Genomic DNA, 129,788 nt, shown 5'->3' with positions numbered 1-129,788 from the left:
TTGTTACTTCCAAAACACAAGCGTCATTATTAAGAGAAATGCAAAGTTAATAGAGTGACCAATAAACCGTATTTCACTGTAACCCATAATGTTTTGGAAGATATGTCCACTGTGTGTGTTTTTATTAAAGTATATTACTGAGAAATAACTATTTTAATGGTTGCGAACCTCCACACTCTACAGCTAATTAAAATGCAATTGTGTAGGGTTTTTTTGTCGCCTGCATATGGTCATTACAAAAGTGGCCAAATCTGGCACGACAAACATTGCCTCACTGAAATCCCATGTGACATGAAGAGCCAAACAAGAGCAGTGTCTCAAGTATACAAAAGCAAATCTGAGAATTTAATATTTTCTCATACAAGGATTCTCAATCTAAGTAGAGGAAACTTCCCATTCAACTTAAAATTGGTAAAGAATCGTCCAAATGTTCTATAGAATTTGGAAACAAAAAACAAACTTTTAAAACTATTTGAAATCATCATGAGTCTTGAGAGAAATGTGTTTCTGCAGTATCACAAAAGAAAGCTCAACTTTCTCATTTAGGGGTTTGGAGGATTTATTTGGGAACATTAAGCTATACTGACTAGAAAGTGCAGTTATGTTTTAAGTGGAGCGCATTAATGCAATCAGTAGCATTCATCAAGTGCATTAAACATCCACCAGAAAAAAAAAAACCATCCACCAGGCTTTAAAACAGAAATATTGACTAGAACATGTGCATTCATCACGTTCATTATAAAAACAGACATATTCTTAACATTTCTGTCATAGAGAAATTTCTAAAATGTTAAATTCCTTAATACTAAAAAAAATAATCAGATGGAAAACTGATTGGAGGGTGAAGAATAATGACAGAATGGATCAAAATGGATCAAGGGGAAAAACTCACAAAAATCCCACAGCTTTTGGGGCACCTGGCTGGCTCAGTCAGTAAAGCATGCGACTCTTGATCTCAGGGTTCTGAGTTCCAGCCCCACATTGGGCACAGAGATTATTAAAAAGCAAAACAAACACAAAAAACACAGCTTTTTTAGTATAGAACAATGATGACAAAAATCAGAATTGCCACAGAATCAAGGAAGGAGGGACACCTGGGTGGCTTAGCGGTTTAGCGTCTGCCTTCAGCCCGGGCGTGATCCTGGAGACCCGGGATCGAGTCCCGCGTCGGGCTCCCTGCTTGGAGCCTGCTTCTCCCCTGCCTGTGTCTCTGCCTCTCTCTCTCTCTCTGTGTCTCTCATGAATAAATAAATAAATAAATAAAACCTTAAAAAAAAAAGAATCATGGAAGGACTTCATGAAACTGGATCTGGGAAGAAGTTCTGTAACTGTGCTTTTAGCAAGTCTTCATAATTAATTTGTGTACTAGTTATTGATCAATTATCAATTGATCATATAAGCTACATATTTCTACCTGGGTTTCCCAAAGCCCACCTTCAAAATATACCTTTGTTAAAATACGTTTATAACCTCAAAAACATCCTTGAAGAATATAATAATGTGTGTATAATCCACCTGAAGAGATGTATTGGTTAATCAGAAGTTAAAACATATGAATGTTTCCATTTTTCTCTTTTTTTTGCTCTTCACTTTATTTTTGCATAGCTAATTCATTCACATAGTATGAAATTCAGAAGCTAATAATATTTTACAAACTTTTATCTATTATTGAGAGACATGACTATGCCCCAAGCAAGTCCTAAAAATAGCAAGCATCCTTCAATATCTCAATATCATGTCTTGTCTCCTCCATACCTTTTTTTAAATTTTTTTAAATTTTTATTTACTTATGAGAGAGAGAGAGAGAGAGAGAGAGAGAGAGAGAGAGGCAGAGACACAGGCAGAGGGAGAAGCAGGCTCCATGCCGGGAGCTCGACATGGGACTCCAGGATTGCGCCCTGGGCCAAAGGCAGGCGGAGCCACCCAGGGATCCCCTAGTATCTTGTTATAATATTTCAGTCTCTAGTTTTTACTCTGTGTGTATAACTTTGATATTCGGAGGCATAATTTCAACCAATATGCAGAATGTCATTAGGACATGCTTTACAAACTCTGTAACACTTAAATTTATATTTATAGACTTTCACCATCTCTATTCTAACGTGTCATCCCTTTTAGGCACCAAATGACTATTAAAGCAGGTTGCTTTTCCCTCTCATTTGGAGACCATGGGTAAGGAGTGTAACACGAATGGTGGTGTTTATAGGAAAAGGTGTGATAATATTGAGGAACATGCCCAGTTTTAAAATTCTTACGCTAAAAAAAGTATGCCTTTAAAACTTTATAACCAGAAACAGTACCCTGAAGAAACAAATTAAAGACAAGTTTAGAAAGCACCTAATTGAGCGTGTCGTCTAAGCCCACCTTGTTATAGATGAGGAGATTTAGGCCCGGAGAAATGAAGCAGCTTGCTCAGTTTCACAGAACTTATGAATCCAAGATCTGAGACTGGAACCTAGTTTCTGGACTCCCAATCCTGATCTCATTTTGCCGTCCAAATCACTTCCTTTCATGCACTTTGCCTTGGAATGACCTACAAAGATGGTCTATTTTCAAGTTATGAATAGACAGAGGTTCCCTTGTATCTCTGCGAGAAGAAATGAATTGGTTAATGAAGGAATTAGATAAACTCGTGGATGATATAATAACTTCCCAAAGAAATTAGAGATGTTTGCGGGCTATCATCAGATTTGCCACCCAGTTACCGGCCCTCTCTACTCTGTTAAATTGGAGCTCTCTTGGGGATGGCCATACCTTACAGTCCACTCAGGGGCGGCCGGCCCTCAAAGCTGACCATCTCCACTCCCTGCTCTCTGTACACTGTCTTGTCTGGGCCATCTTTTTTGACTCTTTTCTTGACTTCTCTCCCTCTCTGCTTCTATGTTTATAGCTTTTCACTTAGGCCCTCTGCTACCCAAACTTTTCTTTCATTAGGATTCATGCATGTTTACTATATTTTTCCCTATAGATGTTGCTCAAATTTCCCTCTCCTGCCCTTTTGTTGACCTTCATCCCGGCTTATACTTCCAACTGCCCATGGGTAACCTCCATTTGAATATCCTGCAAGTACCTCAAATCCAACTTGTTTAAAGTGATTTTTTTTTTCTCCCTTATAAAAGGTCTCCTAACTTCCTTGCTTCTTTTGTCCTTCCAATAAATCAGGTTCAAAACCTTGGAGTCTTCTTTTATTCTTTTTTTTAATTAATTAATTATTTTTTTAAAATTTTTATTATTTTTTATTTTGAGAGAGAATGCAAGAGCCATAGCAGGGGAGGGGCAGAGGAAGAGAGGGAATCTTAAGCAGGACCCATGCTCTGTGCAGAGCCTAACATGGGATTCAATTCCATGACCTTGAAGCCATGACCTGAGCCAAAATCAAGAGTCGGATGCTTAACCAACTGAGCCACCCAGGCACCCCTCTTTGATTCTTTATCTACGTTTCCAAAACATATTTCAACCCTAACCTTTATAGGCCTTCTCCATAAGTTATCTTTATCTCATTGTCCTCTTTTTTCTCCCAGCCCATTTAATACTTTGACTACTATATAAAACTCTGAGGTTGTTGTCTTCCACTTTTTACCCCCACCCTTGGTTAATAGACCCATTCACATTACCTCCAGGTGCACCTTTGTGTACAATACTTTCAATCGCTTGATATTCTCTTACTCAAACCCTTCAAATTCCCTCACTCTACATCCAAAGCATTTAATCTGGCATTGAAGGCCATGCACATCCCAGTGGTTTCATCTTCCATGTAACCTTTGAGCCTTTTTTTAAAAAAAGATTTATTTATTTATTTATGATAAACAGAAAGAGAGAGAGAGAGGCAGAGACACAGGAGGAGGGAGAAGCAGGCTCCACACCGGGTGCCCGACACGGGACTCAATCTCAGGACTCCAGGATTGCGCCCTGGGCCAAAGGCAGGCACCAAACCGCTGAGCCACCGAGGGATCCCCAACCTTTGAGCTTTTTGAGGTCTGCTCCATACCACATAGCTAATATTCAATAACAGTGAACCTACAAGACACTTAGTCCTGAACCACTTTATCTGACCCATCCCAGCTGATTCACTTTGGCCTGCTGTGGTCCTTACAGCACTTGCCCTTGCAATTAAATTTCTCTAGAACTGATACTTTTTGCCATTCCTGTTCTTTCAACTCTCCAACCACCTCTCCTCAAGTTTTTGGCTTTGACTGCTAAATTTAGCCACACAAGATAAACATTCTTCTTTATCCTGGAGCAACAATCTAGCCACTGTACTGTCATATTCTTTCTCTCCTATCTACTCTTGACTTTGTCCTGTCTACTCACAAACTTTACACACAACTACTTCTAGTAGCCATGAGTCCTCACTCCTGGATGTGTAGGCAATGCGACGCCCCCTATGTTGGCTCAAACATCTCTAGTTTTGGTTTTAGTTAACACAGGCTGGGAATGTCCTCCCTAACTCTCTTCATTGAGCACATTTTTTTTTTCCACTTCAGTGCCCATCAAAATTACCTGAATATTACTCATAAAGAATACTTTCTTTGAAATATATAACCGCTTCAAATAGAAATAGGATGTGTGTCACAAATATAAACCATGTATCTAATTTAAAAATTGTAGTAGCCAGGGTAGCCTGGGTGGCTCAGTCCGTTGAGTGCCCAAGTCTTGACTTCAGCTCAGGTCTTGATCTCAGAGTCATGAGTTCAAGCCCCACACTGGGCTCTATGCTGGAGCCTACCTAAAAAAGAAAAAAAAAATGTAGTAGCCATATTATAAAAGTAAAAAGAAATAGCTGAAATGAATTTTAGATTTCATTTTATCCAATGTATCCAAAATACCACTTAAACATGAAATATTGGGATCCTTGGGTGGCGCAGTGGTTTAGCGCCTGCCTTTGGCCCAGGGCGCGATCCTGGAGACCCAGGATCGAATCCCACATCGGGCTCCCGGTGCATGGAGCCTGCTTATCCCTCTGCCTGTGTCTCTGCCTCTCTCTCTCTGTGTGTGACTATCATAAATAAATAAAAACAAAAATTAAAAAAAATAATTAAAAAAAACATGAAATATTAAAATGATTAATGAGATGTTTCTATATTCCTTTTGTTTTCATTCTAAGCCTTTGAAATCCACTGTGTATTTTATAGGCCCAACGTATCCCAGTTCAGACTAGCCACACTTCTAATGCTCAAGAGCAACACATGACGAGAGGCCACAATAATGGGTACCACCAGCTTATCACCTTTATTGATTTGTTCAGTATTTGGCATATGCTGGCTTGAAAAATTAACCATATTTCATGAGTAGATAACTAGGTTGTCAGTTCCTGAGGTATGGGAATAGCCACTCCTGGAAGGGTTTGAATACAAGAGTAAGTACTCGGGGCTAGAACACAAAGACTCTGACAGTAAACAAGCATCATGCACAGAGGTTATTACAATATAGCATTCTCAGGGTTAAAGTAGAAATAGAAGCATGATACTCCATGGCTCTCTACAGCCCCCCTGCATTTCCCGGGTCTGCCCCCATTAAGTTGCAACCAAGGAAGAAATTCAGGTAGTAGCCAAATAATTCCAAAGGGAGTAATGATAAATAGGGTAAGTACAAAGAAGAAGGGTATTAGGGAGCTCATCACTGGGAAAAACTCACCAGCTCACAAATGAAATGTAAAATGAGACCTGAGGCCCAGGTGGTGTGGACACAGCTGCTGCGGGTAACATCCTTGATGTCTCCAGTGCACAGCACCTGGCTTCTCGGGGGTGGAGCTGGTACAGATGGTGGTGGACGGTGTGAAGCTGCTCATCAAGATGGAGCAGCGGCTGGAGCAGGGCCAGGCCACTGATGACCTCGTGCCTGCCCAGAAGTGAGGCCCGAGCCCGTACCTGCCACCACCACCAGCCCCACGGCTTCCTAACTCATGACCTGGGCAGTGCCCACCGTGCACCCCTCTGATGTTCGCCACTTGTTGGCTGAGCCCTTAGCCTCGCTGGAGAGACTTCTGGTGGCCTCAGTAGAGTTTATTTTTGTGATGGCTAAGACGGTGCTGATGCTGAAATAAGCTAAGGTTTCGGCCTGAAAAGAAAAGAGGAAAGGGATATAGGACAAGAGGAAATAGGAGAGAGAAGAAGTTCTAGGCAAAAAGAACAGCCTGTGCAAAGGCCCTCAGGCAGGAGTAAGCGGAGAAAGGGCCTTGGGAAATCCCTTAGGAGCCTGAAGTCTGAGCACGTCGCCTGCACAATTCACAGGGCTTTATTTAGAACCTGAAGAAGTAAAAAGCAGTGAAGATGTACCCTTGTGTCTATCAGGGAATTCCTGAGAATGACCACAGTTAGGGGCTGAGCTTTGACCCAGCATCCAGATGCTGCTGAATGAGTTTTCTGGAGGTCTTATATTCTTTTCCATCTCATAATCTTTGGGAGATGTGACAGAGGTAAAAGCTTCTTCATTCTCACCCTAAAATAAGGTTTCATGAGCTGACATCTGAGGGGGAATGAGGTTGGCCCCACTTGATTCATGTCTGAGAAGTCAGAGGTGCCATAGCATCATCTTCAATCATGAGCCATCCCTTGATTACTTGCCTTGATATTAAGATTTAAAAGAAAAAAAAAGACAAAAAGACAACCCCGAAGGGCAGCTAGTTCTGTATCCCAGAAATCCACCTCCTAAATATGAATAGGAAGCTTAAAAATATAATGAAAGACAAATAAAGCAGCTATAGCAAAGTCTTAAGTTTTTCAAACTTCTAAGTAATTAAATGTGACCAAAAAAGTCACGGCAATGCTGCTACAGTTGCCTATTTTTAACTTCCGTCTCCTATGCTCCCCCAAATCAATGGAAAAATCTCTGACAGCTACACAGTGGGGTCACAGCAGAAAGCAGTTTCTATTTTTGAATTCCTGCTTTCAATTATGCAGACACACTTTGGAATTTTTCCTCCACGATTTAAATATTGGTTGCTGCCCCGTTACTTTGCCAGCGTCGCATGATTTTCATCGAGCGTGGCTGTATCTAAGAGGGAAAGGGCACCGACTTTGTAAAGCAAATCATCATAGCAGCACGGCTCAAGTCTTGCTAGTTGTTTTTCTGGCTTTCTGAGGAATTCTACAGATGTTAGAAACTGAATCATTATGGCATCAAAGTTCCCAGGAAAATGCTCTGTTTATGATGCCAAGTCAATAAGATGCAGCAAGTTAATGCTGATTCCCAAAGCAGGGAATCAATGGAATATTTTAAAGTCACATATTTAATTCCTTGTTCAGTTGTATTGTGAGTTTATCAAAATATTGCATAATCACTCAATCAGCCTACTATTCTGGGTCCAGAGCTCCTGGGACACTCTCCAGCACATTCTTCTCTCCCATCAAGACAGTTTATTACTAATAGGTTATGTAACCTAACAGCCTAAGTGATTACTGAAACAAATGTCTTCTTCATAGAATCTTAAATCTGGCAATATTTAACTAAAAAAAAAAAACAAAACTTCCTTTCCTTAATAAAGACCATAGTCCAGCCGTAGCCAGCCACAAGCCCAATACAGTTAACAATGACAATAGTGACAAACATATATTGCACATGATTCAAGACCCTGCTACTCAAAAGACTTTCTCTCGTTCTTTTTTATCAATAAGATTTCATTTTTTTGGTTTGTTCATTTGTTTTTGGCTTGACAATGAGCCTAAAGGTACATACCTTCTTAGACCCTCTTGCATTTGGGGGGAGACCGTGTGACCTGGTGCTAGACAATAGAATATATAGGCTGTAATTCTTGGTATGGCTTCTAGGAAAGCCATTGTTTTCCTGAGTGCTGGAAAGAAAGTGAAAGAAAGAAAAGGAGGGAGAAAGGGAGGAAGGAAGGAAGGAAGGAAGGAAGGAAGGAAGGAAGGAAGGGAAGGAAGAGGGAAGAAGAAAGGAGGGAGAGAAGGAAGGGTGAGAGGAAGGGAAGAAGGGAGGGAGGGGCCCTGGTTGGTTCAGTCAGTGGAGCATATATGACTCTTGATCTCCTGGTTGTGTTTCAAGCCCCATTTGGGTGCAGAGATTATTTTAAAAAGAAAAATCGAAAAGAAAAGAAAAAAAGTAAAGAAAAAGAAAGAAAAGAAAAGGGAAGGGAAGGAAAAAGAAAGGAAAAGGAAAGGAAAGGAAAGGAAAGGAAAAAAAGAAAAGAAAAGAAAAAAGAAAGAAAAGAAAAGAAAAGAAAAGAAAAGAAAAGAAAAGAAAAGAAGGAAAAAGAGAGAGCAAACGAACGTTCCCTTCCTGCCTGCAGTCCAGACATGGTGGCTGGTGGTGAAGCAACCATTGTGCAACATTGAGATGAAAACCTCCTAATTGCAGAAAGTGGAGAAGGAAACAAGATAATCTGTGGCCTTCATGATTCCTTTTGAGCAGCTATGCCTCCTCCTCCCAGATTTCTTATTATGTGAGAAAAAGAAACTCTCTGTGTTCAAGGGAGAGTCCAGGCTTTATGACATGGGGCCGAAAGAGATCCTAACTGATCAAACACCCTGCAGGGTGTGTGGGGCCAGGGCCACTGCACCACACTAGCCCAGGGAGTGTCATTTCCTTGTATCCTGTACAACCACGTGGTCCCAGAGCTGCCAGGTAGTAAGCGAGTTCTGGGGATCCAAGAATTAGTGAAATACGGTTTCTGCCGATCAGGAGCTTACAACCTAACGAGACAAATTTGTAAAGGGAGAGTTACAGGGTAATGTTATCTGAGACGTCAGGGTTTCATAAAGAATGTGCCTTAGAATAACACTCAAGTTAGAAAATGATTTGCTGTCTTAGAAGCTCAGGAAACTTACTCTACCTCCAAGTGCACTCTGGCACGTTAAAGACTCCAAGGAGCCTTGTAACTAGAAGGCTACTAACTTTCTCTGACCCACTGTTTCTTAAAACTAATAATTAAACCCTTTTTTTCTCCCTAGCCAGTATCTCTTAAAATCCTTCAGACTAATGTTCAAAAAACACACTTGAGGAAATGCTGTAGCAAATGATTTAACAAAGCTATAACCTTAGTACTATGGCAAATGTTAACCCGTGGAAATAAATCAGCCATACTTAAATTATTTATATATGAGTCTCTTTAAAAAAAAATAAATCTGTGTGGGTTGAATTAGGTCCCCCTAAAAGATACGTGGATGACCTAACAATAAAAGCTGTGCGTGTGCCCTCATTTGGAAGTAGGGTCTTGTAGATGTAATTAAGATGTAAATTAAGACGAGGTCATACTAGATTAGGGTGAACTCTAAACGAAATCACTGGTGTCCTGATAAGATGAACAAAGGAGATATATGGATACAAAAAGCAGAAAGCCAAGTGAAGACAGAGATAGAGATGGGAGGGACACAGCTACGAAGGAAAGAATGCCAGGGATTGCCAGCCACCACCACGAGCAAGGAGAAGCCCATAGGACAGGTTCTCCCCTGAGCCTCCAGGAAAGAATCAACCTGCAAACACCATGATTTTTGACTTACAGCCTCCAGAACTCTGGGAGAAAAAAAAAATCTGTTTTTTTTTAAGCCTCCTAGTTTGTGGCACTTCATTACCTCAACCCAAGGGAATGAGTACACCATCATACTTCCTATTTGGCTTCCATCGACTCTGTTTGTACTCAAATTTTTTCTTAGTACTTTGTCTCCAGCCTAGCAGCTGTGGGATGGAAAGGAAGGGCTCCAAGTCCAGAAGAGCTAAAGCCCTGGCTCAGCCTATTTTTAACTCTTTAAATTTAAACAAATCATTCAGATGTCCTGAGTCTCAATTCTCAACTCTAAAATAAGGACAGAAACTTATATTCATTCATCAATTAATCTATTTGACAAGGACTGATTGGCCAATAACTGTGTGCCAAGCACTGTGCAAGGCACACGGATAGATATTACATAAGCCATTACTAAATCCTGCAAAGGAAAGGCAGGATTGACCTATAAGCTACTTGACCCTATAAGCTACTGTAGGAGGTGGCGGTGAGGATTTTATGAGAAGTATTGAATGTCCCTTACGATCTGTACCTTACAATACAAACAAAGGTATTATTTCAAATAGGATCAGATGGATTGATGAGGAGGAATGTTCCTGTTCCCTCTAGTCAAACTGGTAAATATTAGGTAAAAATAAATAAATAAAAACTCTTGGTAGGGTTTCAGAGGAAGGGTAGGAAAATTTTTTTCAGGATCATTAGAGGGAATAGGAAGCCCTAAGAGGTTTATAAATTTATTCATCACTTCATTCAAAAGCAGACCTGATCCTCTCAGAGTTTAGCCCAAACTCACCTATCATGTATTGTAATTAAGTGAGATGATTGATTGATAATTGTTCCTTTTTTTTTTCTCCAAAGGTGGTAAAATAAACAATTGTGTTAACTCATTAACTGGTTCACTTAAGAAATATCAGTATTTTGGGGTGCTTGGGTGGCCCAGTCAGTTAAGCAACCCATTTGATTCGGGTCAGGTCATGGTCTCAGGGTCCTGGGATCCAGCCCTGCATAGGGTTCCACACTCAGTATGGAGTCTCCTCGCGCCTCTCCTTCTGTTCCTCCTCCTGCACTCTCTCTCAAATACATACATTAAATCTTAAAAAAAAAATAGAAATATCAGTATACCAATAACAGGAAGGGAAAATAGCTATTGGTATTGCATTGTCAAAATGTATCCTAGAATAAAAGAATAAATTGTCTTCATTATGTCTGAAGTCATGCAGCTGAATATTTGAAAGTTCAAGCTCCTAGTACCTGCATGATGAAGGTACCAAAAAATCTTGTCGGGGATCATCAGCTGACGTCTTTGGAGCCACCTAGCCATTTGAAAGACCCCTTCCTTGGTGTTCAGAAGACTTGACTTTTTCCAGTCTCATAAAGTAAGGAGCCATGAGTTTTCCATGCAAGGATTAAGTACTTTCCTATAAAACTTTATGAAGTGACATAGAGCCCTCTTCTTTCAGAAACCAATTCATGGACTCTATGAGAAACCAGTCTATATTGAAATTCCCAGCACAAAGGTTTATTCTCTAAATAGGCTACACCGGAGTGCAGCAAGAGTCAGAGATGCAGCTCTGCATACGTGCAAGGAGCAGCTCGGCCTCCTGGCCCATCCCGGATTTCCCTGGTCTCAGGGCTCACTTTTTCTTCCCAAAAGTTAAGAAAAAAAAGGACACAAGAATAAATACAGAAATAATGATAATATGTGTTTGTATAAATAAACACACAAAAGCATATATTCTTGCCTATTTCAAAAAAGGGTTTGGGGCTGCTTTTAAAAATATTGTTTATAAGAAAAGAATTCTGTTATTACGGGGCTTATAAGCCTATACTTAATAAAACCTATATTTAATAAATAAAACTTAATGATACCTACCTAATAAAACCTATAGGTTTTACTGTCACATATTAAGGTTTTAGTATCACAACTAGCATTCCTCATGGTATAAATTTCATTTAAAAGAAAAACACCTTAAATTGGATTTCTTAAGTCCATTCAAGATTCAAAGGAAAGTAATCATAGCTCCAAATCTTGCCAGGAGTAATTTGAAAAAAAAAAAAAAAACTACCTCATCAGCAAAAGGAGATGTATTTCATGGATGCCGAGGGAATTCTGGCAAAGTTCATGTTTAACAAGCATCCAAAAATGATAAGGAAAATATAGTGGCATGAGCAATATTTGAGTTCTAGCTACCTAAGCCACGTCAATTATATTCATTAATCATCCTAAGATCATCCATGCTTCCAAAGCTTTCCTGCTGTCATACCCTGATCACTAGATCCTTTTCTTGAACATCTTCATGGCAACTCTCATAGGGTTGACTAGTCCAGCTGAAATTAAAGTGGACTAATGTGGTTTGAATATGGGAAAGACATAACTGAATAATACATCAGTTTGAGGGCCAATACATTCTATTTAGAGATGGAGGGATATGTAGGAGAATATGGACATTTAGAGAAATCATGAGGAATCACAACAGGATCTAGAATGATCTAGAGACACACACACATATTATCCAGCTAAGAAGAGCTGTAAACATGATATCCAATTATTTACTTCAAAACTTCAATTTCAATGATAAAATATTAGTGTTGAAAACAGCAGGGAAGATAACCACATTTTTCTCATATTTTACAGTCATCTTGGTCATTTTGGGATGCTATCATCAATGGTTTGTAGAAGGCCATCATCCGTGTCCTCGTGTGGCAGAGAGAGAGAGGGCTCTCAGGTTCTTCCTCTTCTAAGGTCACTAGTGCTCTAAGAGTAGGGTCCCCACTCCTATAACCTCCTTTAGCCTCCTCTCAGGCCCTACCTCCAAACACAGCCATGGGGGGTGGGGCATGGAAGGGCTTCACCACAGAGAATTTGGGGGACACAAACATTCAGTTCATAACCACAGGTGTGTAACCAAGGACAGGAGAGGCCAAGTTGCTTGTTCAAGGTCATGGAGTGTGCCGAGTTGGTGAGAGATGGGCAAGCCCAAAGCTGAAGAGCCCGTGGTTAGGACAAGAGCTGGCCGTGGGTGAGCTTGGAGAGGAAACTGACTTGGGAAGACTGCACTCCTGGAGACAGTCCTCCCCTCCCTCCCCCTTTCCTCCTCCCCCTGTGGCCCAGGTGCCCGTCACCCTGCCCGTCATCACCCTGAGGTGCTCTTAGGGATCGCCCAAGGGTTCATGTTTGCCTTTTACTGGCAACCAGCGCATCAGCTACGAGCAAATCTTCACTCATCTGTGTACATCCAGCAATTACAAAGACACCCTCATTTTATTTCTTGATTGCTTGATGAGAACAAAGACTTTTCCTTCACTTCCCCCTCCCCTTAGACATCAAAATTCCACATTCTTCAACAGGAAATGTAATTGAAAATGTAGATGAGCAAACTGAGTTTTTGATTTAAATGCCACCATGAAGGCTCTACCCATCCACTACCTTTTTTTTTTTAAGTGAGTACTTTTTGAATTTCCTATTATCCATATAATAAAATAAAAGCACAGGGCCGGCTTGTGCTGTGGCCCCCCTGGCCTGTGAGGTGTCCCGTCTTCTTTTTCTCCTGAGGCTCGGGCTTTGAAGAGAACAAAGTAGTTCTGGAGTTTTCCCTTCCTTCCCCAGACTCGTTATTATCTGAAGAGCCAAGAAAATAAAGCCGAACGTTGCTTCACCGCAGCACGCCTCAATCTTGCGTGCCTGTTTCATCTTGTGGTAGTGGGAGCGTTCCCAGCCGTGGGGAGAATAGGCCCCTACCTGGAGTGCTTAGGCAAAGACTAATTTATTAATACTCACACAGAGGAGTCCATAGGAACAAAAAAAGAAATAAAATAAACAAAAGGAAGAAGCCCTTTAGGCACAGCGAGCAACAATAAAGCCACTATTCCCTGTAAGTGCGGCCCAGAGAAACAATCTTCTCCTGGGCACCTGGGTGGCTCAGTGGTTGGGCATCTGCCTTTGGCTCAGGGCGTGATCCCGGGGTCCTGGGATCAAATCCCACATCAGGATCCCTGCAGGGAGCTTGCTTCTCTCTCTATGTCTCTGCCTCTTTCTGTGTCTCTCATGAACAAACAAATAAAATCTTAAAAAGAAAGAAAGAAAGAAAAGAAACAGCCTTCTCCCTCAAGCCCCCTGCTTCTAAAATTTCACACCTTCTACTGCTCCCCCTCCCCTCCCCAGCTCCGGGTTATTCCAGGGTGAACTAGCCTGCCTCTGGTCACTCACACAGAAGACTAGGATCAGAAGCATAGCATAGGTCATTTGCTGACTGAAATCAAACAACACGGCTCCCTGATGATGATCAAATGTGAAACTGGTTGAGATTTTCTGCTTGCAGGATAAAGTCAGTAGAGAAATGCCTCTCTGGTGGTTTGTATCTGGTCACCTGCCAAGGAGCTATTTTTTTTTCTTTCAGATATCAGACAATTATTCTTTCCACAGAGAATGTTTTAGTTGGACACATTTTAAGTGGAAATCTTTTGAAAATGCATAACGAGTTTTTAGGACTCTACCAGTAGGGTAAACACAACGTAATTTAATTCATTACCAATCTCAAAAGTATGAGAGGCCAGTGTGGTCTTTGGGATTAGGACATTTCTTCACCGAAGAGGCACACGGCCTCTCCTAAGTGCCTTGTGGCGAGCCAGGCAGCTGCCAGGTGGGAAGGACTTGTGAGTTGAAGGCCAGTGGTCGTCAGATATTTGGCATCAGGACCTTTACCTGGGGCCCCGACATGACTGTTCTCAGAAGTTCTGGGAAAGAGTCCTATTTAACTCCTCCAGAGCAAAGAATTGGCACTCGACTGTAGCTACACCCAGAATTACAGATGGGGCTCTCGTGATTCTGTGGGAAGTTTGCTTCTTTCCTTGGCTTGCACTGCACAGTATGTCATTTTCTGCCCACAACCTGGTGAAAGAGAACTTTTCTGAGCTCCTCTCCAAGCATGTGTGTGCAATGCGAAGACAGCCTTGTGTAACCAGATAAAGGACAAAGGAATAGGATGATCTTTTCTTCAAGAATACCTTGAGCAATACAACCCAAAGAATGCTCTCTATCTTCAAGTCTATGCCTATTTCAAGTAGATGTAATCCTCACCACTCTTGAATTAAGTGGGTAATAGAAAGGTTCTAAAGATGTTTTAAAGTACCGAAAAATAATTTAAACTCAGTCAGAGTAATGATTGTTGTATAATTCGGGCAAAGAGTTAATCTTTGAAGAATACAGATACTACGAATAATTAAAATATCTGGAAGAGACATACTAATTAAAACTTGTCCGTGTGCTTGGAGACAGTGTGCTAGAAATACGTTTTGTTGCTAGATGCTGATAATGATAGTTGAGAAACCATTGTGAACAAAAAGAGATTTGCAAAGCTTACCATTCATGCTATCAAAGCCTCCTTTCCTGACTTCCTGCAGTGGAGACGGACTTCGTGTTTCTTTTTTGAATACTTGGTGTATTTTACAATACTTTGAGCCTGTTCAAAATCCAGTCATGGCTCCCTTTTTCCTGTTGAAGCTCATATTCATTGTCTCAGCATTTTTAAATTTGTCCACTCCTTGACCCCAATTTGTCTTTCCAATTTAGTTTCTAACCCTCGCTATACAGACCTATACTCTCACATTATTAGACATTTCATCATTCCTTAAGAAAGCCTTGCAGTGATCTTGGGCCATTTCTAATGCCATCTTCTCTGTGAAGCCTCTGTGATCCTTCCAAATAAGAGACTGGTCCTTTATCTGAACTTCTGTAGTCCTTTGTACTTCCCATGTGCCATCCGTCACATACGGTGTTGTATTGTTATCTGTATCCATCTTATCTCTCTTACTATATTGTAAAGTACCTTAAAGGCAGAACAGGAGTTAATTTCTTATAGGAGTGTCACTCACAATACCTAACATGGTGCTTTACATATACACAATAATCAGATGATACTACATATATATGCAGCAGGTCACTTTCAGTGGCAAAATAACAGAAACCTAATTCACACTGGGTTAGCTTCTAAAAGGGGAATGTATTGACTCCTATAAATGGCCAATCCAGGGATGCAGCTGACTTCAAGTATAAAAGGATTGAGGGGCTCAAAGAATGTCATTACTGTTATCTCTCTTCAACTCTCTGCTTTTTCTATATCTCTTTGTCTTCATTTTTCAAGGAGATATTTTCCACGTGGTTTTCGAGAAAGGCGCATACAACCTCGGGTCACATACCCCAGGGAAGAGAACTATTGGCTCTTCCTGGGTTTCATAAAGTTACACCAGATAAAGCATGAAAGCATCGTTTCCTAATGGAACTCAAAGACAAATGATAAGAAAGCACGCTGGACAGGAAAAAAAAAACACTATAAAATTACACTAAAAAATTACAAATCAACTTGCAAAGAATATACAGACTAGCATAAGGGCTAGCCTTACCATTTTTAAATTTTAGTGAAAATATCAAGTCAACAAGCACATAGTATATAACTGTGTATTATGCTCAATGGACGCAAATGATATAAAAGCCAAACTCAACCATTGAGGAAATCCAGTCTGGCTAGTGGTTAAAAAAAATCTGATGCATGACAAATAAATGAATATAAGACATCATATTAACCAAGTGTTAAAATAGCAGTGCAAATGATAACTTTAGTAATAACTCGGAGGGGCACCCGGGTGGCTCATTCGACTAAGCATCCGACTCTGGTTTCAGCTCAGGTCATGATATTGGGGTTGTGAGATTGAGCCCCGTGAGGGCTCCACACTGAGCATTCAGTCTGCTTGAAGATTCTCTCTCTCCCTCTGATTCTCACTTTCCCCCATTCATGCACCCACTCTCTGTCTCTCTCTCTAGAAAGAATAAATCAAATAAATAAAATCTTAATAATAAAAATAACAACTCAGAAAAGACAGGATGATTGTGGAATAGAGTAATCTTTGAAGGTTTTACAGATTGTGAAAACTGTTTTGTTCAACGAAAAATGGATTTTCTTTGAATTGTTGGAAGAGGGTGGGAAGAAATTAGGGTGGGAGGAAAGAAAATTAAATGGTCTGGAGGTAGACAATCTATTTATAGAGACATAATTGTAGACAACACCTCACTTATAATGGATAATTCATGTCTAGAATGAGGTAAAAATGGTTATACTTAAGTCAACTTAAAGCAGATTTTGAATACTGGGTCTCTAAGTTTGAATTTTATCTAGTTCTAGTTTCCACTATATGTAGGTTGAAAGAAGAATTGAAAGGGAAATCAAACTGCAGGTCAGGATAAAATTAGGTTCAATTCCATAAAGTTGGAATAATATTCAACTGTGAAATAGGGGCCAACATCTCCATTTATGCAGGTTGTGGGCTGCACAGCCCTAGACCAGTGACATTGCAGCCTCTTGAGGTTGTGCAATGCACAACCCTTATAACACTGTTTGGCCATTAAAAAGAAACCCACAAACCCGAGGTGAAGTCATTTGCCCCCGGACTGTGAACGAGGACTTAATTGCAATTTCAACTTCTCTAGGAGTAGAATTTTAAACCAGTCAATTTAGAATTTTGTGGTCAGCACCAATGAGGTAATCGGCTACATGGGCCCTCTCTATCCCCCAAAGGAAGATGAGGTAATCCACCTAGTAAATCCCCTTGCCCTTCTCTGTAAGGGAAGGTGACCTTGCCTGGAACAACCATTTCTTTTCTTTTGCTAATAACTTCTTGCCCCACCCTCCTTCCTATAAAAAACTTCCAATTTGTACAATTCCTCAGAGTAACTCTACTTGCTAGATGGAATGACTCCTGATACATGAATCAATTAATAAAGTCAATTAGATCTTCAAATTGACTCTTTTTTTTTGTTTTTTAACATGGCCCATCTGGATGACTTTCAAGAAACAAAGAACACATCAACCTGACATTGGTAGAACATAGGTAGGTGTTAAGTAGAACTTAAAGAGAAGGTTGAAAACTGGGGACTAGATTATGGAGTGCCTCAAATTCCAGGCTAAGCAATATAGAGTTTGTTCTGTGTTTAATGCAAGGGAGATATTAGGGAAGCCATTGAAGGATTTTGAATAGAATGGTGAAGTTGCAATCAGTGTTTCAAGTGAATGAAATTTAGGCTACAAATTGAGGAGCAGAAATTAGCAAATAGTGAACAATTAAAAGATCATTAGAGTAGGGCAGAGAAAGTGGACCGTATGCAAAGGAGAGATTTGGGAGTTTGGTTTGGCTTTGGCTTGGTATTGGTTTTTAAGGAAAAAGAAGGAAAGGCAAGAAAGAGGGATTTTATGAATCTCTTATAAAAGAAATATGTGCCCTGGGACCTATTATTATTATTTAGGTAAAGAATAAAAGACAAAAATTACATTTCTTAAAAAAATTACATTTCTTAAAAAAATTACATTTCTTTCAGATCACTCACTCTGGATGAGGTTACTGCTGACTTTCCTGCTGGCAGCTGTATAGCTTTTTACAGTAATTTCAAATACACTTCTTGAAATAATGAAATTAAACAATGTCCTGAGCTTACATAAAAAATCATGTCTAACATACAGAAATTGTGATGCATTGCCGATGAGAGTGCAGTGTAATATTCTAATGACAACTCCCCCTTTATTTACTTGGACTAGAAAAGCATAAATGGGCGGCGACACCAGCGGGACAAAATCAGACTTTTCATGTGCTTTGGATGCCATTCTTTTCTGGATCCCATTCTTCAAGGACCTTATTCCCTATCTCTGCTTTTCCCATCACCGAGTTTCCCTTCAGCATTTTAGAAAAACATTCCTTAACCATCCTGGGTCATCTCACTTTCCATCGGTCCAGGCTGCTAGTAGAGCAAGTGTACACTTCATGTCTCTGCCTCCTTTGCACTCGGTCACTTCTCAGTCCATCCCACTTCCGCAACTTTTCTCCCTGAAGATAACACAAACTTCCTATTTGTGATTTCTATCGGGTAGTTTTCAGTATTTACCATCTTTGACCTCTCTACAGTGGATAATAGTTTTCCTTTCCTGCATTCTTGAATCTCCTGACTTAGATTTCTGGTTTCATTCTGTCTGAAATATGTTGCCTCTCTCTCTGCCTTTGACTTTTTCTTGTCCTTTCATGTTAATAACCCTCCAGGGTTCCATCCTTCACACTCTACTCTTTCTTGGTTTACACATTTTATCTGGGGAAGTTCATTCGTTCCTTCTAAAGCTTATATACTGATGGCTGTCAGGTCTACATCTCCAATCCAGACCGAAAGCCATATGGTTACAATTGGATGTTCCAAAGATGTTCCACAAAACAGGTCCAGCACTGAACTTCTTACCAGTACCTCAGGTCCATTCTTCCTTCCATATTCTCTTTCGATTTTATGGAACCAGAACTCAGGCAAGGAACTATGACAGAACATAAAGGTGTCCTTGATTCTTCTCCAACCTGTACGTGACAGTTAATTTTATGTGTCAACATGATTGGGCCACAGGATATGCAGATATTTGACTAAACATTTCTGGTTGTGTTTGTGAGGGTGTTTCTGGATGAGGTTAACATCTAACTTGGTGGACTTAATAAAACAGATTGCCCTCCTCATATCTAATCCACGAAAGGCCTAAATAGAATAAAAGGCTGAGTAAGAAAGAATTCTTAAAAAAAAAAGAAAAAAGAAAGAAAGAAAAAGAAAGAATTCTTACACTTTAACTTCAGGTCTTCAAGCTGAAACCTCAGTCTTCTACCTTGGACTCAAACTCAGCTTGAGACGTACATCAACTTCTCTCCTGGTTCTCAGGCCTTTGGCCTCAGACTGAAATTTACCATCAGCTCCTCTGGGTCTTGAGCTTGCTGACTGCAGATCTTGAACTACTCAGTCTCCCTAATCACATGAGACAATTCTTTGTAGTACATCTCTTAATATAGAAAAATATACAAATATACTTTTGGTTTCACTTCTCTGGAGAACCCTGACTGGTTCAGATTTTGGTACCAACAGTGGATCTAGAGAACCACAATTTTAAGGATGACTTTCCTCAATTAGTTCAGAGGTTTCCAACATTGGCTCTCTAATCTCATTAGATTGAAAGATGGAAACAACCCTATTTCCAGTAGTGAAGAGAGTACTGATAGTCCTGGCAAGATCTAGCAACAGAGATATGCAAGATATCTTCATTAGATATTCTAATCAACAACTCGTAAGAAGTAAAGAGCTTGGTAAATGCATATATGATAATTTCAGACATTTTTGGAAATCTAGAGAATTTAATGAGGTTGGTTGGTTGCTCCTCATGTTGGTAGACAAAGTGATAAAAGAAAGGATGAGCTCGGGGATATGAAATCTCAGTTCAAGTGTCACATAAATGACCATTTTTGTGTGTGCCCTAAAGGAGACCCTTATCTCCTGTAGCCTCAGGGCTGAGATTGTTGAAAACCAAACACAGAATTTCATCCTGCTGTGGTTGAATTACCACACTAGCTGAACTCCCAGCTCTACAGGGTGTCTACTATCCAAATGATGGCATTGCTTGGCAAAGAATAGAATCTTGTCAATTGGAATGGGGACCTGTTGGAATTGCCTGATGAGGCTGGGGACATTGAACCTCTATATTCTGGCTAGTTTTCTTTCCTGGTGGAAGTGGCCTCCTTACCCCCAGTGGTATTGGCCTCTTCAACTCCCCCTTAATCTCCGTTGGAGGGATTTAACTCTGCATTGCCTGAGGAAACTCTAACACTATGCAGTACAAAACTGATTCTCCTTAGGACCCAACTCTACTGCCCCTCTTTGCTTCTGGGCCTACACCTAGACTCAAATTCCAGAAGGTTCCTAAGGGTGAGGTTCAAAATGTGACCTATGAGGTGGTGTGCTACACTCCCAAAGAAGGAAGTGACTTTTCTAACTTACACAGATTAAAATGTGGAAAATATGTATGGGAATGGATACTGAGGGCATGGGGTAATGATGGAAGAAGCAAAGTTGGATCAGGTCGTTATTATCAATATGGGGTTAACTAAGCAGAGATCTGGATTTAACGTTGGAGCTCTGGGAGTTGGAAAAGGTTCCTAACAGTTTTGGTTGATGGGATGAAACCTGGACCAGAAGGTGGCCTACTATGAGCAAACTAGAAACACTTGACCTGCTTTGCTTAAATGCAGAGGAAGAGTTTTAAATGCTTAGAAAGTTTGGAATGTAGATTTGTCAAATTAGTGGATTTGACACTCTTCTCTGTAGGCCAGTCCTTACAGTGGGGACTATAGGTACCGAATCAGGAAACCGAAATGCAATCAGAGTAATTGGATCCTGGGTAGTAAGGGCCAAGTGGTAGCACTCAACCACCAAAGGCAAGGTGGGCCTGGTTACCATAATGGATAACACTTAAGCAGCAATCAGAATGGTCTGACTTGCCCAAAACCATGGCATTGGCTGGTCGATCATGGTGTTCCAAGAAGTGAGAGAGATAGGAAGCCTGCTAAACTCTTACTTGATCTATCACAACAGAAATGTTTCAGGTCAAGTGGACAGAAGTCTAAGCTAAATCATAAAAAATAGAGTCATGGCTTCTCAACCAATCCCTGGACTTGACTGGTTTTTAGACCCAGAACCCCTTGAAGAGAGAAGACACTGAGTCCCCTTGGGTCAGAGCCCCTGTACACTGCCAAAAACTGATAATCTTCCCAAGCCTTCACCCAAAGGACATACAGCTCTGCAATGAGGAAAGAAAATAATGAAAACTTTTAGCACTACTGAACACTGGCTCTGAACTGACATACTAATTCTAGAAGCCCCGAAATATCATTGTGATCCACCGTTGGAAGAAGGGCTTATGGACGTCAGGTAGTCTGGGGATTTTGGCTCAGGTCCCTCTCACAGTGGGCCTGCAGGTCCTTGAACCCATCCTGTGGCTATTTTTCCAGTTCTGGGATGCAGAATTGGAATAGATATAATTATAGCAGGTGGACTCCCCATATTGGCTTCTTGACCTGTGGAGGGAGAACTATTATGGTGGGAAGGGCCAAGTGGAAGCCCCTGGAACTGCCTCTAACTAGGAAAATAGTAAAACAAAGCAAAATTGCGTTCATGAAGGGACTGCAGAGATTTGTGCCAATACCGAGGACTTAAAGGACGCAGGCATGGCAATCCCAGGACACTCCCATTCAACTCACCTACTTGGTCTCTGCTAGAGACGGATAGGTATCGGAGCATAGTGGTAGATTTTGTAAGCTTTATCCAGGTGGTAACTAACTGTAGCTGCTATACCAACTATGGGTTCAAATTGCTTGAGCAAATTAACACATCCCCTGATATCAGATATACGACTATTGAATTGGCAGATGCTTTTTCTCCCCACCTGTTAGCAGAAACCAGCAGAAGCTACCCATCATGCACTGGATGTTATCTGACCCACCAACAGCACTCCACAGCAAAAAGAAATGTGTGTGGGGTGGCGTAAATGCCCTGAGACTCATTTATATCTCAGAATGTGGTCCATATTGGTAAATGGTCCATAAGCACTTAAAAAGGATGTGATTCTGTTGTCGAGTGGAATGTTCTATAAATGTCAATTTAGGTCTTGTTGGTCGATAACATTGTTCTGGTCTTTTAAATCCTTACAGATTTTCTAGCTACTCCTTTTATCAAGTCCCAGAAGAAAAGAGTTGAAGGCTCCAACTGTAGTTGTGGACTGGTCTACTTCTCTTTGTTCTATTACTTTTTGCCTCATGCATTTAGAAGGCCTACCATTAGGCACATAATCATTCAGGATTATTAGGTCGTCTTGATAAATGGACTCCTTTATCATTCTGAAATGATCAACTTTATTCTTTTTTTTAACTTTCTTCTTGATCATATTTCTTCTCGAAAATCTACTTTCTCTAAAAAAATTAAAAAGTAAAATAAAATCTACTTTCTCTATTATTAATGTAGCCACCCCATCTTTATTTTGATTAGCATTCTCATGGTTTATTTTTTCCCTTTTTTGGATTTTTAACACTTTTTATTTCGAAGTAATTTTAGACCTACAGAAAAATTGCACAAATTGTCGTGTACCTTCTACCAACTTTCCCTAACACAAAATGTCTCTTTAGTCTCCTGGGGTTGTCTTCTGTTGGGGCGATGGCCATGCTCCATTGGGCTCCTCCTTCTCTGTATGGCAGCCTTCTCGTCAGGCAGTAGTTAGAGCAGTCATTCTTAGGTTGACCTCTTTTGTTTCCTCTCTTTCTAGGATCACTCTTGCCCCATGTCTTCTGTCTGAACCACTGTGTCATATATTTTGTTCATTTTTTAGTTATTTCAGGCTGCGGTGCAAATCTGGATCCCTTATGCAGTATTTTCTACCTTGTTTTTATTTTTTTCATAATTTAGAATTCATCATATCTTGGGGTACTCTTTACAAATACCCCTCTTTTAGCAGATATGTTTAGCAGATATGTCAGCACTGCATGCATATCTGGGGGGAGCTTTTGCCATTTTCCTGCATCTAAGCTTCTAGTGTGATTTCACTCCTGTGGTAGCCAGTATCTGGGACTCGGGCTGCTGTGGCCACTTTGCTGTTTACACAGAGGATGGGGAAATATCTAGGACTTTATACCCCTAAACCAAACCCTTAGTTAATGAATCCATGGAGCAGTAATACAGATATGCCAGCTCTCTTACTCCTTATGGGATCAACTCTGAGGTATGATCTACACTTTTTCCAGAGCTCTTCTGAGTGAGCAAAAGTTACTTTGGGACTGCTCATTTGCCATCCCTTCCTGCTATCCTGATTTTTCATGGGAATTCTTCCTAATAACCTTCTACATGAAAGTTTTATTCAGGGTCCTTTTCTGAGGATTCTAAGCTAAACAGCTAGTTTTAATGTCTAATATTTCTATTAGAGAATCTGGACCCAGTTCCAACATGGGGTTGTGTTCCTCTCACCCACAACGCCAATGAATTCTTGCACACCAGCAGGCAGTCGGAGAATTCAACTCAAGTCTGAACGTATCTACCTGGAGAGAGCATCAGATTCCACAGGTTGAAGGGCTCAGCTCTACAAGACTGCACACCCACTCCTAACCCCTTCGGACACTTGTCTCAAGCCCCAGGCTGTTACTTATGCTTCTGACCAACCTATTACAAATTGGAGGTTCCAATAACCTCCTCTTTAAATTGGATGACTTTGCTAGAGCAGCTCACAGGACTCAGGAAAACACCTGTTTACCAGTTTATTAAAGGATATGATAAAAGTTACAAATCAACAGCTAAAGGAAGAGATCCGTAGGGCAGGGAGCTTCCATGCCCATTCTAGGCACGTCACTCTCCACAGAGCTTCACCTGTTCACCAACCAGGAAGCTCTCTGAAACAAAGGACCAAAAAGCTGTATTCTTACGTTTTTCCTGGCAGCTTCCTTTACAAAGTCATAATTGCCTAGGTCATTGCTCATAGCCTGATTTAATCTCCAGCCCCTCTCCCTGACACTGGGGGATGGGACTGAGTTTCAGTCCTTTATTCACATGTTTGGTCCTCCTGGCAACTAGTCCTTGACTTTGACCTTGGGTGGGGTCCAAAAGTCAACTTCATTCTTAACGAGACATCTATTTCACCTTTATGGCTCTGAAGCATTTTCAGGGACTGTGGATGGAGACCAGATATATCTGAGAAATATATTTTGGTCATCTGAATGATCAAATGTATATTTCTTATAAATTATTATATCACAATATTCTATTCTTTATATATCATTTATACTATAGTTTATTTAACTATTTCCCAATAGTTCAGCATTTAGGTTGTTTCTACTTTTTTTTTATAATAACAGATTTTGTGATAATTATCTGTTTTGTTGTTGTTGTTTTAAGCTTATTTATTTAAGTAATCTCTATACCCAACATGGGGCTTAAACCCACAACCCTGAGGTCCGAGTTGTATGCTTTACCATCTGAGCCAGCCAGGCACTCCTTGTGATAATTGTCTTTGCATGTAAAAATGTATTCTTGAGTTCTAGACTACTTTCTATGGTTAGATTCCTAGAAGACAGATTATTGAAAAAAAGGTATGAATATTTTGTGGTCCTTGATCTGAATTGCCATTTTGCCTTCCAGAAAATGTATCAATTCACAGCTTCCTTTGCAGCATATTTTTGTTTGAAATATTTTTGACCACATGAAGCCAATCTTAAACTTTAAAAAAAAAATCTTGCTTTTTTTTTAGTTATGAGATTATTAGTATTTTTTTCATTTCTTTGATTACTGAGATTGAATACTTTCTCACATATTTACTGGCTGTTTACCTGTTTACGGACTATTATATGCTTATGAACTTTGCAATTTTTTAATTATCTTAGTGTTTTAACAATATGTATACAATTATATGAAGTTGAATCTATGTAATTTATGCAATCTATTTAATCTATGCAAATAATATTCTGTAAATGTCTGCTTTTTAACCTTTTTAGTATTGTTTGATGCAACAATTTTGAATTTCAAGTAATCCAATGTATTTAATTATTTTCATTTCTGATTTCTTGTAACACTTCCCTATTTAGAAATTGCACTACTTTTAAAATCAGATCAACTTTATTCTATATTTTTCCCCAGAATTTTTCTTTTCTCTTTCATTTATCTTGTAAATTCCCTTGTTATTTCCTTTGATTTTCACCAGAGAATAGAAATAGATTCCATTGTATGCTAAGTTTATTCGTTCACTCCATTAAAATGTGTTCAGTGTTTACTAGATACTAGGCATAGTGCTGTACACTGTTGGCACGGGCTGATGTTGAGAGGGACACTGAAGTCACATCTGAGGTTGATACAGGCTGGCTAGGTCCGAGGACCTACAGGGGTCCCACTGGACAAGCCAAGAGGATCCTTGACTTCAGGTGCAGGACAGAAATCAAATGTGAGCTGAGAGGAAGTGAGAACAGAGTTTATCATAGATTCAGAGAGAGAGTATAGATACAGACAGAGCATCTGGGAACCTCAGAAAGGAAGAAAGAGTGAATTTTGACTTTGTGTGGGGCCTGGGGTTTTTATTGAGAATTGTGGTCCACTGTAGTGTCTTCTCAGGATCCAGGAACAAAGACAAGTGTTTAGGTGCTCTTCATAATAGTCACTTATGCCCCGGAGCCAAGGGTCCTGATGAGTCAGTGGTCTTAGAAAACTTTCATGAAGACCCCACCTAGTCACAACTTAGGTGTTATTTATTGTGCTGGAAGACTCCAAAAAATCATTACCTTCTTGACCTTTACAAAGAGGACATACACTATCTGTTTTATAAGGCTTATATAAGGTGGGGGTGTAGGTCCCAGCAAGAATAGAAGCAAGAAAAGGAGCAAAAAACCAGTTTTTCATGGTTTTGCTTTTACTTTAGTTTCTCTGTCCCAAAGTCACGCAGTGACAGCTGACTTAATTCATTACTGATGGTGGAAGAGAGAGAGGGAAGACGTGGAAAATGGTCTCCCAGGGCTGGGTATTTTACTCTCCTTTTTCATGGTGTGATATCAACTCACTCCTTATGGAAAAACAGCTCTTATGATCAGGGATATGTTCAACAATGTTAAAACAAGCAAATGAGTGGAAAGCATCATTATCCTGAAGAGAATAGATTTTCATGAGTTATTGAAAATATCCACCTTTTTTTTTCCCTTTCCATCTAATTCCTTAAAAGTAGTAATATATGGATCCCTGGGTGGCGCAGCGGTTTGGCGCCTGCCTTTGGCCCAGGGCGCGATCCTGGAGACCCGGGATCAAATCCCACATCGGGCTCCCGGTGCATGGAGCCTGCTTCTCCCTCTGCCTGTGTCTCTGCCTCTCTCTCTCTCTGTGACTATCATAAATAAATAAAAAAATAAATAAATAAAAAGTAGTAATATATAACAAATTATTTTTTTGTAATTTAACAGGATTACAGTAATATTATTTATACAATTTCACATTCTCCTGTTTGCATTTAATGTTATGAAACATTTGTAAATGTCATAAACTGCTTAGTAAACATATATAACAGTTGTACATAAAAGGTTTTAAATGGACCAATTATTGTTATTCAAAGCAGAGTTTGTTTTTCTTCTTAAATAAATACATACTGTTTTACAGATTCTCTATTTGGGATATTATCATACGATTGTGCCCATTTTGGGGGGACATTCACATTTAATCAGAGTAAATTAACACAAGTACATACCACCTGAGGCCCTCAAACAAATTTCTTTTTCAATTAGCCAGGCAATCTTCAATTTTCTTCCTTTTAGTGACTCTGAAGACCATTCATTCCATAATTTATTGAGCCTCTAAAATGAAAAATGAACTATAATAGGGCATTGCCTTAAGAAATAACGTTCCATACATTCCAATATATTTAATGTGGCATTTCAAATCTTTGACCAGCCCTCTCTACTAGCTCCTTGAAACAATTCTTTGTGTACTAACCCAAAAACAAAAGCCCCCATAGCAAACTTTCTCTCAACCCCATTGTTTCCTCAAGTTCCACCCAATCTATCTTCCTTTGTGGGCAAACTATCAAAAGTAGAGTGCACCCTATGACTCCTCTTCCCTTATTTACCTGTCACCCATTTATTCCCCAACCCACTGTCATCTTCTACCCCAGCCCACCCCACAACAGTTCCATCCTCCTTGTAGGCTTCATCTCAACATCCTCTTGGTAGTTCTACCAACAATGCTCAAAGTTCTCTTCTTAATACCACTGGTGGCCCTATTATTTCTCTCACATACCTTTTCTTGATCACCAATTCCTCCTTTTACCTCACTAGTCACCTCAATGTATGGGAGAAGCCCTAGACTCCACTTCACCAACTCACTGGATGATGGGAGGCTTTCCACTCTGTTAGTTGGTCTCTCCCCTGTGCACTTCTGGGCTGAAGACTCCTGGCACATCCCTTAATCTCTGCTTGGCTTGTCTGTCTACTGAACTGAATGCCTCCTACAGACTAGTGGTTTGTTCTAAAAGCTGTTTATGCAATTCCACTTGCTTTTTTAATTATGTAATTTAATCAACTGTTACATAAACTAATGAAATATGAGAGTGAAAAAATAAAAGAGTTGTTTCTATGAAAATTAAGATGAGTGATTTGGAAAAGCTCCATGGTGGCTGGTATCTGAAAGAAATATTGCAGTCAGGTTAGATGAAAAACAAAACCAAGATAAAACCTCCTTCAAATCTAGACATATTTACATTGAATGACCTTACCAAACAAACATCCTGAAGGTCTTGCCCCACTCAGCGAAGCCGAAACTGGAATCTGAACGATGTTGTTTGGCTTAAGAGACTAAGCAGAGCTCCAACCAACAACAGGCCCGCACACAGAGCAAAGGCCTTGTCCTTCATCAAAAGAGAATAGAAATGAAGTAACATTTATATGTTTTAAGGAGTCTGGGCATCGCTTTCCTTTTTCCCAGCTTGAGCTCACTCTACTGATTAACCTATCCCATTGTCTTGTCCAACAGGCCTCCTTCTCTAGAACTATCATGATTACATCATGAGGTCTCTTGCTCTCTTGCTCTGATCTCTCCTTGGGTTATTTAATTTCCAACCAGAACTTCAATTTATCCATTTCTTAAAGAAATATTTAATTAATTAATTTATTTGAGAGAGAGAGAGAGAGAGAGAGAGAGCAAGAACAGGGGGAGGAGCAGACACCCCGCTGAGTGGGGAACCCAATGGGTGCTTGATCTCAGGACCCTGGGATCATGACCTGAGCCGAAGGCAGATGCTTTACCGACTGAGCCCCCCAGGTGCCCCTGATTTACCCTTTAAATCAACAAGGGCCATACTCGTAAACTGTTCACAGGAAGGGTCTATGGTTCATTCAGCATTATATCCTCCACCTCCCACTTCCCTCACCGCATTGTGCCTTGCACACAATAACTACTTAAGAGAATTGTTGAGATAAAGCATAATGAAAACATTAGTCTGTAAATTATAACCCAAGAATTAGAAATCTGGCTTGAATAAGCGGATTACAAGGAAAGTCCTTTGTTTTAAGGTCATAATTCATTCCTTCTCGACTATGAAAGAAGCTCAGTTAATAATTGTGATTGGAAAATTATCATTTTAAACTGGGTAGCTGATGTCTTTTGTTTTTGTTTTTAATCAACTGTAGCTTTTCCACAAGTGTACAAATTTAGGTTGACAACAAGTATCACTACAACATTCAATTTTATCTAAATGAAGTCTAAAGTTTATCTTCTTTCTTGGAAATGATGGGTTTATTCTCCCTGAAGCTAGGCAGCACAGATATGATCATCCCTCCCATTTTACAGATGAGAGAATTAAGGTCCTAACAGTGACTGACCTTATATCTCTGACTTCAGAGATAGTTTGTAACTTACGTGGGATTTGTAACCTGGCAGTAGGCATTTTGGGTCACCTTTTGTTCCTGAGCCCCTTTACAACTAGGCAGGAGAATCAGGAAGTAAGTAGCAAAAAGTGAAACTTTTTAACCCATAATTATGACTCATCTGCCCCCAGCCTGTCTAGGATTATGCCATTAGAGCTCAGTCCTTTGGCTTAAAGTATTTTCTCACAAAATTCTTGAGAGCAATAAGGTAATCCATCCTTTAATATCGTCCTACTTGCTTTCCTTTGAGTGATTACATGAAGGACAGGAATGTGTTTTAAGGAAAATTATTTTAGATTCGTCCTTTGTCTTCAAGAAGTGAAGGACAATGTATGCGGGAGGGTGGCAGGGAGTGGAGGACACAGTAGTAGACAAAGATCCTGGGAAATGGGACGCCTGGTTGGCTCAGTGGTTGAGTACCTGCCTTTGGCTCTGGGAGTGATCCTGGAGTCCCGGGATCAAGTCCCATATCGGGCTCCCTACAGGGAGCTTGCGTCTCTCTCTGCCTGTGTCTCTGCCTCTCTCTCTGTGTCTCTCATGAATAAATAAATAAAATCTTAAAAAAAAAAAATCATGGGAAACAATAGGAGATTACTAGGATGTTGGGTGCCAGGATGTGAAGAGTTGCACTACGGAACAGAATGAGAAGGAGCAGAGTGAGGAAAGATAACGTGTTTTTATTTCACAATTTTAACATGAGCTGAACTTAATGCTGAGGTAACTTGACTCTCATAATCTTTTTTTAAGTTTGCTCTTCTTTATTTTTAAGTAAAACCATTGATTGTCCTTTTGTTTTGACTCAAAATATTCCTGAAACTAGAGCATAACACATATTTATGGAGCAGAATAGGATTTCCTTTCGGAAAAGTTCTGGAATTGAATGTTGAATTTCTGACCCAGAATTTAGCATTGGATACATCATAAATATGATCAGCCATGTCTCATGACAACTAAGAAATTACTACACGTACCTACCACATAACACTAAATTTTAAAACCAATCCTATAAAATGGTCATGGATAAACCAAGCATGTCTTTTATGCAAAGGAATCCAACAACCTATACATTTGTGTGTGTGTGTGTTGGGGGGGGGGAGGGCATTAAAAATGTAATGTTTCATTTGGCTATTGATCTTCCCACAGTCTGTCTGTCTGAAGTCTCTGAGTTGCCAAAGACAGTGAACTGGTGAAAAGTGGCCTGAAAGAGCCAATGGAAGATGTGGGAAATCCACTTCACTTGAGTCTCACATACGGTCTTTTCCCATTTATTCTAACATTCTGTGAAACTCTTTTCTAAAAGTGACATGTAGCAATGATAAGTATTAAGCAACACACGTAAATAATTTCTTGTGCCACCACCTTAGAATTTGGAACTGTTTATGGTATGCAAAGTTGTGCTACTTAAGAAGGACGTTAAAGACCTTTGAAATGGTAGGTAGTTCTTGTTTAGCTACACACCTGCACATTTAGGGCCTCCTAAGTGATTTTCATAACTCTGTTAATCTGCTACCAATTACTACCAGGTCATTAGCAACATTTTGTGGAAAAGGAGTTTCAAAACATCTCTCACAGAGTCCTCAAAAAAGCAGAAAACCTTGAATGTAGCTCCCTTTATCTCTCAAAACAGAGTGGCCCTAAAGTGGCAAGCAGGAAGCCTGTGTGTTAATTAGGTGACAGCAAATGGTAAAGTGGTAAAGAGACAGAGATGGGGAGCATAGATTCCTACAGAGGAAAAAGGATAGTTGATTCCAGCAATATTTACATGAAAAGGCCAAAGCTGTGCTTTATTAATACTGAAACGCCATTTACAATTTTATTTTTTTATCGAGATATAATTGACGTATAACACTGGGTTAGGTTTTTTTTTCATGGATTAGTTTCAAGTGTATGACATTATGATTCAAAATAAATACTTACTGCAAAATGATCACCACAATAATTCTAGGTAACATCCATTACCACACAGGTTTAATAAAAGATGTTATTATTATTATTTTATTATTTATTATTTTATTTTTAAGATTTTATTTATTCACGAGAGACATAGAGAGAGAAGCAGAGACAGAGGCAGAGGGAGAAGCAGGCTCCCTGCAGGGAGCCCGACGTGGGACTCAATCCCAGGACCCGGGGGGATCATGACCTATGCCAAAGGGAGACCTCAACCACTGAGCCACCCAGACGTCCCCATTACTACAATTATAAAGTTTTTCAAAAAAATTATTTAACGTTCATCACCTTTTCTTAGATGTTGATGCCTCTTGCAAACTATTGAATTCAATTTATAGTAAAGAGATTTAACTGAAAAATTCCACACACAACGGAAACTACTTAACTCTAGGAGGGATCATCTATTTTCACAAATTATATACAGGCTGTATGCCCCGACTATATTTTTCTCACCTTCCCCTATTTTGAAAATGAACACATTTTATTAAAATGACAAATTTAATAAAACTGGAAAAAATGCTAAGGTTTCCAAATGCTACCTTAGTCCTTCTCAAGTGTTAGACTTTGAATCTTTAAGTTAATTTCTTCCTGCCTCAGAAATAAAACATTAAACTGGTGTAATACCTCAGGATATATTATTTTTAAATTACATATATATATATTTGCTAAATAGATGACATATGGAAATATAATTATATAATACTATTTTAAAAATGATAAATAAAAATAAAATAGAACTAACAATGGACCTTGCAAGACCAGTAGAAATAGCTCATCTATTACAAGTTCTACCCAAAGGCAATGTTATGTAAATTCAATTTATAGGCCCTGGATAGCTTCCCCAATGTTGGCCTCTCAAAAGCTTTATACTGATATTTTTAAGAAACTAGCAGCATACTTCACCTTGGAAAGTAATTGTATAAAGACACTGCCGTTAGTGATTTTATGTACTTCTACTTACCCTTCCTGAATTTGAAATAATGGATAAGTCCAGGTAATAATTTTTGTTCTCTTTCAAATTTTATGACTAAAATATTGAGTTGTGTTTTATGGCCTACATTTATTATATACTGTAGTCAGCCAGCAGCTTTAGGCAAAGAATACTTTTGGAGTCTGAAATCAGATGCAAAGGAATCAGAGGTTTAAACAGAGTAATCATGTATTCCAGAAGCATAAGAATTTTCCAAAGATTCTGAAATGCAACTAAATACTGCACACTATGTAACATATGAGTAATAATTTCCCAATCCTCTATACAATTTCTTTCTTCCTTCCTTTCTTTTTCCTTTGTCTTTCTTTCCCCACCCTCCCTTCCTTTCCTTCCTTCTTTTTTCAGTTAATTTTCTCCTCTAGGTATTGGGCCAGGATGGTTGTTATAAAACTTCCATTTCCTCCAGTGTGGTTCTGCTAGTGTTTTTGGAGAGTTTATTTAGCAAATTGTAACTGATGATGTTAGGGACTTTTTTTAGTTATGAGGAATTTTAACAAGAGTGCAGGAATTATCCAGTCTGGATTTCTAAGAGTAAAACTGAAAGAGGGAAGTTTAAACAGTGGTAGACTGCATCACAAGTAAGGCTATCGACGATCTATACGACAGAACCAAATCTTAAAACTTCCTTAAATCATTTTTTTAAGATTTTATTTATTTATTCATGAAAGACACACACACACACACACACAACACACACACACACAGAAGCAGAGACACAGGCAGAGGGAGAAGCAGGGAGCCCCATGCAGGACTTGATCCCAGGACTCCAGGATCACGCCCTGGGCTGAAGGCAGGCACTAAGCCGCTGAGCCACCCAGGGATCCCCTAAATCCTTCTCTTTTTAAGCTGGGTTCTCATTTTAACAGGCCAGATACAGTTTGTTAGTGTCACTTGTTTAAAAAGAGTAAGAACTTGGCTTCCATTAGGAGAAAGAGATAAAATCAGCAGGACTGTCACCTGGATCTAATCCTGCTGAACTCCTAACTTTCTGCACGTTGTAGGTCCTAGAGCTATCACAGACAGTCCCTTCAAGAAACCTTCATTTCTTTACCAAAACGTAAAGCTAATACTTAACCTGGGTGTGATACGTGAGAGAGCATATTTGTAAACGAAAGCATTTTGAACAACAGGATTACGGTTATATAATCATTGTTATATTGTGCGTTATTATGTATTAGGGAAAAGCACACGCCAGGCAAACTAAGTTTTCATGGCAGTATAAATGTCATAGGCGGGATCCCTGGGTGGCGCAGCGGTTTGGCGCCTGCCTTTGGCCCAGGGCGTGATCCTGGAGATCCGGGATCGAATCCCACGTCGGGCTCCCGGTGCATGGAGCCTCTCTCTCTCTCTGTGTGACTATCATAAATAAATAAAAATTAAAAAAAAAAAAAAAGTCCCAGGCTAGCTAGGAGGTAATGCCGTTTATTTTATGGTTGGGGCATTCTCTAATTTCAGAGTCTCCCCAGAAAAGTTCTACACCAGGGACCATCTTTAAGTCTAACTTGGCCACGCAGGGCCAGCCTCACTGTCCATTACTGACGGTGATAACTGACACCTGGTTAGAGCCTCATAAAAACCCTGCAGTACGGAACAAATCCCAAGGCGCCACCGAGCCATTTGGGAAAACAACGTACCTTCTTCGAAGTCAGCTCAAGAGCAGAAACAGAATCATCACCCACGCCGGCCTCCCCTGCCCCCCTGCCCCCCCACCCCCCGGGGCGCGTGCAAGAGCAAAAGCGCGGTTTTCTTAGACTTTGATTTTCTTTGAAGAGGTTTGTGGTTATCGCGTCTTACTTCGCCTTACGTAGGGAACCCCTCCCTGTGTGGTCTAGCGACGTTGCTCATGGATTTTTGCCACCAAGCAGCCAGACGCATGAGACAAAATGTAGGCAATACTGATTTTGGAGATTAGTTTTCTAAGTTCTTCTGTTGGGAGCCCCCCGCCCCGCCCCCGCCCCCGGGAGAATGGGTGTGTGTGTGGGGGGATATGAGATCACTTCGTTCCCCCCCCGCCAAAGGAAGCTGGTGTCCCCACGGTGTCCCCAGCCCCGCGGGCAGCCGGGCAGCAGCGCGGCGTGTTAGCTGCCTCAGTCTCCCGATTCGCGCCCGCCGCGGGGGGCCGAGGCGCCTCCGGCGGGGCCCGCGGGCAAGGACGCCCGGGGAGCCCGGGAGGGCGCGGGCGGCTGCTCCCACCGCCCCCCCTTCCCCTCCCCCCTGCACGCACTGCCCGGTCCCCACGGGCGTCCCGGGTCCCGGACCCACCCGCGCTTGCACCCGCGCACGTGCGCTCCCCGCACCTCTCCCAGCCGCAGGCCCGGCCCGGCGCCCCAACCTCGCCGCGTGGGCCCCCCCACCCTGCACGCCCTGCCCCGTCCCCACCGGCGTCCCGGGGCGCCTGCACCCCGCGCAGCGCGCTCCCCGCACCTCTCCGCCGCAGGCCGGCCCGGGCGCCGCGACCTCCCCACGTGCCCCTCCCCTGCACGCCCTGCCCCGTCCCCATGGGGGTCCCTGCACCCCGCGCAGCGCGCTCCCCGCACCTCTCCGCCGCAGGCCGGCCCGGGCGCCCCGACCTCCCCACGTGCCCCTCCCCTGCACGCCCTGCCCCGTCCCCATGGGGGTCCCTGCACCCCGCGCAGCGCGCTCCCCGCACCTCTCCGCCGCAGGCCGGCCCGGGCGCCGCGACCTCCCCACGTGCCCCTCCCCTGCACGCCCTGCCCCGTCCCCATGGGGGTCCCTGCACCCCGCGCAGCGCGTTCCCCGCACCTCTCCGCCGCAGGCCGGCCCGGGCGCCGCGACCTCCCCACGTGCCCCTCCCCTGCACGCCCTGCCCCGTCCCCATGGGGGTCCCTGCACCCCGCGCAGCGCGTTCCCCGCACCTCTCCGCCGCAGGCCGGCCCGGGCGCCGCGACCTCCCCGCGTACCCCCCCCCCCCGGCGCGGGTCGGCCGCGCAGCCCCCCGCGCCCCTCGCGGGCCCCCGCGGACGGAGGGGAGGCGCGGCGCCGGGTCGGACGGACAAGGCGGGCGTCCAATGGGGCCCGAAGGGAGGGCGCGGCGGCTCGGGCGGGCCCAATGAGCGGGGAGCCCGAGGGGCACTTCCTCCCGGAGTCCCGGCGGCCGGGCTGGCGGGGCCGCGGGTGACACGTAAGTTGGGCGGGAGGCGGCGGCCGCCGTGGCCCCGGCCCCCGCCCCCCCGCCCATCCCCCGCCGCCCGGCCCGGGGCCCTTTGTTGGGCGCGCGCCCCCTCCTCTGGGTGGCGGCAGAGCCGCGCGGTGGGAGCGGCCGGGGCGGGACTCCGAGCGCCGCCGGGGGCCGCCGAGCCAAAAAGTGGGAGGAGGAGGAGGAAAAGGGAAAAAAAAAAAAAAACCAAAAAAAAAAAAAAAAAAAAAAACCCCAAGCACACAAGGCAGGCGGCGCCCGGGGACCGGCGCGGCCGCGGCCCGCTCGGAAGTATGCGGAGGGCGGCCCCCCGCGCCCCCGCCCGCGCCCCCGCCCGCAGCCCGCCCCGCGGAAGTTTGGCGGCCGCGGCCCGGGCGGCGTGGACGGGTGTGCGCTCCCCCCGGGCCCCGCTTTGTGTGTCGCGTCCCCTCCCCATGCCGCCGCGTCCGGCCGCCGCCGCCCTCCTCCTCCTCCTCCTCCTCCTCCTCCTCCTCCTCCTCCTCCTCCTCCTCCTCCGGCGGCGGCTGCTGAGACGCTCGCTCGGGGCGCAGCGGGGGAAGGGGCGGCGGCGGCGGGCGGCCGCGGGGCGGCGGCGGGACTATGGGGAACGGGATGTGCTCCCGCAAGCAGAAGCGGATCTTCCAGACGCTGCTGCTGCTCACCGTGGTGTTCGGCTTTCTCTACGGCGCGATGCTCTACTACGAGCTGCAGACGCAGCTGCGCAAAGCCGAGGCGGTGGCGCTCAAGTACCAGCAGCACCAGGAGTCCCTGTCCGCCCAGCTGCAAGGTACGGCCGGCGGGGCCGGCGGGGCCGGCGGGGCCCCGGGTCCGGGGAGCTCACCTCCGCGCCGCCCACCTGCCCCGGCCGCGGCCTCCGAGGTCGGCCCCGCCGGGGGGGCCCGTCCTGCCGCGTCCGCCTGCGCGCCCGGGGGCGCGGGGTCCCGGCGCGGGCGGTGCGCTCTGCCCCCGGCTCGGCCCGGAGCTCGAGAAACGGGGGTGCTCGGCCGTGATCCCCCGAGCCGTGCTTTTTTTCTTTCTTTCTTCCTTTCTTCCTTTCTTTTTTTCTTTTTTTAAAGTGAGATTTAGCCAGGACCTAGCTGCCCACACTAACGGCCCAGGCGCACGGAGCCTGGCGCTGGCGCTGCCAGTTTGCGTTGACTTACTAGGGTGGCTTTAGGGATGCTGGGAGAGTCGCAGAAGTGCACCCACGACTCCCGGTTCACCGTCCTGCAGGTTTGCTTTGGGGGCTGGTGGGGCTGGGGGGGGTGGTGCAGAGTTTCCCTTCCTTGGGTAACTTTTCGTTGGTCACAGACGTAGGGGCGTGTGTGTGTGTTTTCCAGCAGCCTGCAGAAGTCCAAGGGGAGAAACAGTTTTTGTTTTTTTTTTTTTTTTCCCAATGTGATGGGATGCAATGGACACAACTTGACCAAGACCCTCGGGAAGATGCAAAGTTCCCATCCTTCTGTTCTAGAATCCCCTTGAATGTAAATTTCGGAGACCTCAATGACGCTTGGACTGCAAAGCAAGCACCATGTGGTCTTAGGAGCGCACGCAGTCATCCTAACACGTATTTTTCGAAAGCTCGTACTTGTGTCTGGTTTTCAGCACTTAGGCGCCCCCCCCCCACCCCGCGCAACCACAGATATAATGACAGAAAGCTGTGAGTAGTGAAATGTTGACAGTCTTTGCTGATAATGCAAATAAAGCGTATTTCCTATTACTGGGAAGAGACGAGCTGGATGGATGTTGGTGTCCGTGTATGCGTGTACAAATAGAAAACAGATGCCTTTTCGTTGCTTCGGCTATTTTGAGTGTTTTCTAGTAAAAAAAAAAAAATTTAAACTGAGAGAGAATGACATGCGGCTGGTTTGCTTGGTCTTATTTTCTCTTCCCAACTTAGAGGAAAGGGAAGTATTTTTAGCTTACTGAAGCTGCACAGCCACAGGCAGTGAAAAATATGTGGAGCTGGGTTTGGTTCAAAAGGAAAACCTGTTTTGATACAGACTTAGGGGAGAAAAATTTTTTTCTTTAAACTTGTCGAAATTTACCCATGACTTCTCGTTGGGATAGGGAATTTGGATATTTATGTATTATTTACTTAGAAGACATGAGTGGTTTCCCTGTGAAGTTCAGTGCAGTTAGACAAAGGGAAAAATCTGCCTTCCGCTACTACAAGGGCAAGACTGGATTTTTACCCGTGTGGCTGGAAGGGGTGTGTGTGGGTGTGTGTGGTGGTTTATAGGAGGTTGGTGCTTTGGTCTCTTGGTTTAGGTGACCCATGCAAATAGACACCGTCAAGTTCACCGTCAAGTTCATACATCCTCAGCACTGCACAGTGCCTGACACTCACGAGGGCATCAGTATATATTTGTTCAGTCAACAAACGGTTACCTGAACAGTGAAAATTAATTGATGTGAAAATTAATCTTATGCACTTTTGTCTGCTTCCTCAGGCTTTTTCCCTGTCTCTGCTTTTTGAAAAAACAAAAACAAAATAACAACAAAATATTTGGCCCAAGTAGAGCATTTCCTCAGCAGACAATGCTGGAACTGATTGATGAGGCCCTGATTTCTGAGTCATGGCCTGTATTTGCAGTATGTCATTTTGAAAATCAATCTCAATTTCTTTTCTCCTTTTATTTGCCTTCTTTTTGATGGTGGTAAGTGGTAATATGAGGCCATTAAAATACACAACATTTGTAGCAGGAGAGGAAAAGAAAATGTAGCTAGTTTGAGTGGCCTTAAAGTCTGTTTCTTAATGTATTTTGCCATTTCCTCTTGAATTTTGGTGCTGCAACAATATGGTCATGCATGAAGAGTGGTTCCCTAAGCAGGCTACAGTTTCTTTCTTTCTTTCTTTCTTTCTTTCTTTCTTTCTTTCTTTCTTTCTTTCTTTCTTTCTTTCTTTCTTTCTTTCTTATTTTTTATGGATTCACGATTGACTCCTTTAGCTTTTATTTTGTATTTCACATCTGCAGGCCATTTAATGAAGATTTTCTGATGGCATGCAGCCTTTGCTTCCCTCTTCCAATGACAAATGACATTTGCCTCAGCAGTGCTGTGTTGTACCACCTGCATAGATTTGTTTTGAGGGCATTAGGCTCTCCATTCTTAGGACTTGTTTAGTTAAGTGAGATCTCTTGACCTGGCTTGGATTAAGATCAGAGTTAATTATGAGTGGTCCTCTTCAAAATATATATGTGTGTGTGTGTGTATATCTATGACTCTTGAAATGTTTTAAGTAGTTTAGCCCTTTCATCTGAAGGTATACATTTGTTAAGTGAGCATATTTAGGTCATCTTCAGTTTAAGAATGGGTTGTACTCCAGAAATTATTTTGAAAGTAGGTTATGTCTGACTCCAAATGCATTTTGCAGTAAAGACCCGATCCATAAATAGGAGACGGTGAGGGGTAACCTGGGGAAAGCTCCAAGGCTAGGCAACCCCTTCTCCAGTAAAAACAAACGTCTGTGTCTGCCAGCCAGGATATCTATTTACTTATCTAGCTCCCACTTCTACTGCACATTAATTATCCTGAGCCAGTGGGGGCAGAGGTTACATCTTGGTGGCAGAGGCAGTAGTTAACAACCTTTGACCGGCACAATGTTTACGTAACCTCTTAAATTTTTTAAAAACTGCTTTCAGGTGGGCCATGCCCCAGTCTCTGTGTCCATACGCGGTGGTTCTTAGCGCTGACTGCCCATTAGAATCCCACGGGCAGCTCCCAAACCAATGAAGTCACAACCTGTGGGTGATGGTGTCCTCCCCAGGTGATTGCAATATGCGGCCAAGGTTGAGAACTACAGCCCTGTCACCCTAAAAACGAAGCCGTTTCACACATTTACTTGCTTGGCTGCAAAGACATCTGAGGGGTTTGTTGTTGTTGTTTTACCCCGAGCATGTGATTCAGATTCTAGTCCTGCAACTTTCTGCGTGAACTTGGCCCTCATTTTTTCTTAATTTATACAACGGAGATTAGAATGACCTATTTCATAGGGTTAACGTGAAGATAAAACGATGAATTCCTAATAAGCTCCCAGCGCGTTCCTGGCACATAGTAGATACCTCTCATGAAAGGTGACCTGTTGTTATCATCAGGGTCCCAGTTTGAGGTGAGACAGTATTTCATGTCTTTCTCTTCCCAGGTTTGTCATGGGTGTAAGTTTTGAACTTCACAAGATCTGTTTTCCTAATCAGCTACCTCCTTTGGTTGTACCCGATTGAACATCAAAGGAAACAGGTGGACGACACAGACCCGAGTACTTTCCTCTGGAGAAGGGACCTCCACTGACAATTTAAACTTAAAAAATTAAAGTCAGGTTACCGATTAACTCTGATCTGTATCAGATCAGATAAGAGAAGGGTGTAACCCCCAGTGGTAGGCAATAACCTTGTGCAATAGGATCTGGAATCGAGATAGAACTGTTTATATTTTTTAAAACTAGGGGCAAATAACCCCTCATTCCGGAAGCACCGTATCACAGTATTGCAGTGCTGTTGGTCTTCCCAGTGATGACCAGAAACCATTAAGAAAAGGTTTATGTTTCCTGTGCTCCTGTTCCAGAGAAGGGTATTACAGGTATTTGAAGTAAAAAAAAAAAAAAAAAAAAAAAAAGTGGGCGGTGGGGTGGCTCAGTCGGTTAAGCATCTGCCTTCAGCTCATGATCCTGGGATCGTGGGATCGAGCCCCATACGGAGCTCCCTGCTCAGTGGAGAGTCTGATGCTCTCTCTGCTCCTCCCCTTGCCCTTGAGCGTGCACGTGCTCTGTCAAATAAATAAGATCTTTAAAAAAAAAAAAAAAAGGAAAAACTGGTGCTTCTGAGGTTCCTCCTGTGACTTAAGTTAGTTGTCCCTTGCATTGTGTTCCCCTAATACAGGATGGCACGCTGGCCTGGGCATGACCATACACATTGGAACTGGTGACTTCTTTGTTTTCAGCCTACCCTGAATCTGCTTTAAAAAGAATAAAAGTCCCCTTCAGCTCAGGGCCCGGCTTTCTTTATTCCTTCATCTCCAGTGCCTGGCGCCTGGCATCTAGTAGGCCCTCCGGAGAGTGTAGGTCTATACCCGTGTGGTATTTCCATCTGCGTAGGAAGGTGCTTACACACTACGGTGGGCAGTGCAGTGTAGTGGATACAGGCTGAGGAGTCAGAGCACTTGGGTTTCGAGTCTCGCTGTCTTATTTTTTATCAGCTGTGTGATCTTGGACAAGTTACTTCTCTGTGATCCACTTTCATCACGTGTAACAATCAGAATAATAACGCTTCTAATAGGTTGTCATGAGGATCCGTCGCGTTAGCTGGCCTACAATGCTTAGACGTGTAAGCTTACATTTTGGACTGTTTGGACTTGATGTACAACTGGGTGGCTCCCCGGACACAGTGATTTTAAGACCCACGAGTGTGGGCTGTCCGTGGGTAGGTACACTCACTTTCAAGCGCAAAGTTAGGCTTTATACACATCGACTAGATACTGTCCATTGGATGAACACTTTCATTTAAAAAATAGAACAGAAGTAAATGCTCTTTAAGTTCAGTAGTTTTTATTTATATGTAAAACCCTACCTTAAAAGGCATTCCCTGAATAATAACGAAAGCTTCTAGGTCCTTAGTGGAAATCTGACTCCATTAAGCCTTCTGTTAAATATATATGATTTGCACGTGTTTATATGGTTCCACACACTGTGTCTGCCTTAGTCACCCCTGTAAATTGGAACAGGCCCATATCGGTTGACCACGTAAGAGAATTTCATTATTTGTGAGCCTTCGGTTTAAGTCCCAGGTAAATTGGAAGCCTTACCTTGACTTCATCCTCTTCTGCCTCTCCAAGGACAGTGTCTTTTTTTTTTTTTTTTCCCAAGGACAGTGTCTTATAGGGCTGGGGCACAAGACAGGTTTCAGCCACCTAAGGGACGAGTGACTTGGAGTTGGGGAACTGATATGCAATAGATTTGAGAGAAACTAGAAGGGAGGGAGAGAGAACGGGGGACTGCTACTAGTTGCTGACTTTTCAAAAGCATCAAGGAATATTCTTTGCTCACACGTTTGTGTTGAAAAAGAGAGAAACAGGGACTAGTGAAGGGCGATTGGCTTTGGCATCAAGTACTGTTTGAACACAGCTCTGGTGCTCACAGGCAGGGACCTTGAACAGGCATGTAACACCTCTGGACTTGGGTTTCTTCAGGTCGAATTGGGGACAACACTGTCTGTTTTGCACACTTGTGTAGATTATAAATAATACCTCCAGAATGACTAGCACGGATCCTGGAGCGCACCACTACTGCACTTATTAGGTGGCCATGACCTCTGTTTGCTGCATGAGCATTGGGCTGCTTTTTATTTTGCTCACTGTTTACTGCATCAAAGCAGGGATTGGTGTTATTAGTTGTGGCCTAATTGTGGCTCTTTTCAGAGCTAAGCGCCCAACTTGGCTGAAACTTTTATTTAAGACACCCTCACTCTTTTCTATTGTATTAACGCTTCTTTGGGGGAAAGAAAAGGCTTGAGTACACTTTACATGGTAGCGACATAGAGTTGCTGCTTTTCCATTTTGACCAGTAAGTGTTTTTATTTATCATTGAGGACAAAATGTTTTTGCTACTTTTGCCAGTCAGTGCTTTGTGGATTTTGGAAGCTTTGGAAGTAACAGTTGTATAAAATATAACTTTATTATAAAAGAAAAGTGGCAAACTGTGTTTTCCTTTCAAGCCACTATTATTTAAAGTGAATGTGTTTTGATAGACTTTTGAAAATTTATTTGAAGAAATTAAATGATTTTAAATACGCAACATTTGTTGAGTCTACCAAGTTCAGGTGCTGTGCTAAGCGCATTAATGCATTTTCTCTTTTAACAGTGACAAGAGCACGCTAATGTGAGTGAGCTATCTGAGGCTCAGAGGGGTTAATTAACTTGCTAGTGTCAAGGTCAAATCTAATGAAACTGAGCTTAGAACCGCAATGCAACTTCCCGGCCCTGTTCTTTCCACGGTGTTCCATTGCCCTCAAAATTATTTTAGTGTGTCTCAGGAGAACATTGATGGCTTTGAGAAAGTAGGTTAGGTGGGTTGTATGAAGAGTCAAGATAAAATTCAGAATCAGAAGTAATAGTAGTGATTATTTGATGCAGCATCTCCAGAGTGTAGGACATTTACTGCTATTACAAAAGGTAATTTTGGTTGATACGGAGTTGATTTTAGGTGGTGTGCAGATGCTGTATTAAATAATGCTGAATCATATAATAAAAACCTTAAGCCCTTTTGAATTCTCTTTTGGTGTTTTCTTGACAAGTCAAGGTGAAACTCTCAGTTTGTTGCTTGAATCTCTCTCCTAGATTTAGTTACTCATTTGTTTTTCTCAAAGAGAGATGAATAAGGGCAGCCAACAGTTTGATAGCTAGAATTTAATAATTGATTGTTTTATTGCATTTAAAATTTATGGTCACTATCCATTAATGCCATGTCAGTCATGTTTTTCATTTACAAGATAGTGGTGTACAGGTTGTTTCGGTTTGATTTTTTTTTTTTTTTTAGAAGTTTATGTTAGGGGAAAAAGTGAAATTTGGCAACCTGTGTAGGTTTTGCATGCATAAAGTAAGAACTGGTGTTTGAGTACCTGCATGTCTGGGTGCAGGAATGCATTAACTGATTGAATCCGATACAGATGTTGAATTTGACCGCCAAAGAAACAATCCTGAAGCAGATGAATCATGTATTGTGTATCTCAAGCCCACATATCCTGACTTCCAGTACAACATAGCGTTCCTCTGCTGTGCTCTGCTGTCCCTTGAGACCAGCACCCTCTTCTTAATTCCAGCAGAAATGGGTGTTGCTATTTTTAAACAATGCTGTGTATTTCTGAATGGCATATTTGTGTTCTTTGTTTTTATTGGCCAGCGAGTGCTTATTCAGAGGACATGCCAGTCATCACCCTTCACTAATAAACCTCACTAAATAGGCTCATGGCCTGGAGGGATGTGGGCATGAAATAAATTGCCCTTTAAAACAGTATGACATTTTAAAAAATATTGCCTTAACTATTTTTCATATATAAAATGTCACAAATATGATAGATTGTGAATGGAAAAGTAAAAGATGGGCTGTCATTCTGAAAGATAAGGCATCATAGCACATTTGAATGACACTATTTCCTTTTCGTTGAGAGCGAGTTTAAGAAAAATATATAATCATTTCAGGAGAGTGGAAAATTTTATTTCCTATGTCACATATCATTTAAACCCCTTCTTTAAGGGGAATTTTTGTTATAAACAGCAACAAAAAATGCAAATCAAGATGTTTAAGAGAACTTTTGCATGGCTTGTATGATCTCAACAATAGCTCTGATGCTTTATAATAGATATTCTAAACATTAAAGTTGGGCAGCTGCTAATTACTTTTTCACTTAACTTGGTTAGTGTAGAATAGTTCATTAAGTTTTACGTCAGTGAGATTAAATCTGTAATCTTTCCACCTATTAACACATGTTGATTCTTAAAAGGATTTTATAACTTTTTTTTAAAGGTTTGATGCTATAAAACCTGTTAATTTGCACTGATGTCAAGCATCACTCTCATTAGAAGATGAAAAATAACTTGTCTTTACTATGTAGGTGAGCATCAGCTCTAAATCCAGAGGTCATCATGTTTCATCTGTGTGTGGGTGAGGCTCCTTGAGTACAGTTCCTCATCATCTGTATATCTGTGAAACTAAAAAGGCAAGATATCTGACCTCAGTACAGCCAACATACAGCAATGAGACAGGCCTAAGATACCTACAATCTTCTTGTTCAAAAAAGGGTAAGATGCATGGTATGTAGGGGCCACTGGTCCATAGCAATTCTGAAATCCAACAAGGCAGACATTCTTTGACTAGGATTTCAGAGCTGGAGATAATTCTCCCTGGCTCTTGATTGTACTCCTTCGGTGATTGGCTCCACCCTCTGACTCATCTTTCCTTTTTCATGAAAGGTAGCATGTGTTTTGCAGCTGGGTTTTCTCAGCCTGCTTCCTGCCAGTAGAATTTGAGGGATGAATGGCTTTTCACTTATACAATCTCTGTTCCTTTCTTTCTAAACTGGCAGAGTTTCTGCTGATAAAATCTCAAAACTTTTGTCAGTCTCCTGTGAAACATGTTGGGGTTTATCTATTAGACAAAAACCACACCCACATATTTCTTGGAGGGAAATCCATCTCTAACTGGGGCTTCTGCTGAGACAAGGGATATGCAGTGCTCTTTCACTTTCCAAAGGCCTGTTGACAGGATCTCTGTGTCATACCCTTAAACTTTTAGGAGACACGTTGGTCCCACAGAATAGCTCTTTAAGAGGCCACATTTCTGGGGCACCTGGGTGGCTCAGTCGGTTAAGCCTCCAACTCTTGATTTCAGCTCAGGTCATGATCTCAGGGTCCTGATATTGAGCCCCACGTCAGGCTCCATGTTGGGCATGCAGCCTGCTTGGGATTCTCTTTCTCCTTCTCCCTCTGCCCCTCCCCCTGCTTGTACATGTGCCCGTGCGTGCACGCTCTCTCTCCCAAAAAAGAAAAAAAGAGCCACATTTCTAAGGTCTTAGCAAGGAGCCACATCCTCTGTCTCATCTTTAGGCCATGTTTTCTCTGACAGTTCCCTGAAATTGATGTTTCTTAATTTCAATTAAGAAACTGTTTCTTAATTTCAGCATTGTTTGCTATCCAGAAACGCTGCGAATTTTCAAAACCGTCAAGTCCTGGCTCCTTTTTGTTTAATAGTCCTTCCCTCAATTTACCTTCTCAGAGTTTACTATAATCAGCAAGAAGAAACTGGGTAGCACCTTCAGCACTTTGCTGGGAAATTTTCTCAGCTAAATTACCCAGTTCATTCAGCACATTTTTTACTTCTCGTAGAACTTCAAGTGAGTGCAGGTCATGTAACTCTATGATAAACGTGGGTATTGTTAAACCCCTGCCACTACATAATTTCCAGTTTCCAATAGAATTTTCCTCATTTTCATGCATGCCCTTCCTAGCAATCTCTTCAAAGTCCAAAATTCTGTCAACAATATACGTATTTGTTTGAAGCACTTTGCATGTTGACTCACACTCTTCTTAGGGCCCATTACTTACACAGTTCGAAAGCTGTTCACCTTTCACATTTTTGTGATGGCTACACCCTACTCCAAAATCTCTATTGGTTATCCTGTTGCATAGCAAATTATCCCCAAGCTGAATTGGTGTAGAACAACAGACGTGATTTCACAGTTACTGTGGGAAAGGATTCTGGTTTTAGCTTGGTGATTTTTTTTTTTTTCTCCAAGATCTCTCATGGTGTTGCAATCAAGCTACTGACCAGGATTGTAGTGATCTCAAAACTTGCCTGGGATTGAATGATCTGCTTCAGAATTTACTAATGTGGTTGTTGGCAGGCCTCAGAAGGTCTGCTTTTAATCTCATTCATCTGGGCCTTTCCCTAGGACTTCCTACAGTTCCACCCTGGGACTTAAAAAAAAAAAAAATGCTGGTATCTCTCAGGGCAAGAGATCCAAGGGAGACCTAAAGAGAGAGTGTGCAAGAACCTAAGATGAAAGTGAAAGTATTTTAATAACCTCAGTCTTGAAAGTGATAACCCATCACATCTGCCATGTTCCGTTCATTAGAATTGAATCACTAAGTTCAGTCCATGCTCAAGGGAAGGGGTTTGTGAGGACGTGAATAACAGAAGGTGGGGGTCATTGGGGTCATCTTAGTAGCTGCCTGCCACCAAGTGGAGGTGATAATGTCATTATTGTCATTGTTGGCCGTATCATTACTAAGGTCATCACACACATTCGTTGAGCACTAGGTCTATAGCAGGTACTGTTCTAAATGATTTTCTTGGGTAATCCAACATAATATTTTTGTAAAACTGCATTACTACATATTTTAATGTGATTTATTATTTAATTTAAGGCCAATTAGCAAGAAGTGCCATTTGAAATCATGGCAGTTGGGAGAGAAATTATCTGGTATTTAAACCATTTGACCTGTGAGGGCTAAAATGAAAAGAGTTCCAGGTAACTCTGAAATATAAACCCAACCACCACAGCAACAAGGGAATTCCCACAGTGGAAAGTATCATGTCCTTGAGGAGTTTCAGAATCTGTTGACAATATGTGAAAAGCTCTCATTCATACAATTGACTGTATTTCTTTGGCAAGTCCATAGGAAGGCAGTGCAACGTATTTGTTCATATAATATTTTTACTTCTGATTATTCCTTCTGATTTTATAGACTGCTGTCCTTGATGAAGATCTTGTTAGAAGATAAATTTTGGGAGGATGGGTTTTGCTGGTTTTAGAAAGATAATATTCTTTCTTTGTATCGAGGATATTTAATTACGTGACTGGTGATTTCAACTTGTTCTTTGGTCTCTACTTTGAAAATCAAGTTTAAAAGTTTGCAATGTAAGAGGATTCTTTCATACTATTAATAAAAATAGATCATAAGAGCATATTACGAACAAATCACTAAATATTTTCTAAACAATTATTATTCCAAATTCATGGTTTGACCTCCCCCTTCTTAACATACTGTAGTAATTAGAAATACGAGATAAATATTTCCTAGGACCCTGAGATCAATACCTGAGCTGTGATCAAGGGTCGGTTGCTTAACCAACGGAGCCACCCAAGCACCTCAAATATTTCTGTTTTCCATTTAACTTTGTTATACCTTCCTAAATGTAGTGCCATAAGAGACAGAATTGGGACGTGGATAGGGAATATCTTGTCAAAATGTGTTTGAGGCCATATTCCATTCAAGAATGAAGAAGAGGTCTCTTCTTTGTCAATGAAAAGTTGCTGTTGAATTTCTGCAGCATGGGTGATTCTCTTCCTGCCCCACTGCTACCTATGTGGGTGCCAGATTGCTGCCGTGGTACTTGCTCATACTCTGGGTCGCTGTGGCCATCTCTTCCTTTGTGATATTCGCATTCATCCAATTAAGTCCCTTGTGATATGTGGTCATTGTTACAGGATTTCTGTTCCTTTAGTGCCCGAAGTGCCTGGTCATGCCACTGTGAATAATGAAGAGGTAGACCAGAGAGAGTGATGGACACCAAAGCCAAGTTTATTGAGTTTACTGAGTGATAGCACAAAGCTCCTGAAGAGGATGGGGACCAAAGAGGGTTGCCATCAGAGTTTCTAAGTCTAGGGGCTTTTATGGGCTTGTTGATGGGCTGTTTTAATCTGATTAAGTCTCCATGAACCTGTCACCCAATCGGGTTTTTGTCATCCATCTATCACATGCGAAAGGATGGAGGGCTCCTTCCAGGGTAGGATAAAAACCTTTTAAGGGTGGTTTCCTCTTAGAGAGGGAGTTGGGGGTGGGTGGGGAGCTTGTCCCTCCCTGCCTTTCTTCCAGCTAACCTTCATCAGTCTTTGTTCATACTCCCCAAAACCAAAATGTGACCTATTCTCTACATGTTCTACAATGTACTATTAACATGTGCAGTGTGGTTCTGAGGGAGACTTAGAGGTTGCATGCTGGTTTTTTTCCTCTGATTATCTTTTGCTCCATTGGTTGATTAGTATCCATTTGGATTAGGGTAGGGGATGCACTCCGTTGTTAAACTGTCCAAGGAAGCAGTAGCTACTAACCCATTTAGCTAGAATGATCCTTCTGGGAGTGCATACCCCAAGAAGTCTTCATCAGAGGGTCCCATGGTAGCAATACTTTGAGTAGAGGCTGAGCCTTTAAAGAAATACTACTTTGTTTTATTGTTGGCCTCCAGCTGTTCTCAAAACTGCCTCCTACGCAGCAACAACTCATTCCTAAGGCCACATTGTGCGTCTCATCTGTGACCTTCTCTTCTTTAAGGGTGGCATTTTCAATTTGGGGTCCATGGGGGTCCATGAACTTCCTGAAGATATATGTCAGTTCCTTATACGTGCCTTTTTCCAAGACAGAAGCCTTAGCTTTTATCAGATCCTCAAAGCAGCAGTGACCTAAAAAAGGTTATGCTTTAGGGCACATTCCTTCCTCTGAGGTCTTTTTAAGTCCATCTTGGAATTTGACCTCCTTTGGTCCTACCCCATGAATCCTCTAGAAAGTGGCTGAATTTGTAATGGGGTAGTCTGTGCTCACTGCTATTTCCCAAAAGCCCTAACCTACCCCACCTTTCTCAAATTTGAGATTCCTGAATAGGGACTTAAAAGGCACTTCATAAACTACATTCCTAGAATCCACTAGTAAATACATTATTATTAGTAAATAATAAAAAATGCCTTGTAATTACATGAGGAATTTATACCTTCCAAATTTACATTTACATTCATAATATCATTTGGTCCTGGAAGCAGGATATAGAGAAAAGCAATATGCTAAATTATTACCATTTTGAATTTGAGGAAGCAGAAGTCACACAGCAAGACGGCGACAGACTTGGGATTAATGTTCAGATTGCTTGACTCTTAACTCAGGGCTCTTTGTTATCCAAGGTTTCCAAGGTCCCCTCACCCTGGAAACCAAAACGAGGCCTTAACAATATTCACAGAACAGAGTTTTTGACTTTCTCTCTTCAGAGGGAACTCTGTCCCTTTTAGATTCTAAGAAATTAAGAATATCCCCAGATGGTGACTCACCTGGACTTGAGGTGTCTACCTGCCACTGTAACCGAACCAATGAGCATTTGTCCACCTGCTACAGAGCAAACTGCTGTGAACTGACATGGGGTTTTTGCAGTGAAGAAAGATAGGCTGCTTATTGTGGCGGCAACACCCAGGGCATTGGGGGAGCTAATGCTCAAAAGCCTGGAACTCCCCGATTGCTTGCATGTGAGGGATTTTAAGGACAAAATTGGGGACAGAGGTCTTCTGGGAGGTGGATGCTATTGATTGGAGGCCCATGAGGTCACGCTAGGAGGTGTGACTTAATAACTTACGGCACCACTTCATCTGGTCCCCCCAATGTCTGTTCCATCTCAAGAGACTTGAAAGTCGAGAAGTATCTTTGTTCTAGATGTGAGAGTTTTCAATAGTGCTGATTAATTTCTTGTCCTACAGGTTCCTTTGAATGATAAGCAAGCATTCCTATGCCTTGAGCCTAGGCCTATGTGTTCCTTGGTTGTCAGGTTCTTCCCAGGGGTGATGTGACCTCTAGGGTTCATTCTTACATCTGAACTCTTAAGGTCCAGCCTCACCCCCCACCCCCATCTTTTTGTCCACACAAGGTACCAATAGCTTGTGTAGCTCAACTTGTGTTGAGCAATAGCTGCTCAAACTGCTACTTCCCTGCTTCACTTCTGCAGCTTCTCATGGTCAGAGGCAAGTTTACCTTTTTCCGTTTTGAGATCTTACATGTCCTGGAGGATCTAAGCAGGCATCACAGGGACTGGGTCCCAGGGCAAGAAGAATGATTATTCACTATGATAAACTTGGCTTCATTATCCTTTCCATCTGTCCCTGGCACATTGCCAATGATTTAAATTTGGAGTCTTAGGCTGTCCCTTATCATCATCATCATCATCATCATCATCATCATAAATCTTTTTTTTTAAGACTTCTCTACATTCTGGGATATAGACAGAGCTTAAGCTTGCACTGGGATCCTGCTGACTTTGACCAGAGGCTGTCACCTCCTGAAAGCATCTGTAGCTTCACCTTGACTTCACAGGAGGGCTTTGAATCTCACCATTCAGCTGATTCTCCAGCTGTGCTTTTTAGCTTCCAGATGTAGATGTCAAGTCACTCCTAAATAAATCATAGATTGGTAGAGCAGGGAAGAATGTTTATAGAACCCAGGTTGCAAAGAGTAGCATATGGATATGTTTTGGTTTGGCCCACACCGTGCTCTGAAAAATTTCACGGTAGTTGTCTACATGGAAAAAGAAAGATATTTCATGTAAACATCCAGATTTCTGACTTTATTTGAAAAGTCCAAAGATTCCTTGACACTGGTCTACATTCCTGCATGGTGAATGACCCACATTTTTTTTTTTTTTCATTTGTTTCTATTGAAGTTCGATTTGGGGATTGGCCCACATATGGATTGGAGCATGTGGGCTTCAGTTGGCAGAGATTCTCACTGGGAATTCTGTATCTCGAATAATAACTTCTTTAGTTTATCGATGAAGAAAGTGAAACTTCAAGAGATGGAATGACCTGACAACTGTACCTTCCAATATGGTAGCCCCTGGTCATGTGTGGCAGAAGCATTAAAATGCAGCTGGTAAAAAAAAAAAATAATAATAATAAATAAAAATAAATAAATAAAATAAAATGCAGCTGGTGTGACTAAGGAACTGAATTCCACATTTTAACTAATTTAAATTTAAAAGTTAAAACCAAAGCATTGTTGGGGAGCCTGGGGGTGGGGGGGCTCAGTCGGTTAAGCACTGGGCTCCTGATTTCTGCTCAGGTCATGATCTCAGTGTGGTGAATGGAGCCCTGAGTCAGGCTCTGTGCTCAGCAGGGAGTGTGCTTGAGATTCTCTTACCTCTGCCCCCATGCTCACTTATTTTCTTTCTCTAAATGAGTAAGTAAGATTTTAAAAAAGTCATAAAACAGAAGCATTGTGAAATATTTTTCTGGAAAACGACTTTATTATTTTGGTGGCACTACATTTCAGTGAAGTGCTATGTTGCATTAAATATTATGGTATATTACAGTGCACATAAATACTTCTTTTTAAAATATGGTGACTAGAAATTTAAAAATTACAGATGTGACTCACAGTGTGTTTCTGTTGGACAGTGCTGATTTGACTGAGTTCACATAGATTGCTCGTGGCAGGTCTGGAATTTGTCAGTAGATATCCACCGTTCTAGTCCTATTTTTTCTCCTTTACTAAAGTAGTATCCTTTTTTTTCCTTCTAATTCTCAAAATCTTTTTCATTTCCTACAGAAATGTGTTTTTCATCATTTTTACATGGTACATGATACAGAAGTTATTTTATGTGAAGGAAAATTCAGCTCTGTATCATCAACAATTTTATAATAAAGCTAATCCTAAAGATAATAAAATTAATATTCATGACACATAAAGACTATTTTTAATTATTTTCTATTGTTAGTGACACTGACAATTCAACTTTTTCTGAATTATTGTGTTAGGAAAGTTTTTTTTTTTTTTTTTAATGAAAACAATGTTTAATACATTCAAAATAACATTGTATTTGATTTTGGCACAGATGTATATTAAAATGTCTAAAATTAGTTACCTATTGTAACATTAAAATTAGCCAAAATTACTTGTAGACCTATTATATTGAGTTCTTATATGTGGCATGGTAAGAAAGAATGAAATACTCTGCACATAGAACATTGGGCTTGTGGATTGCTCAATCAAACCTAACACTTTTTTTTTTTGACATTTTGGTTATTGAACTATGAAGTGTCACTGATATACATAAAAGTGCGCATATTGTAAGCATACAGCTTCAGGAACATTCACAAGCATGCTTGTGTAACCAGCAACCAGGTCAAGACACATGACAGTATCAGCAGCCCCTAGTTTTGTTGAGCCCCTTTCAGGTCACTAACTGCCCCTCCCTCTGTGGATAATCCCCATGGATTAATTTGCCTGTTCTTGTACCATAAGTGAAACCAAACAATATGTTCTCTTGTGTCTGCCTTCTTTTGTTTAATGTTATTTGTGAGCTTCATCCAAGCTGTTACTTGCAGTTACAGATTGTTCATTTCTGTTACTATGCCATTAGAATTTATTCATTCTTCTGTTGATGGACAGTTGGGTAATACCAATTCCTGCTGCTGTGAAGGCTCTGGTTCTTTTGCCTTTTTAGGACTAGCAGCTTCTTGATGTGCTTGATGACTATTTTGAGTTAGATATTGCCACTTAAGGACAATTTTGAGTGCATTTGCAAAATCAAGATTATTGCCCCTCTACTAGTGCCAATTTAATATTCTTAGGATCCTGTCTACAAGTGCTGGCCTATTATTGGTACAGACTTTAAAATATGACCCAAGTAAGAGCAACTATAATTTAATGTTCGAGACACAAGCAGTGGTGTCATTGTTCAGCCAAGTATAAGCTGACCATAGGACTGCCTGGATATGAATTGGTGTTATCTATTCTCATGTTAACCATCATTCATGCTCATTTTGGTACATTTTTTTCCCCATTTGTGTTGTGTAAAGGGGTCATTTAGAAGTAATTTATTTAAAAAGTAGAAATTACAGCACGCCCCATTACTGCCTTTTGCTAAATTAATTTCCTGAAACATACTGGCAGTCCCACTAGTTTGGAAACACTGCCTCTCACTGCAAAGGGCCAAAGTAGAACTGAGCACTCTGGAGGAATGGTATGGAGTTAGCTCAGATACCTGGTGGGTAGTTGAACTAGCCTTAGGATTCCTCTAAGCTAAAATTTTATAATTTTTAAATTCTAAGATGATAGGTTAAGTGAATAATACTGAAAAATAAGAATTACCTATAATGACTCCTACTTACCACCTTTTAGTACATGGTTTTCACAGTATAGCTTTGCCTTACTATATGTAAGTAAATGACAGAAAGGGCAATGACATTCTTGGAATTGATCCATGAAAATCTCATTAATGTTACTTTTATAACATAACTGAACTTGTGTTAGATTATACTTTATCTTCATTCAAATTATGACAGAAAAAATTAATAAAATATCTGTGTAAAGAAAAATCTACCCCACTTTCTAAAACAATAGATTTCTAAATCATGTAGGAACATAAAAAGATATCCTCCTAACTCAAGAATTAACAAATGATTCCCTTCTAGTTTCAGGCAGGCCCTGATACTATTAGTACTCATAAGTAATAAAATTGCGCATATTAAAACTTTCTTGGAAACTTTTGCTAATTCGTACTGGCTTCTCCTCCCAACACAAGTTAGTTCACACTTGTGAGGTTTTGATGGGAACCTTTTCAGAAATTGCTCAAACGAAGCGAAACAAAGCAAAAACAGACAAGAAATTCTAGAGTATATCAGACATTCAGGGAAGCGCTTTATGTTCAGTTCACTTGGAAGACTGGTAAATTGTAGAAACCTCTGAGATTACAAAATTATAACTTGGATGTGTTAAAATATTGTTGCTTCAGTATATTATAGTTTATTTCTGGGAATTATACTTTAGTTCTAGAACAGGATCTTTGTATGACAATTTTTAAAAATTCCTTTATTTGAAACATATCTGACTTTCTGAAATGGAAGGTAGCTGAAGAAAATGACTATTAGTTTAGGATAGGTAGATCAAGGAGGTGTGGTTCCATGCAACTAATGTTACACGAGTCACCATATAAAGATACCGAGAGTCAGTACACTAGTTTTTGTTTTGTGTGGATTTCAAAATCTCAGTGACTTACAATAACAAACATATTCATGTTCAAGTTCTGCAATTTGGCTGTGGTTTGGCCATTGGGGACTGGGCTTGGCTGGGCCCGACATGCCTGAACCTAGGCCTGGGCAACAGGTTTTTGGTTCGTTTCAAGTAGACTCTGAATGGCTCCTTTCTACAACCTGTGCTGAAAAGATTCCATCTACCTGGGGGTTCCCTTCTCAGTGGATTACAAGAGCACAAGAGAGTGAGTGTTAACCCACAATGCCTCTCAAAGCCCGGGCTTGGAGCTGGTGCGCTGTTATTTTTGTGCAATTCCCATTGGCCAAACAAGTTACATGGTCAATCCCAACATTAGTGCGTTGGGGTGCAGGACATCCTCTCCCTGTAGCAGTGAGCAGTGGGGTGTGGATAAAGTGCAGTAATAAGGGATAAAGGAGGTAGCATAATGGTTCCATCTACACCATAAGTCCGTTTCAAAATTAATACAATGTGAGATAAAGGAAGAAAGCTGCTTTTATTTGAAGAATCATTTTGCAGTGATTTGATACAAACTTTTCAGAAGAGTAACATTAAATAACATATTGTTAGTTATTTTTGTGTATCTCTTGGACAGGTTTCTTAAGTTCATAATGAACAAGCACTTCCCATCAATTCTAAAAATGCAATGAGTAAATGTGTTCTTTTAAGCAGCAGACTTTTCCTGAAGCACTTACTGGCCACAGGCTTTCTTGGGGGACATAAATTTGATTATACAGGTGCTGCCATCAAGAGAGAGAATGTAAATGAAGTATCCAGTAAAGCTAAAGCCTTTTCTGTTGGATATTTTTATCACTCTGCTCTTTCACTGACAAAGTAGAGTAGAACTTCTCTACCAAAGCATTTCAACATTTAATATAATGATTTTAGCTGCAAAAGCAGATGTAATAAAACATAGAATTATTTTTATATGCTAATTTATGTGGATTAAAAAAAAAAACAAACGAGCAATTTAGAACATGGACCCGTGAATAGAATTTAGGATTTTAAGTTTTTGTGCACTTCTTATGAACATATATAGTACTTAAAAATTTTTTTTGCATATTTACTGAGATTCTTTTGTGAAAACAAAATTAAATGAAAAAAATATGCAATTAGTATTTATTTAGAAGGTCTAGCACCTACTATGGTAACTACATATGTTTATACCCAGAGCCTTGGGGGAAAAAAACTATGGAAAATTCATACATACACATGTTCTTTTGGTCAGTTTGTTTGTCTTTCTGTTTTTTTAAAGAACTTACCTGATTTTAAACATTTCTTTTCAAAAGTTTCACATTTATGGGGCACCCAGGTGGCTCAAGTAAGTTAAGTATGCGACTCTTGATTTTGACTCAGATCATATCTCAGGGTCATGAGATCAAGCCTGGAGCCTTGTGTGGAGCCCCCTGGGGAGCCCTGTGTCAGGCTCTATGCTGCTTAAGATTCTCTTTCTCTCCCTTTGCTCCTCCCCTCCCTGCCCCTCCCCACTCTGCTGGCTTTCTCAATTTCTCTTAAAAAAAAAAAAGTTGCTCATTATTTCCATTTAATGTGAGATTGTGTGTGTATATGATCGTATATATGTGTGTGTAATTACTTATTATATTGACATTCTTCAGTAAGCTAATCCCAAGAGCTATTTCTTTAAATAGCAATGTCTTTAGATTTTTTATTTTTCAAGCTTGATTTTTTAAATTTATTTCAGCTTTAAGAACATCAGAATTCTGTAGTAAAAAAGGGAAGCTGAAAGCTGGTCCCTAGGTATACAAATATGGTCTTGATTTGGAAATGGATATTTCCTGTGAGATGTCCTGACATGCTTTTTGTGCACGTAGAAGAAGCAGTAAGAGAGGCAAGGTTTTTTTTTCCAACAAGTTCATTAATGTACTTTTTGTGAACATTGCCTGCTCAGAAAATTTGCAGAGTAGTAACATGTAGATTCTTGTTAAGCTTTAATAAGTGAAGCTCTAAAGCTCTGTGAAACCAGTGAGAAGTCTGCATGTTACTAGCATAAGTGTTCTCTAACCTAAAGGAATACTTCTCATCATTACTTTGTTCCTTTGGAAATACGTTGATGTGGAAGGAAAATATGGCTTTATTTTTGGTCTTCCTCGTCTCTGTTTTATTTTATTTTATTTTATTTTATTTTATTTTATTTTAACCTCACTAGTTGATTGCCTAAGCCTAAACAACCTTTTTTTTTTTTAACAGTCTGATTGGCACCAATCAGAATAGATGCTGAAAAGAACATTTTTATTGTCTGCTTAATTCTTTTTTTTTTTTTTTTAAGATTTTATGTATTTATTCATGAGAGACACACACACACAGAGAGAGAGAGAGAGAGAGAGAGAGGCAGAGACACAGGCAGAGGGAGAAGCAGGCTCCATGCAGGGAGCCCGATGTGGGACTCGATCCCGGGACTCCAGGATCAGGCCCTGGGCTGAAGGCTGCGCTAAACTGCTGAGCCACCCGGGCTGCCCTGCTTATTAATTCTTTTATAAGGGAAAAATCTTTATTTCCATTCCTCATTGAATTTTAACTACAAAAGGTTAGTTTTTAACTACCTCACCTAAAACCATTTCTTGAATTTTAAGTTATATTCAAGTAGGTCATATCTCATTTCCCTTCTTTCTAGGGCTGTTCTGGTTTTACCCAGGTGCCTCAGAAACCTATTGCGTGGTGTTATCTACATGGATACTTTTTTCATATAGTTGTGTTGATTGTACGTTTCAGAATACATATTCTAAATTTTGGGGTGTCTGGGTGGCTCATTCGGTTGAGCATCCGACTCTTGGTTTCAGCTCAGGTCATGATCTCGGTGATGGTGGGATCCATCCCCGAGTTGGGCTCTGTGCACAGTGCGGAGTCTGCTGCAGATTCTTTCTCCCTCTCTCTTTGCCCCTCCCTGCTCTTGCTCTCTCTCAAATAATTTAGAAGCTTATTCATGTAAAGGAGGGGGGAGGGGCAGAGGGAGAGGGAAAGAATGTCAAGCAGAGTCCCCACTAAGCACAGAGCCCTGGCAGGACTCAATCATGTGACCCTGAGATCACTACCTGAGCCAAAACCAAGCGTCAGACACAATCAACTGGGCCACCCAGGTGACCCAAAACATCTGTTTCTTTTAAGTTAAATTTTTCTCCTCCCCCCCTTTTTTTTGAATGAAAAAAATGAATAAATAAAATGAATAAATATTTTAAATGAATAAATAAAATCTCTCTCTATATATAAAACTATTTCTTGAATTTTGAGTTATATTTCAAGTAGACTAACATCCTAGGCTGACCATCATCTCTTGACTGGACTAATTGTAGTAGACCTCCACCTGGTTTTCTTGCCTCCACCCTTACCTCCCACATAGTGGTCCAGTAGTTTACAAAGGTTATTCTTTGTGAAATACAAATTGGGTAATGTTATCTTTTATTTCTCTCTGAAGGAAAATTCACCTCCTCTTTTACTACTTTATTTTACTTTACTAACAAGATTCCAGCCACATGGGCCTTCTAGCTCTTTTAAGTGACACTGCAAGCACACATTCTAATTCTTAAGAGTCTTTATACTTGCTGCTTTCTGTCTGGAATATTCTTCTCTGAGATCTAGCCTTCACTAGCTCCTCTTTATTCAGGCCTCGGCTCAATTTGTACTACTAGAAGGGTAGCAGTGTTAGCTATTGCTGTATAACAAATTACCTGCAAATTTAGCATCTTCAAGCAACAAGTATATACACATTAACCATTTCACACTGTTCATGAATCTGGGAGCAGTTTTGCTGGATGGTTCTGGCTCCGCATCTCTCATGAGCCTGTAACCAAGTGCTGGCTGGACTTCAGTCATCTAAAATTCATCGAGGGTAGGGTCTGCTTCCAAGTTCATTTACATGGTTGTTGGTAGGCTTCAGTTCCTCACTGTGGAATACCCTTCCATATGGGATTCCATAGATTGCCTGCATGACCTCGTGACCTGGCAGCTGGAATCCCACAGGGTGAGGGATCTAAGAGAGGAAGAGTCCAACATGGAAGGCGGAGGCTTTCATAAACTAATCTTGGAAGTGAAATAACATCTCTTGTGCTGGATGCAATTAGTCACACAGACCAACCTACTACAGTGTTAGAAGGGAGTACACAGGGATCCCTGGGTGGCGCAGCAGTTTGGCGCCTGCCTTTGGCCCAGGGCGTGATTCTGGAGACCCCGGATCGAATCCCACGTCGGGCTCCCGGTGCATGGAGCCTGCTTCTCCCTCTGCCTGTGTCTCTGCCTCTCTCTCTCTCTCTCTCTCTCTCTGTGTGACTATCATAAATAAATAAAAATTAAAAAAAAAAAAAAAGAAGGGAGTACACAGGGTTAGAGCACCAGGAGGTGGGATCACAGGGAACAATCTGAAAGGCTGGCAACTACTGTAGCCCTGCCTCCCATTGAGATTTCACTGGTTACTTTCAAGAAGCCTGTACCTTTTATATATATATATATAACCTCTGAACAATCTCTAGACTTTGTAACTACATCTATTCCTTGATATAGGGTCATACCCCATATAAGCAGAAAAATGGTAATAGTTCTTCTAAGTACTGTATCCCATTATCCTCTATGATTTTCTTTTCTTTTTTCTTTTCTCTTTTCTTTCTTTCTTTTCTTTTCTTTTCTTTTCTTTTCTTTTCTTTTCTTTTCTTTTTTCTTTTCTTTGATTTTATTTGAGAGAGAAAGAGAACATGAACATGAGCTAGGGTAGGGGACACAGAGGGAGAGGGAGAAGCTGACCCCCCACTGAGCAGGGAGCCTGACACAGGCTTCAATCCTAGGACTTCAGAATCATGACCTGAGCTGAAGGAGGACACTTAACCGACTGAGCCACCCAGGTGCCTCACTCCATGATTTTCTTATTTGTACTGATGACTCGCTGAAATGTTGTATCTCGAAGTTATCTGTCTTCCTCTGTGAGATCATATAGGACCTTGAGTTCAGGAAACTGGTATTTCTTGTCCACTGTTTTAATCCTTGAGCTTACAACAATGCCTGAAAGTTATTTGATAAATGAATAATAGTTATTTGATAAGTGAAAAGTGGGTTTGCCTTTTCAAGCCCTAGCAGTTTTTTTTTTTTTAAGATTTATTCATTTATTAGAGAGCAAGGGCCACCTCAGTCAGGGGTGGGGCCGAGGGACAAGCAGATTCTCTGCTGAGAAGGGAGCCTGATATGGGGCTCTGTCCTAGGACCCTGAGATCATGACCTGAGCCCAAGGCAGGTGCTTAACCTACTGAGCCACCCGGTCGCCCCCAAAGGCCTAGAAGTTTTATGGTGACCATTCTGTAAGAGACTTTCTATGTGCCTCCTTATATTCTAAAATTGAGTATATTGTGCATAAATCTCATTAGTTTAATATTCACTGAGTTTACCTTATGTAGGAGGCACTGTGCTAGATAGTCTGAAGTTACACAGGTAAGACACGGTCCCTGCCCCCACAAGAGAAGGGCGGATGCAGTGTGGGTCACATGGCAACAGGTAAACCAGAAGAGAGGGGAGTACAGGGCCAGGGGGACGATGGCCCTTGGAGGAGGCTGCACAGTGGGGTGCCCTCTAGATGTCTTAGGGTCAGTACAGTGATTTTGTGCTGTAATACTGTGTTCCTCTTAGCACGCTCAGAGTGTAAGAAGGAAAGAAACCGTATGTTCTAAACAACAAAATCAGGAAATAGAATTAAATAGAAATGGTGGATTAGTTACATATTTTTTAAAAAATCACCTTGCTGAAATGACTAAAAACGTATGGAATTGTGTTTTATTATTATACGTGGTCATATGTGGAGCAGTGTACCAGGCCATCAGATAGCTCCAGGCCAATGTATTGTCGGAATTAGTTCTCGGAGTAGTGATGATTTTTATAGGGTTCTTCTTTCTTCTTAGCTTTTTCACTGTAGCCCCTCTGCCTCCCTCGTCTTCAGGTTGCTTCACCTACCTAATTGCTGTGGACTTGAAAGCCCAATACCCAAGCTTGAAAGAATTATATGTAAGAAGAATAAAGAAGGCTCTTAAAAATTTGCTTTTCAAGTAATGAAGTTTTCGGGGAAGTTTTGTTTTTAGTTTAACCGTTTGTGGCCCATTTTTACATCTTTCTAGTACTCACCTATTTGAGTACCCCCCTTTGATAGGAGGTTATTTTACCTTGGGTTTCCCATTAAACTTTCTGTCTCACGCAGCATCAAAGTTGGCTTTAAAGTCAGACCGACACATAGGTCCGCCACATTTTAGTTTTACATCCTTAAATATGTGCTGGATCCTTCTGAGTCATGTAAGAAAAAGAAAAGTCAGATCTTCCTCACAGTGGGAGTTTGAAGAGTAAATACGGCAAGGCCCTAGAATGTCACCTGGCCATCTGCTCCCTGCATTCCTCCTTTGCTGGTTATTCCCCACCAGGTTGAAGGGGCTTCACACGACATCACCTAGTGCCTAGTGCCAGCATCACCCATAAGGCGTGAGCACTTTGACAGGGATGTCCCAGTGTATCTCTGGCAGTGGAGGGCTGGGCCAGGAAGGAAGCCCAGTCCTGCAGCTCACCTCTGTTCCCTGAGATTGGCAGCGTAACTCAGGGAGTGATCCAGTGTTGAGTTTCACTGCAGAGTGGTACCAAGGACGTGACCCTAGAGAAAACCCAGTCCCCAAGACTGGCCATAAAAGTGAACATGCTCTTTAGGTATCCACCAGAGATTTGATACCTGCTGTGTGGTATTTCACTCCCTCCCTGGGATTTACAGCAGTGGAACTCGGAGGCATCTCAGCTTTTGAGAAGAATTAAGGACGTGGGGGTTTCATGGGAGGATGAATCACTCACCGTACACACTCAAAGTTAACGGAACTTCCAGAGCAAGGAATTTTTTAATTAGAGTAAGTTCTGGGGCATCCTTGTAATTACTTACATTTTTCTACTCCCTCACATGTTTTCTCAGTTTACCCATCCTTGTGACTCATTCAGGAGCAAAATCAGTGAAATCAGCATTCTCTTCTAGTCGTCCTCGAGCAAAAGTGGGTCATCTCCTTGGCCTACTGGATCGTCTGGTGTGTCCCAGAGAATCTCATTTCATCTGGGCCGCCTCTTGCTTCCATGTTTCCTTGCTTTCTCCTTAGACTGGCTTCCACCAACCATCAAGAACTTCTCACCATGGCCAGCTTCTTCACTTCAGGGTGTTCTTGCCTAGTGTTGCACTTCTTGTATTCATTTACCTCCATGCCCTGAGAAAACTGCTGAGATTCACCCTTTTTCTTGTTTCAAAGGACCTCTTACGTGCCACACACTGAATTAGGTCCCTGTACCTACACTATGGATTAGAGGAATGAGGTTCAAAAAGGTTATGTGTCCAGAATGACAAAGGTAATCAGTGGTGGGAATTTGAATGCAAATCTGCTGATTCCAAATGCAGTTTTACTTCTGACTTAGCACAACCCCCCATTCCTCCAGACCAATGCTGAGAAACACTGATGACGTGAGCTCTAAAGTTTCATTAGGTCATGCTTGGGTCTGTGCCACTGGCCATCACCTCTTCTCTAGCTCGGGTGTCTGCTGCAAGCAGCATGTGGCAGATGTGCAGGGGCCAGGTCTATAGGATGGAAGGAAAGATAGACTCACCATCGATTAAAAAAAAAAAATAGAAAAAGGGGCGCCTGGGTGGCTCAGTAGTTGAGCATCTGGTCATGGGTTCTGGGGTCCTGGGATTGAGCCCCACATTGGGCTCCCTCAGGGAGTCTGTTTCTCCCTCTGCCTGTCTCTGCCTCTCACTCTGTGTCTCTCATGAATAAATAGATAAAATCTTAAAAAAAAAAAGATTGGTCTTAAAAAATTGCTTAGGTTTAGCAATTCAGGATAGAAAACCTCCACTCACTAAGAAGAGTAAATTTTCTAAATGTAAAGAGGTTGAGGGAACTCCTTGATTTCAGTTTATTCAGGATATGGATTTAATCTTTAATCAGAAAAGCAGAAAGGTGCTACCTTATTACATTGAGGAAGCATTCGCTTTCAGGTTTTAAAGCTATATGCCTTCTCATTCTTTTTTTATATATATATATATATTTCTTAAATAACCTTAATGAAAATGAAGGTGGTTTCCGTGAGTTGAAAAATAGATAGTATGGATTAATTGTATTATTGGAGGATAATATTAAAAATAACTCATTTTGCGTTTCATAATGTGATTTTAGAGTTTACATTAGAATCTGCATTTGATGACATCTGAAGACCACATCAGAGACTTTAATGAAGCCACAGTATTGAACACCCAACTCAGGAAGATGAGGAAACTATGCACTTTCCCAAAATTTGGAGTGATTATAGACCTGGGTTCCAATTTGGACTCTATAAATAAAGACTTGGATGACCTTTGGCAGGTTACCTAGACACTTGGCCTGTTTCATTGCTATTCAGTAATAGGGACTACACTGCTTTTTTTCTGGAGCTAGCAGTCTGATGAAAGCATCTGTCTTGTGCCTAGTACGTGGTAGACATACTGCAAAAGTCCAGCATTTTGATTAGTTGATAAATTATAATTACTAGAAAAACAAAGTATTTGCCTTACGCATGATGAGTTGGTAGCGGCAGAGGCTTCGTAGTTCAAAATTTGCTACATTATATCAAAGGTTTTATGTAGCACCAACTTGAAAAGTGAAAACAGAGATGGCCTAAAGCTGTAATGACACCCTTTTAAGATTCCCATCAAGACACGATGCTTTTAATAGGCATTTTTTGTTTTCTCGGGAAGCATATTTTGGAATGATTTTGAAAGGCTGCTGTTTCAGTCGTTAATTCATTTTACTCAGAGACTTTGAACATCAAAGCAGCAAAACTCAATTAAGTGAAATAGTCAGGAAATGGAATATTCTGGTGAATTTTGTTGTCAATGTTAAATAGAAAACTTATTACATTCTCCACCCATATGGTTTCTGGTCTCTGTATTTGAAGCATTCTGTTCAATTTGAGTTCATATTGAAGGTCTATGCCAAGTTTGTTTGTTTTTCTAGAAAAAAGAAGGGAAATCAATGAAAGGAGAGCCTTTTTGTTTCAAGTTACATTATAGAAAAGCATTCCAAACTATTCTGATTGCTTTACTTAATTGGTACGAATGATCATCATTGGAAACATCAATTTCCAACGTAGATTAGATATAAAGAAGATTCAATTTAAATGAGCGTAGCCATGAACTGACCTAATCAATGGATTTTGATCTTTCCCTTTTTTCTAGAACTTGAGTCCAGAAAAAAAAAATCCACTCAGTTATGGTGAAATGAGCATCAACACAATTAATTGATAGAATATGGACTTGAAAGAGTAGTTTATGTTTGTGTGGAAATTTGGAAAGTAAAGAAAATTTTTAAGAGGCAAAAGGAAAAAGTAATTGATAATCTCAATAACCAGAGCAATCTCATAAAACTTCAGTGTTTAGTCTTTATTTACAGAATCAAAAGCAAATGGATGTGCAATTCTTTTTTTTAACTGCTTTAAGTTCGTGTTTTGCTTTATGTATTCTTTTTTTTATAAATTTTTATTTATTTATGATGGTCACACAGAGAGAGAGAGAGAGAGGCAGAGACACAGGCAGAGGGAGAAGCAGGCTCCATGCACCGGGAGCCCGACACAGGATTCGATCCCGGGTCTCCAGGATCGCGCCCTGGGCCAAAGGCAGGCGCCAAACCGCTGCGCCACCCAGGGATCCCTGCTTTATGTATTCTTATTTCTATTTTAAGTTTTAGAGAAATTATAAGAAAAATGGGCGAAAAGAGCAGAAATAAAGCTTTCCTTTATGCTTTAAAAAAAATATCTGTCCTTAACATTGCTGTATCTTATTTGGCATACAGAAAAAGATAAATTATTTTTAAAAGTTTTTTGTTCTGGGATGACTGGATGACACAGTTGGTTAAGTGCCCACCTCTTGGGTTTCAGCTCAGGGTCCTGAGATCAAGTCCTGCGTGGGCTCCGCCCTCAGCGCAAGGCTGCTTCGGATTCTCTCTCCCTCTCCCTCTGCCCCTCCTGCTCTGCTCTCTCTCTCTCTCTCTCTCAAATAAATAAAAAATCTAAAAACCCCCCATGTTTTTTGTTCTATAAGAAGTTGATATGTAAATAGTAAATCACATATCCCTTTCAGAATTCAGGGGGAAAAAATGCTCTAACAAATAGGACCATTCAGAAGCCAGATTTTAAGAGCTTTTTTTTTTTCTGCCTTATTTTTTTTTACTCAATGTTGAATGAGCAATTTCATTACAGTAATTTTTTGTTGGTTTACTTTCAAGTGTTTTGTATGACAGCAGGGAATTTAAGCCTCACCAGAAAAATGCATCCATAAGTTATCAATATATCTTAACATAGATTAATTCCTGATCATTGACTTTGTGAGGAAAATTTGGAGTAGAAATTTAGCTCATAGCATCCTTTATTTCTTAGCTCTATAGTTAAGGAATTACAAAATTATTTTTATATATCCCTGGTGAAATAGCAGGCCAGAAAATATTGACATGCCCTGCAAGATTTCATCTCTTTTTTTTTTTTTTTCAGATTCATGGAACTCTAGAGACAAGATGATGGAAATACTCATTTTCTGCATCTCATATAAATATCATGTACATTTCCATTTTGATAATGTAAATTGTCCTTTCTGCCTTAAAAGGCTTTTTTTTTTTTTTTTTTTTTTTGGTGAGCCCTGGCCTTTTTCTTATTTCTTGAATGGCTACATTATATCTCTAGTGTAGTTAGTCCGGGGATGATTTACTGAATATTGTCAGTACACTGGCCACTCCGTTTAAGATCAGAGGTGGTTTTGTTTTGGTTTTGATTTTGCTGTGTCAGGTGTGTGTCTGTGCGTTTGGTAGCCTTGGAGGAAAAGCTGATAACTATTTAATTCTATTTTTTTTTGTTTGCCTACACATACTACTAATTATGTATTTGCTTAGATAACAGCTCAATGTGTGTATTCCTAGGTTCATTGCGTTGGATCAAGGACTAGAATTCTTAATTGGTAAATTTGTGGTGCCGAAGGGATTGGCTACTTGTAAGTACTGTAGTTTTTATACCACCACTGAGTAGGTAATAAAGTAGGCACACAATTATCTTCATTGAAAGTAGTGCTCAGAAGTGGATTCTTTAAAATGTCAAACAAAAAATTCACCAAGTGTGTTCTCGAGATTCTAAAGCAGAGACGAGAGAACCAAGCATGAATATTAACTAAAAATTGTCCTAATTTTTCTATGGTAATTTGTACTCAGTGGTAATTACAATTTTTTTTCTTTTATTTGTATACTTCTATTCACACAGCTTTATGGGGGGGCTATGTTGTATCAACAATTTTAAGGTAAATTTAAATAGTCTCTTTTCTTTCTCCCGGCCTCTTGAATGACGCTCACAAAATTGCCATAGTAAGTGGATTCCTTTTCTAATGAAGTAACTCTTAAGGAATCCTGAATAATGGAACAAGACCATACTAAATCACCAAAAAGTTCAATGCCTTTGAAGTAAATGCATTTTTAAATGCTACAAAATGTAAGATGAACCAATGGCTAAAGAAAGGTCACTGTATCTTCTAATGAATAGATGGAAGTAATTTCTAATTAGCACCTTGTTCCCTCACAAATTACACATGAATTGGTTGTAAAAGCTCTTTGTATATAAACTGTAAAGACTATAAAAACATAATTTATTATGATTGCAATGAAAGTAGGTTTTGAATGAATCCTTGATTAAATGGACACTTACCTACAAATATTTTTAACCTCGTAGAGACAGGTTTATTTACAAGATTATAAAGAATAGAACTGAGATCTTTAGTGAAATAACTTTGCTCTTCCTGAGAAATTCTGATTTACACTTTGTCAATGGAGAAATAACATAAAAATCAGAGGCGATGTGTCTCGTATGCTAATGGATCTTATTTTAAGGGCTATGGTTATAATTAGTTTTGTTCTCTGCTGCTTGAAAAAACTATGCAGTACAATAATAAATGTCAGTTACTTAGGTCCAAATTACTATAAATATTGAATTGGTTGAATCTGGAACTAGTGGGGTTATTCTATGCCTGAACTTCCTGTTTTCACCTACCTCCCAATTACTTGCAGCTGTCAAAATAGTTTTAATCATTTTCAGATACTTTGCAAGGCTCTTTGAAGAGCCTTAAGCCCTTCAGCCAAAAAGGTGTTACCCCTTCTCATCTCCCTTTATTGCCCTGCTGGGTCCCTGTGTTGTAGTCAGGCCAGCATGCTTTCTGTACATCACCATTATGCTCTAAGATCTTAAGCATTTATCCAGGTCATGCCACAGTTCTGATTCTGTGCCCTTGCCTGCTAAACCACATCAGAGCATCAGAATTTTAGGTGTAGGAGAGGCTTTTAGTAATCAGTTGGTAAGCCCTCTCACTTTACAAATGATGAAATATATGGCATTAAATAAATACTTATCAGATTAAAAATTAAGCCCAAATCTCTGACGTCTAGCCTTTGGCCCCTTCCACCATCACATGTTGCCTGCAGATACATGCAAGTAGGCATGAGCAGAAATCTGCTTCCTCCAAAGGAACACCTAGCACTTGCATCTCTCATCTCTGCGTCCAGGCTGTCCACCAGATAGGCCTGATTATGTCCCAATGTGTATAAGAATTACGGGAATTTAAAAAGTTGGTATGGGGAGAGCAAATTGAAACATATGTTAGGCAGAGGAAAACTGAGCAAGCACACTTCACAGATCCATTTGCGATTAGGGTAGCAGTTATATTTTATGTACTTTGCTGCTTTTATTACTCATTCAGTGTCAAAAAAGGTTAACGTGTTGTATTTCTCAGAGCCAAACCTATAGAAAAGGAGAACCCCACTATAGGACAACCTTAAGGATGGCAAAGGGTCTTAGTTTGTATGAAAGTTTTCAACTTTTGAAAATCATGGGAGATAAATCTGAAATAATATTCTTCTGTCAAAAGCTTTTTCCTTAAAAAAAAAAAAAAAAATCAGGGGATCCCTGGGTGGCTCAGCGGTTTGGTGCCTGCCTTTGGCCCAGGGCGCAATCCTGGAGTCCCAGGATCAAGTCCCGCGTCGGGCTCCTGGCATGGAGCCTGCTTCTCCCTCCTCCTGTGTCTCTGTCTCTCTCTCTCTCTGTCTATCATAAATAAATAAATCTTAAAAAAAAATCAGAGCCTTTCTCAGCATTCTGCTAAACTCTGGGTCCTTTCATTCTTAAATATCATATATTGAAAATACACAATACCAATTTGAAATGATTTATGTACTGTCAGTGTCCCCACTCTTCTCCTAGTAATTACTGCAGATATGCATGGTTAGAATTTTAGCAATAACCACTCAACTGTCCAACTACATTTTATTGCTGAAGAAACAGACTTAGGTGAAGTGTCTCGATCGTGAGCACAGAACTGGTTAGTGTCAGGCAGCATGGAACTCAGGAAACTTGGCTCAGGCTACTGTTATTTTCCCTAAATTATTTGAAAAATCCTTTTAAAACTATCTCTTGTCTCCATCTGATTCTATTTGTCAGCCTTTCTCTTTTTTCTTTTTTCTTTCAGGAGAATTCGTCTCAGTCCTATTTAAGTTATTTTCAATGGATTTAATCTGAATTCAAACTATGGAATGAGTTTGAAAAGAAAAATCGGAAGTCTCACTCTAATTAGAATGCTGATACCATCAAAGATGTTTTCTTTTCTTCTTCTTCTTTTTTTTTTTTTTCTTTCAGCATCCAGTCATGCTCCTTTCTACAGATCAGGACTATTTATTGATTTTTCTGTGTTTTCAAAAGTCCCTGTGTACTTTGTTAATTTAAACAATATAGATATATCATCTCTGCCTTTGATAGAGAAGCTTTAGAGGTTGCCAATGAATTCCCAGGCTTCTTTTGGTGCAGGTCAGCTGTATCAAATTTAAAGTATCTAGAAATGAGACTCTTGGAAATCTACCTTGACACATAATCATTAAAGCTTTACGTACATGCATTTTACAGAACAGTTGATGTGAAGAGTACATTATTAACATTACGTGCAACCTTTGATCCTGGCATTCATTTGTCTGCCTTAGTTCAGTCACTTGATAAACATTCAGCAGGTGCCCACTTTGTACCAGACCACGGCTAGTGTGCAAACAGCAAGGAGACCAACTTTCTCAGGAGGAATCCACGTGCAGGAGGAGTGGCAAGTCTGTATATAAAAAGATAAGAAGACTGTGGGTAGAGCTGTGCCTTGGGCCTCCAGGGATCACGGTGAAGGCAGATGCTGATCTTGAGGGTTGGGTGTCATGTCACCCATGACCTTCCTTACAGGACCCAGACCAGCGTAATGGAAGTATCGCAAGGGCTACTCACCAGAATATGCCCCCGCAAAACCCTCTGTATCCTTCTTGCATCGTATGGTCGTCAGAAATCTCTCACTACCCTCCTCGTAAGCACCATGCCCTTTCCTAAAGGATGAAGAAGGGATAACACCTTCATTTGAAATTGAGGGTCTCACCCAGTGAGGCCAGCCTAGTGGCTGAAGGACTCTTCTTCCGTCGGGTGCAGGGATCAGTGACTAAGCTGTCACCCCCTGCCACATCTGGTGGTGCCCGACATCTCAGCACAGAAGATATTCCTGTTTGGAGTCACATGTGTTCTTCTGAGACCACTAGGAAAATATTCATTTTCTGTAGCAGGAGGTATAAAGAAATATACTTAAGTATATTTTTATCCCAAAGGAAAGCTTGAAAATGAATGGCCAAAAGTGAAAAGAGAATTCAGGCTATCATTAAGAATTCCAGCGAAACTGGTGAAGTAGCTTTTAAACAGTCAGTGCTGATTTTGTTCCCACAGTCTGTCTCTGTCTCTGTCTCTGTCTCTCTTTTTGTAAGTTCCCACAGTTGTAACCATAAGCAGTCAGGCAGGTTGGTGGTGGTGGACAGAGAGCTATGTCAGGAGGAGTAAGAGTGGCTGTGGGGAATAGGCTGAGGTTTGCCCCGGAGGGGTCCTTGTGTTGGTCTTAGGCCTGTAAGAGATGGTGGCCCTTCCCAGCAAAGACCTTCCAGCTGCCAGCAACGTGAGTGCTGGTTAGATTACTATTCATTCATTCATTCATTCATTCATGAGAGACACAGAGGGGCAGAGACACAGGCAGAGGGAGAAGCAGACTCCCTGCGGGGAGCCCCACGTGGGACTCGATCCCAGGGCCCGGGGGTCATGCCCTGAGCCGAGGGCAGATGCTCAACCACTGAGCCACCCGGGCGTCCCTCTTGGATTACTTTTTAAGGTCCTCTGTGCCATCTGGACATCCGTATCAAACATTAAACATGTCCACCGTGGGACACATAGTTTGCCTCGCCCCAGGCCTCCTTGATCCTGGATCCGTCTTGCACACGGTAGCCTCAGTCAAAAATATTTGCACCATCCCTGGATCCACTCTCATGGTGCACTTTGAATCCATCACTCAGGCATTTTGATTTGATTTCCTTAAATATATTTTGCTTCTGGGCATTCCTCTCCCTCTGTCAGTGATGATTGCATACCCTTGGATATTATAAGGCAAGGTTCCCTTCATTCTGCAAAATTACCCCTCAGAAAAAGAGGGAGTCTTGTTGTATTGGAGTCAGCACAAAGCCTCTGCTATTTCTGGGTGCTTTCCCAACTGCTTTATTTTAAACAGCAGAGCACTGTGTGAGGAAGACACATTAGCCCAAAATGACCTCGTTTGATGTGGTTAGATATTTATGGAAGGCACCTGACCAATTTTTTTTTTTTTTTTAAGAACGAAATAACACTTAGAATGGTGTATTTATTCCCAGGAATATGTCCTCCTCCGGTTGCAAATGCAAAATGTTTTTATAAACAAGCCTCTTTACCACGAGCCCCCGCCAAAAGCACCCCAGTACACTCGAGTCAACAATACAGAAAGCATGAATATTCACATACAGGACGACTGAAACCACTGGCCCTCCTTGCTTTTTTTTTTTATTGGAGTTTAATTTGCCAACATATAGCATAACACCCAGTGCTCATCCTGCCAAGTGCCCCGCTCAGTACCCGTCATCCAGTCACCCCAACCCCCTGCCCACCTCCCCTTCCACTACCCCTTGTTCATTTCCCAGAGTTAGGGGTCTCTCATGTTTTGTCAGCCTCATTGATATTTTCACTCATTTTCTCTCCTTTCTCTTTATTCCCTTTCACTGTTATTTATATTCTCCAAATGAATGAGACCATATAATGTTTGTCCTTCTCCGATTGACTTACTTCACTCAGCATAATACCCTCCAGGTCCATCCACGTTGAAGCAGATGGTGGGTATTTGTCCTTTCTAATGGCTGAGGAATATTCCAGTGTATACATAAACCACAGCTTCTTTATCCATCATCTGTCGATGGACACCGAGGCTCCTTCCACAGTTGGGCTATTGTGGACATGGCTGCTAGAAACATCGGGGTGCAGGTGTCCCGGCGTTTCACTGCATCTGTATCTTTGGGGTAAATCCCTAACAGTGCAATTGCTGGGTCGGAGGGCAGGTCTATTTTTACCTCTTTGAGGAACCTCCACACAGTTTTCCAGAGTGGCTGCACCAGTTCCCATTCCCACCAACAGTGCAGGAGGGTTCCCCTTTCTCCACATCCTCTCCAACATGTGTTGTTTCCTGTCTTGTTCATTTTCCCCATTCTCACTGGGGTGAGGAGGGATCTCCTCACTTTTACAGATGTGTGCAGCTTAGGACGGTTCTGGCAGTAGCAGCAGACAGAGCATCCCCGGATGCTGCCTCTCAGGGGAGACAGGGATGCTTCAGGAACCTCCGAGGACTAAAATTCTAAATTCTAAAACCCGCCTGAAGAGTTTGAATCATGGTGTTGGGAGAGATGTGGATGGGGGGTGGGAGGGGGACACATCTAGCTGTGTTTTCCATTTCACTGTTCCTGTCACTGAACAAACACCCTTCACCTTTCACCTAAACCAGTACACAGCAAAGTGGAGGAAGCGTTAAGTAGAGAACTCAGTGGATTTGCACAAAGCCGGCGTCTCCGGCACCCAGGAAGGCTGTCTCGTGGTCTCCCAGGCCCTGCGCGCCTCTGCGGCCTCCCGTCTCCTGTCACCGCTGTCAACTCTCGCCTGGCTTTGAGCTGCTTGTGAGTAGCCTGACTCAGGAAGCACCGCCCTGCCGTCTGGCTGCTTTCCTTTCGTGTGTGGAACTCGCCTGTTCTCGCAGTCCCCTCCTTCGCCCCTCTGGGTGACGCCAACAGGTTCCTGAACAACCGCGCCTCCTCATTCTCCTGTGACCCATGATCCTGTTGTTTTTCAGCTTGGGACTATTATGAATAGTGCTGTTCTTAAGACCCTCCTATGTGAGGTAAATGGTAAATAAATTAAAATATTGGGTTGGGTGCATGCCGAGGTGTAGGATTCATTGACCACGAGGTCTGCATCCATCAGCCCTGGCGGACGCTGCCAGGCAGTTTTCTGAAGTGGTTGTACTGACTCACATCCGTCAGCAACGTCGTGCCAACCTTTGGTATTGTCTGTCTTTGAGAGTTTTCACCATTTTGTTGGGAGGATGGTGGTATTACCTGATTTTAATTTGATTTTCCTGATGATTAAGTTAGTTGGCCACTTTTTCGTACATTTAGGTGTCGGTTTGTATTCTTTTTCACCTCTTACTCCTTTCCACTGTTCTAAAATGTTGTATATTCCAGGTGGTAAAATAATCAGCTTTTTTTATATTATTATTATTGGATTGTCCTATTTGCATAACTGGAGATCATCTTCTATTTGGGCAATATGAAATTTTAATCTTCATACTATTTTGTTCTAGGTTATTGCAATGACCTCCTAACTGATGAATCCATCAACCTCTACACTCTCTTGGATTCTCTATCTTCTGCACCACCCATAAACTTATTTTCTGGCAACCTTGCAGGCCTGATCAAGTCCATCGCAGCCCTGTCTCACCCATTCTCTCCCCACTCCGCCGCCTACTTTCCTATCATCCCTATGCTAAACAGTGTTTCCAGAACTCCCCTGTGAGGGCAGTCCCAGTGGCTCGGCGGTTTAGCGCCACCTTCAGCCCAGGGCGTGATCCTGGAGATCCTGGATCCAGTCCCTTGTTGGGCTCCCTGCGTGGAGCCTGCTTCTTCCTCTGTCCGTGTCTCTTCCTCTCTCTGTGTTTCTCATGAATGAATGAATGAATGAATGAATAAATAAATAAATAAATAAATAAATAAATCTTTAAACAAACAAAAAAAGAACTCCCCTGTGAAAGCACACAGCAGGGGAGGCAGGTGGTGCACACTTGCTGAGTATCCCAATTATCAGGCATCTTCCCTGGAAATTCTGATTCAGTAGATGCAGGTTGGGCCCCAGGAATCTGTGCTATTAACAAGGTTATTCTTACTCAGATTGAAGAATACCATAAACAGATTTCTTGTTTTTGCCTCAGTGCTCTTGCACATTCTGTCTCCGCTGTTTGTATCTTTTCTGCGTTCTTTCCTCCATTGTCATCTTTCAACATCCACACCAGATGTTACCTGTAGGAGTCTAATTGACTCCTGTAGGCTGAGTGAATCACTCCGTAATCAATAAATTGCTTATCCCATAAATCTTCCTCACAGACCTCTTGCACTAGTGGCCTGCCCATCTCAGCTGATGGCATGCACTGGTGTTAGCCTCAGTATAAATGCAGAACCTGCCACAGCCTGCACATCGGTCCTCTTCCACCATCACCTCATGCCTAGATTATTGCAGAAGCCTGCTAATAACCTCTTTCCCTGCTGGCATCTTGCACCTATGCGGTCAGAGTGATCATTATTTTAAGATCTAAATCATCTGAACCCTGTACTCCTGCTCAAACTCTCCAGAGGATTTTGGAGTAAAAGCTAGAGTCTTCTTCACTAGGTCCTATGAGGCCCATCCCACCCTGTCCCCTTCCCCACTTTTGCCCTTTGATCTTCCAGCTACTCAGCTCCAGTGGCTTTTCTACATTTCTTAGAACGTCCCGAAGTATGCTTGCCCTGTAGAGTTTTTGCTTTGCCCATTCCTTCTCTCCGGAACATTTTCCCCTACGTGTCTGTAGTAGTAACTCTTGCACTTTTTTCAAGTCTTGGCTCAGATGTCTTCTCCTCAGTGAGTCCTGCCTTGACTACCCGATTTAGAGATGTGACCCATCCTTCCCATACTTCTAGTTCCTTTACCCTGCTCTCCCTGCCCCCCACCCCATGACACTCATTAGTTCCGAATCATTTATATATCTCCCAGAATATGAACTCCCCGGAGACATTTTTTATTTTTATTTTTTTACTGTTGTGCTCATAACGTGTGCCCAAGGATATCAGGACCAGTGCCTGGCACATAGTAAGTGTTCACTGAATACTTGTTTGATTTGTTGACTGAAGTATTCAGGATGCGTTAGAGATGTAACCTTAAATAATATCTCTGTAAAAAAAAAACTATCTCTGTAGAAGCCAGAATTTTAGGAAAACTTCTCCAAGCTATATTGTATATTTTCACATCTTGAAGTGAAAATGTGATATTGGGAGTTTGGATGAAGCTGGGGTTGCTTGTGTGCTGCTGGGTTGATTTGAAGAAGAGTGTTATAGGCTGGCTCAGCCTACCGCTCTTGGGGCTGTTCTTTGGGATACAGGCTTATGCAAAAACCTCTCACGGGTAGATACCTGAGTGTTTGTTCCCTCCTTGCTGGGGTTAGTGGTACTGTCCTCAGAGACAGGTTCCCATGAATAAATCAGATCACCTAGGAAAATGAAATGTCTTATGGTTGGTTCAAGCACATCAATTTTGAAAAGTATATGCATAAATGCATAGTCCTATTATAAAACCAATGTACTTTTGCATATTTTAGCTCATCTAAAGGGCATTCTACATCCTTGCGTCAATTGGGGGTGACCAGAAGCCTCTTCCCCTCTTTCTCTTTCTCTCCTGCATTGTTTCCTGAAACACTATGATGCTGTCCTGCTAATATCTGACTGCTAAATAAGAATATTACTGTACAGGGCCTATTTATATACATCTAATTTTAGAATAATTTTGCTTCTATTACCGTAAGTTCTTAAGTTCCCCATATATATGCAAATATATGTATATCTTTTTAATATATATGCACATATATTATATATACGTATTACATATATATATATAAAATTTTTGCTTTGTAAGGTGTAGCATTTTCATGGGGCAGGAGGATATTTTTCCTCTCCGCTTGCAGAGGTTTTGTTTAAAAATCTGTTGGCTCAGCAGATACATTATGTCAGCTCACGTAACCTTTGGTGATTGCTAATTGTCTTCTTCCTGTTTTACCTGACTTTACCTCTCCTCACAGCCCAAATTTATTGATTATAAGCTTTTTATAAGAGTCAATCCTACACTTTTGTGTTTTTCAAGATGCCTGGAAGGAACACTGCCGGGCTGATCTAGAATAGCTCTAAGCAGCTAAGAGAAGAATCCTTTCATGAGGAGTGAGTAGATTTCATCTAATAATAAGAATGATGATTAGTAGCTCACCACTTGAAAGAAGACTCCTCTATGAAGAAATATATCTTAAGTCAGCTAATGTAATACTTATTTGAAAAAGCCAAATCTCAGAGAGTGTCATGAGGGAAAGCCTGGGTATAGTTTTATCCAAAATAAAAAAGGCAGTTAAGCACCATTCAAATCATGGTTAAAATTTCCATTTAAATGACTTCATAAACTGTATGCATTAGCAAACTTAAAAATAGACACTTGTGTGAGCTATTATAGGAACTTTATTGTGCACCAAAACAAAACAAAAACAAAAACAAAAAAACTTTAATTGCTATGCAGTAGAAAAATACCTAATCAGACTGTCCTTTTTTCTCTCAGCATCCTGAAAGCGTCTGTATTCCAGAGCTGGGAGTTAACTAATGCTAATCTTATGAGCCTGCACATCAACAGATAAATTTATATTTAATCTCTTTTTCTGTTACCTCTCTCTTCTCTGCAATAGGCGAGTACTAATGAGCCAACAAATGTGGAAATTTAGCTTAAAAGTGCCCAGCCATAAAGGATGACAGGCAAATGAGCAAAAGTATGAAATATCTTCTCAATGCACCCATTCATTTAACAGCTATTGAATACCACCAGATATTAGGAACTAGAGTACTGGGACTGAAGTAGTAATAAAGGTTTGGGATATTAAAGAGGAGGATTAAGGAGCTAGCCAATCCCAGCCTTCAAGGCACCTATAGTTCATTCATTCATTCATTCATTTATTCATTCATTCTCTATCGAATGTCGACAATCCAGCGTACCAGGGGTACAGGAGGGAAACACGGCAAACCACATATTCTTGCCCTGACAAAACTTATATTCTAGTGGGATAGAAAAGCAATAAATAAGACAAATAACACACACACACACACACATATATATATTTAAAAAAATATATAGATATATAGAAAAGCAATAAATAAGACAACACACACGTGTGTGTTAATATATATAAATATATATTAAAATATATATACAAAAGCAATAAATAAGACAACACACACATATGTGTGTGTTAATATATATAAATATATGTTAAAAATATATATACAAAAGCAATAAATAAGACAAATTACATACACATATGTGTGTGTGTGTTTATATATATATATATATATATATATATATATTTAATTTTTTAATTAATTAATTTATTTTTTTTGGTAGGGTGGTATGCCCTAAGGAGAAAAATAAAGTAGGAATGGAGACTAGAAGTGTTGACAGTGGGGAGCAGGTTGCGATTTTCAATAGATTGTCCGGGAGAGGACTTGGGGAGAAGGTATCTTTTTAGTAAAGGTCTGCAAAAAATAAGGGGGTCTGTTGTGCAGGTGCCTGGAGAAGGAGCAGTGGCGGCAGCAGGAAGAGGCGGTGCAAGGTGCTGGGGAGAGAGGGTGCCTGGGCTGTTCGAGGAAGGGCAGGCTGCAGCGGGACCAACAGCCTGGCGAAGCCTTGAGAGGGGGTTGGGTGTCACTCGGAGCATGATGGGAAGCCACTGCAAGGTTCTGCGCCCCGGGCCTGGAATGTGAATATGTAATTTAGTAAAGGGAGCTAACCGCAGGGAAAGGTTAATTAATAATTGAATTCAACCATAAATTGTCAAGCTGACTGGAAAGGTTAAACTGTACTGGAAGACGTAAAACTAGGATGAGCGAGAAGTCCAACCTGGGCCTAACTTTTGAGGAGTTACCTGTGAGAGGTCCTAGCGACCTTCTGAAGATGGTGCAGGAGTCGGGGAGACACCATGGAAAGAGCCGGGCTGAGACTCTGACCACTGACGATAGCCACAGGGTGTCCCTTATCTACTCTCAGGGGCCGTAGGGGGGGATCCAGTGAGATCTTCAAAATGTCACCACCACCTTGTTCTTTTGCTTCCTTGTTGTATGTGCATTGTTTTCCAAGATCTCTATTCTTCCTCAGACTCCTTAGGAGGTAGAATTATGAAGGAAGGAAGGAAGGAAAGGGAATTGGAAAACTCTGTCTTCATGTTAATTCCCGAGTCATTGTTCTACAGAAAAGGGGGCGACTGTCCTCCATCCCACATCTGGTGGCTGAGAACCACCAAGGGAAACTGTTCTAAAGGCTGTAATCAATATCTGCTATTCTAGGCCTAAAAACAAAGACAAAACAAATCTTCAAAAGTATTATGTTCTGGGAACTAAGGTGATTTCAGTTTATCTTCCTCTTTGTCATCCCTCTTGCCTCCTACTTGAAGATCTTCAACCACCAGGGCGCCTGGGTGGCTCAGTCGGTTAAGTGGCTGATTCTTGATTTCGTGATCAAGCTGATCGTGATCTCAGGGTCATGAGATCAAGCTTCAGGTCCGGCTCTGTAGTCAGCACAGCAACTTCTTGAATCTCCCTCTCTCTTTCCCTGTGCTCCTCCCCCTGCCTTCTCTCTGTCTCTCTCTAAAATAAAATCTTTAAAAGAAAAACCCGAAAAACAAACCTTCAACCAAATTTTCAAAAGCACAGATTTGTTCATTTTCATTTTTATCAGCTCTAAAGCGGTAAAGATACTTGCAATTCTTAATGTTTTCACAAGCTGAATTGTGTGACTTTCATACAATTTTTTTTTTTTTTTTTTTTTTTGGTAAAGATAAAACCTTATGTTATCGTCAGGACAGAAAGCAAAATTTTATGAGCTGTTGCTTCTGCCAAAGAAACATTGCCCTCTCTTGGCTTAAGGTGTTAAAACACTTAGCAGTGTTTTATGTCTAATTTTGGAGTGTTGCTTTTAAATTCTGAATTGGAGCAGTTCGCCCTGAAATGTCATGGATTTGTGTTTTGCGCATAGTGGATGTATACAGCTAATTTCTCTTGTGGCTTTCAGAGCAAGTCAGAGTTGAGATGGAAAATTGCTGTAGGAAGCTGGCATGATTTTAAACTCTTGAAGGAGGAGTAAAACCTCTTTCCGTTCTCCACTGCATGGAAAATATTAAACTCCCTTTTAGGACGCAGGGGAGATGATGAGTATTATGCATTTTCATCTCTTTCTCATGAGTTCTTGTGATTCAAAGCCTACCCCCATTGCACTGTTAATTCTGCATTAAAAATCCTGAATGCAAAAAAAAATCCTGAATTTCCAGATTGAATCATTATGTACCTTCCTCGTTGTAGAGGTTCTAGCGGTATTAGTTCATCTTGACTGATGCCCTTGACTTCAGAATATAAATAGAAAAATAGAGATAGGTGACAAGGATTGATTAGCGATCCTCCTCCTAAGTGAAACAGTAAACCTCTCTAGATAAATCACTAGCTCCAAAGCCGGGAGAATGCATGTTAAAAGAATTAAGGGCAGTGTGGGTGTATGTGTGTGTGCATTTTATTATTTTTTTTTAAAGGCTTCTGAAGTTTGGAGCCGTTGGACTTATCTTTTTTTTTTTTTTTAAGGGAAAGATTCCTTTTAAGTAAAAGGGAACTGAGATTAATATTTTATTGCCTTTCTGAGTCCCCCCTCCCTCTATGCATAATCATATATCTATATCTGTAATTACTTTATTACTATTAGAATTTAACTGTAGGGTTGAAAGGGCTCAGGGAATCCTCTGATTGCTTCCCTGGCAATCTTAAGCCCCACAGGGAGGAGAGGGAGTATCTTGGGGTGCCCCAGCATTTCCTCTGTGCCAGCTCATGTTCTGTGCACTTGGCGCAAGTGACCCACTCACGTAACCCCGACGAAACCCGCTCACGGGTGGATGCTCCCCTTGTTCACCCACAGCAGGTGAGGAAGCCGAAGCGCAAGGAAGTTCAGCAGCTCGCCCCAGAAGGCACGGATCCGGGGTTTGAATCCTGCTCTCAACCATTAGGCTGCTGCCTGCCTCTTTCCCTCGCCCATTCTTTCTAGAATTTGCAATCCCGAGGGTAAATTTTCACCGACCCATTCCCCTTCCCTTATAGATCTTTTAAGGCTCCCCTTGTCATGGTTTTCCCTTCTTGGAACTCGGGGAAGGAACCCCACTTCTCCTGCCTCTCGCCTCCTCCTCAGCCTGAAACCATTGCTGCATTTTTTTTTTTTTGCTATTTTTTAAAAATTGTTTACATTTATTCTATTTACTTATTTTTGTTATTTGCCCATTTCTGCACTCTTAAGTTACTTTACGTTGGGGTGAGAAGCCAGTGCCATGTAATAAGGGCTTGGCCAGTTCTGAGTTGGATAATATCAATAGTACAATCACCTCATGGTGTGTACGTACATCCTCTATTCCTGTTTATCACATCTTTTTTTATTTTTTTTATTTTTTATTTTATTTTTTTACTGCCTTTGCAAAACCACATTCTTCATGCCTCAGATCTTGCTATTGATGAGCGATGTCATTTTATTCATCCTTGACTAGCTCAGGTGTCTCACGGCCTTTGAATTTTGACTGTGATCCACGAACGCGTCCTGGCTGCGTGGTCGTTGTGTAGCATCTGCTTAGGGTATTTATGAAAGTTTGTAACGGAGTGTCCTAGGATCCTCTGGCTCTTGAGACAACACTGCTATTAGGATGTGGAATGTGTAAATTCCCACTGAGTGTAAAACTGTCGAGAGACGGTTGTGTGACTCAGTATGATAAATGGGCACTTTGGGCCAGCTGTTGGCACATCACCTACCTGACTGCGACGTGGGGAAGAGACCGAGGGAGTGGAGCACAGCCTCCCACCCTCTCACCCCATCCCCTAGACTCCCTCTCTGCCTGCTGCAATCCAGTGGGCCCTCCACTCTCCCGGGAGATGAAATAACCCTGCTTCCCAGGGCAAAGACCATCGTTACCCACTTACCAAGTCCCATACAAGACTCCTTTGCCACAGCAAGTTTGCAAAGTGATTGCCAGTGGTTGCTGCAGTAGAGGATTGTGCAGGATTGTGATTCGTAAGTGCAGCTTTCCCCCGCCGTTACTTCCCCTCTATTCCACAGTAAGGTCTGATACTTGGGAGTCTGAGGTGGTGAGCGGTACTCTCGAAATTGTCTTGTTGGCTCTGCTGCTGTCTTTTAAAATCATGGAAGTTCCTTTCTTTCTTTTTTTTTTTTTAAAGATTGTATTTATTTATTCATGAGAGACATAGAGAGGCAGAGGGAGAAGCAAGCTCCATGTAAGGAGCCCAATGCGGTACTCGATCCCAGGACCCCGGGGTCACGACCTGAGCTGAAGGCCAATGCTCAGCCACTGAGCCACCCAGGAGCCCCCTCACGGGTGTTTCTAGGCTGGAATTGTTTCCCTCTAGTGGTCCTGACCTCCTTGGCAGTCCCCCAACCTCAAGACCTTCCCACACCCTCTGCCACTGCAGTTCCATTGGAAAAAGACCTTGACAGTTCTCCCTGTTGTTTCCTTTGGAAGTGGTGCACACGCTTGCTGAAATCATCTACCCCATATCCAGCTAGTGCACCACAGTTCCAGTGTACCGGGCACGTTTGTGTTCCCACGACTCTCTACCCAGACCTGGGAACTTTGGCCAGTGGATTAGAGGAGAGGCAGGATATTTCCTACCCACTGGGGAGCTCAGGTGTGCCTGGGGCATCCTGTTCTTGCCTCTGGGATGTCATGATAGCACCGTCACGGACTTGTTCCCCTGTCAATGTTTCCCACCTGATTGAAATTCTCAAAGTCCATGAGCCTGCAGTTTAGGGCTTGGCTCAGGTTCTGTAGCCTAATCTTTTCTTCCCTTGCCTTGTTCCAAACATCATTCCAGATGATACTGTTAGTACCCATTCAAGGAACTTCTTGGTTTTAGTAGGGTTTGGACACTGGCAGATGGACTTATCTGCCATAGAGACTTATCTGGGGGAAAAAATGTGATTTCTCAACAATGGACTTACAAGCAAGCTTAGAGTACAGCTACGTTTAGCTCAATTTCATACCCCCGTGCCTTCGTCCCTGTGATGTCTTCCAGAGGTGCCTGTCTCCCGTGGCACGCTTTTCTATCGAATTGCTCTTCCTTCTCAAAGCCAGCCAAGAGATGACCACCTCTGAGAAGTCTTCCCTCACCCCTCTCCCATCCAGGACTCTTCCTTGACTTTCCTTGGGCTTAAATATGCTTTTATTGTGCTAAGTGTATTTAGCTCTAATTATTTAAAATTTACCTCCCCTGTCCACTGTGTTACACTTGAGCTGCTTATGGCCAAGGCGCATGGCGATTCATTTCGCATTCCTACTCATAGTGTGCTTCCAGATACATAGTAGGGGCTCAATACGTGCAAAGTTGTATTGGATCCTTTATAACCATAGCACTGGGGGGAAGGGGTCATCTGGCAAAGAAAACAGAACACTGGTGGAAAAAAAGACCAAGGCAGGGATTGCTGCGATGACTTGTGGGAGGCTGGGGAGGACGAGGAAGTTGAGATTGAGGCTTACACGCTGCCAGGGGATGACGCCGAGCCAGTTTGGGTGGTAGTAGGCATTCTGAGAGTTGTGCCCAGAGATGTTAGAGGTGTGAGTAGAGATAGGGGTTGTGGTAGTGGTAGAGGGAGCCCTGAGAATGGAAGGTTTCTCTGGGATGACAAGATGAGACATGCAGGGTAGGGAGAAGCCCGAGGACCCAGGAGATGGCAGGCATGCTGGGAGGAGGACAGCAGTGGCTGGCAACTGGCAGCTGTGACACTGGGGAAAGGGCAGGTGGGACAGGGCATCCCTTCAAGTAACAAGGAGTTAGAGCAGGTGTGGGGGTGGGTGGGTGGAGTTGCTGTGATCTCGGCGCTTTGGGATGGCCAGTAGTGTCAGGCAGTTGTATGTGTTGTATCTGGCGAGTCAGCGATGGGTGATTCAGTTGTGTCTTAGGGTAGCCAAGGGAAGCCAGAGGCTGGTAGATGAACCAAATGACAGGTTTGGCTTATTTTGGCATGGGATTGAGGTCATATGTGACCATAATGCTGCACAAACAGAGGATTCAAAGCAAACACCAGAAATTCAGTTTTTGCCATTCCCCCCCTCACCCTTCTTGGCCTGTACAAACCACTCTGTGAGGTTGGGTTTTCGGTCCCGGAATGAAATCTTAGCACAGACCTGGATGCTTCTTGACATCTCAGATTTAAAAAAAAAAAAAAAAAAAAAGTATTAATAACTTGTATCCACAAACACAGTCTCGGCCTAGTAAGTATTATGTCTGGTTTAGTCCATCTGCATACATTTTATTATAGAAATAAAATAGCCATTTAATTATTTTATTCGTTCCAAAGTAAAGCTTTTCCCACTCCTCCAGCTCTTGTTGGCTGTAGATGTGAAGGCCGAGGTGGGGAAGAGACTTCTGCTGAGCTCCTCGTCCCTGTTTTCCCTGTAGGACATCCAGACTACCTCTCTCTTCCCTGGGCATCGCTGGCTCTTCAGAGTAGACAGGGCAGGTGGGGACAGGCCAAGTCCAGGGGCGTCTTCCAGCCTGACCTCACTTTGCTGTTGGCTTCCTGCAGATGTGAAGCTGACGTCTGTAGGTTCTCCGTAGGGTCCCTCCCCTCTTGGCTTCTGTGGCTCCCTCACTGTGTTTTCCTTGATGTAGGGGAGACACACGGTCTCTTTCATGCCAGTGGGGGTGCGGCCTTCGTTCAGGTTCAGATCCCGTGGACTTGGCAGCACTTAGGGGGTAGCTAGGTGGAAAAGCCCCGGAGTCTCTAGCAAACTAAGGGAGGTGGGAGCTAGAAATAGAGCTGTGGGGCCAGCCGCCGTGCACATGGTGGGAGAGGTCCAGACAGTGGACACATTGGCCCAGGAGAAGACGTGGAGCCTCGTCTCGTATTCGACAGATGCTCGTGTTTGAGAAGCAGGAGAAGGAGCTGGAAAAAGAAGGTGGAAGGAAGCCTCTTTCAGAGTATTGTTTTCAAAGGTGTGGATTGTGCAGAAGTCAGCTCAGAATTAGGTCTGTTGTGGCTTTTTTTTTTTTTTTAACCCAGAACGTGGAACTTAAACATGTATACATTTTTATTTCAATCGTGAAGACCCCAAAGTGTTTTCCTCCCCCGTTTGGAAAATTTGATGTTACCTTTACTTTAGAGTTTCTAATTCTTTGCCGACAAATTTTAACTTTTTTTCTTTCAGTTGTGTATGAACACAGATCAAGATTAGAGAAATCCTTGCAAAAGGAAAGACTTGAACATAAAAAAGCAAAGGAAGGTAAATATAAAATGCAGTTTGTGTTCTGTCTTTTTATCATACTCCTCTTCGAAACATCACGTGCTTGCTTTACTATTTCTTTGGTGTTGTTAAGAGCTTTCTCAGGTCAGCCCCGAGTCAGTTTTATAAGTAGACAGAGAAAGTCAAGCAGTATGTCACGCATTGAACAATACGGTAATTCCTGCTTAAGACTGGATTCCGAATCTTTCATTCGCTGCCACCTTGCGGCGGTTCATAGTATTGGTTACACATATTATATCAGAAATAAACAGCTTTAACTCTGAATATTACACACACATGTCCCTCATCCCCGAAAATTCTGGCCATAGATATCCGAGAAGTAACAGCATGTGTTGCCCGGAATATGACACATTTTATACGTTCATACACATACACCGGCATACAGACATTTATCTATGTTTACAACAGAATACATTGATCATGTCTTATGGTGTCTCTTTTGTTTTTCTCTGCAGGGTGTCTTTTAAGTTACACACTTGTTTTTATCTTGTGAATGCTTTTGTTGGCACAGCTGATTGGTTCAATTTGGAAAATTAGCATCTAGCACAGGCACTGGGCAACCCATTGACTTTTAACACAATTTTTCCATAAAGCATAATAGGCTCTATACAGCTCGTGATTGGAAATCATCCACATTCTTCGTTTGATTTATTTGCTCGTGTATTGTGAAATCCTGTGAGGAAATATAAGTTAGGTGTTTTGTCTCATTATGTTGGCGTGGGACAGAGGGAGGGAGTGTGGGAGGGCAGGATGGGTTAGGATGTTTGACTGACCCTCGGTTTAAGCCTGTATGAAGAAGAGGAGTTTAGCATCATTAAAATGCTTTGATAGGATTTGGATTTTCCTGGTCTTTAAATGCAGAGTGATTTTATAGAGCCATCTAGTGGATAATAAAGCCTTAAGAGCATTAGAGATGGTTTCTGTGGCTGGATTTCTCTTTTCAAGTCCTGAATGATTTTAGCATGCCATCTAGTGGACAGCAGTAAATCATCTCTGTCTTCAGATGTGCCTCATTTTTTTTTTTTTCTCCTTAATTTCAAGGAGAGTTAATCACAGAGTGCCCGTTATAAATTCACTTCTAACTAATTGGTTATAATGTATACGTTATTTATTCAAGATGTACAGCTTTAAAATAAAGCTGAAAATTATATAATAGTTTTTTTTCCTACTCTTTCTAAAGCATTGAGAGGCAAAACAAAGTAGGGTACCAAGCCGATTGTTTTTAAACCTAAAATATTTTCCACAAGTGTGAACAAAATGTGCTTTTATTCTTTTAGATGTTTAAAAATTCCATAATGAGTTAATTACACCCTATTTTCTCCATTTTTTTTATTTTCTAGATTTTCTTGTTTATAAGTTAGAAGCACAAGAAACACTAAATAAAGGAAGGGTAAGTTGGGGTTTTTTTCTTAATTATTTTATGAAACTTAAAGAGAGGGAAATAACAGTGGCAAAATCTTTTACTATGTTGATCATAGGACTATAGGGCTGGAGTATGTGTGTGTGTGTGTGTGTGTGTGTGTGTGTAATTTATTTATTTATTTTTTGCTGCTAAAAGAATCCCACAACATTACTGTCGCACAGTCCAAATTAACTGGACCAAAGCAACTTTTTCTCTTACTCTAAGAAAATCATATAAGCATTGGTTGGGTGAACCATTGGCATCTTGGGGGTATTGAAATCGAGAAGAGTCCGTTCCTTGCATAGCTTGGAGGCTGTCCGCTTTCAACTCTTACTTTTAAAAGCCCCAACTAAAACTGTGCTTTCTGTTGTGCATTTCGTAACACAGTTTCTCTGTCAAGTAAAAGAGTAAAGCAATAAAATAAAGTGATGGAGCAAAATTGCAGTTCATTTTAGGAATTGTAAAAAAAAAAAAAATGGGGGAAAAACCCACCTCTAAAGGGTTGAGGGTGTCCTTGGGCTGGAGGTGGGATAGAGCGGGGGGGTGTGGTGGACAATGGAAATATGTGGGGTCCTTGTGTAACCATGTTCTGCTGGGACACAGATGAACCCACTGGATGGAACATGGCCCAGACGCAAGCTTCAGTCCTGGCTCTACTTCTAAAGGAAATGCTTGCCCTCTGCTTATTGCTTATCCTTTCTCAGTTTCTTCAGTCTGTGAAATAGATTCTCATTTGGGTAGAGTGATAGATGGAGAATGCTGTACCCCCTGAAGCTCCGGGAAGGAAAGCGCCTTCTCTCTCCCCTTTCTTAAGCCTTGCAAAGCCTGTGAGGCCTGGCCTGGCCTTCGCTGGTTCATCGCCACAGCCCCCCCCCTCCCCCCCCCCGGAGCCCCTGGCACAGGGTGTTAGCCGCGCGCAGTGACTGTGTCTTGGGACAAGTGCCTTGTGCCTCTGAGCCCTGGTTCTTCGCAACTTGAGAGGGGACATAAATCATTTCCAGGGCCCTGCCAAGCTGCTCGTTTATGAAGCCATGCCTTGCTTTTTCTTTAACTAAAGTCTAGCAAACTTCCAGGAATGTTAAAACTTCATTCCTGCCATTAAATAAAGAGCCGGCCCTAGAGACGTCCTGGTTCAAGCAGGACATTCATCATAGCTTCTATGAGTGAAATAAATGGAATTCTTCTGTTAAGTGCTTTAAGCTAGTTTAGCAAGAGAGCCAGAATCGTTATCATCGTGTTAACTATTTTCTTTTCAATTTGCAGCAAGATTCCAATAGTAGATACAGTGCGTTGAACGTGCAGCATCAGATGTTGAAAGTGAGTCATTTGATGTTGTTCCTCATGAATGAATGAAAGAATTAACTGAGTAACTTAAGTGATCAGGGAAAGCTTTTACAGAAGATTGATTTGTGTGGTAACGTGGAACATTAAAGTCACATTTGCAGTAAACACGATGTAGAATTGTGACGTGTCCCCTCCTCTAATCACCCCAGTTACAAAAATCACGGTCAGCTTATTAATACATTTTCTTGTAAATCAGTCTGTCTGGTCACCTCATTTAAAATTTTATTCTTCTCTTTATCCTTTAAGGCTTTTTTTGTTTGTGTCTGCTTGTTTCATGTCTCACAGTGGTCTTCCTTAGACGTTTCTGTGATCCCCGGCACACCAGAGGCAGCAGACAATGAAACGCCTCCTTCATGTTACCGATACTTAATGTGTCCTTTCACCTACCCCAGGAACACAATTTATATTTAAAGATTCTCCTTCCTTGGTTCTGGGGTAAAACTCATTATTGTGTGTCAAGAAGACTTAGCAAGAGAGTGAGTGGAGGGGAGAGATTCATTTTTTCTGTCAAGCTAGAAGAGAGGAGTGGATGCCATCCAGTGTTCTGCACAGCAGGGAAACCATGCCCTGATCTCTAGGCCTCCAGCCCCCCTTCCTCCTCCGCCTCACTTTTGGTTTGGCGTTGTCTTTCCTCCCATATCAGGAGAGCAAGTGCTTTTTATTGAAGCCAGAACCGTTCCTACTATCCAGAAAGCTGTGTGTGGATTAAGGCACACTGTCCTTTCACATTTAAGCATTTGGAGACCGTGGGATTTTTCTAGACTGTGACCACAGCATGGTGTTCTGACCCAGAAGTAGGGCAAATAAGAATCATTCTATAAACAATGTATTATTTCTCCCAAAGGGAAGGAAATCTGTTTTTTTTTCTTTTTCTTTAAACTGGGTTACCCGGAGGGCTGAAAATTAAAAAAGGGAAATAAAAAATGTTGCTGGGAAAACATTAGATTGAAAAAGGAAGTCTGGAATATCCATAGAAGGATAATTTTTCCATTAGCTTTACCCTGTCTCCACAGCAGTGTGAGTCCGGGGAGTTGCCCCGGATCCTTCCCCTCCCCTTCTCTCCTTGCTGACATCTAACTTCTTGTTGTCTTTACCGACGTTGAAAATTGAGGAGAAGATTGTTTTTGGCCAGGATCCCCAACAGTTGATTTGAAATGTGAGGGAAATGGAGGGGGAGCTGCCCAAATTAACAGCAAGCCTGAGGAAGACAAAGCCTCCCGCTTCATCTGTCGGTGGGGGGGGGGGGGGGAGATTGAGGCGCTGTCAGCTGGGGTGTCATTTCGAGAATGTGCATCTCTGCTCAGGTTCTCATCTTCGCAGAGTCAACACGAAGAGCTGAAGAAGCAGCACAGCGACTTGGAGGAAGAACACCGCAGACAAGGAGAAGACTTCAGTAGGACATTTAATGACCATAAGCAGAAATACCTGCAGCTACAGCAGGAGAAAGAACAAGAACTTTCTAAACTAAAAGGTATTTGCAAGTCTGATTAGCTAGTTTACATGGAAATAACTACTCCTGTAATGTTTCAGTAAAGCCATAGAATTTTGGTTTTTGTGTTTTTTTTTTTTTTGCATGGTGATTGGTTCACATTTATCATGTGGCTATTTATAGGCAGGTGCTTCTTTGTAACATGTCACATTTATCCTTATCTCTTTGGGTTTGTTTAGAGAAACAGGATAGAGTACGTACTTGGCGTTTCTCGATGGGGCACACTGGCCACATCGGGCAAGACCATTTTTATGTGTGCTGTAGGATATTTAGTATCTCTGACCTCTACCCACAAAATGCCATCAATGCTTCACATTCAGTGCAATGATCAAAATTGCCCCGTGCATTTCCTAGTCTCCAAGGGACCAAGAAGACTACCTGTTGATCCCTAGTAGTAGCTTGGAAAAGCTCAGGATCTAGAGTCAGACTGCCCTGGTGAGACTTGGCCTCTTCAATTACCGGTTCTACAACCATGGGCAAGTTGTATGATCACCACGGGCCTCATCGTCATCATCTGTCAAACTGGGATATTAAAAAAAAGTTACCAACCTCGCAGGGTTTTATGTAAAGCACCTAGGACAGTTTCTGATACATGATCACTGTCAGCATGAGGTGTTTTCATGGTATTCTGAAACAAATGTATCACTCTGAGTGTATGTAAAGTCTGGAAAAAAGGGAAATATTCTGCAATCAACTATCCAGGTGCTTAATAAGTTTGAAGTGTGACAGTTGGTTTAAAAAGTCACTTGGTGCTCGTGAAAACAATGATGAAATCCGAGGAACGTCTATGGTCCAGTTAGTTATACTGTGCCAAACTCTATTTTTATTTTATATAAGATACCGTCATAGAGGGAAGGAATCTGAGTGATAGGTACTTTGGACCTCTCCGTACTTTTTTTTTTTTCATTGTTATTTCTATAAGTATTTCAAAATAAGAAGTTATAACAAAAAGGCACATGAGAGTTAAGTAGCCATTGAGGCAGATTGCAGAGGGTTAACATGGTCCTGAGAGATCTGGGCCAGGTGTCAGCCGATAATACCCACGAGCTATGGACACGCAGGACACGCAGGGGCGTTGGTTGGCTTGTTGGTGGTATGGGCACATGGTGGAGATCATGAAGATAACAGAGAAAAGTCCTCACAAAGGTAATATAAAGCCTGTCTTCTTACGTCTACTCGGTATTATTTTCTTTGAAACAAAGGGCATTTAGAGTAAAATTTTAACAAATTATATGTAGAGGTTATAAATCAGAACCGTGGAAAAGAGGAGGACACCTCTCCGTGAGTTCTGCGTACTAAGAGAATTTAAGCCTCGTAACCTGGCCTAAATTTCCTGGCAGCCAGGACAGAAAGGGAAATGCAGTAAGTTAGGGGCCTCTTATCAGAAAGAGAGTGTACCTACCCTGTGGGTGGGGCAAGGGAGGGAGAAACAGAGAGAGGGAGAGAGAGAGAAGGGGGGAGAGAGAACAGTATTTCCAGTATCCGTTAGTTTTTGGGAGAGGTCTCTGAGAGGTCTTAAACAGTAGGGTGTGACAATGGCTTTGATGGCACTTTTATGACCAGTTCCTCCATCAGCACTTCCGTTCAATTATGATCCTTTGATAAAAGCTGCGGGCGGTAAGTTAAAGCCTATTGTGATGGAGGCAGGTCAGTAGTGGCAACAGGCCTATAATCCAGGTAGTGTCTGGTAAAGTTCAGTGTGATGCCAGGAGAGAGCTTAGACTCCCTAGGGAGATGAGCCAGTAGCCTATAAGCTTAGATAATTATTCTTTTCCTTCCCTGTTATAATAATAGCTGACATTCAGCTAATGTTTACCATGTGCCAGGACCAGGTGAAACTCTTCGTGCGGTTATTTTATTTAATTCTCATAACAGCCTGTAAGCCGGGCATTGTGTTTAGCCTAATTTAACAAATGGGGAAATTGAAACCTTCATAAAGTTAAAGAACTTACTCAAGGGCAATACATTTAAGGCACAGAAGCAACCACCATTGAGTTTATGATCGAAAACTCCTTTAGAAGCTAGCAGTTTGGGTATTGAGTGCACGTGTGTGTGTGTGTGTGTGTGTGTGTGTGTGTGTGTGTGTGTGTCCTAAAGCCTCATCCAGCTAACAGCGCGCTGACAGTCCCCATGGTATTCCCCCTTGATTCCCAGTGGTATTTTGACCTTTGAGTCAAAACCTTTCCTACCTGTTCTTGATCTCTCCCCTACACCCAGTCAGCAATCCAAAGCTCAGGGGCGAGGCGGGGACCCTAAAGGAGTAAAAGTGGGCAGAAAATATGGTAAGAGATGGTGACGGACACTTTTCTCAGTGCTGAGTGCCGCGCTGGGGAATTAGGATTTTGTCTGCAGAGAATTAGGATTTTGTCTGCAGGGGGTGACGTCCACTCAGGGATTGTTTGCCCAGCACAGTGTAGTCTCAGACCTCCTGTCCCAGCAGTGTCGTTAACGACATCCCCTTTCACTTTCAGAGGTGTCTCCCATTGCAAAATGAATTAGAATGTTCCCTGCCACCATTCAACCTCTGCTGAGTATTGTCACGTGAGAATTGGCCGCGTGTTGCCAGATCTTAGTAGACCCAGATCCTTGATTTCTAAATGGTTCAAATGTGGAACACTCTGCATAGGCCAACACTGCAAGACTGCAAGGGCCAAAAAAAAAAAAAAAAATAGAAAATGAGTTGGATTCAGCTCTGGGGCTGCCAGTTTATAACATCCAGTGTCCAGAAACAGCAAAAGTGAGAAAATCACCAAGAGGGTAAGAGAGGTAGGCCTGGCATCTTTACGTCACTGAGGCTGTTCCTTGAGCAGTGGGCTTGAGATGGGAGAGATTATAGGACTTCCCTTGGGCAGCTATAGTCTCACGTTGTTGCCCTGGAAAAAACTGTCCTGTCGCTGTTGGAGGGGGAATTTGCATCAGGCAGGAAGTCAGTAGTAAGAGAAAGAAAATATACTTAGAATTTTTAAACAGGTAAGTGGGGTTTCTCTCTGTCTCTTCATTTCTTGAGTTGCCTTTGTAATTGAAGTACCTTTTGGGGTCTGTGGAGATTATTGGTTCTGTGAGAAAAAGGATTTGTACTCTTTGATAACTTTCTTTTTAATTTGTGGAGAGACTCAAATCTTATACCGTCCATGCCCATTACTCTTTGTTCCTGAGGACCTGCTTATTGACAGAAATCCTTCATTTTCAACTCCTGACTAATTAGAAATCCTTAACTTCCACACTGTGTAGCTTCCTTAAAAGTATTTAAACTCCTGAACCAGATTGTATTGGAATATTAAGCTGAATCCATGCCACATCCCAAAGTGATACAGTTGTCATTGATTGGGCATCAGAGTTCAAAACAAATCCTAAAAATCGTTATGTGAAGTTTTAGATATGAAAATAGTGGCATCCAAAGCCAAAAAAAAAAAAAAATCCTAAGGCTTTATGCATGATTTTTTTTTTCCGCAAATAGAAACCGTGTACAATCTGAGAGAAGAAAACAGACAACTAAGGAAAGCACACCAAGACATGCACACACAGCTTCAAGACGTCAAGGTAAAACAAGACGGAGCGTTTGACTGCTTGGCATTGGCCTGCTTTACTCTGTAAAATGGCTTGACCAGTCAGCCCCTTAGTGACCTGCATTACAAATCCACACTGTTATTCTGGGCTTTGCATAAACTAGAATGTGCCCAGTACTTTGACCACTTCTGCCCTGTAAGCTAAAAGATGGTCTGAAAAATCCAAACGTTTTCATTAGTAGTGAAACGATTCTTTGGCTAGGTGGTTGCCTTGTAGTAAGCATTTCATTTGCCAAGGCTTATTAATAATGAAATATTCATTCCTTTGGTTTTGATCTCATTGTAAAGGATTGTGATACTTAGGTGTAGCGCATTCTAGGTTTCGGCATGCTACATTACTATCGTCCTCTCTCTCCGACGATTTCTTAAACGTAGCAAGTGTCACCAGAACAGCAGACAAGCAGACAAGCAAGCTGCCTTTGGGTGTTCGTACCACTGTCAGCAGCGGAAGAAGAATCTGTCTGGGAATGCTAAATCTCAACATGTAACATTCTTTTTTGTGTAGCAACAGCATAAGAATTTACTCTCGGAGCATGAACAGCTTGTAGTGACTTTGGAAGACCACAAGAGTGCACTAGCGGCTGCACAGGTTAGAAGGGTAGCAGCCTCTGTGGGTTCTTGTCGCAATCTGCTTAACATTTCCGAATTCCTTTATGCATGTGGTCTCTGACAAGCCAGTCTTGAGTGAGTTCCTTCGGACACACAGCTCTCCTGATCCTGAGGATCATGCATGCTTTCGAAATTCAATCAAGAGAATATGAAATCAGCCTTTGATGAGGTTTTGCACCGGTAGCGTGGTACCTGTGACCACTTCTGCCCTACACGCAACGGGCTGATGCTTGTTTAAATCCCAGAGATGGTCCCATCTGTATGGTCTTTTGCCACTCTCTGACCTGTGGTGACTCTTCTTCTAGGATCTACAGGATTTTATGATGCTAGCTCCCAACTACATGACTGTCAGACTTTTTCTTCCATTCCCCCCTCCTTTGCTCCCATATTCCAGCCTACGCACGCTCCTTTTACGACCAGCCTTAGGTGTTCTTGGTCAAATTATGGAAAATAAGAGACCTCATGTCAGTGGAGAAGGAAAAACAGGAGTCATAAATTCTGTTTGTTCAAAGCCTAGAACAGCCCCTGGCACAGAGCAGGCCCTCCGTGCTTATGCACTGAATGTGCAAGCGCACGAATACGGGTGTCGGAGAGCTTATGAAAGCGATACCATACTGTGTTTTACAGCTTTCTAAGGAGATGCAAGTAAATAGGAATGGCTAGCTTAGCCACTGGGTTTGCACTTTTCTTCTGTGGAAAGAATTAAGAGGAAAACCAGCTATCTGTCCTTAATCAGGAGACCATGTATTATTTTTTGTCTTTATAAAATTATGAAAAGCATAACATGCTGGGCCCTGACCCATCTCACAGGCTGTAGCATCTGTGTTTGTGGGACTTGTTTTCAAGGTAGTCATTGGATATAATATTTCCCTATGAAGCTATAGCTGCGTGATATTATTTTACACGTGTACAAATTAAATGGACTTTAGGAGATTGTTTCACTTAAAACCTTCTTTATACAATTTTTACCAAGTATTACTTTATTTGAGGCCGTTTTTCATGCAAACATTGTGACAAACCGATTTGAATATTCTGTGTGCTGTGATGGCCACAAATCTCAGACTAAGCAACAACCCAGTTTTTAAATGTAGCCGAGTGGTGGAAAGCAAGAACAAAATAGAATTTGAGTTTACAGTGTGTGTGGGATCATCATAAGAACTTTTCATACAGGATTTTATTTAATTTTCGCAGTCTACTTTATAGCATTGTGCCCTTTTTTATAACCAAATGCAAGGAAGTCAAAGGGAAAATAGCTGGCCTAAGATCAGCGACCAGAACTGAGGTTAGAGCTTAGGTCCTCTTGACATCACGGTCACGGATAACTCATAAGCTGGTGTTTTTGGAGACTTCCCTGCATCACAGTTAGCTGGGCCTTGTCCCAGACCTACCAAGTCATAGTTCCTAGGATGGGGGCCCCGGAGATTGCACTTTTAACAGGATCCTTCATGATTCTCAGTGCATGCTAATGTTTGAGAGCTGCGGCATAACTGCTTTCAAATATGTATCTCGGAGGGGGAGAAAGAAGAAATATTTACTAAAAGTATCACTATGTGGACAGATGTCTTTTTTTAAGATTGCCTTTGACCTCCAAAGTTGGCATGCAAGTTTTTTGATAGATCTCTGGGATAAGGGCCACTCACTGTTAGCCATGCGGCATACCTTTGTACGAATTATAAGGAAGCGCTCCCCTGAGACAGATTTCATAAGAAAACTTCTTCACCTTTGTGTGAGTTGGAAAAAGAATTTTAAAAGGCCCCTCTTCGTCAGGGTGGAAGAGCACTCGCTATGCCAGGGTGCACGGCTGGGGCAGCGGGAGCGCCAGCTGGATTCCAGCCTCCACTCAGCTGCTCTGTTGTGCGCACTGTCTGGGAAACTTGTCCAGAAAAGAGTTCTGTGGTTTTTGTGTGTGTGTCTATGTAGGTGTGTGTTTACACACACAGAATCTCTGTTTTAGGACAACAGTGTTGGTGCATATGATGAGCTAAGTATGAGCAGTGTCTATTGATTTTCTTAGTTAAGGTATTTGATTTTTTTTTTCCTGCCTTTTTAGCTCCTGGTATGAAAAATATTGTGCACCCACACACACATACACACTGCACCACATATACACAGATACGCCCATATGAGTATATTGTATTTAATACTTACATGAGTACCTTTATCACCTTAGAAGAGGGAAGGTTCACAACGAGGAATAAAAATCTAGGCTCATTTCATGCCTACGCTGTTGCCTCCCTAAATCTGCAGAGCATAATACCAGAAGCCTTCTGGAGAGTGAGGGACCCTATTTGAGCACAGGTTGATGGAGGGGGTGGGGGGTAAGGAGGTGGCCTGAGCGATTTATATATATATTTACTTATTTTAAACTTCGGATTCCTTTTCACTGAAAAACATCACTCAGACCAATTTGGTAAAAGATATCTGCGCTTGTATTTATATAATTGTGTGAATTTTTAAACAGATTTTTTTTTTAATGCTATAACACTGGTTGCAAACTGCCTTGTGAATAATGGTACTTATACCACAAAGTTATTTATAAGAATTCTGACTGTTTAACATAGCATGAGAAACTAACATCTGTCTTAGATATTTTTTCTCTGTTCCCTTGATGTCTAATTCTCATTTGCATGTGCTTAAAAATGGGTAAGCATGTCCAAGTAAGAATAGCTAATGCATGGAAATAATCTGCATATTTTTCCTAATTTGTATGTAGGTAAAATATCTTAGCCTAGGCTTCCAGTGAACCCTAATGTCCATCCATGAACGATCATGTCTCTTTCCCTCCTCACATTGTACAATTGGCATCCGATTGTGCAATGTATACACAGACGCAAGTTGCAGAGTATAAACAGTTGAAAGATACTCTGAATCGGATTCCAAGCCTTCGAAAGCCAGAACAAGCAGAGCAGCCGAATGTGACCCAGGTGACACATTCTCCACGAGGCGACAACACAGCCAGGGAGAACACAGCCGGAGAGCCACGGGAGGTAAGAGGCGCCAACTGCTCTTCCACGGTCGGGTCACTTCCCCGTCATGCTGTCACCAGGTGAACGGCTCTATATATTGCCACCTCTTCCTGTGCAACAGTGGTTCTCAAATTTGCACGTATATCGGAGCCCCCAGCAGAGCTGTTTTAACGCAGATAGTTGGGCCCTAGCCCAGAATTTCCAGTTCAGTTATTTTGGGATGAGGCCTGACGATTTGCATTTGTGACTGATTCATCTGGTCTGGGGAGGACGCTTTGAGAACTCCTGCTATAGTGTTTTCTGGGAAGGACTTTACTGGCTTTGTTTATTCAGGTGGGTTATTGGTTTGAAGGAGCTGTTGTGTCTGAAGCTTTTTTTTGACCTCTTTTTGTTGTTGTTCTTGTCGTTTGGCTTTTTGGGGGGGTGGAGTGAGAAGACTGAATGATCATGAGGGTGTTGACAGCCCACTCAAGTGTTGAAGTTGCTGATGCAGTTGAACTTGATGCAGTGCTGGGTCCACACAGAACAAGCCAAACGTTGTATTTAAGAGGTCTTTATAAAGCTATCAAAGGTATGAGTGCTAGTCTGTTAATCCACCTTTTTTTTTTTTTTAATTTCTGCTTTTCATAAAAATTGAGGCTTGCTGAAGACTATCTTATAGGAGGGACATCCAAAGTAGGGTCATCCTTATCTTTAATTCTCACATATTGTTGTTTTAATCACATGCATAATAAAAATGGCAAATAGGACTATGTGTCTCCCCGAGGAAGTTGTTTTTAACAGCGAATGTTTGAGAGCTGTGTCCTGAGTTACCATCTTATGGGAATCATTCAGTTGCTGTGAGAGGACCTCATGGAAGCCTTCATTCCTTTACAGACGGGACCTTCTGTGTCCTTCTGGACCCTTGTCTGCTACTATTAAGAAGACATGACCAGATCCCTGGCCTGGGAATTGGTTCTGTTCTCTCTCCTGGTCTCACTACCAGTTTACTGGATTAATTTATCTTTTAATGCCTTAGACCTTCAGTTTTTTTCATCTGGGAGGTGGGGTTGGTAGTTCTCTGCTGTCACCTTTCTCATGGGAATGGCTGTGGAGAGAATTGGCACGTATCTGAAAGCACTTAGGGCCCCTTAGAGAAATATTCTGTATAAAGCCAGGGCAGTATTAGGTCAAATGTGCCAGGTATGTGAGGACATTGGTAAGACATATCTCCAGAAGTTGTCCTCAGATGTCTGAGAGAGGGCTTTCTTCCTCCATTCATTTCACTCATTCATTCATTCAATTAATCAGTCCAGTTTCTCAGTTATAGTTCTGCTAATTTAAGAAGAGGGCTTCACATTTATTTCAATTTGGAAGAACAGTCTGACCAATGAAGATTGGACGAGGGGAGGAGTGATATATTTTCTTATGATATTGTATCATCTCTTCTTTGCCCCTCTTTTCTAAGTAATGAAGATCACATGGAAATCTCGGAAACTTTAAATCCAGGAAAATCCATTTAAATCAACCAATTTTAGAAGAAGAGTTCTCTGTAAAAAGATATGCCTTTTTTTATGTTGACTTTTCTGTATTAGCAATACAAAATACAAAATATTTCCTCTGATTTACGAGGAAATGCTATTTAGTACATAAAAAAATATTTTCTTATATTTGGTTTAATCACTATCTGCAGCTACCGTGGGCATCTATTAGTAATGGCATTCTTTTTTTTTTATTAGTTAATAAAAAATAAACCCAATTCATCTTCAACTTGATCTTGTCCTTCTCTTTTCAAATCACAATTTTTTTAAAAGTTTTATTCATTTAAGTAATCTTTACACACCTCCATGGGGCTCGAACTCACAACCCTGAGGTCTGGAGTCGCACCCTCTTCCAACTGAGCCAGCCAGGTGTCCCACTCTTTCAAATCCTTATTGAAAACAGAATTTACATTGAAGCAGGTGACATAGACACTGCATTACTTGAAGGCTGAGGGATTTTTTTTTTTCCTTTTGTTTTAAAGGAGAAACGGGAGTTAGATTGCTTTTGAGGGAAGGGTCTGCTGAGATGTGGTCACTTGCAGGCTTTACTTTTGAGCTACTTAACCATATTGTTTCTGAGATGAAATTTTGCTTATGTTCTCTCTCTTTTATAAGTGAGATTACACAGTGAGAAGCGTTAAGTGACTCCACTGCAGCCATACTTTTCAGTATGGCTCTCTACTTCTAGACGCCAGGGTTTTGCTTATGTTGAACCCCGTAGAGATTATGTCACTGTTTTCAAAATGGAAGAGTGTCATTTCCAGTGATGTGCTTGGCCTAGGTGTCTCGAAGTAGTGATGCGTGGCAGACACATGAAACAGTTCCCAGGAGAACAGAAGAATCAAAACTTTACCCTCCCACCCAGAAGGAGGCAGACTTTCAGGCTCCAGCAGATCTGAACCAGCACGACGCGGAACCCCGAGAACCCGAGGAGCGGCAGGTGGAAGAGGAGCACAGAAAGGCCCTGGAAGAGGAAGCGATGGAGCAGGTCGGGCAGGCTGAGCATCTGGAGGAGGAACACGATCCATCTCCAGAGGAGCAGGATCGGGAATGGAAGGAACAGCATCGGGAATGGAAGGAACAGCATGAAGCCAGAGAAGAAGCCAACCTTCTAGGGGGTCACGCTCCGGCTGAGGTAAGAGGTCATCCGCTTCCTGTCCACCAGGATGATGTTTTGTCGGCTGGGATAGGGAACGTGGCTTTGCTTGTAAACAAACGCCTCCCCATATCTGACAGTCTCCCAAATAAAATTTGAGGGACTTCACTAAACGTTGAATGCACATGCTTAAGCTTTCTATTGTAATGTTCGTGGCTGCTGCTCACATGGCTCAGGAAGATGCCCGGTGGGAGGAGAAGGCTGCTGTTGGTGTGTGTATTTTCTTTGCGAGCAGCACATCACAAGGGAGCATCACGCTCCCCTCCTTGAGCAGTAGGAGGAGGCATGAGCGCCTGACTGGGCACTTCCCAGAATGTGCTCAAGTCCCACGGGCATCTTGAGGCCGAGAAGGGTCTCATTTTCTAGACTCAAAAGCCTCCCTCTCCCTGTTCATTTACTATCAAATGGTAGGTTGGCTTTTGCACATTCATCATCAAGGTGGTTATTAAGTTGTCAAAAGGCTGATCTTAGCACTTAAGGATGCCCCACTGGGTGAGTATGTTTAACCAGTCCCTGCTCCGGCTCCCCCTACAGAGCCTGCCCTCTCACAGAAGTAAGGCTTTTTCCCTTTAGAAAATCCATTTTTATGAGACATCATACTTTAAAAGAACTTGAAGCAACACTGAACGCAGAGGGCTGTCTCTCTTCTGCTGTCTCTAAGCCGATACCTAGCAGTGGGCTACTTGGCCTTTCCATAGATGCTGATCACCTTTTATTTATGACTCTGAAGCTTTGTGTGGCCTCAGACTCTAAGACTTCAAGCTGGTTGAGGCTCTGGGCTGAGTAGATGCAAAGGCCTCTGTTGTACTTCCACATTGTTGCGCACTTCGCATGGAGAAGCCTCTCCCAGCCTTGTGTCCCTCATAGCTTTCTTCCAAAGTAATTCCCCCGTCGGTTTGATTTCCCTCACCCCTGCACCTTCTTTCCTTTGGTGAAAATTGCTTGTGCTTGTGTTGGTTGGGAGAGAGGGTGGGCAGGAGAGAGTGGTGGGTAGCCCAGTGGGGAGCAGAGTTTAAGGATTCCTGCATCAGTTCTTCCTTTCATTGGAAGGTACTTTGTTCTCATGCATTCTCTTTTTCTTTGAAGACTTTTTTTTTTTTAAGATTTTATTTATTCATGAGACACACAGAGAGAGAGACAGACACAGGCAGAGGGCGAAGCAGGCTCCATGCAGGGAGCCCGACGTGGGACTCGATCCCAGGACCCCAGGATCATGCCTTGAGCTGAAGGCAGATGCTCAAGTGCTGAGCCACCCACCACCCTGGCGTCCTGAAGAATTTGGTCTTTGTCTCTCCACAAATATCTGAAATTGGCTTTCTTTTTTTCTTTTCTTTTCCTTTTATCTTCTTTCATTTTTTTCCTCTTTTCTCTTTTTTCTTTTTTCTTTTCTTCTTTCTTGGCTCAGGGTAGCCTGAGATTGGTTTTGCACTCCTAGTATTAATTGGCATCCTTGCATCTTCAACTCTTCCTGGAAACACTGTCCCAGTTAATGTGAGGTACCCAAGCGCCTGCTTTTACGGCAGAGCCTTGCGAACATAACACTTAATTACGGTCCAAAACGGCGTTCTTCTGTGGTGTCCCCTTCCTCGTGAGAGGGAGGGGGCACACTGAACACCTGCCGGGACGCCGGCCACTCCGGGCGATCGAGGGTGGGAGGCAGGCGCCCGGGGCCTTTGCATCTACTCACCTGACTCCAGGGGTTCGCTCCGCCGGCCCTGCCTCCTGAGCCTGTCGTGAGAAACGAGGAGGAGGCGCCCCAGAGGTCCCGATGCCTTGCTCAGCTCCAGCTCATTGTCCTCCAGGTGCGTCCTTCGGCCGGGCCGGCCACCAGACTCCGACCGGCGTCCGAGGAGCAGCTGGAGCAGCGGCCTAGGGAGCAGCAGGAGGCCGGGCGCCAGCAGAGGCTGCAGGGCCACGCGTGGAGGCAGCGGCAGCAGCAGCTCCTGGCTGGGGCGGCCCGGCAGAGGCAGGCGGGCCCCGAGGACGGGCGGCCGCGGCCCCCCGAGCAGCTCCGGTACCTCCTGGCCACGACGTGGCAGCCGCCCCGCCCCGTGTCCTCCTTACTTATTTTTAATTTCTGAAGGTCTTATTAATAGAGAGACAGAGTGAGCGAGAGAGGGGACACAGGAGGGACAGGGGAGGGGGAGAGGCAGACTCTGCACACCGACTCCGCCCTGAGCTGGGAGCCCAACACGGGGGACTCGAACCCGGGACCCTGGGATCATGACCTGGGCACACACCCCCCCCTTGATCCCATCAGCAGGTGGCAGTAGCTTTGTGTGTGTGTTACCTGTGAGCCTGAGGGGCTCCCCTGGCTGGGGCAGGACGTCGACTTGAAAGTTAAACGTCCAGATGTTTAATTTTTAAAATAAGTGTTTTTTAAACATTTTTAAATAAATGATCCCCCCCCCCCCATTAAAAATGTTAGGTCTCTAAGCTTAGTGTAGCTCTCAAAATAACCTAGCAGGTTTGGTGATGACTGTATTTTACTTCATCACTTCAAAGGTGTCTTCTCTCTTTCAAGGCATCCTTTGAAATCGTATCTGGAATCCTTATGAAGCCTGATAGCAAAAGGTGTAAAAAAAAAAAAAAATCTGACTGTTTAAGAAAACGTGGAAAAATGTGTTTATTACTACCTTTATATTTAAAGGTATTTAACTGACTTATGGCCAGTTGTGCTACTTAATTTGTCACTGGACTGATAATGTTTGTGCCGTTACAGGCAGCAAGCTCGCTACGATGCTATGGATCATGATATCGTCCAGGGCGCGGAGGACCAGGGCATCCAAGAAGAGGAAGGAGGTGGTGAGACTTCTTAGATGATGCATATGTTAATTGGATTACTTGGTAATCAGATTATCGACTCAGTGCAGTGGGCACGTGTGAGTACACACAAGGGAGGTCTGTGTGCTGCGTGTCTTTTTTTGTTGTCGGTGTTAGGTTTTTGCCAGTCCTCCGGAACGGTGCTCGTTGGTGGCCCAGACTATTCGAGATCATGTATTTCCTTTCTGATGTTTTTCCTGTCGTTTAGGCTTTTTGTATACAGAACTGTTATTTCTGACACATTATCCCCGGGCTGCTGTACTCTGGGAGATGGCTCCATTTTCACCTTACCTTGAAAGCCTTTGGATCATTGCCTTTAAAAGTCTTTCAAATTAAGGCAATAGTAGCTTTCAGTGGTGGTGAGCGGCTCCTGTGTGATTTATCAAATATCACTTGCTGTGTAACAACTAGAAAGTAGCCTCTCTGGCAACTCTAACACTCAGACAGGTATCCTTTTTTTAAAAGAGCCTAAAAGAAGGTGATTACCCAAACTCTCTGCATAGCCTCTTCTGATATTTTATAGCCCTTATACTCAAGAAATTGTTTTCCTTATGTCCCCCTGTACGGCACTTTAAGCTTTTTTGTTCCATTATCAGTAAGACGGGAGAACAGTTTGCTCTCTTATTTATTTAATGCATCCCTTGGTGCACTTGAAACCTGATGGTAAGCTACCTTGCATCCCTATTTTCTGTAAGCTAAATACCCTCTATATACTTAACCTTTCCTCTCACAACTTACTTAAAAAGTTGTTTGTTCTTCGCTTTGTACGCTCTTATCTAAATTTCCTTCATGGAAATTTTTTTTCTCCCCGAAAAAAAAAATTACGTTTTGCTTTAAGCAGCAAGTAAATGTGTGTGCGAGATGCATCTGTGTGGTGGCCGCCCTCATCATTGCCATATCAGACCACACAGGATGGGTTAGATTGGCTTTGAGCTCCACAGATGGGGTTGTTCTTTCTTCCGTCTCCTGAGACGTTACCATCTTCTTCTGGTACCCTGCTGTTTCCTCTCGTGGTACCCCAGATCAGCTGATAATAGCAGCAGCGTCCAGTGGACTGGGCTTTCCTGTAGTGAGGAAGTTTTGGTTATCGTTTGCATCACAAGGAGGGGGGGATGCAGCTGCCCTCATAAATATTTGTTTTAGAAGGTAAGCATGGCATCGCTTACCCACGCTGTCTCCTGAGACACACAGTCTGGGGAAGGGAACATAGTTTTATTCAGAAAAGCTGAGATGTATGCCTTGCAGTGAACTAGCCTCTCTGGAGGAGAGATTGGGTGAAGTGGTCTGGAGGAAAGCCCACTGGGGGCTTTTCTGGGAGTGAAGGGGCACAGTCCCGTCCGGTTCACCTGCACTGATGTCAGTCCCTTCGATTTGCTAGCCTATGAGAGGGACAACCATCACCAAGATGAAGCAGAGGACGACCCAGAGAATGGACGTGAGCCTCAAGATCACGGGCCCCACGAAGCCGATCTGGAGTCTGAGGCAGATGTAAGTGTCCCCTCTCTTGGTCACCACACTTGGAAGCCCCCAAGGCGGGAAGGAAACTCGAAGGTTTGCCTGACACCAAGCCTCTGGCTCCAGCTCCGGCTGCAGATGTGTCTGTTATGTTGGCGCAGAAGGAAGGTGGCTTGTGTGATGGCATAAGCAGTGTCGCTAACTGTAAACCGAGGGTGCTTGTGTGAGGAGACCGGCCCAGAAGTTGTTCTGGGAAAACGTAGGAGGAGTTTCCCTCTGCCAACTTCTATATTAGTAAAAGTGAGACTGAGAAAAGCAATATTGAGAGGCTCGAAATATGCAGTCATTCTGAAAGATTAGAATAGAAAAAAAAAAAAGCAATAATGGGAGTTAGAGAACTGGAGGAAGGAAGCTGACCATTAGGGGCCCATTGACCAGCGCGCTGGAGCACTGTGTGTGTCGTGTGACTGTCATCTCCCAGCAGGCAGGGACCATTTTAATTAATAACATTGGTAAGGGGACGTGTAGCTTGAGAAATGAAAAAAAAAAAAAAAAAAAGACAAAACTGCTCAGGTACCATGGGGCTGTAGAAGAATTAGAATATAAATTGGTAGAGACCTACTAACAGGGAATGTTCTTTGTGTTTCCTGGGAGAGGACCCCGACCAGGCAAGCAAGTGTCCAGTGAGTGTGTTCTCGTGCATGTGCGTAGATGCGTTTTACAACTTACTGTAGCTCTCCTGTCCTCTTGTGCTAGTAAGTCAACTACTGTGCTTGTGAAATTCAGTCGATGCTGTCATATGGGTCTTGTTTGTATGGAAAGAGGGATCCGTATGGCTCCGTGACAGTCATTGGGAAAGCTTCCTGATAGCCACCTCAAGTGCCCGGGTGACTTTTCTACGTGTGCGAGGCTGTGGCAAAGCACAGTCCTTCTGTGGTCACTGGAGCCGCGCTTGTGACAGTTTGCTCAGGAAAGAGCAGGTGCTCCAGAGAGCAGGACACAGCTAGAGACTGTGACAGGGCGAGAGTCTAGTCACAGCGGCAGGGGAGCAGGTGTGCCTGTCTGAGAGGGATGGAGGGGCAGCAAAAGGACGCCTGTTCCAGGCACCGGCCTCTGGGGCCTGCCGTGTACCTTGGCTACTTGACTATAACCCTTGACTCTCCCGTCAGCGGTTGACAGGCTCTGGAGGACACACTGGTGGCCTTCCTCCCATTCCTTCTTTTAATTAGAAAGTGTTAGTCTAATTGTCTCTCTGTCTCATCTATTTTCAATTTTTTTATATAATTAAAAAAAATGTTGTCTGGCTTCACCGAGTTATAACTGGTCGTCCGTTTGATTTGGATGGAACAACCTTGCCTATTCAACTTTATTTATTACTTGGTTAGGGCTGGACCCGGTGTGTACGTTTCGTGGGCCCTTGCAAAAGCTTTGGGTACTTTTTTTCCCGAAGAGAATGTGTTACGTTTTTCCCGTGCTTTCACACGAACTATCGATAATGCACAAAAAGAAATCTTTACAACAACAGATTGTGGAGTAATTGGCGTCGTGTGAAGGTGATGATTTGTCACTCTATATTCCCAAGAAGAGTGTCATCTGCACTTGTAAGAAGTGTACAACCGGGGGCGATGCGCACAATAAGTCGGCGAGACCGCGCGCTGAGCTCTTGACCACGTTCAAGGCTCCGAGGTGAATTGGATTGGAATAGAATCGTGTTGTCCGGAGAACACCGACGGAGACCAAATCTCACTCTGAGGCCTCCTCTCTGGGCAGCATTTGCCACTTCAGCTAAGTGTCCTGTTGGTGACCCTGGAGTGATCAAGAAGCTCCCGCAAGCGTTACCGTTTCTGCCCAGCTCGGGTTTTAAAATCTGAATCTCTATGAGGACATGCATTATTTTGAAAGGTACCCTGGGAGTTTGAGAGGAGGAAAATAGAGATGATTCTCAGGTTGGTATCGTGAGGGCATTTGTGGAACAGCAAACCCGAGAGCTGCTGTGCGGGAGGGCGGGCGGGGGAGAGGTTTTTCAAGATTCGTTGCTGAAGACTGGGTTAGCTCGTGTGTGTGTGTGTGTGTGTGTGTGTGTGTGTGTGTGTGTGTTTCCTCCCGTCCCTGGCTGCTGCAGTGTCTCTCTTTCATGGTAGTGTGTGTTGTACAGAAATTTGTTCCACGCTAGAAACTGAGTGCTTGCATTTGGCTTAGCCCCTTGTCTCCTCCACAGCCGCTTTCTTGGGTCCTTTGTGGTGGGGCCTCCTCGCTCTTTGCCTACTGTCCGCCCACTTAACACGTGAAACATTGCTTGTGTGTCTGTATCAAAATCAGCATACTCACGAAAGGAGTTACAGTTTGCGCATCTCCATCCCTCATCTTAATGATTTCTCCTCCTTGGTCTTTTAGCTTTTATTAACTACTTCTCTCGCTGTCTGTTTGTCATGCTCACATTTCTCGTGATCGAATTTGGGGGACCGTTTTGGAATCGCTTGCAGACAGCAGACGCGGTTTGTTCTGATTCCGTCAGCCTCTGACAAATGAAGCCGAGGTTTTCTCTTGTGACGGTGGGATGTGTACTTGCGAGTCTTGGCAGGGATAGATCTGAACAGTCTGGTGAAGGACGATTTCATTTTCCGCCAGTGTGTGGTCTTTCCGGTGACATTAAATTTGATCCTGGATGTCGAAGTAGTGGTTGCTTTTTATTAAAATTTTGCAGAGGGCAGCTGTAGAGGATATAAACCCAGCAGATGACCCCAATAATCAAGGCGAAGATGAATTTGAGGAAGCTGAGCAAGTGAGAGAAGAAAATTTGCCAGATGAAAATGAAGCTCCAAAACAAAGCAGTCAAAAGCAAGAGAACAGAGAAATGGAGGAGCATTTAGTGGTAAGCAGACGCTTCTACGGAGGGTTTAAATCCGGGCATCTTAGTAGTACTGCTTGGTGGATGCAGGGTTAGTCCGAACACACACTGACGGAAGGTTTGCCCCTTTGGTTGGTTTTTGAGCCATTGTGTGCAATGTTAGGCCCACACTCAGAGAGAGAGGGTGACACACCTCCTAGGTTTTGTGTTGGGAAGGATTAGTCATCATTTCCTGGCCACCGATGCATCAAAAGTACATTTTTTATGGCAGCAAGCCTGCCCTCTCTTTGAGCGTATTGTAAAACTCCTCTCCAGTGTTCAGTAACCTGAGCTTCCCCTTTTTGTTTCAACAGATGGCAGGAAACCCAGACCAGCAGGAGGATAATGTTGATGAGCAGTACCAGGAAGAGGGAGAAGAGGAGGTAGGGAGGCCAAACGCAGGCCCCTGATCAGGCTGCTTGGTGCATCGCACTCACCTTAAGCGGCGGCATCGGCTTTGACACGCCTCTGTAGACACCTGCAGAAAAACATAGGCAGGATGAGAAAAGGGTGCTTTCAAGAGGAAATGGACCGTGGAAGTAGAGACATTTGGTTAGGAGGTAACAAAAACAGGGCCATAGACTCCTTCCTTCTGGTGCTCACTAGAAATTTTGAACTAAGAGAGACATTCGGCCTTTTAGGAATGGTAGACTTAGGTCTGTGTGATCTTTGTAAGAATATTTTCTCCTGTTTCTGTTCCTCATAAAAGAGAGAAGAGCAAAAAAAAAAAAAAAAAAAAAAGAGAGAGAGAGAGAGAGAAGAGCAAAGCTTTGCCTATTGTGGGGGGTCTGGTGTAACTCCTGTAACTTGCTCTGTAGACATTGCCATAGTTCTGTCTCACAGGGGTGCCCCACAGTGTCCATCAGGGTACACTTGGCACCCTCCAAAAAAATTGTTAGAGTCTCTACATTTTGCTGCTTCCCTCCTAAGAATTTCATGTCATGATGAAATTTAACAATATAGAAAGGGAAAAATATGTAAGGAGCTCAGTTGAAAAAAATGCATTTGGGTGGAATTTCTTTTTTTTTTTAAGATGTTATTTAGTGTATGTTATTAGAGACAGTGCATGTGCATGGGGTGGGGAGAAGGAGCAGAGGGAGAAGGAGCGAGAATCTCCAGCAGACTCCATGCTGAGCACAGAGCTCAGTCTCACGACCCTGAGATCAGGACCTGAGCTGCAATCCAGAGTCAGCTGCTTTAGTTGACTGTGCCACCTAGGCGCCCCATGGGTGGAATTTCTTAAATTTCATTTTGGTTTCCTTTTTATTGGAAACTTCTGGCAGATTATTGTTAGTTAGTTTTATAGAGCACCTATCGGGGTGGCACATTTGTGCAAGCGATGGATGGGTGCAGTTGGTTGTGGCTGGTGAGTCACAGTGCTCTACTCCATGGATCACCGAAGCTCTGTACCTGGGGACCTGCTATGAAAGAGGCCAACGCCCCATGTTTCATCTCTCTCCGGCCCAGTAAATGGTCCACTAAATTCAAACTCTAGTTCAGAGGAGCTTCTCAGCCAGGCTTCTTGCCTTTGTGGGGCTTTGGCCCGAAGGAGAACTGCATGAATAGATGGACAAGTGGCAGCCTAGACCAATCCCCCCACCACCCCTGGGGATCCCGCTCAGAATACATGCGCCACTACACTCGTGTGCACAGTTCCCCCGACCAGCCCTGCTTTTTTATTTTTGCCGTATTTGTTGTCCACTTCGCAGACCTAATGCTAAAATTTGCACTTATCCTGGAAAAATAGAAAAGGATGGTGCTCTTTACAGCCATTGGCGACACATAGCTCTAGTCACACGCACTCTAACTGGTTTGGACTTTCTGTTCTTTCTCTGTTCTCATCCTACTGTTCATCCCTTTCAAGAGCCTGAGCTATGTTGTCACAAGAGAGAGTTAGAAAAACTAGCAGTCTTGAATATTAAGACATTTGGCAAGAAAAAGGTATTTGTCTGGACTTCTCTTGTAACAGGATGTCTGGACAAATATTATTCTGTTTCATTGGGTCAGATGCCAGGGATCTGGGAGGGATTAAAAGAGAGGAGGTTCACCTTGGCTTCTTTTTAAAAATGCAGAAGGGTAAACATAAAATTTTAATCAGTATTTACTGGTTATTTTTTTACCTTCATATGATGGCAATTAAGGTGAAGAGAGCACTCCTGTATCCGAGAGGGATCAAGGATAGGGGAAAAAAGAAAGAGACATAAGGGGTGGAGAGTGGTGACAGGTCGACGTGAGGACCACTGCTCTTTGTCCCTCATGTGGGGTGAACCCACCAGAGCCCTTTACTCTCCCTGCACCGGGCCCCAGATCCTGCTTCTCCTTCTCTGGTTCCCTGCTCTGAATTCCTGTCTGGCGTCTCGGCCCCACTTTCTGACCCTCTCTTGCTCTTGTATAGGCTCGAGGTTGTGCACCCTCCCATGTAGGGGTGCTCTCAGCCTGCCTTTCCCCTCCCCGGGGTACTCCCCTCCCCATCCCCAGAGGCCCTTGCACAGGCTGTGTTGCCTTCCTCAGGCAGTTCCTGAGATGGTCAGCTGTTGGATATTCCCACCTTTTCGCATTATTCCCAGTTCCTCCCTGAAAAAGGGAGAAGAGTGGATCCCACATACCATTTAAGGACTAGCAATAGAGATGCAGTTCTCACCAGACTGCAGCAAAATGAGAAAGAGAGGAAGGCGATATTTCATGTTGTTTGTAAGTGATGCACGTGAGATATTTATGGGATGCTCTGAAGACCATGCACCACCATGTCATATGTGTCCTTATCTTCACTGAGCCTCAGAGTCTTCTAGCTGCCCCAGCAGACCACAGGGAAGTATGGTCCCCCTCCCGTCCATCCCGTGTCACCTGCCTTCCATCAGCATTTGCTCCTAGGGAGGGAGTGCATCTTGCCAGGGCCCTCCCTGCTCAGAGGTATAGCCCATCACACTTGTGACTTGAGCTCAGAGAATGGGACCCAAGATGAGCGTGCCATTTGGAAATTTGCACTATCCCCACCTTTTTTTTTTTTTTTTAATCTTGGTGCCATAGCATTACCCTTCTAAGACAGAAAAATGATGGTTATGAACAAGCGTTCGTGGCTTCTTGTTTGGGACATTCATGTGGAGATCCCATCCCCATGTTGCTTACTTTCTAGACTTTTTATCTGCTCATGAGTAAACAAGACAAATTATGGCATTTCCAAAAAGAGTTATGGGTGCTTAAAAGTGATTGAAATGCTCAAAAATATATATACGCTACATGACCACTTGAAAACCCTGAGTGCTCATTTTCTCCAAATATAATTGGAAATAGGTCCATCTGAACACCCGTGGGAGAGCGCACACAAGGTTATTTGGTATGTAGAGTGGGACTGGGAGCCTGTGGGTGCCCATGGCACAGAGCCGGCCAGGCAGCGCACACGTGACCCGTGACCCCTGGCTCAGCCAGCAGTGGTGTCCCTCACGAGAGCCACTGGTGCTGAAGGCCTTTCCTTTGTCACATTCCATCCCCGTGTTTGGACCCCAGCATTCTGGACTGCTTCAAGTTCAGCCTTCTGGTCCGTGGTGTCTCATCCTATGGCATCTTTGATGTGTAACGCCAAAGCCCATTTTGGCCTCAGTAGATCTGTCTTATTTTGACAGTTAAACTTTGCTGCATCATATAAGGACCATTTCTAAAATGCCCCAGACACTAGATTTCAGTGATTCAAAATGAGTAAAAGCATTACTTTTGTCCCAAACATGAAGAATATATCTTGTATTTATCAATAAATTTGAAGATCACAAAATCTTTATTTGTGGGTTCTCTCTAAAGAGTAACTTACAGACGACTTCTTACCTCAGATTCTGTTGACAGCTGGTAAACAACCCAAATTTTCTATAAATAGATCTCCAGGGAAGAAAAGAAGGAATTTATGCAAGGGTGTTCATCTCTAGTTCTTAATCCCCTTGTCATTGTCACTCAAGCTAGTAGCTCTCACTATTAGCTGTGGCTAAGAGTCACCTTGGAGAGTGTGTGTGAAAGGCACAAATTCCTGGCTCAGACCTTACCCTTGAAGATTTTGATCTTACCTGTGGAGGAACCTAGGAATTATTTCAGGAACACACTGTTTGGAGAAGCATTCCTCGGACAGGTGGCCACAGGTAGACTCAGGGGAGTCTGAATCTCCTGAAACTTCTGTGTAAAATGATGTGTATCTGTGCCTATTTACATACATTTGCATTTCTTCCCAAAGTCTTAAAAGGGCCCATGACCCCCCGCCCTCTCCCCCACACACACAGAAACTTAAAAATCACTGGTTTTATCAAACCTTTTTATTTTACAGATGAGGAATTTGGGCCTCAGAGAGGTTGGCTAAGTTTTTGGAGCTCACACAGCTTGTTATTGTTGGAACCATGATTGGAGGCCCCCCCCACGTCTGATTTTAGAGGTTACCGTACTTTAGTATAACAAGCACAGTAACTGAATAATTGATACGGGCAAGTTCTTTGTAGAAGTTAGTGAATGCAGAAGGAATGGTGAAATTAGAGAGTCACCATTTCCGTAACCCCTAATTAAAACAAGTGACTTAGGAGCCAGTCATCAATGGATGATATCACTAGGTGAATGGAGGTCAGGGAATTTTATCATGGAGCATCCAGATGAGGCAGTTGCCTTCTGAGTGTGCTGTCCAACTTCAGTCTCACGAAAAATGGGACGAGTGTTACGTGCCTTTTGGTGTGATGAAAAAATAAATTTGCAGCATCACCTTTGAAAAATTCTTGCTTTGCAAATTGAATCTGAATTCATGTAAGTCTTTAACTTCCTTTCGTAAGAAATGTGAGGTCTAGAGGAATGAGTTAAGTCATAACTTTAAAAAAGCTGGTGAATCCAGAGTGTGGGTCATTCTATAGCAAAACAAGTCAATAGCATTGAGGCAAAAATGCCTTCCATCAGCATTTGCTCCTAGGGAGGGAGTGCATCTTGCCAGGGCGGAACTGTTGTTAGGCATGGCCTTTGCCTTTGTTTGGATAATGATTAGGCCGAACCAGCTGTCAGTAGACATTTTGAAGATAATCAGGAAAATGCTAAGTAGGAGCTAGACTTTAGACGGAACCATGGGATTATTTATCAGGTGACAATGGCATTACGATTATATAAGAAAACTCCCTTGTTTTTAGAGAGACATGCTGAGGTGGGTAGGGGTGAAATTACAGGACGTCCAGATGTCCATGCTGTGGGCAGACATCCACAGGCTGCCAGTGCCACTGAACGTAGCCAAATAACCTTGTACGCGCTCTCCCATGAGTGTTCAGATCGACCTCTTTCCAATGATAGTTGGAGAAAATGAGCACTCAGGGCTTTCAAGCAGTCACTTAATATATATATATATATATATATATATATATATATATATATATATATTTGAGCATTTCAGTCACTTTTAAGCACCCATAACTCTTTCTGGCAATGCCACATTTTTAAATAGTAGGTCATCAAAAACATAAAGAATACTGATTGATAGGTCATGCGGGAGTGGCAACGTTGAGCCAACTTTTGAGCCTTGTGAATGGCTGTAAGGAGTTCAGTGAATTACTTGCTTTGCTTGTGCTTGCTTGCAAATTTTCCTAATAGAAACAAGTGACCTTATTTTTATACAGCCAGCATTTGGGAGCCAAGGTTTTAATCCAGGTCTGTCTGTCTCTTAAGCTCCACCACCGGGACATGTGAATACAAAGAATGCCCTGTGCCTCTGTCCCCAGAATGTATTTATTGGATGCCATTGTAGTTCAGTGGCTGTGAGTCTGGCCGACACTGGGCCGATTAGAAAAGGTTGGGAAAAGCTGGGCTCTGTCTAGGGCGTCTTTGAAGGGTCGTCGTTCTCAGCTCATAAGAAGCCAGGTTCCTGCCAAAGCTTGTGCGGTGGGTTGTGCTTCATTCCTGTCACACCTGGGCTGGACACCTTGAAGCAGCCCCTAATTTGTTCCTCTTGCATTGTAACACCTGCGTGCTTTCCTTCCCTTGCCCATTTCTGGGATTTTTAACACTCCTCCCCCACCAACCAAATTTGGTAATTCTCTGTGTTGTTCAGGAAGACCTACTCTTACACTCCTGTCGTAGGACAGGTTAGGTTTTCTTGTAGTCCTAGGACTCCACATGACGCTTAATGGATGGGCAGCAATTTTTTGAAATTCAAGTGACTCCAGTCTTTTGGCATACATATGGTTTTCAAAATAGTTAAGCTAGAAAATATTTTACCTTGTATTTTTGTGGAATGTAACCATTAAATAGAGATTAGTCTGCAAAAATATTCAGACGCTTTCCTTGACCTGCGTTTTGAAAAAAATAGTTGGGACCCATGACAGATACATAATAGTAATGGCTAAAATAGAAATAGTGCACTTAAAACTACTTAAAACAGTAATAGCACACATAAAAGAAAACTACTTAAAACTATTTCTACTTGGGCAGCCCGGGTGGCTCAGCGGTTTAGGGCACTTTTCAGCCCAGGGCGTGATCCTGGAGACCCGGGATCGAGTCCCACGTTGGGCTCCCTGCATGGAGCCTGCTTCTCCCTCTGCCTGTGTCTCTGCCCCCCCCATCTCTCTCTGTGATGAATAAATAAATAAAATATTTTTTAAAAGAACTACTTCTACTTAAGTAGAAAACTACTTAGAACAATGAAGAGATGTAGGGATTTGGGGCAGTTTAGTAACTATTTCAAGAAGAAATTGAAATGCTTGTGTTCTGGGTTCTAGATATTGTTAGCCAGAGAACTTTATTCTTAATTATAGGATTAGATGTACACCTTTTTTTTTTTTTACTACATCATATGCATGTAATAAGGGTGTCTTTTTTCTGTGCCTTTAACAGAGCAGATACTTTTTGTGTTCATTCACTTATTCATTCATTGCCTCATGCATTCATCAATATTTATTAAGCAGCTGCAGTGTGCATCTAGGCATGGAAGACAATTGAGTGTAAGAGAGACAGTTCTTTCCTTCCTAGAACTCACATTCTATCAGAGCCTTGAGACTTCTAGAGTTTCCTCCATTTGGAAAAGGGGAGTTTTTAATTTTACAAGCTGAATTTCTTCAGGTGCTATACTTGCAGGATTAACACTTATTCAAAGAAATGAGAAATTCAGACACGTAAGTCCTAGGCTCTAAATCAGTGGCAATGATTTTTTTGTAGGGGGTGTATTACACATCTCTCCATAGCTAATAGACAAGTCAGGTCTCTGATTCAAAAAGACTTGTCTTTTTTCAAGCTTATTTTTAGTTTTTGCTACTTATTTTTTTAGGATTCTGTTTGTTTATTTGAGAGAAAGAGAGTGCATGCACAAGTGGGAAGGAGGGGCAGAGGGAGGGAGAAGCAGACTCCTGGCTGAGCAGGGAACCCACATGGGGCTGGATCCTGGGACCCTGGGATAATGACCTCAGCGGAAGGCAGACTGACACTCAACCAGCTGAGCCACCCAGACTCCTCATTTCTGCTACTTTTAACGAACATTTTAGAAATCAAAATATGTTCTTGCATAAGAACGTATCATCATATGCTCATATCATAATATATTAAATGATAAAAAGGGTCACCTAGTATCTCTGGTTTCTTTCAGGTTCAGGAAGATTTGACTGAAGAGAAAAAAAGGGAATTGGAGCATAATGCTGAAGAGACCTATGGGGAAAATGAGGAAAACGTACGTACAGGACAGAGATGTCCACCGCGTGCTTGTTCATGTGTAGGAGATACATGTGGCCAGTTGGGTAGATACCAGTGGGTACGTCTCACCTGCTAGCGGTTTAACAGGACAACCTAGAATTAGGAAAACTGTGACAGTATGAGGATTAGGAAAGACTAGCACTGCTGCGTATCTGAACATTTTTCTGCACTCATTTCCTTTCTCTACAAAGGAATAACTTCACTTTTTTTTTTAAAAAAAGGAATTATTTATATCACCTGCTCTATGCCCTATCTCTTCGTTTTTCCTTTTATCTTTAAGGCTGATGAAAAAAACAATGATGGTGAAGAACAAGAAGTTCGAGATGACAACCACCCCAAAGGCCGAGAGGAACCCTATGAGGAGGAGGAGGAAGAAGAAGAAGATGGGGTTGGGGCTGCAGAGAAATCACAGCGAAGAGCGGAAATGTAGCAGTGCCCCACCTTGCGGACGGTGCTCAGCCAACGGATTATTTTCAAGCTGCTCAGAAACAAATCTGCCTACTGAAACTCTAGGATATTTAATTACAAAAATTAAAAATTTAGACTTTTTTTTAACTTTTGTATTAGAAAAGCTCATACATTTATATGAATATATTTTGATAACCTAGGTTTAGAGCTTCTTTTATATTTAAGCTAAACACAAAGGAGAAGAAAAACAATAAAGCAAACTTTAGCCTTTGAATCTCATTTTCATAGATTATGTGATGTTGGCACCGATTTTGTATATTTCAGCTTGTTCCTTTTCTATCTTCTAGTTTCCAGGTGTTCGGTTGTTAGCCTTGAAGAAAATACAGGATTTCAAATAGGGAATATTGCAAAGCGCTGTGTAGCCTTTAAGGAGAATGGTCAGTTTATTAACTGCTGCCTTTCTGAGGTTCTTGCGTATAGTTCTGATGGAATCTTCGTCCCTCTGTCTCTGAAATAAGATCCACGTGCAGACCGACGTACAACTGGAAGGGCATTTTGATTATACAGACGTTGTTTTTCAGACTCTTCATATCAGTTAGAAAAATGTTTGGCTTTACCTCAAATCACAGCCGTTCTGGAAAGGAATTGGGTTTTAAAAGGAGATGGTACCTAAACTCACGCCACAGTGTTCTGGACTTTGATATTCCGGTATTCAAACAAGATCGGACACAGCAGTGTATTAACCTTCTTGAAGGACTGACACCTTGTTTAGTAACTAATTTAGCGTGTGTGTGGGTGGTGTTGTCTTCGGGAGCACACCCATTCAGTTCGATTCTTCTGAAATCATTTGGTGATATCCTTGTTTCAATATCTAGTTCTCTACAGTAATATATGTATTTCCCCATCAGCTCTGTTCCTCATATGTAATCGCTTTGATGACAAGTATGAATATGAAGGCATTCCAGATGATACAATTGAATAGGATTATTTTTTGAAGACTATACAATGAAGTACCTATGATGATATATATGATAGACCCTCATGATTTTTCTGTTTGCTGGGACCTGGGCCTGTGTGATGCCCATGGATGGCATTTTAATGACTACAAAAGTCCCCTAAAATTAAAAAAAAAATCAAAAATTTCTTTTGAGATCAAGACATATTTGTCTTTTTACATAAAGATTTTTAAATATCTAGAATTAGATTATATAATTCATATGTGTGTGGTTTTTATAGTAATACACTCAAATTAGTAAAGACAAATTTAATTTCTACCATTGTATGAATGTAATGTTAAGTTTTTAATAACCACACTCATGTATGGTTTTGATTATCCCGGTGGAGTGATTGTGTATGTATGCATAGGAATGTTTTGTTCAAATGTATTTTGGATTTTCAATAATCATGAATCAAATTTTACCTTTATGTATAAAAACCCTTTGTGTAATGTAAAATGTATAATATTGTACATAATATTCAGAATACAATTATTTTGGTAAATTAGTTTGTATTTTTAATGTCCCAGTTGCAGTATTTAATTATTTGAACCACCTTGAAACTTGGTAATCGTCAATAAAGCTATAAAAAGCAAGTGGTAAATCTTTTAAAGTCCTTGATTTCTTATTTCTGATCTTATTCTTCAGTTGTTTTTCATAAAGAGAGACATTTTAGGAGGCACCAGTCTATATGAATGAATTATAAAATGCCTTCCCCAACCTTTTCCTACTTTCCTTATCTCTCTAATTGGAGTGGTACTTTATTTACCCCCCTTTCCTAAGGAAAGAGCTAAGAATTGTTATTTGCGCTAGTTCTTGGGGAAGAAATGATAACCAGGTACAAAAATGTAAGAGTCTATCATGTGAGCACTCACAAAACAGAAAAAAACTATTAAATCCTCCTTTGGAAAGCAACCATCATGAGCCATTCTACTCTGTATGACACCAAGTTATAGTCCCATTCTAGCTAGTGTTTGGAAGAAAACTAGTCAGAGTTGAGCTACATTAATGAGCAGAAACAAAATGTCACTTGTATTTATCTTGCCAATTACTCTGTGACTTTTGGTGCAGCCGATAAGTCAAAGGATTTGGTCCCAGTGACATAAGCAGAAGGGGGAGGAAAGGGCACATTTATTAGGGATGAGTACAATGGAACGCAAAAAAGCTATGTCAGTACAATGTAATGACAAGATATTTCTAAGAGTGATTTTAAAACATCCTGGAGTAAGAGTATCTTCTGAGCCACAGGTAATTCACAGCAACTCGCTTCATAAAGGAAAATTATTGACATTGAATGCCTTCATGACGCAGGAGGTGTGCAAACAGGATCCACTGTATACCTATGGCGATCCTTTAAGGTTGATGGAATCCCCCATCTCACAGCTGAAGTATTTTGCCCTCCTGGAGCATTTGACATTGCTTAGCTACTTTGAGTTCTTTGTTTTGTTTTTATTCCTACGTTGTGGTACATCCACGCTATGGCATGTTGCACAGCCGTTAACCAAAAAATAGGTCAATTTGTATTGAATTCCCTTCTGTCTTCTATTGGACTGTCTCTTCCTAGTTTTCTGCTTACCATCCTGGCTACTTTTTCTCAAGCTTCCCCCCCCCAAGATTTTATGCTTCTATCTGCCCTTAAATATTAGTGTCCTTCAGCTTTTGTCCTGGAGGTCTTTCCTCTACAGCCCTCTCCCCATCCATGTCTAAGACCCATGTTTCCTGATCCATTTCTTTAGTCTGGCTTTTGAAGACCTGTTCCACTTCAGATTTTAATTTTTAAAGCTGAATTTGTCTTTTTTCCCTGCCTAAAACCTACTTCTAGGTTCAGCATCTCAGTTCACTAAGTTTCCCAAAACAGACACAAAGCTTGTCCTCAATTCTGTCTTCACTCCCTACAGATGCTACCAAGATTTCTTTAAATTTGACCTTTTTTTTTTTTTTTTTTCCATCTTTACTATCCTGGTTCTGGCCGCTGTTACCTTTTTTTACTTGGACTATTACAACAGTTCCTTAACCTCTCTCATTTGTTCTTTCCCACCAATCCCTAAAATCTGTGCCAGTGTGATTTTTCTAAAGATAACATTAACACTCCCCCATTATAAAGTTATTTAATAAGTTGCTATTCCACATAAGAAAAATTACAAACTCTTAAATATAACTTACATAATCATGATCTGGCCCCATCTTAGCTGTTCAACCTTGTTATTTTCATTCTAATACTGAATCATAATAAGTCTGGCTCCTCTTTGTGAAATAGATTCCTCTCTTAATGTCTTGTAACCCACCTTAACCAATGCCGAAGCTTGTTAATGCAGGATAGCTGGTGTCCATGTTCTCAGTCGTGTGGAGAAAATAATCTACAGAAGTAGAGAACAAACTTAACCCGCAAAGACAAGCAAAAATCACCGGCAGAGGTAAGACCTGTGGCATTTTTTCAGTCCTTATATCTTAACCATCCTTGATGCCAGCTGAGTCTACCCATGGGTTGATAAAAAAGCAAATCCTACTTTATCATTTGAGCTAGTTGGAAATGGATTTGTCACTTGCCGTCTGAATATTCCTGACTAATACTTAATATTCAGTTCCTTTAAATCATGCTTTCCTGTATCATGGTAAATGTACTATGTACTCTCTGCAGAAAGACTGTTTAATCCTTTTTCACTCTCTTCTTTGCCTAACTCATTGAGTTAGGTCTCCCCTTAGATACCAATTCCTTTGGGAAGGGTATACCTCCCACTCAACCCCTACCCCAGTCTAGGTTGCATACCCTTTCTATGTCCTTCTAGAAAATCCTATATTTCATATTGCGGTACTCACCACAGTATATAAAAACAGCCTATAAATTTACCTATACTCCTCTTGACATATGTTCTGTTAGGATGGAGACTTTCTCACTTATTGTTGCAACCCAAATACTGATACCTTCAATAAATATTTATGAGATGAATATTTTAGAGTTCTCATCTAAGAATATCAAGTATTTCAAGATCATACAATGAATAAGTGGCAGAGCTAGGGTTCCTTCCCGAGAGAATCTGATTCCAATGTTAATTCCAAATGAAGCCAGGGTTGAATGGATCACTATCCAGTGTCACGTTCTGAGTTTCATATATTAAGAAGGTGTGCTTTAAATTCTGCAAAAACGAATTGAGTGGGAGTCAAAAATTTGATAAAGGAGCAAAGTCTCAGCCATAGGCTCTTAAAGAGGAACCAATAAATTGGAATTATTTGACCAGAGAAAGGTATATGGTCAAAAGAAGATGTAACATTGTATGTCTCTCTTCTTAGAAGCATCAACTGTAGCATGAAGAATAAAGAATTTCTTGAGAAACACATTGGTGGAGTTATGAAATCTAGAGAGGTTTTCAAATTAGAATCCATTAATCAATTAAGACTTACAAGAGCTCCCCCCCGCTCTCAAGCCAAGGAATAGATGAAATATTCTCTTAGAATGTCCCTGGGTCTTGTGACTGACTGCTGTGGGAGGGCCAGTTTTTATGGTGGAGTAGGCCATGTGTTCATCCACCGGTTGGCCTTTCATCTGCATACCATTCCCCTTCTGCTCTTCATTTGAAGAAAAGCCTAATCCTATAACCACAGACTTGGTCCCCAAACCAATCATTGTGCTCCATCTGGGATTTCTATGAGGTTTGATAAAAGAAATGCTCTCTGGCTGCTCAGATGATGGCAGGAAATGTACATCTGGAGCTTCCAGGAGTCATACTCCTCATGACGGGGAACACCCAGTTGCAGCAGGAAGAAATGAAGCTAATACAGAATGAGGGGCTTGGGATATAAGGGAGGAAGAAGGAAAGTGGGAAAGGGTGAGAGACAGAATGATCAAGAGGATGGTATTCAGATTCCCAGGCTCTGACTTCCTTTGATTTCCCTCTCTCTTTATTCCCTTAGGCAAATCGGAGGTTCTTTTCAAACACATACAACCTAAAGAACACTGATTACTTCATATATATATATATATATATATATATATATATATATATATATATGCTTTTTTAAAATAGTATTCTGTACTAGTTTCATTTCTTCCTGCTGCAACTGGATATTATCCATGTCATAAGAAGTATGACTTCTGGAAACTCCAGATGTGCATTATATAGATAGATGATAGATGATAGATGATGATGATGATAGATAGATAGATAGATAGAGAGATGATAGAGAGATGATAGATGATAGGTAGATACAGAGAAGAACAAGATTAGGATGAGAGGAAATACTTGGCATTAACTTTTCGTCATATTGCCCTAAAGGTAGCAAGTTTTAATAAATAATGACATGTTTTTTTTTGCCAATCCCTTGATCTTGTTTTTGCTTGGATCTGTCTTTAAGGCCCAGAGAATCTGTGTTGAAAGCTTTGGGATTATTTTAATGAAGTCAAGAATTCTCATATATCCTCCTTCTTTAGTCTACACCAAAGACTGGCAAACTTTTTCTCTAAAGGGCCAGATAGTGAATCCTTTAGTCCTTGTGGAGCATAGAGCCCCTACCACTGTACTGTAAGGATAGCCAAAGACTATGCATAAAGGAATCGGTATGGCTGTATTCCAATAAAATTTTCCATAAACAGAAGGCATGCTAGATTTGGCCTGCAGCTTGTAGACACCTGTTATATATGATCTGAATGCTTGCTGTAAAAATGATTATTTCAATAGAAAATAGAGCATTTTGAGATCTTCAGGTATCACAAGCCCTTCTGTTTCTTTCCTATAATCCCTTCTATTTTAAGTTGGCAAGCACTCAACATTATCTCAGCTGCTGCATTTGTACACTATTTTAAGTAATTGGAAATGAAATACTTTTGTCCTTCACCATCTTGGCCGACCTTGTTCTTACCATTCCCTATATGTTACTAATGGAGCTTGAAATTAAATGTCATTTCTGTTTGTCTGTTAACACATACACGGAATTCTGTATAAGGTACATGCCTTTTAAAGAACTGATCCATTGGAAAACATGGGTTTGAGCAAGATGAGATGACTTCTCTTGGTCTGTGTGTTCTTTCTCCTTTTAAGACTTAAAAAATGGGAAGCAATTACCAAAACTGTCCATTAATACATTAATGATAATCCGATTTGTGATCTGCACTTCAAATGCTTTTTTCAGGTTCTGTAGGTGTTCTGATTCCTGTTAAGTTTATGCATCCTGGTGGAATTAGACTTTTTTTTCCCCCATAAAGGCAACTTGAACACCTTTACATTCCCTTAGCCCTGGCCAATTACCTCTTGTGGTGGTTTTAAGGTTTTTCCACAAAATCTTTAATAGCCATCCCTTTAATAAGTAGAATCTAGTTTCCATTCCCTTGAGTATGGGTTAAACTTAGTCACTGGCTTTTAACAAATAGAATTGAAGGGAAGTGATGGTGTGTGACTCAGAGATTAGGTCACAAAGACAATGCAGCATCTTCTATGTTCTCTCTTGGAAGCCAGCTACCAGCCTTATGTTGAGATTTACATTTGTGTGGCAAGAAATTGAGGCCTCTGGCTAGCCAACAACCAGTGAGAAACTGAGGCCTCCTGTCCACAGCCACCTGAGTGAATTTGGATCAGAGCTTCCAGCACTAGTCTAGCCATCAGACTACGAGTTGAACGCAACCTCATTGGAAACCCTGAACCAGAACGACCCAGACAAGTCATTCCCAGATTCCTGGACCATACAAACAGATAATAAATGTTTATTCTTTTAGGTTGCGGAGTAATTGGTTACACAGCAGTCGATAACCAATACATCTTCTAAGGAGTGTTTATAACTCAAAGTAGAGACGCCAGTGGTGAAGAGGATACACAGCTGCCTGGTAAACCTGGGTGTCGAGCCAGTTGCTTTGCTGGAAGCCACATCTAGATGCAATGGTGACAGAAGGTGAAGTTCAACTTACTGAGTTAAATAAATTGAACCCGATTTATTTGTTCAAAGTATTAGATTATTTGGGGGCAGATATTAGTAGCCTCTGACACAGTGTTACTCAACTTGGATTCACACCTGAAGAATTTCTGAACGAGGAATACCTGGGCTCAGCTCCCAGGCATTCTGGATGACCAGCACTGGGGTGTAGTCTGGGCTTCAGGGTTTATTTTAAATCCTCAGGTGTTTCTAAAGTGCAGCTAAGATTTAGATTAAGTTAAAAGAAGGAGAGAGTAATGTTCCTGCCCCAACATCTCCCTACCAGATGGTAAATTACAATTTAAATTCTGGGATTTCTAGATAAGGCTTGGCAAGAGAAATGCTCTCTGGCTCCTCTGATGATTAATACAAGTCTCAGACCAACTCAGCAAAGCAAATATTTATAGGTAACCAGAACAGACATTAAGCTTTCCCGAAGTCTTCATCAAGGCCCAGATCCCCATCCTTTAGGCCTTCTAGACAGGTAAGAGGTGTGAAAGAGTTGCTCAGGACAAATCCTATAATATCCCAGGCACAGGATGGAGCTAAATTTCTGGCCAGATCCTGTGCCTGATAAGCTTAAGAGGCCCATGTCTTCCTGCAATGGGCGCTAGGTTTACCAGGTGCACGGACTTCTCTTGGGCTGGAGGGAGGGGTCAGTACCTGTACAGCTCACCCACCTATTTTGAATACAATCCATTCATTTCTAGAATGAAAAAAAAAGTGTCTTTAATACCCATGGTGCTAACAAAACAATGCTGCTTTAAGTGAAGAGAGTAAAAGATCTTGTGGTAGTGGTCTCTGGAGTATGAGACCACCAGTTTCCCAGCCCTGGATGCATATTAGAGCCACCAGAGAAACTTTTTTAAAAGAGCCCTGTCCTGACCCTGGTCTAATTAAACCAGAAACTCTGAGGGCAGAGCCTGGACATTGGTCTTTTTATTTTATTTTATTTTTTAAAGATAGTATTTATTTATTCATGAGAGACAGAGAGAGAGAGAGAGAGGCAGAGAAATAGGCAGAGGGAGGAGCAGGCTCCATGCAGGGAGCCCAATGTGGGACTCGATCCCAGGTCTCCAGGATCATGCCCTGGGCTGAAGGCAGGTGCTAAACGGCTGAGCCACCCAGGTCGCCCTTTATTTTATTTATTTTATTTTTATTTTTATTTTTTTAAATAAAATGTTTTTTAAAATAAATTTTTTAAATTTTTTATTTCATTTATTTATTTGAGAGAGAGTGAGGGAGAGAGAGAGAGGGAGAGAGAGTGCATAAGGCAGAGAGGAGCAGAGGGAAAGGGAGAAGCAGGCTACCCACTAAGCAGGGACCCCTATTGGAGGCTTGATCCCAGGACCCTGGGATTATGACCTGAACTGAAGACAGATGCTTAACTAACTGAGCCACCCGGGTGCCCAACATTGTTTATTAAAAAAACCTCTCAACGAGTCATGATCACCAGGGGGTAGGGTGGCAGGGAGGTGTGATCCTAAGGGGTTGGACACTCAGTGGAGCAGTTTTGGGTTGAGAAACTCTTCTGGATTCTGTGAGAGTGTTACACAAATCTACAGACGTATGAGCACTCTCAGAACTGTACCACAAGGGGGACACCTGGGTGGCTCAGCGGTTTAGCTCCTGCCTTAGGCCCAGGGCATGATCCTGGAGTCCCAGGATCGAGTCCTGCATGGAGCCTGCTTGTCTCTCTGCCTCTCTCTTTCTCTCTCTCTGTCTCTCATGAATAAATAAAGAAAGAACTGTACAACAAAAGAGAAGGTCGATCTTATTACATAATTTAAAAAATAAAATGTAACTATTAAATTCTTTTTAAAAGCCTCCACTGATTCTAACGTACAGCCAGCACTGGGAGGCCACTGGGTTGGATTCCTTCAAGAGATGAGCCACCATCTTCGGAACATGTTTCCATATGGAACATGTTTCCATAATTGGGGCACCAGCAGCGGGAACTGCCTACGTTAACAAGCCGCCCCTGCCCCCCATGTGCACATATCCATGTATATGAGCACACCCCACTATCTATGCTGAAGTAGTCTAAAGTAAATAAAAAAAAATAAAATAAAATAAATTTTAAAAAATAAAGTAAATCAAAAATACTCTAACAGTGAGATATAGCTGCCTTTTCCCCATTCACACTGGGGAATGTCACAACATCGCAGTGGAGAACTGCATGAGTCACTAGTTCTATTAATCTCTGCTCTTGGAGAAAACATTCATAATGCAATTGCTTTGCCTCAAAAAACACTGTTTTTCAAACTGTGGGTTTTTTTTTTTGTTTTTTAATAGAATAACAAAGAATCCCAAAAGGAGAGGAGTTTGGCAGTTTAATTAGTTTCTGAGTAAAATCATAGGAAGAAATAAACACATCTCATATCACAAAACAGGGTGCAGAGAATATGTGTTTATATCAATGACATAAAAGTTTCAAGAAACAGCTCATGCCTTTTCCGTTTTATTCTATTTCATGGCAGGGTTAGTCATGACTCGGTATCTCGATATCAGGAGGCACGAATGGTGAGAAAAATCACAGTGAAAATAGTCTGGGCCGCTATAGCCACGTGTCTGTGCATCTTCCTGCCGCGTGGCCAGGAGACACCGGCATTTGGCCCCTGGCTCTATCATTCTCAAGCTTTCTCAAGTTGGGCAAGTTTCTCCACCTTTGTGTGCCTCCACCTGCTTACTCATAAAATGGGAACAACTGCAACAGCCTGTGGGCTGTGGTTGGGAACCACTGAATCCTTATCTGAAGCACTCAGTTCCCAAGTTCCTCTTCCCTCCCTTATAGTTAAGACTCACTCAGAGAGAGCCCCGTGCAAGCCCTAAACTGTTTCTTAGCTTAGAGGCCACAAGACTAAACCTAACGTTATGGTCATTTTTTTTTTTAATGTTGAAAGTCAAATTTTGTTTGTTTGGTCTTTTATATTATTTATCATGTTTATTTTAATTCCAGTGGCGTTAACATAAGGTGCTGTATTAGTTTCAGGTGCACAACATAGTGATTCAACAATTCTGTACGTGACTCGCCGCTCATGGTGATAAATGTACTCTTAATCCCCTATTTCAACACCCCCCACCACCATCAGTGTGTTCTCTACAGTTAAGAGTCTATATGAGACTATAAGAGTCTATAAGAGTTTTACGGTTTGTCTCTTTTTTCCTTTGTTTTGTTTAACTTCTACACACAAGTCAAATCATACGGTATTTGTCTTTCTTGGACTGTAGTGTGGTTTTTCTTTCTTTTTAAGATTAGAGAGAGAGGGGAAAAGAGAGAGAGAGAAAGCAGGGGGCGGGGGGGAGCAGAGGGAGAGAGAGAATGTCAAGCAGACTCCCCCCCCCCAGCCCAGGGCCCAACACTGGGCTCCATCCCACGACCCTGAGATCATGACCTGAGAAGAAACCAAGAGGCCGACGCTTAACCGAGACACCCAGGTCCCCCCGATTGTTTTCCTTTAATGGTGCTGTGTGGTAACTAGGTCTTATATGAAATATTCAAGTATCTTAAAAACAGTATATGTAGTTTAATGCCCAATGATTCAGGACAGTCTAGGCTGGAGGCGGGAAAGGGGTCAGGCAACTGTTCTGGCCACAGGGGACCGAGTCGTTTTGAGACAGACTGATCGGCCCCAGCACACCCTCCCTTTAAAGAACCAGGGAAGTCTCTCTGCTGTGGATTTGCTGGTGGCAGCAGGTAGTGTCCGAGGGGCAGGGGGCGGTCATCCCGGCTGAGTAGCGTGTGCCGAGCAGCCCGGAGAAGGGGAGGCCGCACCAGCCCCACTGAGCCCTCGGCTGCCTCCGGGCCCTGGGGGACCTGGGGGAACTGCAGGCCCTGGGGGACTGGGGAACCTGGGGGGCCTGAGGGAGCTGGAGGCCCTGGGGGACTTGCGGGCTCTGGGGGACCTGGGGGACCAGTGGAACCTTGGGGAGCTGCGGGAGCTGGGGGCCCTGGGGGACCTGGGGGACCTGCGGGCTCTGGGGGACCTGGGGGACCAGTGGAACCTTGGGGAGCTGCGGGAGCTGGGGGCCCTGGGGGCCCTGGGGGACCTAGCCCACCCGGGGGTGTTCTCAGGGACTCAGAGGCCTTCCCCAAACCTCAGCGGCTGGAAACATCTGCTCCACGGACGGAAATAGAAATCATGCAGGATGCGAACTAGTACCACAGGGTGAGACGAGCCAAGGCAGCTGCCTTCAGGGCTCAGCTTCTGTTTCTGGTATTTGGGGCAGAGGCGGGGCAGGGGCAGGGGCAGGGGCAGGGAGGGGCAGGGGTAGGGCAGGGGCAGGGCAGAGACAGGGCAGGAGCAGGGAGGGGCAGGGGTAGGGCAGGGGCAGGGAGGGGAGGGGCAGAGACAGGGCAGGGGCAGGGAAGGGCAGGGGTAGGGCAGGGACATGGAGGGGCAGGGACAGGGCAGGGAGGGGCAGGGGTAGGGCAGGGACAGGGAGGGGCAGGAACAGGGCAGGGACAGGGAGGGGCAGGGACAGGGCAGGGAGGGGCAGGAACAGGGCAGGGACAGGGAGGGGCAGGGAGGGGCAGGGGTAGGGCAGGGGCTTAACCGGCTGGGTCCTAGACAGCGTCCTCATTGACTGTGAAATGCAGACCCGTTTAGGATAGGCCTAGCCATTAGCTGGTAAATCTCTTCTATGACGACTTCAAGAGACGGCATTAATTTTACGTGTGTCTGAGAACCTGATACAAGCATATGATCTGGTTTAATGAGGAGGTGGCTCAGCAACCTCATCTGTATGGAGAATTGATGAATTAAGAGGTAATACAGTATTGTGTATATTCCCTAACCCACAATTTGAGGGGAAATCACTCAATTATTAAACTGCCTCCCTAATACTTTTCTTCCACTTAGAAATTATAATTATGCCTTTACCTTACATATGAAAAATTAATGAACTTTTACGTTTCAATGGCTGGGCTAAAGATCTAGTTACCAAATTCATCTCATAGTCTTCTCTTGTGTCTTTCTGTTATTTCCCTAGGGATAGAGCTCCCGTCTATCTTTATAGGTGGTGCCAACAGCAAGTAAGCTTTTCTGGTGATTCAAACACACTTAAGTCCCAAATGTAAAATTTGAAAAAATTCCAACTGTAAATATTACTTTTGTGCCAACTGAAAATCATACATTTTTCCCTATTGCTTGGAAATGTACTTAGCCTCTTCAGTAGTATTTCTTAGAAAGTGAAGAAATAGCTAAAATAACAAAAAGTAGTAGTTCTAGGTTCCTATTAATATTGTCATTATTTTTAAGTATATTTGAGTTGTGTTTTCAGTATTTAATGTACTTATCAAGTGATATCAGAAGCAAAGTCTAAATGAATCATTTTTCTTTGTCCTTCTTATTCCAAACTGAAAATATTCCTGGAGTAAAAAGGGAGGACATGGGTGAACAAATAAAACAAATGGTTTAAGTGCTTTTGTATAATCACAAATGGCTTTGTGCAGTTAGAACTGACTTTGGCAATTTTTTCTTTTGTGAACTTAGTCAAATAATTGCCAAATCCATTATTCAACAATTTAACATTTATTTAATGAATGGATTAACTGGAGCTTTTGAGATTATTTTCAAAGCCATTGTATATTTTTATGAACAACCAAGAAGGAAAGGTCATCATTTCGTAAAAATAACGGGAGGAGGCCTGACTTGTCTTTCACTAAAAGTTCTATCCAATTAATTGTACAATATGAGAAACCTAAAGCATTATCTTTCAGACAGGAAAGAAATGGTCTATTGTTAATGGAGAAACTATGGTATTAGTTTCCCATCACCATATAGCATCAAATAATTAACCGGCAGAGATTAAGTTTATTCAGAAGCTTAAATAAGCGATTTACACTGCTTTGAAAAGTGATTATTAGATAAATGAAGATCGTATGTGTTTACAATAGAAAAGAGTGATATTATAAAAAATAGTTTTTCTGGTTAATGTCAACATAATTGAGGTGTCAGCAAATTTCTTCTTCTTCGTTTTTTTTTTTTAAGATTTTATTTATTTATTCATGAGAGACACACACACACAGAGAGAGAGGCAGAGACACTGGCAGAGGGAGAAGCAGGCTCCATGCAGGGAGCCTGATGTGGGACTCCATCCCGGGTCTCCAGGATCACACCCTGGGCTGAAGCTGGCGCTAAACCGCTGGGCCACCGGGGCTGCCCAAGGTGTCAGCATATTTCTACCTAACAATGAACGCATCCCAAAACTTGGCATTAGTGTCTCCATTAGCTTCTGGGGCTGCCATAACAAATTAGCACACGCTGGGTGCCTTAGAACCACAGAAATGTATTTTCTCACAGTTGTAGAGGCTAGAAGTCCAAAGTCAACGTGTCTGCAAGGTTCATTCCTTCCGTTCTGAGGGAGGTTTGGAGGGAGAGTTTGTTCCAGGCCTCCCTCCTGGCCTCTGGTGCTTGCCAGAAATCCTTGGTGCTCCTTAGCTTGCAGCTGTAGCACCTTTCTATGTGTCTCTGGCATCACATGGTGTTTTCCCTGTAAGTCTCTATGTTGTCACATCAGCTTCTTATAAAGGCATGTGCTGTTGGATTTGAGGCCTAGTCTAGTCTAGTACGATTTGTCACTTCTGCAAAGACCCTATTTCCAAATAAGGTCACGTTCTGAGGATCTGGATAGACAGGGGTTTTTGAGGGACAGTCCAGTAGAATGTCTTAACCATTGGAAAGAAAAAATGAAGAGTTTAAGAAAGTGGCTCAGAATATATTTTGGGTATTCATGTGCTTAAACCAATAGTCAAACAATTGTATTTGGGAAGTATGTTATTAAATTTTATCAGACTAAAGAATTAGGAAATAACTATTAACTATATTAGGATATAACTATATACAGGAAATGTTGGCATAGTCTCCATACACATTATTGGAAAGAATCAATAAATATTTATTGAACATTTCCTACGCCTCAGGCACATCTTTGTAGAATATTGGTCTTTCATTTATCTGAACATTACTATTGATTAAAATATCCATTATATCCACTCCTGATTGCTTGTAATACATAAAGTAGGGCGTGAATTGTTGGAAAAAGGAAAACAAGAAAGACCTAGCACTTTTCCTCAAAAGCTTTCAAATAAAGGCCTACTTACTCTATTGTAAAGAAAGGTGCAGTTTGGTAAGTGAGGGTATGACAGGTTGCTACCTACTGGGCAGGTAGTCACGGGCAGGTTAATAAACCTTTCTGTATCACACTTTATCTGTAAATAGGGATGGTGATATGTGTATCTATCTCAGAAGATTGTTGGGAGGATTGGATGAGTATATGCATGAGAAGTGTTCAGAGCCATGCACGAATGCAGGAAGCTGTTTATAGGTGTTAGTTACTATTACAAAAGGAAAAAAACACTGGTGCATTACCAACATTTAAGGATGATATGAGAGTATTGTGTAACATCTTTTTGGGACCCAAATATTCTCCATAAAATGGTTTCCAGAAAACATTGGGTAACCTGATGGTTATAAATTATTTATTTGAGACACCAATTCATTATTGGCAGGAATCATTTGTCTGTTTTAAGTAATGAGTGCATACTTTTTCCTTGGATAATGTAATGATTTATTCTGGAGTTGAGCTTGCTGTTAAAAGCCAATCAGGTGGAAAACTTAAAACACTCGAAGAATTTGAATTCTACTGGTGTGTTTTTGGTATATGTGGGTTTGAATGTTTCCTGCTGACATGTCCTGGGACAATGGTTGCGACAGAAGTCTGTACTTGTCTTCTTTCACCCCATAAAAAGAAACATTGGCCCAAGCAAAATAGGATCGTCACCTTGAGCGGACCCTTGTCATGGGTTTCTGTCCCCAAAGAAAAGGTTCTGTCTCTTCTGCCACTGTTTACCTCTCAGACCAACTACTTCCTGGGATGTGTATTGACATAGACAGAAACATACCACCCCAGAGTAGTTAAATTACCCTGATTCTGATGTTTTCTTCCCCCCAGCCCAGCTAAGGCTAGTAGTGAAATTGAATGGAGCCTGGGTGACCCCACAAAGCTTGTAAGAGTGCAGTTCTATCATTGACTATTAGGCAGTGCCATTTATTTATTTATTTATTTATTTATTTATTTATTTATTCATTTATTCATTCATTCATTCATTCATTCATTCACCAGCCATACTCAAGGGCATTTATGGGTAGGAAATAGTGGGAGGAAGTGAATTTAGGTGCTTAAGATAGGGACATGCAAAATCTATAGATTGCAGCTGTAATCCACCCGGTGTGTTCATTAAGGTACAACTGGGTGGAGAAATCTGTGCTGGAGCGGCTTCCACAACTCCTTGGAGGATGGCAAACCAGAGGTTCCATAGCTACAGTTTTGCAACATCCATAACCTGAAAAAGAGGCCGCTGCATCATTCTCCTATATACTTAAATGGGCCTTCAGTTTCTTCTATTATGCCTACTTCCTACAAGTGATTTTTATGGTCCTTAAGAAGAGAAGGATAAGTATAAATTTTTACAAAATTAAACTAATGCCAGATACGAGTCTTAAGTATTAATTAGGAAAGCTGTAAAATATCATTTCCTAGGAGACTGATAAATGTTCTAGGTTAAACGGATTCCACGGTAAAGTAAGTTTGAGAAATAGGTTAGACTAAAATTGTTAGGGTAACCATATAATTTATTGTCCAAGCTAAGATACTTTTGAGACAGAAAGGGAGCACTGTTGATAACTGTGCCAGAACAAAGGCATAAAGCAGGATTGTACCGGGCAAAAATTGATATATGGTCACCCGACTTATTGTACATCATATTAGAACCTTTAGAATAATAGTAAACGTTTGCTTAGAAAGAAAATAATGTAGAGTATTTAAAAAAATAGATATATGGAACATGTTAAGGGTCTGGGTGAAATAGCATTTGTGAAATGTCAGTTTAAATTGTGTACTTAGGAGCAGTGGTTTCTGCATCCCCATCCTCATTTCAAATTTTAAAAGAAACTACATAAAAACCAAAGGGAATTACCATCTCTATATAAATTTAAATGTCTATGGATGATGTTAAATTCTTTAATGAGGACTTTAATTGTGCAGTATAAATCCTTGGGATTAAAGGTTTCTAAGGATGGCTGATATCCTATTAACTTTTTAATAATGTTATAATACCCCAGGAGGAAATTAGGTCTGTCCCTAAAGAGCATTAGAACAGTCTGCCTATTTTGCCTACATTTTTATCATGGTGACTTTTGATTCTAAGAGTCTTTTACGATTGTTTCAGGAAAATGCTTTATTGTAAGTCCCATTTATTTGTGGGCATCCGATCATTTAAGAGCAGATTTCCTTGTTGCTGAAACTATCCCTCTTATAGTGTTGGCAAATATTTCCAACTTTATAAAATGATAATGAGAGTTTAATGGCTTTCTTTACCTTCCAGGAAAAATGGTTTCTAGCACATTAGAGATACAGGACTTTGCTTTCTCTGGAAAGACAAAAACCAAAATTGACCCTAGTTCTCAAGATTTAATTCACCAGTGGTTAATTGGATATTATTCTCAGCATGTTTCAATCTGTTTTCAAGGAGCTCTAAACCCACTGATTAAAAACTAGCAAGACGAGGAAAGAGCAGAGAATCGTGGCCTGAAGCATGAAGAAAGTAGGACACTGTCGTTCAAAAGAAAATTAAGTCTTTCAAATAATGGAACAGCGTGAAGAGACAGACTTGTGCTGTTAGCTACACCTAGAACACTGGATTGAACCGAGGTAGGCAAAGGAAGGCCACCAGGGGGGTGAGAGGCAGGTGCATGGGAAAAGTTAGAGGTTGCTGGGGGAGAGTAACAGTTACAGGGAAAACTCAGCCTGCCTTGGATTAACGGCTGGAACATTGCAGGCACACCACAAAAAGGTCAATATTCGGTGAGTATTTGTTGAGTGAACGAAAGACTCCCAGTAATCAGATCTTCCCTCAGTGTTTTGCTAATGTTAACGCATTGACTAGGAAATGCTGTTTGAATGTAGAGATAAAATGATGGTTCAGAACAGCTCTTCTGATTTTCTTAAGATCCTGAGACAGAGGAGAAGATAAAATTTACATTCCCTCCCTTTTCCCTTGAGCAAATTATTAAGATTCAGATTCTTTGCAAGTTTAGAAATGATAATATTTGCTCTATCTTCCTCACCTGTTTGTTTGAGGATCAAATGAGATAGTTGTAAGAATGTATTATGAAAGCATATTAGGTTTTTACTCGGAGGGAATATCAATGATTTCCCTTAGAAAGCCTTTTCTCATCCAGCAAGTGATCAAGTCTTTGCACACAGAGGAGATGCAACGTGGAGACGCATGGTTGCCACATGCGTATATGCTATTAATGGAGCGGCATGAGTCAGTGATTCTGAACTTTTCAGTATGCATTAGATTCACCTGGACAGCTTTTACAGCATACCTGTGTCTATGTCTTGCTCCAAGAAATCCTGATTTAATTAGTCTGAATAGAGCCCAGGAACTGGTATGTTTCCAAAGCTCCCTAGATATTTCTGTATGGAGGCAGAGTGGAGAATTACCGTTTTAGACCAAAGCTGGGGGTGGGGAGAGAGAGAAAGGAGAGGGAAATAGAACCTATTGTTTCTCCTGTATGAATTCAGCAAATATTTACTGAATATCTATTATGTAATAGACATTGTTCCAGGCACGGGGCACATATTAGGATTAACATAGACAAAATCTCTACCTTCTTCTTGAGTTTTATATTCTAGTTGGGAAAGGCAGACAATAAATACCTATTTCATTGATTCTAAGGCATCTGTTTTCCATAATTTAAAATCTCTAGAATTATTATGTAGCTCATAGTGGATACATAAGAAAGCATGGCAACATAATAGTTATTAGGCAGTTTAGTGGTAAATAGAGCAATGGCACTTATCATTTTGGAGATCTGAGTTTTAATGGAATATAATAAAAAAAATTTAGATAGAGTTAAGGGAGATGAACCTCTCTATAATCAACAAAACATCATCCTTTAATCCAAAAGTTGAAAATCTTAATTAACATAATCTTAATTAACAAAGCAATCATTAATAAACTATCAACCTAAATAAACACCGCGATCCCTTCAGCAAGGTTTCACTTCCCTGGATCAGCACCATAATGCTTTCAGGAATTTTAAATATTTTACTGAACAAATACTGTGAACTTTTTCAGTGTATGTTATCAGTTTTGAGACTCAATTATCCATGAGTTTCTCCACATCTTGAGAAGTGAGGCATTGACTACGTCTTGTTTCAACTATCGTTTAAAGGATGTTTGTATAGCAAACAGCCTTGGAAGAAAGAGGTAGTATTCCTCTCCAAAGCAAAGGGCAGGCATGCTTACTGTAAAGTGTAATAAAGATAATGTGTCCCTCTAAAACAAGGAATAATTATCTTATTTTCCACTGTAAAATATTCCAGTTCCCTAAGCTCAGGGTTCCTCTCCTGTAGACATCCCGCTGCATGTTCAGGCTACATATTACCCTTTTTGCATTCCCTTTTGGGAAATGGGGCTTAGGAAACCAGCACAAAAGATGCTTATACTCTAGCTACCACTACTATTGTGATGAATAATAAACCATTCTGTGTCTCTGACCAAGAAATGTTATACCATCAATGGACATTCATGAAATTGTGGTTGGCTGACTGGTTAGCATGCAGGGAAGATAAATTTCAGACTGTTCCTAGTTCTTATCAATTAGTATTCAAATAGGCTTTTTGAATTTTGCTAATTTAGGTTATGGAGATGATTAATAGAATACAGTGTCCTAAGGGGCAAGGCAGCCAACAGAAATACTGCTAAACGTACGTAGTCAAAAGAAACCACAGCTAGGAGACTGATGGCAGTTTCCCCAATGAAAAGTCATAATCTCTGGCCCGACTTCTAGAGATGAGCCAATTTTCAAACCCAGAACCCACTTAGTGAAATGAAGGTTGG

The 129,788-nt window shown here is 41.9% G+C and overlaps 1 protein-coding gene across 4 annotated transcripts; it reads left to right on the top strand.

Moving 5' to 3' along the window:
* Positions 1-35,146: 35,146 nt before the first annotated feature.
* GOLIM4 (golgi integral membrane protein 4) lies at positions 35,147-112,580 on the top strand. Of its 4 annotated transcripts, none has more exons than XM_055307877.1 (16): positions 35,147-35,602; positions 81,581-81,655; positions 83,017-83,066; positions 84,342-84,395; positions 85,743-85,893; positions 89,369-89,451; positions 89,983-90,066; positions 92,915-93,073; positions 95,354-95,707; positions 97,531-97,742; positions 98,451-98,530; positions 99,930-100,039; positions 102,711-102,878; positions 103,208-103,276; positions 110,470-110,550; positions 110,854-112,580. In XM_055307877.1, exons 1-16 carry the CDS (start codon positions 35,416-35,418, stop codon positions 111,001-111,003), a joined length of 2,067 nt encoding a protein of 688 aa, XP_055163852.1. In that variant the 5' UTR covers positions 35,147-35,415; the 3' UTR covers positions 111,004-112,580. The 4 variants fall into 4 exon arrangements, with proteins under 4 accessions (XP_055163852.1, XP_055163854.1, XP_055163853.1 ...); XM_055307876.1 differs by having other exon boundaries at positions 35,148-35,602; positions 98,451-98,533; XM_055307879.1 differs by lacking the exon at positions 89,983-90,066.
* The last annotated feature ends 17,208 nt before the right edge of the window (positions 112,581-129,788 follow it).

This window comes from Nyctereutes procyonoides, unplaced genomic scaffold (genome assembly GCF_905146905.1).
Source record: "Nyctereutes procyonoides isolate TBG_1078 unplaced genomic scaffold, NYPRO_anot_genome, whole genome shotgun sequence".
In the NCBI taxonomy this organism is placed as follows: Eukaryota; Metazoa; Chordata; class Mammalia; order Carnivora; family Canidae; genus Nyctereutes; species Nyctereutes procyonoides.
This window is presented reverse-complemented; position numbering and strand designations above follow the sequence as displayed.

Coding starts and splice junctions, on each gene's coding strand:
- GOLIM4 (XM_055307876.1), top strand. CDS start 35,416: ATGGGGAACGGGATGTGCTCCCGCAAGCAGAAGCGGATCTTCCAGACG. Junction 103,277..110,469: donor AGGAAGAGGGAGAAGAGGAG/GTAGGGAGGCCA, acceptor GGTTTCTTTCAG/GTTCAGGAAGATTTGACTGA. Junction 110,551..110,853: donor ATGGGGAAAATGAGGAAAAC/GTACGTACAGGA, acceptor TTTATCTTTAAG/GCTGATGAAAAAAACAATGA.